Source organism: Macaca nemestrina, chromosome 11 (assembly GCF_043159975.1).
Source record: "Macaca nemestrina isolate mMacNem1 chromosome 11, mMacNem.hap1, whole genome shotgun sequence".
In the NCBI taxonomy this organism is placed as follows: domain Eukaryota; kingdom Metazoa; phylum Chordata; class Mammalia; order Primates; family Cercopithecidae; genus Macaca; species Macaca nemestrina.
The window spans coordinates 125920326-126056097 of record NC_092135.1 but is presented as its reverse complement, the minus strand read 5'-3'; the positions used below and the strand labels follow the sequence as shown (position 1 = coordinate 126056097).

At 40.6% G+C, this 135772-nt stretch overlaps 2 protein-coding genes across 7 annotated transcripts; both read right to left on the bottom strand.

Annotated features, from left to right (window-relative positions):
• Positions 1–17037: 17037 nt before the first annotated feature.
• LOC105473969 (dynein assembly factor with WD repeats 1) lies at positions 17038–75235 on the bottom strand. 5 transcript variants are annotated; one of them, XM_071073488.1, is made up of 14 exons: positions 75107–75194; positions 74442–74684; positions 60513–60585; positions 55865–56009; positions 54532–54590; positions 51944–52066; positions 45885–45984; positions 41055–41162; positions 39094–39200; positions 37800–37902; positions 36883–36997; positions 22358–22434; positions 19690–19852; positions 17038–17457 (listed from the first exon to the last, which is right to left on the bottom strand). In XM_071073488.1, exons 3-14 carry the CDS (start codon positions 60578–60580, stop codon positions 17423–17425), a joined length of 1203 nt encoding a protein of 400 aa, XP_070929589.1. In that variant the 5' UTR covers positions 60581–60585; positions 74442–74684; positions 75107–75194; the 3' UTR covers positions 17038–17422. The 5 variants fall into 5 exon arrangements, with proteins under 5 accessions (XP_070929589.1, XP_070929587.1, XP_070929590.1 ...); XM_071073486.1 differs by lacking the exon at positions 74442–74684 and having other exon boundaries at positions 75107–75235; XM_071073489.1 differs by lacking the exons at positions 51944–52066; positions 74442–74684 and having other exon boundaries at positions 75107–75235.
• Positions 75236–131970: 56735 nt separating this feature from the next.
• LOC105473970 (C-C motif chemokine ligand 20) lies at positions 131971–135694 on the bottom strand. Of its 2 annotated transcripts, none has more exons than XM_011728243.2 (4): positions 135548–135694; positions 133969–134083; positions 133144–133221; positions 131971–132466 (listed from the first exon to the last, which is right to left on the bottom strand). In XM_011728243.2, exons 1-4 carry the CDS (start codon positions 135621–135623, stop codon positions 132445–132447), a joined length of 291 nt encoding a protein of 96 aa, XP_011726545.1. In that variant the 5' UTR covers positions 135624–135694; the 3' UTR covers positions 131971–132444. The 2 variants fall into 2 exon arrangements, with proteins under 2 accessions (XP_011726545.1, XP_011726546.1); XM_011728244.2 differs by having other exon boundaries at positions 133969–134080.
• Between the last annotated feature and the right edge of the window lie 78 nt (positions 135695–135772).

Genomic DNA, 135772 nt, shown 5'->3' with positions numbered 1-135772 from the left:
GAAATGAGATAGCAACACAGTAATGGTGGGGAACTTCAAGACCACACTAACAGCACTAGACAGGTCATCAAGACACAAAGTCAATAAAAAGCAATAGATTTACGCTATACCCTAGAACAAACGAACTTAACAGATATTTACAGAACCTTCTACCCAACAACCTCAGAATGCACATTCTATTCATTAGTGCATGGAACTTTCTCCAAGATAGACCATAGGATAGGCCACAAGACAAGTCTAATAAATTTAAGAAAATTGAAATTATATCAAGTACTCTGTCACACAACAGTGGAATAAAATTGAAAATCAACTCTAAAGCAACCTTCAAAGCCACACAAAGAAGAGCTATGCAAAGAAGAATTGGTACAAATCTTATTAATACTATTCCACAAGATAGAGAAAGAGGGAACCCTCCCCAATTCATTCTATGAAGACAGTATCACCCTATTACCAAAACCAGGAAAGGACATAACCAAAAAAGAAAACTACAGACCAATATCCCTGATGAACATAGATGCAAATATCCTTAACAAAATACTAGCTAAGCAAATCCAATAGCATATCAAAAAGATAATCCACTATGATTAAGTGGGTTTCTTACCAGGGATGCAGTGTAACAAATAAATTTAATACACCACATGTACAGAACTAAAACTAAAACTCACATGATCATCTTGATAGATGCAGAAAAATATTTGACAAAATCCAGCATCCCTTTATGATTAAAACCCTCAGCAAAATCAGCATACAAGGGACATACCTCTGTAATGTATAATGTAATAAAATCCATCTATGACAAACCCACAGCAAACATAATATTGAATGGGGGAAAGTTGAAAACATTCCCTCTGAGAACTGACACAAGACAAGGATGTCCACTCTCACCACTTCTATTCAACATGGTACCGGAAGTCCTAGCGAGAGCCAACAGACAAGAGAAAGAAGTAAAGGGTATTCACATTGGTAAAGAGGAAGTCAAACTGTCACTGTTTCCTGATGATATGATTATATACCTAGAAAACCCTAAAGACATCTCCAAAAAGCTCCCAGAACTGATGAAACTAATTCATCAAGTTTCATAAAACTAATTCATCAAAATTAATGTATGCAAATCAGTAGCTCTGCTATACACCAACAGTGACCAAGCTGAGAACAAAATCAAGAACTCAATCTCTTTTACAATAGCTGCAAAAAAATAAAATACTTTGGAATATACCTAACCAAGGAGGTGAAAGACCTCCACAAGGAAAACTACAAAACATGGCTGAAATAAATCATGGACAACACAAGCAAATGAAAACACATCCCATGCTCATGGATGGGTAGAATCAATATTGTGAAAATGACCATACTGCCAAAAGCAGTCTACCAATTCAATGCAATTCCCATCAAAATACCACCATCATTCTTCACAGAACTAGAAAAAACATCCTAAAATTCATATGGAACCACAATGAGCCTGCATAGCCAAAACAAGACTTACAAAAAGAACAAATCTGGAAGCATCACATTAACTGATTTCAAACTATACTATAAGCCCATAGTCACCAAACAGCATGGCACTGATATAATAGTAGGCACACAGACCAATGTATCAGAATAGAAAACCCAGAAATAAACCCAAATACTTACAGTCAACTGATCTTTGATAAAGCAAGCAAAAACATAAAGTGGGGAAAGGACACTGTGTTCAACAAATGATGCTGGAATAATTGGCAAGACACACGTAGAAGAATGAAACTAGATTCTTGTCACTCACCTTATACAAAAATCAACTCAAGACAGATCAAGAACTTAAATCTAAGACCTGAAACAATAAAAATTATAGAAGGTAACATCAGAAAAATCCTTCTAGACATTGGCTTAGGCTTCATGACCAAGAACCAAAAAGCAAGTGCAACAAAAACAAAGATAAATAGGTGGGACTTAATTAAACTAAAGAGCTTCTGCACAGCAAAAGGAACAGTCAGTATAGTGAACAGACAACCCACAGAATGGGAGAAAATCTTCACAATCTATATATCCAAAAAAGAACTAATATCCAGAATCAACAAGGAACTCAAACAAATTAGCAAGAAAAAAACCAAACAGTTCCATGAAAAAGTGGACTAAGGACATGGATAAACAATTATCAAAAGAAGATATACAAACAGCCAAGAAACATATGAAAAAATGCTCAGCATCACTAACGATCAGGGAAATGCAAATCAAAACCACAATAAAATACCACCTTACTCCTACAAGAATGGCCGTAATCAAAAAATTAAAAAATAATAGATGTTGGCATGGATGTGGTTAAAAGGGAACACTTCTACACTGCTTTTGGGAATGTAAACTAGTACCACCACTATGGAAAACAATGTGGAGATCCCTTAAAGAACTAAAAGTAGAACTACCATTTGACCCAGAAATCCCCCTATGTCTATCCAGAGGAAAAGAAGTCATTAATTGCACACTCATGTTTATAGCGCACAATTCGTAATTGCAAAATATGGAACCAGCCCAAATGCCCATCAGTCAACAAGTGGATAAAGAAATTGTCCTATATATACAATGGAATACTACTCAGTAATAAAATGAAGTGAATTAATGGCATTTGCAGCAACCTGGATGGAACTGGAGACTATTATTCTAAGTGAAGTAACTCAGCAATGGAAAACCAAATATCGTGTGTTCTCACTGATATGTGGGAGCTAAGCTATAAGGACGCAAATGCATAACAATGATACAATGGGCTTTGGGGAAAGTGTGGGGGGGGTAAGTGATAAAAGACTACGAATTGGGTTCAGTGTATACTGCTCAGGTGATGAGTGCACCAAAATCTCACAAATCACCATTGAAGAACTTATACCACCAAATACCACCTGTTCCCCCAAAACCTATGGAAATAAAAAATTTTAAAAAACAAATGAAAGCATAATAAATGAATTTTTAAAAGAAATGCATTTCTCTTTCCTGAAACATATCATGATTTTTAAAATAATTTTTAAAATATTTTTCCCTGTGATGGTCAGTTGTGTGTCAACCTGGCTAAGCTACAGTCCCCAGTTATTCAATCAAACACTAATCTATGTGTTGCTATGAAGGTATTTTGTTTTAATTTTTGGTAAAGATAGGGTCTTGTTATGTTGCCCAGGCTGGTCTCCAACTCTTGGGTTCAAGCAATTCTCCCACCTCGGCCTCCCAAAATGTTGTGATTATAGGCGTGAGCCACTGTACTGGGTCTTATGAAGGTATTTTGTAGAGGTGATTAAAATCCATAATCAACCGACTTTAGGTAACGGCAATTATCTTACATAGTCTGAATGGCCCTGATTCACTCAGCTGAAAGACCTAAAGAGAATAATAAAAGCTTCTCAGGAGAATGAAATATTCCTCCTGTGGACAAAAGTTTCAGCTGACACTTATCCTGATGGCCTTCCCTAAGAATTTCAGACTTACCTAGTCAGCCTCACAAGCCTGGAAGACAATTCCTTACAGTAAATCTCTTTATGTTTTCTACTTACTCTGTTCATTGTCTGAACCTCAACTGATATACTCCACCACCCTCAATAAATTGTAAACCGTGAGGGAGAAGTGTCTGTCTTCCTTTTTATGAATCCCAGTACCTAGCAACATGCCTGGCCCATAACAGGCACCCAGTGAACATCAACACAAACAAGGCTACTCTGTGATCGTGATGTGGGCCAAGACAAAAGAAAAACAAAACAAAAAAAATCACCATACAGCCATCTGAACAGATAGAACATGACCATTGTCCAAGCCACAAAAATGACTAAACAGCCCCCTCTCCTGGCTGGTTTGAGAGATAGCTGCTCCTTTACCAATTACAACTTTAACCTTGCTCTAGTTTGCTTTCTCTATGGATAATTTTATGAAGATCCCCAATAATATAAAATTATTCTCACTTCCTGAGAGTATTCCATCTAGAGCAAAGACCAAAACTGGAAGGAAGGGGAGGGGAGGGGAGGGGAGGGGAGGGGAGGGGAGGGGAGGGAAGGGAAGGGAAGGGAAGGGAAGGGAAGGGAAGGGAAGGGAAGGGAAGGAGAAACAATCTGGTTGAAGAGGCAAAACGTGCAACATAAAGGGTGGGCCTTGAGCCATAATAAATGCTATCAGAATTCAGCACATCTGGCCATGGAGATCAGGGAAGGTTTATAATATGACCTGGGGTTAAAGGATAGAGAATGGGGGAACAAAAGTGTAGAGATTAGAAAGGACACATCTGGACACATCGTACAAAATAAACTAAACAAAGAATTCATGTGAGCAAGTGAGGGAAAACAAATGTGGAAGAATAGATCATGACCAGATGTTGCACAATTAAATGCAGAACTTCATTCTTTCAGCCAGCTGTTTCTTGCTATTTATCTATTTAACTATCCCTCTATCTCAAGATTCAAAATTTTTTTCTTCAAATGCATTTTACTTGGAGGCTAAAATCAAAGACGAAAACAAAGTGTTTTTAATGGCACTCCACTGGCTGAAGTACAACGTGGAAGACAGGATTCAGTGTACTCAGCTCCTCACTCACTGAGCTTTAAAAAATACCTGAGGCTCCATAAAGCTGAGTTTGAAATTCAATGCCATATTAGTATTAATTCATTCATGTATTTACTCCATCAATCAATTAATTCAGTATTTAGAGAACTCTAACATGCCACATTTTGGAGAAGCTCCAAGTAAGAAGAGAAACTTTGTCTCCTGGTGGTGGGACCAGAATGAAAAGGGACAAGAACACTCCTGAGGTTGCAAGTCTTTCTGGACATGACTGAGGTCCAGCAGCAGCCTCCAGGTTCTATGAGGCTTATTCCAAAGACAATGAGTCCCTGACAGAGAGGCGGACTGTTGTGAACACTGTGGATGTATACTAGCCAGATTTTTCCTGACCTCATCTCTCCATGAACTTGTGCCACAGCCCTGGGGAGATGAGTTAAAAACAAAGTGTTCCATCATAAACTTCTCTGTGAAACACTGGGGCAGCAGCAAAGCTGCTTTACAGTCCACACAGCAAAGTGCTAAAGCAGTGCTAAAAGGGACTTGAGGTGGAATAGATTTTTTAAATGGAATATGAGAAAATGTTATCTATCCTAACAGGAAAAGGTGATGATCCCAGAGATAAAAGTACTTGTCACTTCACCCGCATCCTGTCTTGGAAAAACCAGGATGTTTGACAAATCCAAAGAGTCCCAAGGAGAATTCAAAGTCTACTTGCCTGGGCCTTCTTGCAAGACTTTCCATTTTTCCCCAACCTCCTTATTTCCAATGGCCTAGGCTCTTTCCAGACAATGATCTTCCCGTCACCCAGCAGGGCTTCAGCTCAGAACACTCTCTAAAAGATATCTAGTCTCCTCTTTTCTTGGTGGTTAGTTTTTTCTCATATTCTGTCTTTATTCGTGGAATAGCCCATTCCTCACAAGGAACCAACAGATCTGTGCTCCCTGGCACTTTCAACTCTGAACTCCTGTCCTTTGTCCTGATCTCTTTGTAAACCCCCAGCCCAGGGCCAGTGTTAGGTTGTGCCTTCTCCACACCAGTGCTGCACAGCCTAGCCCAATCAGAATGCTGATCGCTACAGTTACTCCATCACCTCCAACTTTGGCTGCACCTCTGATGCTGCCCATCAGCCCTTTATGATTCTCTTCAGTGACTATTCTCCCCAAAAAAAAAAAAAAAAAAAATTGCCAATGTCCATCTCCATCTTTAAACACCTCATTCTCAGCAGACATCACCAGAAAGCAAAGTCATCAGGCATTCATTATTCAGGTCTTGGTGTTGCTACTGGGCTGATACTCACAGCCAGGTCTCGGTGTTTTCCAGTTGAACACAACTTCACAGAACATCAACATAAACAAGGCTACTCTGTGATCATGATGGAGATCAAGACCAAAAGCAAGACCACGCTAGAGTCATGTCCGAACGGAGAGAATGTGAGCATTGTCCAAGCCACAAAAATGACGAAACAACCCCCTCTCTTGGCTGATATGAGTGACAGCTGCTCCTTTACCAATTACGTTAGCCTTGCTTTAGTCTGCTATCCCTATGGATAATTTATGAAGTACCCCATCATGCAGAATTATCCTCACTTCCTGATAGCATCCAATATAGAGCAAAGAGCGAAGTCCCTAAACCCAACCTAACACAAGCTCACATCCTATAATAAATTATCTCTAAAATTCTCTGAGGCATTCCATGGTTTCCCAGGGAGTGCATTTTCTCTGCAAGGCATCATCAACCAAATTCATTCAACTATAGTCCTGTTCCTGTTGGTGTTCAGCTGGAGGATATTGACAAGAGTGATTAAAAAAAAATGATTGTTTTCGTTGGGTTCCATACTAAGTAATTTACATGTGTTATCCATTTTATCCTTTGGTGATAGTGAGGATTTGTACCCATTGTACACATGGAAACACTAACACTGAAACAAATAAAAAGCCATCCAAGTCACAGATCCAGCATAAAGGATAGAGGGATTCAGGAGTCTGGCTCCTGAATGAAATAATGTATACAGTGGTCCATTTCTAAGACAAAGTGCCTTGAATCGGCTTAGGTCAGCAAACTACAGAAGAAACAGAGTATACTAGGCCCCTGCTTGGATAGCCGATGCCTGCTTGTCAGCCTCCCCCTCCCCCCACCAACTTAGTTGCCTTTACCCAAACCAAAGAAGTTTAGTCTAAGATAAAAGTTTACTAGCCTGCAAAATAGCTTGTTTTATCTGTTATCAGCCTGCCCAGCTACTTAGGTCATAAATCAAATACTTGAAGAGCCCCCGAGCTAACTAGGATTGCAATGCATTGTGGGCTGCAACAAAATGCAGCAAGAGGACCCTGCAAAAAAAAAAAAAAAAAACCACCTGAAGGCCCTACACAACAATTAATAGGTGACATCCGGGAAGATTGTGACCCCATAGTACTCAGCCTACCAGGAGCCAGGGGAGGGACCTGCGCTCTAGAGGTTAAATTGCTTGTGGAAACTGTGCTGGGTGTACCTGCCTATCAGACACCTGATCTTGCAAGATCCTCATTAAAAGTCTCCTGGCACCTGTGAGCTGATCCTAATCTTCATTTCTGGCCTCACCTCCAGATCTCTGAGTCCATCCTTTGGGTTTGGACGAGTGAGTGAGTTTGTCTCACACTCCGGAGCTCATGCTCTTAATGATTTTAGAAATAAAAACTAAGAAAAGTTAGCAAGACCATTGTCTTCCTCACATCCTCTCCTCCGGTCTCAGAACAGGAGTTGTTCCTCCTTATAATGTCAGCCTCCCCCCTCTGTCTGCTGTTTCACCCCTCCTCTTCCGCCTTAAGCAACTGGCATCAGCAAATACCAATTTTCTTGTGATTCTTCATTTCTCTTTCCCCTAGGACCATCTTCTCAGTCAGATGTAAGCCTCTTTCACTCTAAAAACAAACCACAATTACCTCCAATGACCCACGGTTCCTTCACCTTTTCCATCTCCACCCCAAGTTCTGAAAACCCTAGTCCACATTTGCAAGAGGAGGATAATTAATAGGCATGCATGAGTGGAATTTGGGAAGCCTATCTTTTCCAGTGTGGAGGGCAAGAGTCGGTGGGAGAAACTCAAAAAAGAGTACAAGAAAATAATGATATCTGGAGTAAATTCTAAAATGTGAGGGGGTAAGATTGTCCAGTTGTGGGGATAGGAAAAGGAATTTTAGAGTAGTTAGGTAAAAGTAAAATCACAGAGAAAGGAAAGCATGGCACATTTTTGAGACCTAGTGAGCAGTCTATCTGCTGTATTAGTTTACTAGGGCTGCCATAACAAAATACCAGACTGTGTGGCTTAAACAACTTGTTTACTCCCAGTTTTGGAGGCTAGAAGTCCAAGATCGAGGTGCTCCCAAGTTTGGTTTCTTCTGAGGTCTCTCTCCCTGGCTGGCAGATGGCACCTTCCCGCTGTGTCCTCACATGCTCTTTCCTCTGGCCATTTTCCTGCCTCATGTTTTTTTTTTTTCTTATAAGAATGCCAGTCATTGGATAAAGAAAATATAGCACATATACACCATGGAATACTATGCAGCCATAAAAAAGAACGAATTCATACCCTTTGCAGGGACATGGACGAAGCTGGAAACCATCATTCTCAGCACAGTAACACAGGAACAGAAAACCAAACACTGCATGTTCTTGCTCATAAGTAGGAGTTGAACAATGAGAACACATGGACACAGGGAGGGGAACATCACACACCAGGGCCTGTCGGAGGGGGTGGGGGAAAGGGGAGGGAGATCATTAGAACAAATACCTAATGCATGTGGGGCTTAAAACCTAGATGACAGGTTGATAGGTGCAGCAAACCACCATGGCACATGTATACCTATGTAACACACCTGCATGTTCAGCACATGTATCCCAGAACTTAAACTAAAATAAATAAATAAATGCTTGAGGGAATGGATTAAAAAAAAAAAAAAAAGAATACCAGTCATATTGCATTAGGACCGCCCCCCATCCCCCGTGGTCTCATTTTAACTTAATTACCTCTTTAAAGACCTTATCTTCTAATAATTACATTTTCAGGTATTGGGCGTTAGGACTTCAACAGATGAATTTTAGGAGGGACACAACTCAACCTATAACATCTGGGATATACAGGCACGGGAAAGATGCAGTCAGAAATGCAGATTAGGGTCAGCTCACAGATGCCTGGGAATATAAGAATGGGAAACTTGAACTTCTTTAGATAGTGAGCTATATGAACACCTGAGATGACATACTTCACTCATTTAACCTTCAAAATTGAAGGTTAAATCTGCTAACATGATTCATTTACAAATAAATTATCTTTGAATGTTATAATGTGTATTTTGTAGCAATCAACACTTCCCTCTAAAGAAACTCGCTTTCAGATATAGAGATATATATATTCACATTCTCCTATTTTTATCCTCTTCTTTCAAACCAACCCTAAGAGGAAGATCTTATAGATAGCAAGAGATTATCTGAAATGTACATATAGCCAATGCTACAGAAAGGTTTGGATTAATATTCGTTAAATATTAGCTCAAATGCTTGGGAAAGACGCTAACGCTATTCTAAATATAGACCACCTGCTTTCCCCAAGGGAATCAGTAAAACCTGAGTGACTCAGAACACATTGGAGAGAGAAAGGCTCTGCTACAGCAGTAATGAAAGGTCTTCAGAAAGGCAGAGGAGCTGCCCTTGCACTTTGCAGGAAGGGCAGTGCATGCAAGATCTTCCTTCCCGTCACACAGACAGAACTGATTCCAGCCTCAAAGTGGCACATTCTCAATGCAGAAAGGGAAGGCCTTTTGTAGGTGAGAAAACTGAGTCACAAACAGAATTCTCAAGGTCTCAGAACCACAAAGTGGTGGAGCAGGATATTAAAACAGGCATTCTGATTCCAGAGTCCGTATTTTCAATCACCAAAATACTGCCACTCATGAGAAACGGGCTGTCATGGCAGCCACCCCTCCTCTCAAATAAAAACCATTATGACAGCTTGATGTCAACAAAGCACCCTTGACCTCCACTTATTCCAGGAAACAGCCACCACAGAAAACCTTCCATCCATAGCATTGAGCAATCCTTAAAGAAACTGCCAAATGTACCTGAAGACCAGTTAGAAAGTCTCCCGACTTCCAAAGCTCCCTATCTTCACAGAACGCTTGCTAATGAGTGGCTGCCTCACATTTCCTCTTTTTACTCAATAAAATGGATTCCCCTCTGAACCTCTGATCTCCTGCTGAAACGCAAGTGACAGCAGATGGTTTCCCTATCTGGTCTCAGACTTACTTTAGTCTTTGACAACCAAACACAAATCAGTTTGACCCTTTAGGTTTATAATCATGCAAAAGTAATCAAATTCAAAGTACTTAACAATTATTAGACACTCAATCCACTGAAAACACAGTAAACTTTATTAAAACAAAAATAATCCATGTCATACTCTGATCGGATACTAACACTAAAATACATAACTGAGTGTTGAATTCCCTGGACCACACGTGGTAGTCATGACTCTGAATCAATCCAGCTTTATAGCAACTTTTCCCCTTTGCAAATCTCTAAACCTCTAAGTAGGTTAAGAAGCCTCCTCCATTCTGCACAGCAATGCAAATCATTGTTCATGAGGAGGAAGATGTAAATATCATTAAGAGCAATTGACAAATCTTGAAATCCTCCTCCCAGCACTTGAGACGATAAAGTATTTTTATAAGAAAAATTAGAGGGAATTCATCAAATACTTTAAAATATATATATTAAGGGTAAAATATTTCCCAGGGTGTTCTCATGCTTTAATTTGAACAGCAGTCCTGTAAGATAAATGATCATAATATGGCTTTCAACAGAGGGGCCTGCAAAGAAAAATGGAACTATCACTTACTCGCCTTATTGGTCTATGTCCTCACAAATAGAATAGAAGAGGCCTCTACAGTGCATCAGGATTAAGAAGATAAGTCATTTGCCCCAATCTGCCAGTGTGGTCCTAAATTTATACCACAATCTGAGCATTGTTATGTATTCACCCATAAACCTGATCGGTCAGGGACACAATACAAAGCCTACTCTATATTCTTCACGTGTAGCTGCAAGAAAAGAAGCAAGTGTTTACTTATCTGCTGAAAGATGAACACTGCCACCTGCTGAGATAAGAGAACTAACAAAAGTGTGCGAAGTTATGCACTTCTAAAACGCGACATTTTCTAGTTTTCATTAGTGAGAGCAGTAAAACGTATTCGCTTCGTTGTTAAGTGAAATGCATGAACATCTGGCCTGTTGTGGTGATTACTTGATTAAGATCCTATAGTCCCAAGAAAATAGTAGCAAAGGCAACTTTTTTCAAAGCAATCCATCCAACATTTCCCAAAAGGTAAGACGAAGAGCAAACTTCACCTTCATGGTCTTTACAGCTGCCATAGAGCCTTTCTGGAATTCCTCTTGTTTGCATGCCCACAAGTACCCATGAACTCATTTTTAAGCTTCTAAGTAATAAAACCTGAAACAACAAAGCACAGGAGAAAAATTCGGACTAGAGAGAAACTGATGGTTTTGCTCTGATGTGCAGCATCCACAACTGTATCACTTCCCCTTCATATGCTGAATCGATGTTCATCCTCGGAATTTCTCATATAGACCAGGGTGTTCCAGAGGAAAGGCAAGGAGAAGAAGGTGGGGGCGGGTAGTAAAAAGGGTTAAAAGACTCCAAGTTATACCAACTCCTAAACATGCGTTGTCAGCTTAAATTAAGGCTCTAATAATTCCTACTTTGTTCCTATTATTAAATGAACTAGCTAATGCAAAAGTCTTGCAAAATATAAAATATGCAGATATTTGGAATGTTTTCTGTTTATATTAGAAAGAAGTAGCCTGATAGAGCAGGAGGAAGCTAGGACAATTAGCTAGAGGATTGTTTCAGTTTCTAGTGCCAGGGTGATCATGAGATTCTAGATTCTAGATTAAAATGGAATAAGACTGGGTAACTAGGATTTTTTAACTGAGGGAAATCTTTATGATTTGGCGGATAGATAGAGAAAATAAAGGAAAAAAGGGAATGACAAGTCTATTGTTAGCAGAAATAGCATTGCTGAGATGATACAGAAAATGGAAGGAATAGGGAGGGGAGTAAGTAGTTCCCTTTTAGCCTTGATGAGATTAAAATAGATGGCAAGATGCTTAAGCTAATAAAGCTGTGTCCTCAATCTTGCAAGCAGGAAGGTTACTCAGGAGGACAGAAGCCAACATGCTAACGATAAAAAAGTGGAAAGTCACCAAACTCTGGGTCCTTGAGTCCTCGTGCCATTGCATAACCACCTTTGGGACTAACCTTGGTTTAATCATGGTATTAATCGTGGTATTTAATCACGGCAAGTATTCTGTTGCTTGCAACCAAAGCATTTCTAACCAAGACAATAGCAAATTTGAATTCAGCAAAATATGAAGTAATCTTGGTAAGATAACAGTTTTTTTTTTTAACTTCAAATTTTACTCCTTCGGAAACTTAAAAAATAAGTTGTTTTAGAGTAACACTAGCAGTGAAAATATAGAAGATAAATTTACTTGTAATTTAAAGATGATTGATGTGTTTTTAAATGGCAATGTGAAACACACATGTATAAAAAGCATTGTTTAGTTCAAAAGTGTATTTATTTTAATTTTAAAATGGAAATTATGCTAAATCGTGAGCTAATATATTTTTATATATGAGCTGTTGGGAACTATTTCTTTTCGTAAGAATAATCCTCTTTTATAGACTCATAAGAAATCTAAACATATGAAGAAGATGGATTAGATCATAATGGTCTACATCGATGATTTCTTTACTTCTCAGTTCCTCTGTTCAATACAGAACTTTTAAAAGGGTAATACTCTAAAGAACCTTAAATTTTATTTCTAATTGATAAAAAATTGATCTAGATAATTCTCCTTACAATACCTATAACACATTAAAGTCAGTTATATCTCAAGTATGATTTCTGAGGAAGTAATATCATGTTCTTTCTGGAGAAATGTGTTTAAATAAGATGACTAAGGTTTTGTTCATAAAAATAGTAGTAAATGTTGGCCGGTACAGGGGCTCACACCTGTAATCCTAGCAATTTGGGAGGCTGAGGTGGGCAGATTGCTTGAGCCCAGGAGTTTGAGACCATCCTGGGCAACATTGGAAGCCCTCATCTCTACAAAAAGTAACAAAAAATTAGCCGGGTGTGGGGGCATGTGCCTATAGTCCCAGCTATTTGGGAGGCTGAGGTGGGAGGATTGCTTAAGCTCTGGGGGCAGAGGTTACAGATTACACCACTGCACTCCAGCCTGGGCAAAAGAGTAAGACCCTGTCTCAAACAATAATAATAATAATAGTAAATGTTGATTACTATGTTTATTATGTGCCAGGTATTCCTTTTTTTTTTTTTTTTTTTTTTGAAATAGGGTCTCACTTTGTTGCCCAGGCTGGTCTCAAACTCGTGGGCTCAAGTGATCCTCCTGCCTCAGCCTCCCACAATGCTGGGACTGCAGGTATGAGCCACCGCACCCAGCCTGCGCCAGGTATTCCTAATCCTAAAGAAGAGAACTATTGTTAGCACTTTTGAAGTAAGGAAACTGAGACACAGTAAGGAAACTGAGACACAGCAAGTAAACTGGTCAGGTAACTTGCCTAATGATTAAGACTTGGAATCAGAATCCACAAGCAGGCAATCTGACTTCCAGACCCCACACATACCGCACTACAACTCTTCAATGCCTTTTCCGGCAAATGAAAATAAAGTGGGCATATTATCACTTTTCTTATGACTGTAAGTAATCAAACACTTATTTTAAGTAGGTTGGAATATCTGAAAATCGTAATAAATATTAAGAAAGACTTCCTCAACATATAAAAACTAGCGAAATAAGCCATTTTCTGGCCAAGGCCTTCCTCCACCTAAATTGGTCTATGGGACATTGGATCTCCACTACCATACATTGGCCGACTCTTTTGAATAATGTAACAAAACAGTATCACCCTTCCCTAAAGCCATCAAAGAGTTAGATAGGCAAGAGTCAGCGTCTGCTTCTATTTCTTTGGAGTTTTAAAAGAAGTAGCCACAATGGGAAAATGATAGTCTCTTTAATAAATGATGCTGAAAAAACTGGATATCCACATAAGAACAAATGAAATTGGATCCTTATCTTACATCATACTCAAGAATCAACTCAAAATGGATTAGAGATTTAAATATAAGACCTGAAACTATAAAAAATCCTACAAGGAAACATAGGGGGAGAGCTCCACGGAGTTGGTTGTGGCAAAGATTTCTTTTCTTTTCTTTTTTTTTGTCATGACAGGAAAAGCACCAGCAGTAAAAGAAAAAAAAAAAAAAAGGCAAATAAGATTACATCAAACTAAAAATATTCTGCACAAATAAGAAAATAATCAACAGAAAGAAAAGGCAACCATAGAATGGGAGAAAATATTTGCAAACCATAGGTAAGATAAGGAGTTATGATGCAGTCATTATGGAAAATAGTATGAAAGAACCTCAAAGAATTGAAAATACAACTACCATATGATCCAGCAATCCCACTTCTAGATATATATCCAAAGGAAATAAAATCAGTATCTCAAAGAGGTGTGTGAACTCCCATGTTTACCGCAGCATTATTCACAATAACCAAGACATGGAAACCACCTAAGCGTGCATGGATGGATGATGGATAAAGAATATGTGATATCTATATGGATATAGTGATACATATATGTCTATATCAATAAAGAAAATGTAATACATATGTATATATTTCTTTATCTGACAATGTAATGTAAGAAAATCTAATACACATATATGTATATATCTTTATCTCATATATATCACATTTTATTTATTCATATGTTCATCAGCGAACACTTAGGAAGTTGTTTCCATATCCTGACAATTGTGAATAATGCTGCAATGAACGCAGGTATGCAGATGTATAATATAGATGCAGGCAGACCTTGGAGATATTGCAGGTTCAGTTCAGATGCCTGTGGCAGTTTCTTAAAATAAGATGGCAATAAAGGTTGCTGCATCAATTGACTCTGCCTTTCATGAAAGACTTCTCTGTAGCATGTGATGCTGTTTGATAGCATTTTACCCACAGTAAACTTTTTAAAAATTGAAGTCAATTCTCTCAAACCCTGCTGCTGCTTTATCAACTAAGTTTATATAATATTCTAAATCCTTTGTTGTCATTTCAACAATGTTCACAGCATCTTCACCAGGAGTAGATTCCATCTCAAGAAACCACTCTGTATATCCGTAAGAGGCAACTCCTCACCCACTGAAGTTTTATTGTGGCATTGTAGCATTTCAGTCACACCTTCTAATTCTAGTTCTAGTTCTTTTGCTATTTTGAACCACATCTCTTGTACCCCTCAGTCATCCATGAGGACTGAAATCAACTTCTACTAAACCCTTGTTAATGTTGATGTTTTGACATCCTCAAAATGATTCATCATTCAGGATGAATCATGAATGTTCTTAATGGCAACTAGAATGGTAAAACCCTTTTAGAAAGTTTTCAATCTACTTTGCCAAGATCCAGAGGATCACAATTTATGGCAGGTATAGCCTTACAAAATGGAATCACAATTTATGGCAGGTATAGCCTTACAAAATGTACTTCTTAAATAATTAGACTTGAGAGTCAAAATTACTCCTTGATCTATAGGCTACAGAATGAATGTTGTGTTAGCAAGCATGAAAACAAAACTAATCCTCTCGTTCAACTCCAACAGAGCTCTTGGATGACCAGGTGAATTGTCAATGAGCAGTAATATTTTTGGGAAAAAAAATCTTTTTTATTTCTGAGCAGTGGGTCTCAACAGTAGACTTAAAATATTCAGTAAACTATGATAAAAACAGAAGTGCTGTCATCTAGGCTTTGTTTTTCCATTTACAGGGCACAGACAGAGTTCATTTAACCTAATTCTTAAGGGCCTTAGGATTTCAGGAATGGTAAATGAGGACTGCCTCAACTAAAGTCACCAATTGTCTTATCCCCTAGCAAGAGAATCAGCCCTATCCTTTAAAGCTTTGAAGTGAGGCACTGACCTCTCCTCTCTAGCTATGAAAGTCTTAAATGGCATTTTGTTCTAATGAAAGGATATTTCATTTACATTGAAACTCTTTTATTTAATGTAGCCACTTTCATTAATGATCTTAGCTAGACCTTCTGGATAACTTTCTACAGCATTTGCTGCTCACCTTGCACTTTTATATATGGAAGCAGTTCCTTAAACTTCATGTACCAACCTCTGCTAGCTTCAAACTTTGCTTCTGTACCTTCCTCATCTCTCTAAAACCAACATCACCACCTAATATCCAGATGCCCTTGGCAAATTCCTTAACTTCTCAGGGACTCAGTTTCCTCATTTTTAAATCAGGGCTTGTATCTACTTTGTAACCGTTGCCAGGAAGATTAAATGAGATGTTCTACATGAAGTGGTTGGGCACTACTGGCACATGGTAAGCACTCAGCCATACTGGTATTATTCGCATTATTAAGAAAATGAGTTCTAGAACACGTTCTGGGGATCTGCTGTAAACCACAATACCCATAGTTGACAATAAAGTATTATACACCTTGAAATATGCTAAAAGGATAGAGCTCATGTAAAGCGCTCATACCAATAAACAACAAAAAACACAAAACAACACAAGGAAATAGTTGAAGATGATGAGTATATTTAGTACCTTGATTTTGATGATGGTGTCATATATGTTCAAACTCATGAAAATGTATACATTAAATATATGCAATATTTTATATATTGATTATATATCAATGAAGCTCTTTTTGAAAAATAATTTTATAAGATTTTCAGGCATTCTCTTGCTTCAGATTCAGGCTTTATTAATGCTTGTGCTTTTCTTTTAACGTTAATTTTAATATACATTTGGGTACTTTTACATAAACCAAGCTTTTAAAAAACATTTTAAAATATTTCAGCAGTACTAAGGTTGGTATTTGATCATTTTCTCTCATGCTTCAATCGTTTTCCACCCAGATTGTATTTATTTATTTATTTATTTATTTATTTATTTAATGTGTGTGTAAGACGGCATCTCGCTCTGTCACCCAGCCTGGAGTGTAGTGGCACGATTTCGGCTCACTGCAACCTCTGCCTCCTGGGTTCAAGCGATTCTCCTGCCCCAGTCTTCTGAGTAGCTGGGACCACAGGCCCCCACCGCCACGCCCGCCTAATTTTTTTTTTTTTTTTTTTTTTTTTTTTTTGTATTTTTGGTAGAGATGGAGTTTCACCCTGTTGGCCAGGCTGGTCTCGAACTCCTGACCTCAAGTGATCCACCTGCCTTGGCCTCCCAAGGCACTGGGATTACAGGTGTGGGCCACGGCACCTGGCCCCACCCAGATTTTCAAATGCAATAGTCTGAATATTCTGTTTAACTTTTCCTTAGAAATAAACCTGCCAACATTTTTTTCAATGTATCAATACAGAACAGAAGATATTTGCTATTAAATAAGATCCACATTATTTCCCTTACTTCACCCTAAAAACATACATCATAAATACAGATGTACAAGGAATTTCCTCCAAAGACTTTATTCAACAGAAATTATAACAATAGGCTTCAAAGTAAAATCCAGGAGACACGTTGTTAAGTTACTCTGGTTTCCTTTTTCAGTATCATAATGCTTTTAAAAAACAAACACAATGGAAATAACTGGTGGCATTAGCCAAACATTACGCTGTGTCCTGCCATCTCCATCCAATAATAATATTGGAGTGGCATAACTTTGTCATGTTTAATGGTCATATCCGTGAAATAAAGGACAGTTGTATAAATAGTTGACTTGTAGAAAAAGAGAAAGCGTAAGAAATATTAAAGGAGCAGCTGTCTGGGAAGTTCCAGTTCTGGATTACCATTGCTAGCAAGTTTGCTCACTGACGAGCTTCCTTCAGTCAACGCCATATCCTACAGGTATTATCCTTGCTGCCTAATAAAACAGATTTCACAGAGTTATTTTTTTCTTCATTTCATTCACCTCATTCTCTCTTTCTACAAGTTGACCTTTTCTGGGCCATCGGTAATTAGCAATGTGCTAAATGGACTAGGTTCTCCGCGCCTAACTGCAGAGTCTCTGAGCAGCTCAGGCACCTTTGAAGTAGTGATTTTTTTTTCCCACGATACCAGCTAGTTGTAAATTAAGCAGGTACACATCCTGCTTACTTACACTGGCAAGATTCATGGCTTCTTAGAATGGGAGAGAACTTGGGAATGCAGCCACCTCAGCCATCCCCTCTGCTGTCCCCTCAAACATCACCACCCAGTGGAAAGTAACTTTGAATATCTCCAGGTTTGGGTGATAAGCTTAGGAGGAGGCAGGACATACCACCATTCAAAATTTTAGGGGAGTTTTCTCATCATCAGTGGGCACTACTGGTTTTCTCACCTTCAGGGACTAGGCACATAACATCAGTATAAGAAGTGTGAGTGCCTTAGGAACTAGGAAAGCGTATAAAAACCGTATCTCACAAAATGACACTTCATGTTTTAAAAAATGTAAAGACCATGCCAGCTACTTTTCTGCCATTTTCTTTGTGAATCTAAACCCAGCCTCAGGCAGCCCACTACAAAATGCCTGCAGTTAATCACGCTGGCGTCCACCCAGAAAATAGAGTAGACTCTTTCAAATAAAGTGATTGCTCTATCGATGGCAAGAGAGAAGTGTCACCCCGTTCTAATAGGCTCTGTTGTCTAGTGAGCCAACGTTAAGCACTTTGGTGCTTTGGGATACACTAAATTACTCAGTGGCATCTTAGAAGCACTCAGGAATGTATGTGCCGGCACCAAAGCAAGGCACAACAACAAAATTTCTTTTGCTAAACCCTCCAGGGTCCTCTGTGAAAACTGGCTGAGAGAAGAGGTACTGCAGAGCCAGCCTCACATGAGGCCATGTGGACTAGGAAAGGCTGGTCTTCCTTCTCTCACTCCCTGCAGGAGCGCCCTGTGCCCTCCATCGTTGCCCTTCACCTCTTTTCTCATCAAGGAGAAGGATTTGATATTGTGTTGACAACAAAAATCTATGGCTTATTTTCCCAGTGTTTTTGAAGTACCTACATTTTAGTTAACACTTGAAAATCATAAGCCCGAAGATTTTGAAGATCATAAGCCCTGTGATTTTGGAAACTGTCCATGATTAAGTAGACTGGGGAGGCATTCTAATTGGTAAGGGGAGATAATTCTCAGCACTCCTGAAGTTACCTGACTAGGAAACCACCTAATTAGCCAATATGTAAAGCCAACCTTGGGCCTGTGGCATTTAACTTATTAGACCAGTAATTTTTAAATTTGCTCAACACAATGAGAATCACTGGTACTTAGGCAGATCCAGTCTTTCGTGCTCACTTAGGGCACCCTACTCCACACCACTGTGGCACCCGTTCCCTGCCAAGGCCTCCCCTCGAGCCACTGCACTAACATGATGTCATTTTTCTCCCCCTTCCACAATCTAAGCTACCCTTTTCTTATGAAAAGTTGCTAATATTATTAATTCACCATAAACTGTTAATGGTTGAAAAATGGTTAATACATGTACTTTTCCCCCCAAACATTAGTGCTTTAGCAGGGGAGAAAACAACTCTGCTCAAAGAATAAATCTCTAATGGGCTGTAAAGCCAACTAGGGAGAATTTTGATCCTGACTTGTTTTGGTTACTAACACTTACTGCCATAAACTGAATTTTTTTCTTGAGACAGGGTCTTACTCTGTCACCCAGACTGGAGTACAGTGGCATGATCATAGCTCATCGAAGCCTCCAACTTCTTGGCTCAAGTGCTCCTCCAGCCTCAGCCTCCTGAGCAGCTGGGACTACAGGTGCATGCCACCATGCCCAGCTAATGCTCTATTTTTTGTAGAGACAGGGTCTCACTATGTTGCCCTCACTTAGTAACCAGTAAGGTTACTAAATCTAGATAAATTATTACCTTATCTAGAGCAAATAAAATTCAAAGTTCACAAAGCCTTACTATAGTCAATGGCAGAGCTCACTCCTGCAGGTCCTCATAAAACTAAAATTAAATAATGAAAATATGAGGGCAGGCCAAGATGAGCTAGTGACTATAGAAAAGAGGTAGGGAATGGGGATGAACTCCTGTTAGTATTCAGCTTGGAAACTCTAACAGCCAATCAAGAAAAAATGAGTCTATGGTGTTGATGTCTTCCATACCTGTAATGACTATGTTGCCTTTATAGTTGAAAGTACATGAAAAGATTTCATCAGTGTGCCCCTCAAGAACCTGGAGGCACTGGCCAGTCTGAGCATCCCAGATTCTAGCCGTTTTGTCAGAGCTGCCAGTTAGAAGACGGTTCCCTTGAGGGTTGAAAGAAATCTGCAAAAAAGAAAGAAAAATGATCACGGCTTTGTGTAATGGTTCCAAACACATTTCTTATCAGCAAAAAGAGGACATTACTAAGCACATGTCACCTTCCTAGTCTGGTATTTATTCTTGCATAGAACAATTTCTTCATGATGGAAAAAAAAATATTGCAGGGATTAATACATGGAAATTAAAATCCAGAGAGAAAATTTAATTGCCTACTCCACACATTTTTAAGCATAAAGACCAAAGCATCCATATAATTTGAGTATTCCCCACCCAGCCTCTTTCCAAAGATGCATGATGCCCTTCTCCATGCAAAGACGCAGGGCCCTGGTGTGAATGAACACACAAGTCAGGATCCTTCATAGCCAAACCCTGGTGTTGTCTTTGTAGTCAAAAGCACACAGATCCAGGCGGGGGGTGGTGGCTCAGGCCTGTAATCCCAGCACTTTGGGAGGCCAAGTCAGGTAGATCACCTGAAGTCAGGAGTTCAAGACTGCCTGACCAACATGGCGAAACCCCATCTCTACTAAAAACACAAAAATTAGCCAGGTGTGGTGGCGCACACCTATAATTCCAGCTACTGAGGAGGCTGAGGCAGCAGAATCGCTGGAACTTGGGAGGTGGAGGTTGAAGTGAGCCGAGATCATGCCACTGCACTCCAGCCTGGGTGACAGAGCAAGACTCCGTCTCAAGAAAAGAATAATAATAAATTAAAATAAATAAAAAACAAAAAAGCACACAGATCCTTCTCTAATCTGTGCCACAGAATAAGTGAATGTTAGAACCTACAAGAAAGGAAATTCTCATCTACTGCTACCCCAAGTATAGCATTTTCCATAAATAACCTTCTGTGCCTCCCATGTGCCAGGTGTTGCCAGTTGGTATCTGAGTGACCATCAGAGGAACCTGTTAGTCCTGCATTCCTTTGGGCATCATGCTTACATCCCTCTCTAATCACCAGAAGACAGTGATTCGGGCCATCTCGTCAATGACTGAAGGTTTGAGGAGGGCAGTGCCATTTCTGTTTTTATCACTGTGTTACTAGTGGCTGTGCAATGCCCAGCATAGTGTACACTCTCTAAAAACGTTTGCTGAATGACTGAATACTTTAGCTTTGCACCCCATAGAAATGCCCTTACCAGATGCCAATTCAATAGTATGTTCACTTAAAAAGCATAACATTTAATAAAATAGCACTAGAGAATTATTTATAGTCACTCATTCATGAAAATAGATGTTTACTTGTCGAGGGGACACACCAGATGTATCAATAGCTACCTAGTCAGACACTCAGAAACGTGGGCCAGGCTTCCTCCTCGTCCTGCCTCCCACACCCACACCCCACTTTTCCATCCCCTCCTGCCATCCATAAGCCTCCCAGCTTATGAAGAGGCCATAGTCTGCATGCCCTGCAGACCTCCACTGACCAGCCAGAGGGCAATGATCACCAGCTGCAGGTGCAGAGGCAGAAGAGCCAAGAGCACAGCATGGGGCAGAGTTCCAGGGTCTAGATGGAGCCTTCAGAAACCTAAAATCATCAAGCTGATATTTTACAAAGCAGGAACACAGCTGATCTCAGACAGGGAACCAAGGGATTGGGCTGAGCTGGGAGGTGAGAGCCACCAAGTCCTAGTCTACTCTACGAAGTTCTGATGACACATCTGAACTTCAGATCACTGACTAGGTGGGCCTGCTCTGTGAATGATCTTTTGGGGGAAGTTTATACAAATCCTAAGATACAGCTTTGTAGTTCAAAGTGGATAATTTTATATTTTAGTTGTTACGTATTTCCAGGAACTACTTCCTCAATTGCATCTAACTTACAGAACACTTCACATTTGCTGCACAGCATATTTTTTGCACAACATAAACTTCTGTGTTTATTGGAACCAGGAAAAGCACTTTACACGCTCCTTAAATTGCTGTATTAAGTATTTTCAGCTAACTAAATCTTTTGCTGAGAGTGGAAGAGAATGTTGCTCCATACTTTTTAAGAGGTTTTAGAAATCATTATTATGCTAAGTTTGAGGGCACAGTTAAAAATAAAGTCTTTAGGTGAGCGATTTCTAGAAAAAAAAAAGAGACAATTGAACAAATTTTAGTACTTCAGTTCCAGTAGACCTATTCATAATAAGCATGCGCTTTTTGCTTTTTTAATTTGAGATAGGGTCTTGCTCTGTCACCCAAGCTGGAAAGCAGTGGTGCAATCACATCTCACTACAGCCTTGACTTCCTGGGCTCAAGCGATCCTCCTGCCTCAGCCTCCAGAGTAGGTGGGACTACAGATGTGTGACACCACACGCAGCTGACTTTTTTTGTTTTGTTTTTTTTTTTTTGTAGAGATGTGGTATCCTTATGTTGCCCAGGTTGGTCTTGAACTCCTGGCCTCAAGCAATCTTCTCACCTCTTCTTCTCAAAGTGCTGGGATTATAGGTATGAGGCACTGCACCCACGCCCTGCTCTTTATTTTTTGAAAGTAAATAAACTCCTCCAAATGAGAAAGCAACTCACCTTTGAAATTTCACCTTCATGGCCTTCCAGTTTGGCAATGCATTTTCTTGTGGCAGCACTGAAAATTCTTGCTGTTCCTTTTTGAGAGGGGTAGGGATATATATAAATTCATCTTAAATACAGAACTTTGGATAAAAGACCCTGCATTGTATAAATATCTATCCCCCGACACACGAGCTCTGTGCTAAGTTCATCTTCTTGCCAATGGTAAGAGCTGGATACTTAATACTCTAAATGCCTGCTGGTGCCACTGCAGGAGAGGGCGAGAGGGAGCTCCCTGGTAGCTCATTAGAAGAAATGATGTATTCTAAGGTAGAAAAGAGAGCAAGAAACAGGAATCCAGAAAGAAAAACCTTTAAGAGAAAAAGAGGAATTAGAGCAAGTTTCAAGAGGCAAGTGATGAAATAAGCAGCAAGCCCAGCATGATACACTAGGTGTGAGTCTGAGTTTCTGCAAGGTGCACAAGGAACATCCCAAGAAGAAGCATCAGCTGCTACTCAACAGGTAAAAAACAGGCTTCAAAAACTCTTTTCCACAGAAAAACCTAATCGAACACTTTGTTCCTGCTCTGCCTCCAGTGACCAAAAGTGCCAAGCCTATAGTAGCCATTCAATAAATAGCTGTAGGATGGATGGATGAATGGATGGATGGACGATGGACGGATGATGGATGGATGGATGGATGGATGGATGGATGGATGGATGATGGATGGATGGATGGATGGATGGATGATGGATGAATGGATGGAGAAATGGATGGAGTAAGTACTATGGACATTTCCTTATAAGTAAAGGATGAATAAGTTAAATAAATAAGTATTGAAAGAGAAAAACATGAGTAGTAACATTTTTGTTAGAAGAAAAGTTATAATTTGCCTTGCCAGATGAAGACTGCTTTTTAAAATCTCTAATTATAGCTTTACATAGTAGTAAAATATAGCAAGGATACAAAATTGTAGGTACTTGATTTGCATCCAGAGAAAAGTAAAATACTGTAATAAATTTTTTACTTGCCTTTCTGACAATGTCAACTTCATGAGGAAGTACAAAAATGATAAAACTTGCTATTTTAGAATTAATGTAATTTAAAAACATATAACTTGAAATTCAGTTGGACATTTCAAAAGCCTCAAAGGGAAGTGACCAATTTGGTTTCAGAGTCAATAACATGAAAGAGAATGTCCTGCATAGATCTACACTTTAAATTTTATAAAACTATATTTCTAAACTTCAGAAAACTCAGAAATAATATGGCCTGAAACACTGTAGTTTTTTTACAGATAGGGATACAACTAAAGAAACAAAAAAAATCAGCCTTCAGAATAATTCCAATGAAGAAGAAAAAGTAGATAGATAGATAGATAGATAGATAGATAGATAGATAGATAGATAGATAGAGAGATAGATAGATAGATAGACAGACAGACAGATAGATAGATACATAGATAGATGTTGCTGCACGGGTAACTATTAGATGAGATCTAAATTTTAAGAAGGGAATTAGGAGCAAAGACCAGAGATAAATAAAAAAAGATCATTGTAAACATCAAGACTTCCTAGAAAGACTTCTCATTCCTAGAATGAGAAGAAGTTTACAAAGCATGCAAAAGGGAAAAAAGAGAGAGAGAGAGAGAGAGAGAGATTTTCAAAGTAATGTTTTATCAGACAAGGAGAGAATAGAATCATGGCCAGAGCAAATACCAGATTATATAGAAAATAAAACTAGAATTGAGCTTGATTTTATTCTCATTCACCCTAAGAATCCTGATTCTTTAATTCTACCTTTTTTATCCCCCCTTAGTGTGAACCAACTTCTAACATTCTATACAGTCAAACATTCCATATAATCTAGCATTCTATATGAGTATGGTGTTACATATTGTCTGCCTGGAGAGTTCACAATGTAACTCCATGAAGGCAGGGATCCCTATCTCTTTTGTTCACTCAACTATCCTATATTCCTAAAACAATTCTGGCACAAAGTAGATATTTTGATACATATTGTTGAGTAAATTATTTCTATCAATAATGATATTTAAAATGAGAGGGGTGGATTAATTACACTTAAGGTATGGTTATTAAAAGCCAGGATCTGTAAGAAGATAAAAAAAAGTAAATAGTTATTTAAAACAATTAAATTCTCCAGCCTCAGGATGTTTACATTCTAGGGTATAAGGAAGACTTATATCTATCAGCAAGGGATCACCTTTGAAATGTCCTAGCGAGTAAGACAGCAAGCATGCAAATGTAATTTTGAAGGAGACAATGAAATACTGTGTAATTACAATAAATCACCAATAAAATTCTACACCTGATTATAACATAAAGGATATGTGACTGCTTAAAAGTATGTTAGTCACAAGGTGTTTCCATTTTTGCCAGAATTTTTGTATCCAAAAATGTCATTGCAGCCATAAAAAAGAATGAGTTCATGTCCTTTGCAGAGACATGGATGAAGCTGGAAGCCATTATTCTCAGCAGACTAACACAGGAACAGAAAACCAAACACTGCATGTTCTCACTCATAAGTGGTAGGTGAATAATGAGAATACATGGACACAGGGAGGGGAATATCACACACCAGGGTCTGTCTGGGGGTAGGGGCAAGAGGAGAAAGGGGAGAGAAAGCATTAGGACAAATACCTAATATATGCAGGGCTTAAAACCTAGGATTGATAGGTGCAGCAAACCACCATGGCACATGTATACCCATGTAACAAACCTGCACGTTCTGCACATGTATTCTAGAACTTAAATTTAAAAATAAATAAATAAATAAAAATTAAAACCTTGCTCATAACCCCTCAGCCAGCAAATCACATATCTAAGTTCTGCAACTCCAAGTTTGTCTATCCAGCAAATATTGACCTTTATAAGAGATTCTGAGGCATACAGGGAATGTAGTTATACAATCATTATATTGAATAAAAGAGAAGAACTGCTGTCTAAAAAAAATTTCTTATAAGTACTTTTTAAAAATATTTGGTTTTGACAAATAAAAATTATATATATTCAAATTGTACAACATGATGATTTTATATACAAATATATTGTGTAATGACATCAAAATTGAGTTAATTAGCACATCCACCACCACCCCTGCTATACTTGAGACCCCAGAACCTGTTCCTCTTGTAATCTAAGTTTGTGCCCTTTGACCAACATCTCCCCATTTTTCCCACCCCTTGACCCCTACTAGTCACCCTCCTACTCTATCTTCATGAGTTCAACTTTTTTAGACTCCACGTCAAAGTACATCATACAGTGTTTTGTCCTTTTGTGTCTGGTTTATTTCACTTAAATCCTCCAGGTTCATCCATATTGTCACAAACGGCAATGTTTTCTTCTTTTATGGTGAAAATAAAAGTATGTATATATATATCACATTTATTTATCCATTTATCTGTCAATGAACACTTTGGTTGTTCCCATATCTTGGCTATACTACAAAGCTATAGTAATCAAAATAGTACTGGCATAAAAACAGACACATAGACCAATAGAAAGCCTAAAAATAAACTCACACATATATGGTCAACTAATCTTTAACAAAGGCATCAAAAATACACAATGGAGAAAGAAAAATCTCTTTAATAAATGGTGCTAGCAAAATTGGTTATCCACATGCTGAAGAATATTACACTATTTACAAAAATTAACCCTAAATAAATTAAAGACAAACACAAGATATGAAACTGTGTAACTTCTAGAAGACAATATAAAAGGCAGCTTGACAATGGTCTTGGCAATGACTTTTTGGACATGACACCAAAAGCACAGGCAACAAAAGCAAAAATAAACAAGTGGGACCACATGAAAGTAAAGGCTACTGCACAGCCAAGAAAATAATTTTAAAAATGAAAAGGCAACCCATGAAATGGGAGAAAATGTTTGTAAATCACATATGTGATAAAGGGTTAACATCCTAAATGTAGTTCACACAACTCAATAGCAAAAAATAAAAATGGGCAAAGAACCTGAATAGATTTTTCCAAAGAAGACATATTAATGGCCAACAGGTACATATGAAAAGGTGCTCCTTTCACTAATCACTAGAGAAATGCATATCAAAACCACAATGAAATATCACCTGCACTTAGGATGGTTATTGTCAAAAAGACAAGAGATTTTAAAATGTTAGCAAACGTGTAGAGAAAAAGAAACCCTTGAATGTTGCTAGTGGGAATGCTAATTGATACAGCCATTATGGAAAACAGTATGAAGGCTCCTCAAAAAAAATTAAAATAGAGCTACCATACAATCCAGCAATCCCTCTACTGGGTACATATCCAAAGAAAATAAAATCAGTAACTTGAAGAGGTATCTGCACCCTCATGCTCATTGCAGTATTAGTCACAGTAGCCAAGATATAAAAACAACTTAAATTGTCCATTAGTGAATGGATGAACTTCCAGAATCTCTTAAATGGCTGTCAAGGAGTTTATGCAGACATGATGTCGAGTCACCACATGTAGTCATCAGAGGAATCGGAAGAATCAGAGGAATGTCGTCATCAGAGGAATCAGACAGAAATATGTGCCTGTCAAAGAGACGATAGTATAGACACAATGTATTCTCATATATGATTGCCAAGCAATGACATGATCATAATTCAGCATGACACATATCACAGGGGGTGACACAGATATAATGTAGTGTCATATGTGGTCAACACAGATGTAGACATAGAGTAATGTCATGCATGGCCATGAGGGAGATGACACAGACATAGCTTAGTGTCACATGTGGTAAGAGAGATGACATAAATGTACTGTAGGGTCAAATGTGGTTATCAAGGAGATAATGCAGATATAGTGTAGTGTCATACATTGTTGACAAGGAGATTATACAGACATAGGTCAGAATTACGGAGCTGACACATACACAGTATAGCATCATACATGATCATCAATAAGATGATCCAGATGTATAGTAGTACCTACACAGGAGTCCGAATGTTAATGCAGACATGCTGTACATCACGTAAGGATTTAAAGGAGATAATGCAGACATAGTATAGCCTGAGGTGTGATCATTGTCAAGTTCAAGTAGATGAAAAAGACATAGTGTAGCATCATATATGATCATCAAGAAAATAATGGAGACATCGTGTAGGGTCATATGTGGACTATAAAAGATGATACCCAAATAACATAGTATACATGGCCATCATGGATATGACACATGTCCATGATTATCATGTGTAATTGTCCAGAAGATGATGCAGAATAGTATGGTACTCTATAAGGTTATCAAGGAGATGACAGAGAAATAGTATAGCATCATACTTGGTTTTCAAGTAGATGACATGCACATTGACATTCATAATATGTGACTATCAAAGAGAACAACCTTGGTTTAAACATCATACATAGTTATCAAAGAGATAATGCAGTCATAACAGCATAATATGTACTTCTCAAGCAGATTTTGCACATATACTGTGGCACCATATATAGTTGTCAAGGTGATAACACAGATATCTTGCAGCCTCAAATACTGTCATCAGTGAGATTACTCATAATATCATGCATAGTTATTTTAAAATTGATGTAAACGTAGTACAAATTCATGTATTGCTGTTAAAAACAATGCAGACATGGTATGTAACCATAAGTGGTTGTCAAGTAATAATTACATATTAGATATAGTGTAGCAGTATATTATTTTCAGGGTAATAGTCATATAGGGTCTCAGTAAGACAACGAAGACATAATGTCGCATCATACATGGTTGTCAGGGAAATCACAAAGGTTTAAATGTCACAGATGTTTATTAGAAATATGTGACTGATAAAATAGCTATAGTGAAAATATGCAGAAATAATATATAATCATATGTAACTTTCAAGGTGATGGCACAAACATTGTAGCATTATAAACTGTCCTAAATGAGATGAACTACAGCATAATATCATAAAGAGTTTTCAAGGACATGATATAGACAACAGTATAACATTGCATGTGGTTATCAAGAAGAGGAAGTAGATATAGTGTAGCATTATATATGGCTATTAAGGATATGACACATAAGATAGCATTGCATATGGTTGACAGAGACAATTATATTGTAGCATAATAACTGGGAGTAGTGAGATGAAACATGGTACATATATTCAGTGTTATTAAGAAGACCCAAATAGAGTCTAGTATCACAGGATTTACTACAGACAGGGTATGTTACAGCATCACACATCATTCTCAGGGAGATGATTATCAGAGGTTATTGTCAAGGAGGCATCACATAAATAGTTTAGCATCACACAGTATTAATCCCACTTGATGTTCAAAGAGATAATGCAGACATCTTCCAGCATCAAACATGGTCATCAGGAAACTGACCCACAAATTAGCATACTTTATGGATATCAAGAAAAAGAGGCAAACATAGAATGGCATATACATGGTACTTAACTTGATGACACATACATAGAGTAACACCATACGTTACCATCAAAAAGATGACCCATAATAGATTGTCATTTGAGAATATTGTGGAAATAATAAAATCATAGTATAGCATCATATATTGTCATCAAGTAAAGGATGCAAATATAGTTTACATCACTACACGACATGAATTAAAGCAGAGCATCATATATTTGTCAAAGTGTGCTGCAGTAATACTATACCATAACACATACTTAATAAAATTATGATGCAGACAGAGTGTGGCACCACATGTTTTTGTCAAGGGTATGATGCAGACATTATGTAGCATCACTGTCATCAGGAAGTTTAGCCATAGTACAGCAGTATCATACATGGCTCTCAAGGAGGTGAAAAAGTCATAATGTAACAACATATATAGTATGTTAAAAGGTGATACAGACATAGTATAGCATGATATGTGGGTGTCATGGTGGGCTATAGCCTAGAATTATATATGATTATCAATGACGCAAACATGTGATTGGCAAAGGTGCAACATTATCTAAAACAGATATTGTATTGAATCCAGCATAAATTTCAAGATGGTGATGAAAACATGTAGCATCGTGGGTGGTTTTCAAGGTGATGACTCTGATAAGATATAGCACCATACATATTAATGCAGACAGTGAAGCAGACATCATGTATCCTCATAAGTGATCATCAGTGAGATGAGGAAGACAGACAATATAATGCCAAATGGGGGGATAAGGGAGATGACATAATCTAGTGTAACATCATATGTAGTCTTCTTGGATGTAAGGTCCACAGAGTGTAACATCATACATGGTTTTCAAAGAGATGACACAGAGTGGCATCATATATGGATATCAACATGATGGCTCAGTGTTGAATCATAAGTAGTAATCGAAGTGGTGACAAATAAAATAGATCATCAATGATTGTAAAGGAGCTGTGGTACACATAGTAGAGAATCGTTTGTGGTTATCAAAGAGATGGTGCATGTAGTATTACAGCACCATCCATGGTTATCAAGTTTATGATGTAGACATATTGTAGCATCATACATTATGGTCAGAGAAATGACCCAAAATATAGGATAATCCTCAGTACGGGATCAGGGAAAAGACCAGGTTCCAAGATCATACATGGTTATAAAGATGATGAAGATGCAGTATAGCACCATATTTGTTTATCAAGGAGGTGGTGCAGACATAGTACAGTATCACTCATGGTTATAAAGTAAATGAGGTAGACACAGATGTGATGTGAGGTCCTACGTGTTTATCAAAGAAATGCCACAGAAATATTGTTGCATTATAAAGGCCTTTAGGAACATGAGCAGACCTAATGCAGAGAAAGAGAGAGAGAGATGACTCTCTCAATAGATCAGATAGATAGATAGATAGATAGATAGATAGATAGATAGATAGGATGACTATCTTCTGGCAGAAGGTGTAGACATGTTGTAATGTCATACATGATCATCAGGGAGATGACAGAGACACTGTAGCATACTAGTGGCCATCAAGAGCATGACATATGCATAGTGCAGGGATATATGTGGTGTACAAGGACTCTACAAAGATTGATTTTAGAACCATACCTAGTTCCAAGGAGATGACACACTTACAGTATCACATGGTCATCAGAGGGATGATGTACATGTAGAGTACCATCACATATGGTAATTTTAAAATGGCACATAGGATACCATTATACATGAATATCAAGGAGATGACTTACACAAATGTAGCACTGTAGGTTTTCCTCATGGAAATAACCTATATTATGGCATCATAAATATCACAAAGGAGCTGGTCCGTATAAACAGCAGGCATCATATGTGGTTACCAAGGACAAAAACATTACCCATGATGAAAGGGACAATATAATGTCACGTGTGGTTATCAAGGTGATGACTCAGAAATAGGGAGGTATACCACATGGTTATAAAGGCGATAACTTAGTATAATATCATCTATAGTTTTTAAGGAAATGAAGTACACATAGTATAACATCACATGTGGATATGAATGATATCATGCAGTCATGTTTTAACACAATATGTGGTGATACCAAGACCCAAGCAAAGGATAGTGTCACAAATCATCATCAAGATGGTCTTCTCATGTGTGGTTCTGAAAGACGAATCCTAAAACTGCACGTCACTTTGTTATCTAGGAGATGATTCAGATATAGTACAGACTCATACACAATTGCGATTGTAAAGGAGATGACAGAGAAATAGTTTAGCAATATACATGCTTGTCAAATGTTACACGCTCCTTTGTAGCATTTAGGATGCTATACGCAGTGATAATATTGTACAACACATAGTGGTCAGAGATGATGCAGATGTCTTGGGGCATCAAACATGACCATCAGTGATAGGACCCAAAATGTGGCATCACATATGGTTGCCAAGGAGATTTGGAGTGATATTGTAGCATACATAGTTGTCTAAGACACATAGATGCAAACATATGAGAGCACAGTCCACAATTAGCATGTTTATCATTGCAGACACATGGCAGCCTTTTATATGATCACCAAGGAGATAACCCAGAATATGCCATCCTACATGATTAACAGGTAGGGGGTGACAGCAGTATAGCTTAGGTGTGGTTTTCAACAAGGTGACACAGACATAGGAAAACATTTCTGTTTTCAAGGAAATGAAGAATACAAATGAAGCGCAATAGGCGGTCATCACTGAGATGATGAAGACAAAGTGTAGCAATGTCCAGGCCTCCAGTGATATGAAACAGACATACCAGACAGTGCAGCATCATACATGATCATCAAGAAGATAAGGAACACAGTATGCAGCATAACATATTGTTGACAGCGGATGACACAGGCATAGTTTAGCATCACATCCAGTGATCAAAGAGATAACACACTGGATAACATCACACATGATTACCAAGAACGTGACATAACTCGGGAGGCTGAGGCAGGAGAATCGCTTGAACCCGGGAGGTGGAGGTTGCAGTGAGCCAAGATCATGCCACTGCACTCCAGCCTGGGCAACAGAGCGAGACTCTGTCTCAAAGAAAAAAGAAAAAGAGAAAGAAGACGACCTCGATATCACATAACATCATACATGTTGACCATGGAGATGAGGCAGAATGTAACATTATACTTGGTTCCAAAAAAGACAACGTATACACATAAGTCAGTATAGTATGGTATGGTATGATATGGCATAGCAGAGCAGAGCATAATGTAGCACAGTATGGACACATAGACACACACAGACACGGCACAGAGCCAAAAACTGTTGTCATGAAAGGATCTACACGTAGTGAAGCAGGATATATGGTCATGAGAAAGATGAATCAGACAGCGTAGAGGCACATGTGGTCAGGGAGATGGCACACATGTAATGCAGCTGCCATTTGTGGCCATCAGGGAGATGACGTAGACATAGTGTAATCTCATAAAGGTCCTACAGAAAGGTAAGAGGTAAGAGAGCATCACATGTGGTTATCAGGGATATAAGACACATATTATACAGCATCATATGTGGTAGTCAGAAAGATGATACAGAAAGAGTACATGTGGTTATCAAGGCAATGACACAGACATAGTGGAGAATTATAAGTTGTTGCCAAGGAGAGGATGAAAACACGTTCTAACAAATAAAATGATCATCAGGGAGACAAAGTAAATATATTGTAGCATCATCCTTAAATAACTAGGCTGTGTCACCCATAAGGTGTAGCACAGTCCTTTGCAAAGGGCATGATGAAGTTACAGTGTAATTTAAGTGGCTTCAAGAAGATTATAAAAACATAAAATAATATTCAGTCTTCAGGCAGAAGAAGCAAATACACAGTATGTCATATGTGATATTATTGTATGCTGAATTGTGTCCTTTTAAAATTCATATGTTGAAGTTCTAATTCCCAGTATCTCGGAATGTAATATATATACACATAATATATAATCATGTATAATGTTATGTATATGCGTGTATATATAACATATATATTATATATAAATATACAATATATATACACGCATATATATGTATATATACACATAGTATGTATGTGTGTATATATACATATATATGTATGGGTATACATACACACATGTATATATGTATATACGTGTGTATATATACAAACATGCTTGTATATATAACATTATACATGATTCTTAAATATATGCAAGCATAGCATAGTTTCTTCCATCGTCAAGAACATGATGAGACATAATATAGCTTCATATACAATTGTCAAGGATATGGCTCAAAAAATAGTATAAGCTTACTTAGGTTGTCAGAGACATAATGCAGATATAGGGCGGTGTCATACATTATCAGGGAGATGACACATAGCATAGTGCCATACAAGGCATCGGGGTCTCATGGATGATTGGATGCAGAAAAAAAAGGTATCTGGGTGATGACATATAATTTTGTGTCATATGAAGATACCATGGATTTGACACAGGTATGTTGTAATGTCACAGGTGCTTATCATGAAAATGAAGCAGACATATTGCAGCATCATAAATTAAGTGGTCAGGAAAGTAACACAAAAATATTGTATCATCATACCCTGTTTTCCAAATGGCACAGACATAGTGTAATATCATATATGTTTGTCCTGGAGATTAATTGTAGCCTAGTGTAATAAATGGTTATTACGAATATGATGCAGAAATAGTATAAAGTAACATATTATAGCATCTTATGGGGTTAATAAAGGGGTGATATAGCAATAATATAACATAACACATCGTTGTCCAATATATTTCAAATAATGTAACACCACATATGGCTGTCTAGAATATGAGGGGTGTGTGTGTGTGTGTGCATGTGTGTGTGTGTGTGTTCATCAACGAATATATTCATCAAGGAGACAGGGTCTTGCTCTATCACTCAGACTGGAGTGTAGAGGCATAATCATAGTTCACTGTAACCCTGAACTCCTAGGCTTATTTTCCTCAGCTTACTGAGTAGTTAGTTCTACAGGTGCACGCCACCACACCTGGCTAATTTTGTTTTAATATTTTGTAATGATGGGGTCTCCCTATGTTGCCCAGGCTGGCCTCAAACTCCTGGCCTCAAGCGATCCTCCCACCTTGGCCTCCCAAAGTATTGAAATTACAGGCATGAGCCACCACACCTGGCCATGATGCATATATTATATAGCATCATACATGATCATCAAGGAAATTGTCATAGTACAACATCATATATGACTACCAAAGAATAAGGTAGGCATAACGCATGCTTTAGGATAACTCAGAAACATCATGACAATGTATTTGGTTATCAGGGAGATGATGCACATATAGTATAGTGTCATATGTGGGTAACAGGTTATACACAGACACAGTGTGGCGTTGTGATGGTTAATTTTATGCATCAACTTGACTGTGTTAAGGGATACCCAGGTAGTTGTTAAAACATTATTTCTGGGTGTGTCTGTGAGGGTGTTAGACTGAGTAAAGAAGAGCCACCCTCACCAATGTGGGCAGGTATCATCCAATCCATTGAGGACCCAGATACAACAAAAGGTGGAGGAAGGATGAAATTCTTCTCTCTTCTGGAGCTGGGACATCCATCTTCATCTTCTCTGGCCCTCGGTCATCAGAGCTCCTGGTTCTCAGATCCTCAGACTCCAAGACTGACACTAGTGCCCTCCTCAGTTCTCTCAAGTTTTTGGCCTCAGACTAAGAGTTACACCATTGGTTCCCCAAGTTTTTAGGTTTTCAGACTTGGACTGAATTACACCACTGATTTTCCTGATTCTCCAGCTTGCAGATGGCATATCGCAAGATTTCTCAGCCTTCATATATAAATATGTATGTGTGTATACTTATATAATATTGGTTACATACTATATGTGTGTGTGTGTATTTATATACTATTGGTTATATATTTATATATAATATAAACAGAATTATACATAGAGTAAATATAGTATAATAAGTATAAATATATAATATATAAAAATATATAAATATATACAATATATAAATATATAAAATATATATAATTATATATAGGATAAAACAGAACCAATAGGACATACATATAAAATACAATAGGATATATGTATAAAACAGAACCAATAGGATATATACATATGTACAAAACAGAACCAATAGGATATATACATAAAATATCACCACCTTTCTAAAGGTGGCGATGTGATATAGTGGACCCTGCAGACCATGTTGGCCAGGGCAATGAGGTATAAATACTATAGCATCATACATGGATTTCTAAGAAATACTAAGATATGGAACAGTATCATACATGGTTATAAAGAATAGGATAAAGATATAGTATACTACCATACATTATTATAAAGAGGATAACAAACAGTGTAAATTAAAACATAGTAGTCAGATACATGACATAGATAAAATATAGCATCATATGTGGTCGTCAGATGGATAACATAGACTTGGTGTAGCTTCATACGTGATTATCAGGTAGATGGTATTGATGTAGTTTAGCATCACCTGTGTCTTCAGGAAGATGACACATAGTTCATACTTCATATTCTATGCCTCATAGAATAGCATCACGCATGGTATGTGATGCCATGATATAACATAGACTTAGTATAGCATCACATATGCTTGCCAAGGAGACATAGGATGATGGAGACATAGTATAGTACCATGTGGTTATCAAGGATATAGTGTAGACATAGTTCAGTGTAAAATAGGAAATTGTCAGGGAGATAATGTAGAAGTTGTATAGTGTTAACACATGTTTGTCAGGAATATGCTGCAGACATAGAGTCACACCATAAATACTTGCCAGGGAAATAGTGCAGACACTATGAATCATCACATGTGGTTGTCAAAGAGATGACACATAATACAGCATCATATATGTTTGTCATGGGAATGACTTGTTGTTCAGTATCATAAAATGTTATCCAGGACATGATGCATGCATAATACACCAATACAGATGGTTGTCACTGAGAGAATAAAGACGTCATATAGCATTGCATGTGGCTTCAATGAGATGATGTGGACACAGAGTTAGTATCACACATATTTGTCAGCAAGATGACTCAAGGTTTTGCATCATATATGATTATCAAGGATATGATGTAGATATGGCCCAGCATCAAATGTGGTTTTAAAGGAGTAGATGAAAACACGGTGTAGCATAATATTCAACTTTCAACAAGATGATGCAGATACAGCATAGAAATAAACATGATCCTCGGGTGATAAGACAGACACAATATCATGTCACATGTGAGCCACAGGGAGATGACAGATAGAGTGTAGTATCACATGTGACTGTCACAGGATTGAAGCACACTTAGGATAGCACCATGTATGGTTATCAATAAGATGACTTATAGTGTAGAATCACAGTGGTAATCAAAGAGACAGTGTATAGCATAGCATCATGTATGCTTATCACAAAAATGTGGTAGACACAGTGGAACAGCACAGGTGGTTATAAGGGAGATTATAGCACCATTGATGGCAATTAAGTTGACAAGGCCAACATAGGGTAACATCATACATAATAATCAGGGAAGCCGGGCGCGGTGGCTCATGCCTGTAATCCCAGCACTTTGGGAGGGCAAGGCAGGTGGATTACCTGAGGTCAGGAGTTCTAGACCAGTGTGGCCAACATGGAGAAACCCCGTCTCTACTAAAAATACAAAAATTAGCCAGGCATGGTGGTGCATGCCTGTATTCCCAGCCACTTGGGAGGCTGAGGCAGGAAAATTGCTCGAACCTGGGAGGCGGAGGTTGCATTGAGCCGAGATCGCGCCACTGCACTCCAGCCTGGGCAATAGAGTGAGACTCCATCTCAAAATAATAATAATACTAATAATCATGGAGATGACCTAGAATATAGCATCATATACAGGTATTAAGAAGATGACAAAGACCTCATATACCTGGTTATCTAGCAGGTGACACAGACATTGTATAACATTACATGTGGTTATCAGCTATATGATATAGACATACTATTGTGCCATACATGGTCACCACAGAGATGAGACATGGTTTTTAATCATAGCTGGTCATCAGAGAAATGACCCATAGTGTAGAATCATGCATGGTCATCAAGCAAAGCATAAATCTCTCCAAAAATTAAAAGTATGAACAGATCACCTACCATCGGCTGAAGCAGTTGCAATAAGCTTTCCAGTGTAATCAAAGCAGCTGTCTAGTATTTCATCGTCATGGCCTGTTAAGGTTGCCACACATTTGCCATTTGTAGCATCCCACAGCTACAATTAAAAGAAACAAAAAACAAAAAAAAGACTATGACTTTCTGTCTCAAGTGTGAAGATGGCCAGTGGTCTTCATGACATGCTTAGGGCTGGTTAAGTAACTGTGCAAAAATTACTTGTGTAATTCTCGCATGTTCGGTTAGATTTACTTTGATTCATGACCAGAGACCACAGCCAACCATCAAGGAAGGCACACCCTAATCACAGAGAAAACCAAAGTCAGACATTTAGAATCTGCCACTACATTAAAGAAAGAAAAAATATCTCAACGTGTATGCTTTACTGGTTGGGGAAGAGTTTTGCTCTTTTTGTAGGAAGGACATCAAATGATTAGGAGCTTCATATAAAATGACAATGTCAGAAAATGAAAAGTACATTATAAAATTGTAATATATTTGTTACATAAACAAATGATAATTCCATAGTATAATCTCTTAGTAACCATTTTTTAAGTATAGAAACTTAGGGACAAGGAAACATTGTGTTTGAGGCTCCTTGACGGTCACTCTACTAATTGAAGTTCTATAAATGAAAAGTGGGATATTAAATAAAAATAAAATGCCTTCTCAAATAAGATATTTAATATACTTGAAGAAATTCAAATTGCTTTACTACATCACAATTCCTTCAAATTTGGAAAATCCCAAACTTGAAATTTAAAAAATTACCAATTATTATTTGTAAATTAATATCTTAATTTTATATCACTTTTGAAATTTGTTAATGTTACAATGGATATCTGACACAGTAAAGAGTATAGACACAATATAAAGCAAAGATATTTATTTATTTAGCTCACCATGCAGGTTTTGTCCATAGAGCCAGTTAATATTAGAGAGCAATCCCAGTTGAATAAGGCACTGCTAATCTCAGCACAATGACCAATTAAGATATTTACCTTCCTACAACACAAAAATAATTAAAATTAGTGAAAGATATCTTACTTCAGTATATGCACATGAATAACGAGGCCAAGCCCATCTGTGTAAGCTAATCTAAATTTTGGTTTTTATAAAATAATATATTTGATGACAAAACAAATACGGCTTTACTAGTGCTCAAAAAGAAACTACTAATAATTTCATTTCGGCAGGGCGCAGTGGCTCACGCCTGTAATCCCAGCACTTTGGGAGGTCGAGGTGGTGGATCCACAAGATCAGGAGTTCGAGACCATCCTTGCTAACACGGTGAAACCCCACCTCTACTAAAAATACAAACAAATTCTCCGGGCATGGCGGCGGGTGCCTGCAGTCCCAGCTACCCTGGAGGCTGAGGCAGGAGAATGGCGCGAACCTGGGAGGCGGAGCTTGCAGTGAGCCGAGATCGCGCCACTGCACTCCAGGCTGGGCGACAGAGTGAGACTCTGTCTCAAATAAATAAATAATATCATTTCAACAAAAATGTACTTAGATTTTAAACTATCAAAATAATGCTACTTAAGGCAACATTTCAAAAAGAAATGGGTAACAAATAGTAAAAGCCGTAAGAAGTATTCTTACACCAGACGAGTGCACCCTGGTTGTTCAGAAACCACATGTCAAGTAACTGAAAGGTCCTTCTTTCTCTGTCATTTCTTGTTGCATACATCTTGGTCGGCACCCCTGATAATTAGCCCCTCTATTAAATCACAGACAAATCCAAGAGTAGTTTTCCAACACAAATATGCTAATTTAGTTAACTTCCTAGCAACTAGGACCAAAAATCATTAGGAAGGAAGTTGAAGTTCTTGGACTAAATTAAATTTGGGAAATTAACTAAGAGTTTTATTTATACATGATATTCATGCCTAACATAATGACAAGCCATTGAAATTTGATTATCCCTGGAATAAATAGTAGCTATGTAACCAGACTATTGCTAACATTCTCCTTTTATGTTGCTATTTGTCATTATTTGCTCTGAATTCCAAGAATGCACATATTTTGTGAATCAGAAATATCATTAAAGAATGAATTAATTTACATTTTCAATATGTCCTATTTTTATGGAACCCACAGCAGAGTTAATAGAGAGCAGCTTAAGCTAATAAAAAACAGAGGGTTTTCTGAACCCCCTGATCCAGGTTAAAACAATGCTTAAGAACTAAGAATTACCTTCCAGTATCAGCATCCCACACTACAACTGTATGATCAAAAGACCCCGTGATGATTCTGTCTCCTGAGGTGTTAAATGACAAGGAGATGATTTCGGCAGAATGTCCCTAGAAAAAGAGCAGATACCGTCAAGTATACCGGCAGATAAAACAATTTCTGCAAGTGTACAATATCATAGTCTGAAAGGAAATGCTGGAGAAGGCCGAGCTCCAGGAAGGGAGGTCAGCAGTTGGCTGGGGTGAGGATGAGGAGTGTCTGCACGTGGGCACAGGGTTCTTTTTGGGGTGATGGAAAGGTTTGAAAACTAGGTTTTAGCTACACAATCCTGTGAGTTTACTAAAATTAGTGACTTACACACAGCTAGTTCATTTAACCTAATAATGTTGATTAAAAACAAAAGAAAGAGGTTGTGTTGGGGGAAACTAGAGGGCGTCCTTTACATTGTCTTGGAAACACTACAGAGCTGGGGACTACATGGGCTAATAACGCATGGTGTGCAAAAGTAAACAGTGTATGGAATAAAACTAATTACTTTTAAAAAGGCAATTATTAGGATAACTTGACATGAAATCGATTGATAAATTCCTGCCTTTGGCCTGACGTTCAGCTCGTTACTGTCTAGTGTCAGTGAATCAAACTGTGAGACAATGGGAAGAAACCCCTCTGTAGAGCAGATTCGGGAACTCTGATAAGGGGATCCTGGGTGGAGTACGTATAGCCCATGATTCCTCCACTATTTTAGTAAATTCACATAATTATATTTTTAAATAATACAAAGAAATGGAAAAGTTGATTTATAACTGGATATTTCTGATAGATTTCAAAGGACAAAAATGCATGTAGTTGAATATTAGAATTCTAAGTACGCAAAACAAATGCACTCTCCGGGGCAGACAGGTGTGCCGAGCAGGACCCCTCCCTTCGAGTGCTCTTAGGCAGTCTGTAAAAGGAGTCATTTTAGTTGAAAGTGCAGCATTAATAGGGCCTTTCCCTGCACATTTGCCTGAAAGAAGAGATAGTAATGTTGTTGTTGTTGTTTAAAAAAAAAAAAAAAAAAAAAGAACTGAGAACAGAAAGAGTATACTTATACTAATAATGCTAGATGCTCAGATTTAAGAAAGAAAAGCCATTACTGTTATTTTTAAATGGAGAATTTTTTCTTTCTCGGTCCATGTTTCAACTTTCTTAGAAAAAGCTTTCTGAGGAAACAAATCATGTTTTTAAAAATGTATTTATAGTTTTGAAAGGACAAGGAAACTGAATTTCCCATCCAGCTGTTCCCACTGAGTACAACATAGGGTCACCCTATTTTTGTTGCAGTGACTTGGGCTGGGGTGGGAGAAAGGCGAGGGTGGGAGGAAGGGGAAGGTGGGAGGAAGGGGAGAGTGGGAGGAAGGGGAGGGTGGGAGGAAGGGGAGGGTGGGAGGAAGGGGAGGGTGGCAGGTCACCGGGAGGTGCTGGGCGCATGGTGGTGACACACAAGAGCACACCCCACCAGCACTCACTCTGTGGGCGGAGCCCTTTGACCTTCTCCCTCTGGTCACTTGCCCCTCTCTCATTTCAGACTTTGTGATAAGGATGGTTCAAAGAGCAGCGGGCAGAGGAGAGTGTGCTCACAGCAATCGCTTTAAAGATTCTCTTGGCATGGTTCTCCAGTTCTGCCTCTTGCAAAAGTGCCAGCCTCCACCTGCTTTCCTTTTAGCCAGAGAGATGGTGATGGGTTCTAAGCTATAGTTGATGTGTTTTGCAGACTAAAGTTAGTCAAAATAAAAAGCTCCTTGGACTTCCCCAGCACCTCCACCCAAGTCTTTTGGAATAGACAGAAACCAGTAGGAATACTCTTTCACCACTACAGTCTGAAAACCAGCAACTCAACAACATCCAACTTAGAGCTCATTTTGTAACAAAAACACGAATAAGAATTAACACAAATAACAGGCTCATTAACATTATTGACATACTCTTAAGGTGCAAACTTCCTCGCCATTCTGAATGTTCCACAATTTGGCTGTTGTGTCCATACTTCCAGTCGCCACCAATGTGCTTTGAGGGTTAAATGATAAACACACCTAAATTACATGAAATGGGAGAAATTTTAGGAAGATAGAGTTTCAAAGTGTTCATTATACACAGAAAATTTTCCAGATGCAATTACCTTACCAGATTCAGCCTAATTCTTTGTACAAAACACCACATATGTGTGACCTGCTATCCCCAGGTTGAGTCCTTCAGAGTCTTCCTCTTGAAAAGAGGCTGCTTGTTCTCCCACAGCACCCAGCTCAGGCTTGGAGGGGCACTGGCTCCCTTTGCCACTTGCAGACCACAGAAGAACATGAACAAAAGTGAAGCCCATCTCCTTCAAGATCCCTGCTATCTGGCTCTCCTTCTCCTTGCTGCTGTCACCACAGTCCTTCCAATCATGGCCCCTCACTCATCAAGAGACTACAGGCTTGTAGTCTCAATGCCAAGTCTTAGGTGTCCTTCACATGGGCAATCCATCCAGCTCCCCCAGACCCATGCCCCAGACGACTCTTCAGTAGTCTCTCCCATGGCCACACCATGGACCTTGGTATTATCTTCTCTAGAAGATTCACCACCAATTCACCAATCCAGGGTCACAATTTCCCTTCCCACTCCCCTCCCCTAGAAGATCTTTCATCTCATTGAGACATCTGCCTTTTCTCCTGGTCCATCCTCCCCATTCAACTGACACCCTGGAAGCATCACTCCTGCCATTATCCTCGACACTCTTAGTCCCTATCTATCTAATGTACCTTTCGTACAAACTCCTAACATTAACTTTTATCAGGTAAGGATTTTATCCAATCATCTGCCTCCCTGCCTCATCACCCAGCCAAGGTAGCTTAAGAGAACTGCACAGAAAGTTACTGGTATTGCTCATTTATGCCTCTGTCCTCAACAGAGTCCTCAGCACCATTCCCTACTTTGTTTAAGGTGCCTCTGGCTCCATACATTCTCCCATTCCCCACTCCTGCCTCTACTTCCATCCTCACCCCTCCTCAACAGACAAGCTGGCCTCCTACCACTTCCCCAAGAAAACTCTCCTGTCAGGTAGGAACTTCCCCACTTGGATCTTACTTTCCTTCCCTTCAGTCTCAGATGCAGAGGGATCCTTCCATCTATTCTAAGACCCCCTTCCCTGCACAACTAGGGGAGATGCGCCCACTAGGGGAGATGCGCCCACTAGTTTTCCTTCCCTCTAGACTAGATGCTTTTCAGTGACCTGTAAATATGTTTGAGTAAATCTTCCCTTGACCTTATGTACCCCTCTTAGCTACCCTTCTTCTGCCTTTACAACCAAATTTCTTGGGAAACAGTCTACCATCATTTTTGTCCATCTTCTGCTCACTCTTAACTCTTCTGAAACCACTCTGGCTAAATGTCCAATCCAGGTTTGGTCAGTCATCCCACTTAACCTCCCTGACATCTGCAGCACTGACTCCTTTGTTCTTTAGTTTCCCTCCCTTTCTTCTTGTTTTTCTTTTTTCTTTTTGTATCATTTGAAGTTCTCTCTTCTCTATCCTCCCAAGATTCTGTCAGTCTCCTCTCCACACTCTACCTTTTCCTCTAGGCAATTTCAATTGCTCATTGGTTTCTACTGCCACCCAGATACCAGTGACTCATGCATCCAAGTCTCTTTCCGAGACCTCACTGCTCAGTTCCAGCCCTAAAGTGCCAACTGCTAAATGGATGCCTCTGTTTGGCTATCACACAGGCAGCTTATATCAATCTAAGACACAAAAGTCATATCGATGCAAACCTGTTCCTCCTCTTTCATGCACAGAATTTGTGAATGGCACTGCCCATCATGCAAGCACAAAATCAGGGAATCCATCCTGGGTTCCCCTTTTCTTTTATGCCTCATAACTACTTAGTAACCAGGTTCTACTCACATTCTCTTCATCTATCTTTACAACACACCTTCATCATTTTTCACTTGGATTGCAGCAAGATCCCCAACTGGCCAATAACGCTGATCTTACCACCCTCCCATTTCTTTTTCACACTGCACAAAAATAATCTTTCCAAAGACCGCAGATGATCATACCATCTCCTAGCCAAAAAGTCTCAACAGTGTGGCATTACCTGCAAAATCAAATCCAATTCTTTAGCATAGTACATAACCTCCTGCATAATATGGCCCTTGCCTGCCTCTCCCACTTTAATTGCTCACACCCTGTGATCTGAATTTGAATGGGCTATAGGTGCGCTAAGGCATGGACACTGTTAACCCAGGCAGCTGGGCAGCAGCAGGGATCCTTGCCCATCATCTCTGGCCATGCAGCTCCCCTCAGTGTGCTACAAATCCACATTTGCATATTCTGCACATGGCACCACATGGAGGGTCAGGAAGTTCTGCTCTGATCACACAGAGCCACCTGAGTTTCAGGCACACACCACTTCTCAGCATTTACCAGGACTGCTCGCTCTGCCTGGAATGCACATGCCACCCCTCTGGAAAGTCTTTCCTGAACACCTTTCCCTGGCTCAGGAGGCCAAACTGCTCCCTCTGTGTCCACACTGAAATCCCCATCCACTTCTGACACTTACAACACATCTTTGAACTTATCCACTGATGCTTTCACTCCTTCTATTAAATAGTAAGAACTGTGTCAGATTCTCTCAGGTACCCTGAGCATGTAGGCCAGGGTTCCACACATAGTCAATATTTAATAAATATTTATTGGATGAATGTTGACTGAAAAAGATGAACGTCTCCCTAGGAATTATAGATAAAGAAAATATTTCCCAGAATCTAAAAGAGTGTGGGAAAATGGTCACACTCTAAGGACATGCACTATGTTTTTCTTTGACTTTGGGCAAGTTACTTAAGCTTTCAATGCCTTAGTACCCTACTCTGTAAAATGGGGAAATACCTTCCTCTTAGGGTTGCTATGAGGCACAACTAAGCTAATACCTGTCTGTGTAAAGGGGCTTAGGACAGTGCCTCTCAAACAGCAAGAACTGTGAAAGGGTCAGTTATGTTTCACTGCAGTATTCCCAGTCACTAGCAAAGTACCTTCAACAGAGCATGAGTTATTGGTGGATTAATACACCATGAATGTTTAGGATGAGTGTAAATGAATTTTACTTCTAAAATAAGCAGACTGCTTTTGTTCTTGTTTTGTTTAAGGTGTACATAAATTAGCAGGATACAGGACCCTTTCCCACCTACAGGTAACTTCCTTATCCTCAAGAAATATTTCCAAGCATTCTACAGTCTGTCCTAAGTATCTTGTTCCTCAGTTCCAGGGGTGGGTGTGGGTGCTAGAACTTGAACACTGCTGGCAGATTGGCTGTCACCAACTATTTGCAAAAGCAGTCGCTGCTGTGGCTTGCTTTCCCTCCCTCCACCCCTGTATGTTCTTGTTTGCTTTTTCTGGTTCACAGCAGGTATCTTTTTTTCCAGTGAATATTGAGATTAAAAGATCTATCACTCTTTGTTACCAATTTCCCCTCTTCATCTAATAATAGTTATTAGCACATTCTTTTTATGTCTCTGTTCAATTCAAAAAGTACTGAGCTATATTTCCCTACTGACAATTATGGGAGAAGTGGTTATATTTTGTTTCCTGCTTTAGCCTTTTCTCTCTTTCACCCTTAAAAGTTTCTATTATTTTTATACCACTACTGCATTGGGTACCTTCTATTTGTGGATTCTCTTTTGGTATTATCCACTTAAGAGTAACTTCAAAGTACAACAAGGAAAGTGAGTTGAATATCTAAAGAATCATTCTACCTAATGAAGGCCAGAAATGGAGGGAAAGGGGTGATCCCCACTAACAGGCCAAAACATAACTTGGGGATTTGTTAAAATCAGATCAATTTTTCCTTATTTAAATCTTTGATTAAAAACATTTAAGGTATTACTAATCATTAAGAGCAGCAGCCTGTTTATTTTTAAGAGCTGTCATCTGTTCTTACGGAATGCCAATTATTGCACTAATTGTTATAAGATACATCTCAGAATTGGTCAAGGAAAAGGGCTTCCCAATAGTGAAAGCTGTTTCAAGTACCAGACTATTCATGCATATTTGGGCTCTAATGATACACAGAGAACAATCAGCCTAAATATTTCATATAGTAGTTTAAAAATTATATTAAGGCTGGGCGCGCTGGCTCAAGCCTGTAATCCCAGCACTTTGGGAGGCCAAGACGGGTGGATCACGAGGTCAGGAGATCGAGACCATCCTGGCTAACAAGGTGAAACCCCGTCTCTACTAAAAAATACAAAAAACTAGCCAGGCGAGGTGGCGGGCACCTGTAGTCCCAGCTACTCAGGAGGCTGAGGCAGGAGAATGGCGTAAACCCGGGAGGCGGAGCTTACAGTGAGCTGAGATCCGGCCACAGTACTCCAGCCTGGGCGACAGAGCGAGACTCCGTCTCAAACAAAACAAAACAAAACAAAACAAAACAAAACAAAAATTATATTAAAAACTGTTTTTATCACTTAATTGACCCTCATTGAGTCAGTACTTTAAAGAAAAGTCAATGAAAAAGAAAAAGTAAGATTGGTTATTATATTTATAAATGTATCATATTACGTGTCTACTTAGTCAATACAGGATACAATTCTTTATAGAATCTGCAAGATATTAACTAGAGTAATTTTTAAATTGTATTGGTACCACCATATAAATATAGGCAAACTAAAAACATGGGGTAGAATTTGAAAACTAATTATAAAAGTAGCCCCACTACTTTTATAATAGAATCCTAAAAAGAAACAGTAACATAAAATATAATAATAAATTGTTCAATATACTCACTATTTCTGCTGTATGACCCCTGAAGGTATGGTAACATTTTCCTGTTTCTACACTCCAGAGTTTGCAAGTTTTATCAAAGGACCCAGTGGCAATTTTGTCACTAAGATTTAAAAGAAATGTGGAATATTAAAAAAAAAAGACACATTATATAATAAACTGAACTAAGATAAGAGATGTTAACACATGAGTAAAAAATTTACTTCACTTCTAAAGCTATAAGCAATCTTAAATTTGTTTCAGTGGATAATAAAAGTCTAATTTTTGAGTGGTATCAATTTACACATTTAATTTTGAAGATTTCAAAGTTATAGGTATGTTTGTTTGGGATTATAACAATTTTTTTTATTATTATACTTTAAGTTCTAGGGTACATGTGCACAACGTGCAGGTTTGTTACATATGTATACTTGTGCCATGTTGGTGTGCTGCACCCATCAACTCGTCAGCACCCATCAACTCATCATTTACATCAGGTATAACTTCCAATGCCATCCCTCCCCCCTCCCCCCTCCTCATAATAGGCCCCGGTGTGTGATGTTCCCCTTCCAGAGTCCAAGTGATCTCATTGTTCAGTTCCCACCTATGAGTGAGAACATGCGGTATTTGGTTTTCTGTTCTTGCGATAGTTTGCTGAGAATGATGGTTTCCAGCTGCATCCATGTCCCTACAAAGGACATGAACTCATCCTTTTTTATGGCTGCATAGTATTCCATGGTGTATATGTGCCACATTATCTTAATCCAGTCTGTCACTGATGGACATTTGGATTGATTCCAAGTCTTTGCTATTGTGAATAGTGCCACAGTAAACATACATGTGCATGTGTCTTTATAGCAGCATGATTTATAATCCTTTGGGTATATACCCAGTAGTGGGATGGCTGGGTCATATGGTATTTCTAATTCTAGATCCTTGAAGAATCGCCATACTGTTTTCCACAATGGTTGAACCAGTTTACAGGGATTATAACAATTTTTAAAACGAGTTTAATGAATGTAGCAAAAGGTTTAGTTTAGAAAATTACTTACAAATTAAAATAAATAACTTATAGTATGAACTGTGTAAACATAGAAAAATTCTGTTAATAAATATATGGAAAAGAATAACATTGAATGTAAAAGAAAAATGAGAAAAGATAAATCCCATTTAAAATATGGGTAAATAAGGTTTTGAGAATTTAGACAGTGCTTGTCCTCTTAAGGAAATAATGCCTATATTATTCCAGTTGTAAGAGGGCTTAGAAAGGAAATACAAAGACTTCAGTGACTTTCAACTAAGAGGCTTCTCACATTGACTGAGGGGCAGGGCTGTAGTCAACATCCAACAAGCAAGAGTAGATTACCCTGTTTGGCCTTTGATCTTGGAACTAAAACCTTTCCTTTTAACCCTGGCTTACATCTGTCTTTTATACCAGCTCTTCAAGATGTTCACTCAATTGGATTATCATTTACAGCACAAGTTCATTTTCCCAAAGTGTAAGAGATCTCACCAACACATATATCCTAAAGCAGACTAGAAATTTATATTTATCCAGACTAACACTGATGCCTTCATTCTCTCCCTTGTCCCAGGACACCCATATTTCTGTAGTGTCTATGTGGTCTCTCAGACTAAAGCAAAGTGGCACCCTCTTTGTCAATGATCAAAGGGCAGCTTGTACTGGCAAACACTCACCCACCCAAAGCTTCCTAACAGCATATCTGACCAGGCTTTCTCCTCTGGCATCCAGCCCAGGGTATTTTACTTCAGCTGCTGATGTCTTCCAATATGTGCTCAAGAAAGGCTCAAAGCCTTGCACTTTTTTTTTTTTTCTTTTTTTGAGACAGAATTTTATTCTGTTGCCCAGGCTGGAATTCAATGGTGAGATCTCAGCTCACTGCAACCTCAACCTCCAGAGCTCAAGCAATCCTCCCACCACAGCCTCCTGAGTAGCTGGGACTACAGGTACATGTCACCATGCTTGGCTAATATTTTTTATTTTTTTGGAGAGATGAGGTCTCATTATGTGCATTCTTTATCAGTTTCCTCAATTTTTTTTCACCCTTCCTGCCCCTCAAACATATGAGTCTGGAGTTGTTGTTGTTTCTTGACTGATATCTATTCTATCACCAACTGTTCTCTATATCCACATGACACCATGTTATAGAAGATATCTTATTGGGAGAACCTGCTCCCGATGTTTAACGTGGGTTCTCTTCTATTTCCTAAGTGTCTCGGCTGGGTTGAGAAATAAAGGGAAAGAGCATAAGAGAGAGAAATTTAAAGCTGGGTGTCCAGGGGAGACATCACGTCGGCAGGATCCATGATGTTCCCCGAGCCATAAAACCAGAAAGTTTTTATTAGCAATTTTCAAAACGGGAGGGAGTGCACGAATAGGGTGTGGGTCACAGAGATCACATACTTCACAAGGTAAGAAAATATCACAAAGCAAATGGAGGCAGGGTGAGATCACAGGACCACCAGATGAGGTGAAATTAAAATTGCTAATGAAGTTTCGGGCATGCATTGTCATTGATAACATCTTATCAGGAAACAGGGTTTGAGAGAAGATAACCTGTCTGACCAGTTTATTAGGTGGGAATTTTCCCATCCTAGTAATCCTGGGAGCGCTATAGGAGACCGGGGCTTATTTCATCCCATCGGCTTCGACCATAAAAAACGGGACGCCTTAAAAAGGCGCTGTCTATAAGCCTAGCTTCAGGGCGCATTCTCTTTCTCAGGGATGTTCCTTGCTGAGAAAAAGAATTTAGCGATATTTCTCCTATTATGAAAGAGGAGGAATATAGCTGTTTCCGTCTGGCTCACCGGCAGCCAGTTCAAAGTTACCTCTCTCGCTCCCTGAACATCGCTGTTATCCTGTTCTTTTTTAAACATGCCCAAATTTCATATTCAAACACACATGCTCTACAAACAATTTGTGCAGTTGATACAATCACAGGGTCCTGAGGCGACGTTCATCCTCCTCATTACAAAGAAAATGCCGGGATTAAGAGATTAAAGTAAAGACAGGCATAGGAAATCACAAGGATATTCATTGGGGAAGTGATAAGTGTCCATGAAATCTTCACAATTTATGTTCAGAGATTACAGTAAAGACAGGTGTAAGAAATTATAAAAGTATTAATTTGGGGAACTAATAAATGTCCATGAAATCTTCACAATTTATGTTCTTCTGCCGCGGCTTCGGCCCGTCCCTCCGTTCGGGGTCCCTGACTTCCCGCAACAATATGTCTCATGTCAATGTGTTTGAGAATTACTGCATTGAATCAAAGCTTACACCTGCCCTAAGGTATAAAGCAGATAAACAGTAAATTTGGTTGAAGTTTTTTTTATTCTCTCTCTCTGTCTAATAAACACACACACACACACACACACACACACACACACACACACACTCCCTCTTATTCTTTGGTGATTGTGTTGAATTCATGCTACTGAAACCCCAGTGACCCCAAAGTGCAATGAGAAACGCTGTATTCACGCATACATGAATCATCAGGCGAGGATAACTGATTGGACAAGGGGGTTTTTCATCAGGGGCTCTTGGTAGAATTCAGTTGAAGGGTCAAAAAGTATCCCTCACCTCTCCAACAAGAGAAAACATCATCCTCAGATAGACAGACACCCAAACACATCACGTTTGTTAAGTAGACTATTAAAGGATATGGCGTTATTTTATAGAGAATACCCTTTAAATAGCATTGCAATGAAAGTAGGAATTATACCAGAAGTAAAATAGTGTCATTTATAATTTCAACAAAATCTTTATCTTTTCATAAGCTGGTGTAATAAGGTATTATAAAAACTGTCATTCTCTGGAATATAAAAATGCATAGATCAAAGTTAAACTTTCTAAAACTTAATTGGAATGTTTAATCATTTTAATGTACCAATTTAAGTTTGTTGCCATCACAATTAACATGTTTTGAAAGGGTATTACATTTTTTACAGATATGATATGGGCAACCTAGATAACAAGTTTTTAAACTATAGTATAAAATATCTATTCTAAGTATATCAAATTTTTATGAAATTCCTCTATTCTTTCTGCCCCTACCCAGGCAATGAGTGTATTACTTTAACACGAGTGTATTGTCGCATCTGCATCCTAAATGACCTCCTTGTGTCCTGTTTCTTCTCACATCCAAACCCTCTGACCTCTTCTCTCTGCCAGAGCTATCCTTCCATTTAAAACATCACTTTCATTGTTCCACTTTTTGTTCCTAAACCCTTGATGGCAACTCAGTCCTACAGGACAGAGTTTAAACTCCACTGAATGCTCTGACCTCACACATTTCTGTTTCTCAACATGAAATGCTCGCTGCAGACACTGGCCACTGAGTGTGCCTGATGAATCCCCCCCTTGAAACACTGAGCTGCTGAGGTCTCTTCGCTCCATGCGTCCTCTCCACTGCTCACCACCTTCATCCTTCTGGCTTCCGCTTTCGGCTCACACCATCTCTAAAGACTCTCACCAGGAAAAATCACAGTGATCTCTTCTCTTAATTGTTAAATCATTTACTGTTTTGTTCTAGTCATCATAACACTATAGTAAATGAGCCACATTTATAGAACCAGCTTCATCTATGGAAAAATTCATTTAGCAGGTGCAATCATGAAAACATACATGCTTGTCTAAAAAATGTATACTCCACTAGATATAAATATATATTTATTTGCCAATCTTTTCACAAGAGGGCACTGTCTTTCTTTGATTATGTGTCAGCTAAGTGGAGTTCACCATTTGTCTTTCAGAAATGTTATCAAACCTCTACAATATCTAGTTTTCTTTTCTTGCAAGTGGAATGAGAACTTAAAGAACTTAAACATATGTGCAGAACAATCTGAGTGCAGAATTTTTCTAGATTTTGACAGTATGCTTTCCAATTGAACATTGATCTCAGCCACTACTTCATTTAGTTGTGAAACAATTTTTCCAAGATTTGCCTTATCTGTGCTTCCCTAGAAAAGACCAGGTTTCTTTTCCACTCATATTTTATTAGTTTATGTAATATTTAGTTAAATTACATGTTATGTTACACAATTACAATTGAAAGCACAACCAATATAAGCACATTGGTCGACAAATACAACTAACTCTTGATCAGTTTAGAACCTAACCAGTGGGAGGAGAATGCCCATTCCAGTGGGTATCTTCATTGCTACAGATGCTCAGGGTGCCATGGGAATCAGCAGTGTGTCGTGAGGAAGAATAGAGGACACTGGGTAATCTCCTGTCAATTATCTAGAGGTTGGTTTAAAAATACTTCTGTTGTACTTGGTACTGTTATTTAGCATGTTGGCATGTTGCCACACACGTTTTTTTTCCTGCCTGGCAAGACTGTAAATTAACTTCTAAATGAAGTAAACCATGCTGTGTGTGTATGTCACATTCCCCCAGAGGGACGAGCCCAGGGCTGTGAACATCAATAGTCAGTGCCTGTCGGAACTTCCAAGGGTTGAGAGTCAAGTCTTGGCTGAGCATGAATTCCAGCTCTTCTCTTTACTACCATGCGGTCCTTGGAAGCATACTTGAACCTTGTATTTTTTTTTTTTTTTTTTTGTCAGAGTCTCACTCTGTTGCCCAGGCTGGAGTGCAGTGTTGCAATCTCAGCTCACTGCAACCTCCGCCTCCTGGGTTCAAGTGATTCTCCTGCCTCAGCCTCCCGAGTAGCTGGGACTACAGGCATGCGCCACCATACAGTACATACATTAGCCCAGCTCATTTTTGCATTTTTAGTAGAGATGGGGTTTCACCACGTTGGCCAGGCTGGTCTCAAACTCCTAAGCTCAAGTGACCCACCACCTCGGCCTCCCAAAGTACTGGGATTACAGGCGTGAGCCACCGCGCCTGGCCTTAAACCTTGTATTCTGTATGAGGATGGTGATAGGTAACCCAAAGACCCCTTTAAGCATTGAAGGAGGCATTTAAAAGGCTTCCAAAGCACATACCAAGCACTCAGTCAATTTAGACCTCTTGTCTGCTTCCCTTTCTCCCCAAGCAGATGGAGGGATGAATAAATGAATTAATGAACAAATACGTGAAAGGATGAACACACCCGTAAGGATTGTTGAATGCTATGGCATAAACCACATTCCTGTGGCCCTCCAGGGTGTTCAGCTCCTCTCCAGACGCAGTGTCCCAGAGCTTGCACGTCCGATCGTAGCTTCCTGTGATAAAGCTAACACAAGGAATATAAACGTGTTGCAGGGAAGAATGGCAGTGTGTTAATAAACACTTCATGTTTTACCTGCAGGATAATAACTCTATTTATTATACTATTTGTTTGTTTGTTTGAGAGGGAGTCTCGCTCTGCCACTCAGGCTGGAGTGCAATGGCATGATCTCGGTTCACTGCAACCTCTGCCTCCCAGGTTCAAGTGATTCTTCTGCCTCAAACTCCTGAGTAGCTGGGATGACAGGTACCCGCCACCATGCCTGGCTATATTTTTGTGTCTGTTTTTAGTAGAGATGGGGTTTCACCATGTTGGCCAGGATGGTCTTGAACTACTGACCTCAGGTGACCCGCCTGCCTCAGCCTCCCAAAGTGCTGGGGTTACAGGTGTGACACACCACACCTGGCCTATTATGCTTTTTACAATGGAAATCATGTGTGCAGAATAAAAAGTTAAATTGAGAACAATATGTAAATTGTGATATATTCTGTTGTTCCACCCCCACCCCCACCCCACCCCCGAGACAGAGTCTTGCTCTATCGCCCAGGCTAGAGTGCAGTGGCATGATCTCAGCTCACTGCAACCTCTGCCTCCCGAGTTCAAGCAATTCTCCTGCCTCAGCTTCCTGAATAGCTGGGATTAGAGACACACCACCATGCCTGTCTAATTTTTATTTTTATTTTTAGTAGAGATGGGGTTTCACCATGTTGGCCAGGCTGGTCTCCAAATCCTGACCTCGTGATCTGCCCGCCTCAGCCTCCCAAAGTGCTGGGATTATAGGTGTGCACCACCATACCCGGCCTATATTCTGTTTAATAAACGAATGATTCCTTTAACATTCTTCTACAGGAATAGTGAGTCAAGTATAATGTAAAATAGCAGCATCTTAATCATTCCTTCAATATTCAATTAGGAAAGAGATTTTCTTTTCAAAATATCTCTGAAATCAAAATATCGCTTCAAAAGTATAACAAAAATATATTTCCCCAGCACAGAAAACAATCCACAAAATTGAAAAGCCAGTCTGAATGTCAAGTGGTAACAAGAAAAGGTGAAGAAAAGTCTAATAGCAAAACTCAACTAAACAGGCAGGTTGACAAGACAAAGTATCTTTGATTTCTCCTCGGTATTTTCCTTCTACCATCTTCTCCCACAGACTTTCTCTACCTTTGGATAGATGCAAACACACATTTGCAACTATACACATATGTACTATAGATACTTTTATGGGTTGAAATATAAGCCCTCTAAATTTATATGTTGAAGTCCTAATCCCCCAGAACCTTAGAATATGAATTTATTTGGAAATAAGGTCATTGCAGATATAATTATTAATAGTTAAGTTAGGGCTGGGCGTGGTGGCTCACGCCTGTAATCCCAGTGCTTTGGGAGGCCAAGGCGGGCAGATCACCTGAGGTCAGGTGTTCGAGACCAGCCTGACCAACATGGAGAAACCCCATCTCTGCTAAAAATACAAGAAATTAGCTGGGCGTGGTGGCAGGCTCCTGTAATCCCAGCTACTCAGGAGGCTGAGGCAGGAGAATCGCTTGAACCTGGCAGCTGGAAGTTGCAGTGAACCAAGATCACGCCACGCACTCCAGCCTAAGCAACAAGAGTGAAACTCCCTCTTAAAAAAAAAAAAAAAAAAAAAAAGAGTTAAATTAGGATGAGATCATGCCGCAGTAGGGTGGGCCCTAATTCAATACGTCCATATAAGAACAGGCCATATAGACACAGACACGCACAGAGAAAACCATGTGAAGGTGAGAGCAGAGCTTTGATGTGCTTCTCCACATCAAAGATGGCCGGCAAACCACCAGAAGCTACAGGAACTGTGGAACAGCTTCTTTCCCACAGCCTCAGAAGGAACTGACCCTGATGACACCTTGACCTCTGACCTCTAACCTCCACAACTGTGACACAATAAATTTTGGTTGTGTAAGCCACTCGGTTTGTGCTACTTTATTATGGAAGTCCTGGCAAACTGCTTATTGTATGTCTATTTTATGTTTATTTTATGTCTGTAGGTCAAGAGGAGGCTTTTCCCTCATGTCTGCTACCTAGCACATCAGCTCCCAAGCTGATCACAGCCATGCTCTCAATAGAGACTTGCAGCTGCTGTTCGCCATACCCCAAATCACTGACCTAGATGGAAAACGCCTGCTCTGAATAGACTGATCACAACCAATCAAGTTATATATGAGGCCACCCTGCCCGACTCATTCCTGAGTTGAGTTCTTCACAAGCTACATTGGCTGAGAATCCAATATGCCTCCCATTCACTGTGGCACGAATATGACAGAAAACTTGGATTAGAATAGTGGGAGAAAGGGCTTATATTTCTCCTCAATATCCAAGAGGGTACTGAAATCAGAAAAATGAATGTATTATGTACTTAGCAAACTGGAATCTTTGATAAACAGAGAAATTTGTTTCATTGCTAAAAATTAGATACAAAAAGAGAACCTTACCATGAGCCCGATTTGTTAAGTGCAACGTTAGTCAGTGGCAATATATGTGCTTTGAGAACCTTCAGTGAAAGAAAACACCATTTTTTAGACTCAAGCCAAATTAAATTTAATTTGTTAGTTATAACTTCAAACCAAATATGAAGACATTCAATTTTGTCTTAATTATACATCAGATTTACCTTTAGACAGTGCTATGTGGCATCTTATTGATACCACTAAGTGTTCCCAATTAGTGCTATGTGGTATCTTATTGATGGCACTAATTGGTAACATTTTCTTTTACATAAGGCATGTGGTTTGTACATATGTATAGACTGGGTATATAGGCAATACACTAAATATGTTTCAATAAAGATTTGACAATGTATTATTACTTTATGAATCCTGAAGCTCCTTTAGAGTCAGAATATGTCTTCTTTATCTTTCAATCCCTACAACATCTAACACAGTGAATGTTACATGAATATTTGTTGAACGCATATACATAGATTGGACAGTCTATTAAGAGTGATTGGCTGGGCTGGGACAGTCCAAGTTATGTCTGTTACCAAAATGTAACTATTAATAGCATGTACTTTCACTATCAAAAATATTCCCTTTGGAGAATAAATTATGAGACATGCTTGTTATATAGCTCATATTTGAAATTAAACAGTGCCACCTGCTGGACAAAGAAATGTTACACAACTATAATTTCTTCCAGAAGCAAATGCCTGGATATTTTGTATCAGGTGAGTATATAACTAATAATTATACTTTATTATCATAATTATATTTAAATCATAAAAGATAAAAGCAGTGTAATATGAAGTAATTCTAAGATAATGACAAAGGAAAATTAAAAGCTTTTCTTGAAGTACGAAATGACTATATTTGCTATATTTAATCATCAAAAAAACTATTTAAAAAGCATATTTACATCACATTAAAATTATATGCCCAATAAATAATTTACTGAAATATGGTTTAGTTCACATGAAAGCAGAAAATATGAAATGTTGATTTGTCATAAAACACTTCTTAATGTTACTTTAACTAGAAAAAAGCTTTACTTATTCCATAACTTAAAACTATCTTAATAATAACCCTTTAAATTTATCATTATATGAGGAGCTGAAATCTTTATTTAACCTCTCAAGAAATAAGTGTTTTGGATTTCACTCATTCATTTAACAAATAATTATTGGGACAATCTTAGCAAACATGTGAGGCACTACAGTCAATCACTGACATGCATTTTTCATGGAAAAATATTTTTAGGGAAAGAAAAATAAATAAAATATCAATCATTTCACTGAAATTCTTCTATCTGATATTTTTGTAAATCCATTACCTTAAAAAGATAGAATGTGTGATTGCTGTGCTGGCCGAGTTTCTCTTGTAACCTCTGTATCAAAAGTTTGACTTGCTCTGTTCGTGAAGCTGTGATTAGAGGTTCTGCCTTCTGGATTTCTTCTACTAAAGCACTGACATCAGTACTGAAATTCACCCAAAAAAAAAGTTTCTTTTATTTTATGTCAAAATTTGCATATATCTTTATTACATGAAGAATTGATTGTATTGTTTCATGAAGCACACTTATAAAATGTCAAAAACATCATTATCTTTCCCAAGAGATATCGGGGGGGGGGGGATCACATAAGTCAGTAAATAGATGATGGCAGGAAAGCAAGAAGCTTATAGATGATGGCAGGAAAGCAAGAAGCTTGGAATTTCTAAAACACATTTTTCCAAAGCTAAGGCTTGTTTCATGGAGGCTGTGCCAAGAGTCTAATGTTCTCACCTAGTGTTGTGGTTTGAATGTTTGTGTCCCCTCTAAAATTCATGCTGAAACATGTTCACCAATGTCACAGCATTAAGAGGTGGGGCCTGAATAGGTAATTAAGTCACAATGGTGGAGCCCTCCTGAATGGGATTAGATGCCCTGAACGGGATTAGATGCCCTTGACAAAGAGAGTTCATCCCTTTTGCCCTTCTGCCCTCTGCCATGTGAAGACACAGCATCAAGATGCCATCCTGGAAGCAGAGTGCTGCCCTCACCAGACATCAAACCTGTGGGGGCCTTGGATTTCCAAGACAGAACTGTGAGAAATAAATAATCCCGTCTCAGGTCTTTTTTGTTATAGCAGCACAAAACGAATGAAGACACCTAGGAAGGCCTAGTCCGTACTAGTTCTGAACATGAGCTCTTTTTCCTTCTTTCCTCTCTCTTTTGAATGAACATGTATTGAACGTTCCCAGCATCATACTTTTCACTTTACACATGTTCTCTTATTTAATCCTGTAATAATTTGCTAGTGTAATGCTTTTATCGTAATTATTTTAGAGATGAAGAAACTGAGGTTCAGAAAGATTTGATTTAAAATATTTTTAGGAAAAGAGAAAAATGCCTAACCCATAAATTTAAAGAATCATAAGACTAATATTAATATTTATTATGGACTAAAATATTATTTCCCTGAAAGATAACTGGTCTGAAAAATATACAGATAGATTCAAATTTCTTCTAGTATTCAAATAATTCACAGAAATTCTGAAAATGTTGCTGGTACAGAATAATATTCATTCAAAAAAGGTTTCAATGTATATACACCATGAAGCATCCAAAATAGAGCCATTTTACAAGTCCTGTCACACACGTGTCTAGAAGATGCACTATGCAGGTTCCCCCACCTTTAAGAAAGAACTCAGGCCCAGCGTCAGGCTTGGAGCTTTGTTGCCTGACAGCTTCTAGCTGCAGCTCTTTCAGGCTGCACCTTGGCATTCCAGGCCAGGGCTGCCTCTTCTCTTGGGGCTCTCCGTCCACCGCTGGGCAGGGGCAGAGCAAGAGCCTGGCCTTTTCTCCCTGTGAGGCATTCCTCTAGCTGGCAAGTCTTGCTCCTGAGCTCCTCCAGACTGGCAGAGATTCTGTTGTCCTGTCTCCTTCATCGAGGTCAGATGGCTCCTCCTGCCTGATACTGCTTCTGCTTCATGCCCTGGACTGTCACAAGTGTCACTGCCCAATAAACCTTTGACTCACCCACCTCTGTCTCAGTATCCACTTCCCATGAATGTGGCCCCTGATAAATATCCCCCTCTTCACCCCATCAACAAACATTAAGCTCCAGTTTTGTGCAAGGCACTGAGCTAGGAACCTGCTCATTCAATTGACATTTATTGAGTTGGTACTATTGCTTTAGCACTGGGTGTGTAAAAGATATGGTCCCAGCTCTCAAGAAACATAATCTATTAGAGTAAGAGTGAATATTTTGAACAAAAATGAACCAGGGACCGTCCATAATAATGACTTGGATAAACCCTGAGATATTCCATCATCAAAAAGATAATTAATTTCATAAGAATTAAAAGGGTAAAAATGCTCCTTTGAAAAGTTTTCAATAACTTGTATAAAAACAGATTTCCTTGCAAGATCCAAATTAACCAAATAACCTAAACACTCCAACCCTGTAGGATTTTCATGCAATAATTCCAGCATGTCATCTACGGTGCCAGTGTTTTTACAGGCACAATACTTCCAGATTCTTGCAAAAACTAGAAATAAAATTCATACTTTTTTGAGACATTTATTTACTTTCTCCTATCACCAAAAGTTCATGTTTATGAGTGGCTAACACCTTACATCTCCTCAGGAAAGCATAGCACGATTGAATGACTATAGCTAATATGAAGCCCTTCAAAGTGTTGAGTGCCTGGAGTCAGAGCCCACAAGTCCTTTTTGAAATCACCTAATAATTCATACTTTTAAAATATAAAAATCTGTGGTTTTGCGGAATGTCTAGCTGGAGGTTATTCTCTCATATAGAAGCTTATCTGTACCACTTGTGTGATATCCGATGCTGCACAAGTTGTTTCTCAAACTAGACAAAAAGCCTATCAAGTCTAGGGGTTAATTAATACCTTTATAGCCTCTTATAGAATCTCACCCAGATTAGATTCTTAAATATATGTTGAAGGCACATGTACATAATTGCTGACTAAATAAACAAATGTCTAACAAAGAAACTTTCTGCATGCTAGCATAATCACACAAATCAGTAACATGTTCCATTTATAAAAATTACAGGTTGGGTTTGATATTAGGCCTCACTGTTCCTGAAAATAACAAAGACTGTTGTATTCAATGACACTATCTGTGCCACTGTTTATTCTTTGACTTTAAAAAAAAATCAATTGACTACCTTTTTTGTGCCAAGCACCTGAAATAAGACTTGGACCCTACATAGACCACCATCCTCTGAGCCATGCCCCATCCCCACCCTAGACAGGTGTTCCCAGAATCACCAAACCTCTCAAGTGGCAGCAGTTCCAGGATTGAGAGAGCCCCTGTCTCATCAGCTATGGTGCCAAGTGGACTCATTATAAAACTAGAGAGTAGCCCATATCAGACAGGTCCTTTCGCTTACAGTCTCAGGCCACAAACCTAAAACACAACATTTTTGTTTTGTTTCTTTTGCAATTTTCACCCATTGAGATTATTTTCACCTTATCTGAACTTAGGCTCTCACAGGATAATCACTAGTCTGACTCGCTCTTGAAGTAGGATTTTTGTTTGTTTGTTTGTTTGTTTGTTTGTTTACAAAGACAGGGTCTTGCTATTTTGTGTTGCCTGGGCTGGTCTCAAACTCCTAGCCTGAAGTGATCCTCCTGCCTTGGTCTCCCAAGGTGCTGGGATTACAGGTGTGAGCCACCACACTTGGCCTTGGCCTTGAAGTGGAGTTTTGTATGAGATTTCTTTTTTTTTGAAGACAGAGTCTCACTTTGTCACCTAGGTTGGAGTACAGTGGCGCGATCTCAGCTCACTGCAACCTCTGCCTCTTGGGTTCAAGCGATTCTCCTCCCTTAGCCTCCTGAAGAGCTGGGACTACAGGCATGCGCCACCATGCCTGGCTAATTTTTGTATTTTTAGTAGAGACAGGGTTTCCCCATGTTGGCCAGGTTGGTCTCGAACTCCTGACCTCAGGTGACTGTGCTGCCTCGGCTTCCTAAGGTGCTGAAATTACAAGTGTGAGCAACCATGCCCAGCTATTTGCATTAGATTTCCTAAAGAGAATGAACTCTGGGCATTATTACATCACAAGGGTTTCCTCTGGGCTCATACCAAGCTTCAGAAATAGCGATTAGGGCTCCTTGTTTTTGCCCCATGGCAATTAATGAGGAGGAACATATGCAGTCAGCCCAAAGAAGTATTTAATAAGAAAATAACAGGCTCAGTAATATTCTTAAAACTCAGTAACAAGTACTTCTCAAAAATGTAAAGGTCACTGGCTGGGCGCAGAGAATCGCTTGAACTCAGGAGGCGGAGGATGTAGTGAGCCGAGATCATGCCACTGCACTCCAGACTGGGCAACGAGAGCAAAATTCCGTCTCAAAAAAAAAAAAAAAAGAAGAAAGTAAAGGTCAGCAAAAATAAGGGAAGTCTGAGAAACAGTCGCAGCTTAGGGAAGCTTAAGGACACATGATGGCTAAATGTCATGTGGGATTCTGGATGGAATCCTGGAACAGAAGTAAGGAATTAGGGAAAAACTACGAAAAACTGAATAAAGTGAGCCTTAGCTATTAATTAGGTATCACACTGGTTCATTAATCCTAATAAATGTACCTCACTAATCTAAGATGTTAACATCAGGGGAAACGGGGTGTGGAAACTCTACCTTCACAGCCTCTCTAAAATTATAAACTAAAAGATTTATTTTTTTAAGACCTTAGAAAAAAAGAAAAGAGCAATGACCCTTTTCCCACTTCCTCTTCATTCAGCAAGAGCCTCAGGTACAACTCCCTGAAACAAACAGAAACTGACACACCACAGAAGAGCAAGAGCCTCAGGTACAACTCCCTGAAACAAACAGAAACTGACACACCACAGAAGAACAATTTTTTAAAAACAATGTATTATCTGCAGTTTCTGCAGTTCATCCACACATCACTCTGTGTCAAGGCTTTCCCAGTGAACATTTACTTGTTGAATCCTACAGCTAACTCACCTGGGACCAAGATCAAGCAAATCTATCGACTTCGTCTTTAATTCTCCATGTTTTTCATATTCCAACATAATTCCTATAGAAATAAACAAACATGTTATAAAAACACTTACGATGACCACCTATGTCAAAAGTTAACCTACGTTGCCAGTTTTTTCCATTTTTATGTTTTAAATTTTTAATTTTTTAATAAAACATAAGCAGTGATATCTAGTTCTAAAACAAGATCATGTAGACACACTTTTCCCTGGTCCTTCCCTCTAAATTTAACTAAATACCCTTGAAATTGTCCAGCAGACAATGATAAAATAATAGAAAGACTAATGGAAGAAGGTAGACTGGCTATGGGTTTCAGGGCTTGAGGAATGACTACATGGTGAGATTCCTGGATTTTCTTTTTATCACTGCACACCACACCCCAAAACTAGGACAAGAGGGCCCTAATCCTTGCCCCACAAATGAGGCCCCTGCAAGCAGTTTGATCCCGTAGTGGAAGCTTGGAGCTGGTCCAGTTCCCATTGCACATGCTGGGCCCCAGCAGGCAGTCGGATCTGGCTGCAGCCCCATCAAGAAAGTCCTGGGACCTCCCAGACCCCGCTCCACAGCCAGACCTTTGGTGGATGGTCCTCTCCACTTGCAAAAGGGGCAACAGTGACATCCAGGGATGTCTCAGACCTCACTCCACACCTAGGCACTGAGGCAGCCTTAGCAAAGCTCTGCGTCTCCCTGTCTTCCAGCCAGCAGCACAATCAGGCCACAAAGTGACCACCAAGATCACTCAGTGACCCCAGGTCTACTAGGGAAGTACCTTCTGCCCCCTGCAGGTGGCGCCAGCAGCGACTGAGCAGGAGCCTCAACAGTGCCCGAAAAAACAAAGGACAGTGACGTTGCAAGGGCCTAGGAAACTACACCGACACCATTGGAACTAACGCCCGCAAAAGTAGCCCAAGAACACATATGCCAAATCTAAGCAGATTTCGCCAAATTAGAAGGTTTAGACAGGATCAAGGATCCCTGTAATAATCAAAATGTCTAGGATACAATTTTTTTTTTTTTTTTTTTTTAGACGGAGTTTTGCTCTTGTTGCTCAGGCTGGAGTGCAATGGCACGATCTCGGCTCACCGCAACCTCCACCTTCCAGGTTCAAGCGAATCTCCTGCCTCAGCCTCCCTAGTAGCTGGGATTACAGGCGCCCGCCACCATGCCCGGCTAATTTTGTGTTTTTAATAGAGACAAGGTTTCTCTATGTTGGTCAGGCTGGTCTCGAATTCCCGACCTTGGGTGATCTGCCCGCCTCGGCCTCCCAAAGTGCTGGGATTACAGGCATGAACCACCATGCCAATTTTTTGAAAATCATCTATTATACCAAGGCCAATCAACAAACACCAATACCAAGATGAATCAGAGGTTGGAATCATCTGACGAGGACTTTAAAGAAGATATTATAAAAATCCTTCAATAATCATTTACAATTTCACTTGAAACAAATGAAAAAATGGAAAATCCCAGGAAATATTTATTAAGCCAAATGAGGATTATAGAACTGAAAAATATGATAACAAAAATAAAAAACTTGCTAAGTGGTGGGGGGAGGGGGGAGAGATAGCATTAGGAGATATACCTAATATAAATGACAAGTTAATAGGTGCAGCACACCAACATGGCACATGTATACATATGTAACAAACCTGCAGGTTGCGCACATGCACCCTAGAACATAAAGTATAATAAAAAAAAAATTAATTTAAAAAAAAGAAAAAAAACTTGCTAAGTGAGTTCAAAAGTAGAGATGACAGAGAATAGAATCCGTGAACTTGAAGATGGATCCATAGAATATATTCCATCTGAACAGCCCAGCACTAATAAAAACTGGACAGAGCCTCCTAACCACTTTAATTCTACTACCTCTGTCTGTGGATATAAACTAGTACATCTCAAAAATTTGGCTTCAGGATCACCTTACACTCAAAAATTATTTAGGACACCAAAGAGTTTTTGGGTTTTTTCCATTATTAAAAACTAAAATTGAGAAATTTTTAAATATGTATTAAGTAAAATAACAATAATTCATAGCATGTTCTTTTTATAAAATTTTTGTAAAAATAACTATATTTTCATGACCCTAAAAAGAGTAAGAAGAGTAGTACTGTTTTATACTTTCACAAATCTCTAATATCTGGCTTAAGACACTGGATTCTCATCTCTGCTTCTGCATTCAAGCTGCTGTTAAATATTTTAGAAAAGTATAAGAAAAGAATGTATTCAGACACTGATTCGTAGTTGAAAATGAAGGAGTATTATAATTGCCCTTTTATATCATTGTGAACATTTTTTATATTATATTAAAACTCAACAAATGGTAACTTCTTAAAATTAGTTGCGATATAGAATCTGAAACCATGTTAGTGAACTTTTCCATATACTTGCATTAAACCCCATTGGTCTATTTCACACTTTCAATGGATCTTTTATTCATGCATGATCCATGCATAATCGTGCACCAAACATTTGAAAAATACTGATCTACTAAGTTATGCATATCTTGTAACTGTTAACATATTTCATCACACAATATCAGAAAGTAACATTTGCCACTGTCACTACCAATTTTTATCATAAGAAAACTCTTACTGTTGGTAAGCTGTCAAGATTATGGTGGTAAACAAAAGTTTTCTGAACTTATACTTTTTGCCTGAAAGCTAAAATATATCACTAGCAAGAAATGCTGATATTTTTGCTTGAAAGTTGTGGGCTCACATTCTTCATTTTCAAGAAAATGTCTACCAAATGTCTGAGTCTGAAAACCATGTTGTTTCTCAGTCTTTCAAGTAAAAATGCTTTTCCATGAAAAAAAGTTGGCTCATCTCAGAACTCAAGCGACCACCTATATTTTCCTTAAGACAACTGTATTAGTTTGTTTTTATATTGCTCTAAAGAACTTCCCAAGACTGGGTAATTTATAAAAGAAAGAGGTTTAACTGACTCACAGTTCCTCATGGCTGGGGAGGCCTCAGGAAACTTACAATCATGTTGGAAGGAAAAGAGGAAGCAAGGCACCTTCTTCACAAAGTGGCAGGAAGAGAATGAATGCAGGAGGAACTACCAAACAATTATAAAACCATCAGATCTCGTGAGAACTCACTCACTATCATGAGAACAGCATGGGGGAACCTCCCCTTGATCCAATTACTTCCACCTGGTCTCTCCCTTGACATGTGGGGATTGTGGGAATTATAATTCAAGATGAGATTTGGGTGAGGACACAAAGCCTAACCATATCAACAACTATCAGACTTCACACTAGAGCAGAAGTGCTTTCTTAGTACTTCCTATTTGATCACCTGGAATACTCAAAATACATGCACTCCCATGTTAATGTTTTGCTATATTAATAATTTTCACTGTTTCATCAAGGAAATCCTCAAGAAAAACTAGGTTGTTCTGTTGGGATTGTTTTTGTTGTTTTTTCCTATTGTGAGAGTGTGTCAGTGAAGAAGAAATACAGTGACCACCATTAGAGTTTGGTGTCACTGCCTTGATTTGTAGTAAGGCACCAGCAGTTTCACCTTCCATTGCTTCTGCACCATTAGTGACAACGTCAGCACAGTGTAGAAAAGGAAGTAACATCTTATTGTTACTAGGAAAAATAAGTTTGACCTTGAGACCCTGCTGAAAGTGTTCAAGGGTGCCCAGGAGTCCTCCACAGTTTGAGAATCACTGCTATAGACCATAGTTTGGTATAACAGATATAATTCCAGCAGTATTTCAGATCAAGGGAAAATAGGAAATGTTGCCAAAACACTCTATTTACTTTTCAAAAGCACTGAGCCATTAAGAAAGAATGTGGCAGAGGCCAGGTGCAGTGGCTCACACCTGTAATCCTAGCACTTTGGGAAGCCAAGTGGGCAGATCACTTGAGGTCAGGAGTTTGAGACCAGCCCGGCCAACATGCTGAAACCCCGTCTCTAATAAAAATACAGAAATTAGCTGGGCACTATGGCAGGCACCTGTAATCCCAGCTACTTGGGAGACTGAGGAAGGAGAATCACTTGAACCCAGGAGGCAGAGGTTTCAGTGAGCCAAGATCACAGCACTGCACTCCAGCCTGAGTGACAGAGTCAAACTCTGTCTCAAAAAAAAAAAGAAAAAGAAAAAGAAAAGAAAAGAAAAAGAACGTGGCAGAGTTGAAAAGTGTATACTTGGCATCAGATAGATCCTCAACCCCTTACTTATGTCATAATCTAGCAAATGTCAATTTTCTCATCTATGAACCTACACTTTGCTGGTTGAGATTAAATAAGATGTATATAAAGCACCTGGAATAAAATCTTAATGAACAGTGCTTATTTTCTAGGTATTAATCAAATGCTACCTTGGGGCATATCCTACATGGTCACCTTGTATTATTTAAATTGCATTTATGCCTTCTCTTTCCAGTGAGATTATAACATCTTGAAGAAGGAAGCATATCTATGTCCTATGCTTCCCTATATTCCCAAAAAGATCCTTCTCAGGGCAAGTCATGATTTAAGCACAGCAGGCCTGTGATTTTTGTTTAGGTTCAAGTACAAGCAACACACTCAGATTCCTCTCTGGATTCCATTTCTCTATCAAAAGTGCCTGCCCTTATCCAGTGTCTTCATGATCTTTCAAAATGCTCTAGCAGTGCTTGTTGAATACCTGAACTAACTGGTAGATGACAGGAAGACCGTCCTCAAATTGCTTAATGCATTTGACATTCTCTGTCCTTATAACATGTGGCCTTTCAGAAATAATCAATACTATAAACAATATATCCTCCTTCCTCAAATATACCCTCTTTAGGTTTTTTATAAAATCTCTTCTTTCTCTTTTTCCAATCACTTTGTTATTTTTTGTTCTCCTTTGTCCTCTTTTGCCTGACCTTTAAACACTAAGCATCTTTAAACTTCAGGTCTACAGATTCTTCTCTTCTCACCTTACATTCTTTCCCTATATACATTCATCGGTACCATGACTTTAATTACCATCAACATGCTAACTATTAATCGCAAATCTCCAGTCTATATCTCCTCTGAGTTCCAGATATATAGATGTCTCCCTACCACCTCAAAGAGTTCAGGATCTTCTCCTTCAACACTGCTTCTCCTCTGGAGTTTCTACCTCAGAGTCGGACATCACTACCCACTCAGCTGCACAGCTATGATCTCTCGGAAGGAATGTTTCTCAACCCTGTCTTGCTGCACGGATGTGCTGAAACCTAAACAGGAAATCCAAGCAGCTGTTGTGTAACGAACGGCAAGATTTTAGAACAGAAAAATAATGCAAAATGCTTATAATGACTCAAGAAACTGTCCAGAACACTACAACACAGCAAGCAAATGCTACTTAGAGGATAGTTTGGCATAATTTTGTTTTGGTTTTTTCCCCCCAAGAAGTAGTTCCTTCGTACCAAAGACCTGAAACCAAACTCTACTCTCAAAAGCAAACTTAAAAAAGAAAAAAAGAAAGATTCTGTGGAGAGTCAACCAGTACTTATTTCCTTAGAGTGAAAAAAAAAAAAAAAAGACTGTTCATGTCACATTAAACTTTTCAGCAAAATATGGACATTACAGCATTGTTAAAATATTTTTAAACCTAACTGTATGCCACATGTTATAAAAAAGATTTAAGGTGCTTACAAAAGATGAATAGAATACAAAAAGCTAAGACTAGAAGAAGATAAGAAAGAGATACTGGGCCGGGCGCGGTGGCTCAAGCCTGTAATCCCAGCACTTTGGGAGGCCGAGACGGGCGGATCACGAGGTCAGGAGATCGAGACCATCCTGGCTAACACGGTGAAACCCCTTCTCTACTAAAAAATACAAAAAACTAGCCGGGCGAGGTGGCGGGCGCCTGTAGTCCCAGCTACTCGGGAGGCTGAAGCAGGAGAATGGCGTAAACCCGGGAGGTGGGGCTTGCAGTGAGCTGAGATCCGGCCACAGTACTCCAGCCTGGGCGACACAGCGAGACTCCGTCTCAAAAAAAAAAAAAAAAAAGAAAGAAAGAAAGAGATACTGTACCCATTGCAGATACAGTTAATGGCAAGATCACACTTATAATTGCAAAGAAAATTACTGAATATCCAAATATAGAATTAACAAGAAATGTGTAAGTCCTAAATGTACTATTGAATATAAAAGAAAATTGTGATAAATGAGGAGACATATTTCTGGATGAGAAAACCCAATGCTGTAAAGATGTCAAATTTATGAAGTTAATGTAATTAAAATGATTTTACTTTTTGAAATGTGAAAATTTACTCGACCGGATATTACAATGAACTATAAAAAAATAAAGTGTGGTTTTGATACAAAATTAGATCAGTATAATAATCATCAATTTTGATCATCTATGCATCAAAATTTAAAAATAAAATGAAAGTATATTTCAAGTTAATAGAGAAAGAAGGTATTGTTCAATAAATGATGTGATAATATTTCAAATTAATAGAGAAAGAATGTATTGGTCAATAAATGATGTAATAATCAGTTGGATTTTTTGAAAACTTAATAAAATAGATTTCTGCCACGTACAATGTACAAAAATATTCCAGGTTGATTACAAATTTTAATATTAAAAATAAAATATAAAATATTCTAGATAATACAATGTATTTGTCTCCTAGTGTCTGTAATCACCTTTGTAAGTACATGAAATACAATAGCTATAAAAGAAAAAATTGACAAATTTGTCTAAAATAAATTGTAAGCTTCTGTACAATAAAAGATGCCACAAAGTTAAAGGCAAATAATAATCAGCAAAGAAGTTTGAACCATAAACACAAAGCTTTAAGAACTTAGTATAAAGAACTCCAAAAATGATTTTTTAAAAGAAAATTGGACAAAAGTCAGGAGCAGTCAATTTACAAAGACAGAAAATGATCAATAAACAAACCAAAACAAAAAGTCCCTAACTTCATTATTAAGAAAAAATACAAAACAGAATAGACATAAATTTTACCCATCAAATTAGCAAAGATCACAAAGACTGATAATATTCAACATCAGCAGCTTGAAGACACGGGCACTCTAACGTGTCAGGTGGCTCCTTTCAAGTCATGATCGCTGATCTTAGCTATTCCTTGATGCATTTTCCATTATTTGGCTATACACAAATATTTTACTAAAGTAAGAGAAGCCAGGCGCGGTGGCTCATGCCTGTAATTCCAGCACTTTGGGAGGCCGAGGCAGGCAGATCACTTGAGGACAGGAGTCCAAGACAAGCCTGGCCAACATGGTGAAACCCTGTCTGTACTAAAAAATGGAAAAAATTAGCCAGGTGTGGTGGCATGCCTGTAATTCCAGCAACTTGGGAAACTGAGGCACGAGAATCGTTTGAACCCAGGAGGCAGATGTTGAATGAGCTTAGATTGTGCCATTGCACTCCAGCCTAGGCAAAAATAAATAAATAAATAAATAGAAATAAATTTAAATTTAAAAAGTAAGAGAAAAATAAGAAAATAGAAAAAATGATAGGGATTGACATCTTTTCTTTTTCATTTTGTTAGAGTCTGAGTCTTGCTCTGTTACCCAGGCTGCAGTGCAGTGGTACAATCAACACTCACTGTAGCCCCGAACTCCTGGGGACCCATGCCATTCTCCTGCCGCATCTTTTTGAGTAGCTAGGACTACAGGCACATGCCGCTATGCCCAGCTAATTTTTTAATTTTTTGTAGAAACAAGATCTCACTATGTTTCTCAGGCCGGTCTTCAACTCCTGGGCTCAAGCCATCCTCCTGCCTCAGTCTCTCAAAATGCTGGGATTGAAGGCATGCACCACCATGCCCAGTTGATCAGCATTATCAGAATATAAATCCTTGAAGATCAAGATTGCTACAAAGCTATTTGAAAATTCAAGAAAGATACATACTTTAAACATACAAAGTCTGTATCAATGCAAGACACCATTATCATCAAGGGAGTGTTTCTTTCTGTACTATAATTTTAGATTTTTTGCATTATATATGAGGGTATTTAATATGTGCTATTAATTATTGAGGAAATAAATGCTTGCATAAATAAATGATGTACACAATGAATAAGCAATATAATAATAATCTGTAACGCAGAGAAAGGTTGGAAAGAATTAGCACCTGGCAGTACACAGAGTATGATCTAATACCCTAAGGAAATGCATTTTTAACATTTTAGCAGATAAGTTAACAAAAGTCTGCTTTCTTTATTCACTACTTGTTTGTAATAAAGTAAAAAGTTCAAAGTCTTTAAGCTGACTACTAAAAATTATTTGGGATGCTGTACAAATGGATCTAGAAAATAAAGTACAAAATTTAAACATGTACATTTGACTGCTTCACTGTGACAAAACCTCTAGGCCAGGGGTCCCCCCACCCTACTGGGCCGTGGACCAGTACCAGTCTGTGGCCTGTTAGGACCTGGGCCACACAGCAGGAGGTGAGCAGCCAGCGAGCGAGCATTACCGCCTGAGCTCGTTCAGCCTCCTATCAGATCCGCAGAGCATTAGACTCCCATAGCAGCACGAATCCTATTGTGAAGTGTGCATACAGGGATCCAGGTTGCACACTCTTTATGCGAATCTAACTAATGCCTGATGATCTCAGGTGGAACCGTTTCATCCCGCAACCATACCCCTGGTCTGTGGAAAAATTGTCTTCCACAAAACCAGTCCCTAGTGCCAAAAACGTTGTGGAATTTTGATCTAGGCAATATGTTCATCCCTCTCACGATTAGTGAGCTCCAATATGAGCAAAAGGCTGTGATATGTGTCATGAAGAATAAAAACAGAAAACAAAGAGTCTGGGAGTAGTGGCTCACGCCTATAATCCCAGCACTTTCGGAGGCCAAGGCAAGTGCATCACTTGAGGTCAGGAGTTTGAGACCAGCCTGGCCAACATGGTAAAACCACGTATCTACTTAAAATACTAAAATTAGTTGGGTATGATGGCACATGCCTGTAATCTCAGCTACTCGGGAGACAGAGGTAGAGGTTGCAGTAAGCCAAGATTGTGCCACTGTATTCCAGCCTGGGTGACAGAGCAAAACTGTGTCTCAAAAATCAAAATAAAAAATTAAAATAAACAAAGATGCTGCCAGAAATACATGCTTTTCTTCAGTGATTGTTTCCCATCATATCTTAATAATCTTGATTTTCCCTTGATTGTGCATTATTCAACAAATCTAATTCCCAAAACACTTAGGTAACGAAGCTTCTATTCCTCAAATTCTTCAATACATTAAAAGGGCATGCTTCAAATGATACTAGTATTCTTTACTTAGATTATATATTCAATCAACAGAAATCCTTAAAGTTCTCAGAATGTTAACTAAATTAGTTAATGTTGACTTAATTCCTTCTCCTGGTCAAAGAACTATGGACTTCACACAATAAACAAAATACAAAAATTGTCACAACTGAGTCAGCTGAAAAGCACATAGTCAACACCCACTTTTCCCAAAGCAAAGAGCTTATGAATTAATAAATGTGACCAAGATGGAAAGGAATGTCCCATGTTTGGTTAGCCATGTTACTGGCATGTACATTTAGCCTTTGGGAATGTAGGTAGGGAGAGGGATAATTCAGTAGATAGCAGCAAGACAATGCCCCTGACCTATACGTTATCCAAAAGAAAGTGGGAGGGCGAAAATTAGAGGATTGGGAGGCAAAACAAAACTGCTCTATATGCAGAAGGGATAAAGGTAGCACAGGAATGATTCAGTGGAACGATTTTTTCCTATCTGATAATGCTATTATTGAAACACCCACCTTCTATTCAGTAGTATCTTGGAAACTTGCGTATGATTTGGCTCACCAAAGATTGGAATTCAGAAATTAAATGTCAAGCACGCTAAGTAATATGACCTCATTACAAGATAGGCATTAAGGCAATAGTCGCAAGCATGAGTCAAGAGAATTATGTGAGCCTAAGATCGCTACAAGAATCCTAGGCTTGGCCAGGCCTGGTGGCTCATGCCTGTAATCCCAGCACTTGGGAGGGCCAAGGTGGGCAGATCATGAGGTCAGGAGATCCAGACCATCCTGGCTAACACGGAGAAACCCCGTCTCTACTAAAAATACAAAAAAAAAAAAAAATTAGCCAGGCGTAGTGGTGGGTGCCTGTAGTCCCAGCTACTTGGGAGGCTGAGGCAGGAGAATGGCATGAACCCAGGAGGCAGAGCTTGCAGTGAGCCAAGATCAGCCACTGCACTCCAGTCTGGGTGACAGAGCTAGACTCCATCTCAAAAAAAAAAAAAAAAGAAAAAAAAAAGAATCCTAGGCTTTTAGAGCTGAAGTAGATCAAAGATCGCTTATCTGGCCCTTTCACATTTCAAGATGAGTTTGAGGCATTCTGCTTACACACATAATCTCATTAAACTCCCTTATTCAACAAAAACATTAATGTCATTTTATGTACCAGGCTCTCCTCTGGGTGCTAGAGATAAGGAGTAAACAAAATAGACAAAGTTTCTACCTTCATCAATCTTTTATTCTCAGTAAGCAAAATAAATGAGTAAAATAATGATGAGTTGGAAAAAGATAGCCCCAAGGAGAAAAGACAAACCAGGGAAAGGGGCTGTGAAATATCATGGGAAGAAGATAGAAATGTTCAGAAAGGAGTCTTCTCAGTCTTCACTTTACACACTGTTGAGGAAAGAGTTTAAAAAGTTGGGGCACTAGCGATACAAATGTCCAAGGGTAGGTTATTCAAGGCAGAAAGAACAGCAACTGCAGACCCTGGGTGGGAACACCTCTGCCCCATCCAAGGAACACCAAGGAGAGGAGTGTTGCTGGAGGGAAAAGTCGAAAGTGGTGAGGTCAGGGAAGCAACAGGGGGTGAGATTTTGCAGGGCCTTGGGGATCACGGCCCTTTTACTTTAAGCGAGCTGCGAAGCCACTGGAGGGCTGGAGCAGAAGAGTGACATGGTCATATTTATGCTCTAACGGAACGACCCCATTGCCATATAAACTGAAGAGGGGCAAAGGTGGAAGGAAGCTTTCAAGCTGAAAAGAATGGTACCAGTCAGATAGGAGAAATTGTTGAATTCTGCATATATTTTGAGGGCAGGACCAGCAGGATCTGTTAGTGGATGTGGAGGTGAGAGAGAGGAGACAAGAGTCCAAAATGTCTGACATGAGCAAGTGGAGAAATGGAGCTGCAATTTGCTGAGATGGGGGAGACCATGGGAGACCCCCATCTGAGATGTATGGTGGACATTCAAATGAATGTGTCGGGTGGGCAGTTAGGTACTCAGGACTATGTGGGATGGTTTGTTTTTTGTTTTTTTGAGACAGAGTCTCGCTCTGGCACCCAGGCTGGAGTGCACTGGTGCAATCTTGGCTCACTGCAACCTCCACCTCCCAGGTTCAAGCAATTCTCCTGCCTCAGCCTCCTGAGTTGCTGGGATTACAGACCCGCACCACCACACCTGGCTAATTGTGTTGTATTTTTAGTAGAGATGGGGTTTCACAATGTTGGGCAGGCTGGTCTCAAACTCCTGACCTCAGGTGATCCGCCAACCTCAGCCTCCCAAAATGCTGGGATTACAGACGTGAGCCACTGCGCCCAGCTTCAGGATAGTTTTTAAGCCTTGAGAATGGATGAGATTGGCTAGTGTATGAGCGTAGATAGAAAAGGGAAATCCAAGTTTGGGGTTCTGGGGCACTCCAACATTAAATAATCAAAAAGAAGAAGAGGAACCAACAAGATGAACCCAGAAGAAGTGACAGTGAGACAGGAAGGAAAATAGAGTATGTGTCCTGGAAGCCAAAGAAAAGCAGAGCGGTCAAATGGGTCGAATGCTGCTGTCAGGTCAAGGCAGGCAAGGACAGTGGCTTGGCCAGTGGATTAGCAATGGGAATGTCATTGGAGATCTTGGAGTGGGCAGTTTCAGTGGGGCAATGAGGGTGAAAGCATGATAGGAAGGGAGGACAGCACTTGGGGAGAATATTCTTCCAAAAAGGTTTCTTTACTCTGAAGAGAAAGAATCAAATAAGATAAGCAGCTGGAAGGGTCTAGTAGACCTGTGAAGTGGTGCTATTGTCACCATGCACCCACGCTTTGATAGAATAAAACAAATTGCCCAAGTTTTTTTTTTTTTTTTTATGGTATATGTTGAGAATCAGTTATTCTGAACCCAGAGCCCACATTCTTAACCTACGCTCCACAACAAGGGATGAAAGCAAGAACTTCATTTATTGGTACACCTATGGGAACCAGCACAGGCCTATGGGCAAAAAGAGCCAAAAGAAAATTATGGAATACTTAAAGGAAACAGACTATTAGTCTTAATTTTTAATTTTCTATATACTATATACCTATGCCTAATTTAAATTTTGTAGATACTCTCAGCCTGGTGCAGTGGGTCACACCGGTAATCCCAGCACTTTGGGAGGCCAAGACAGGTGGATCACTTGAGGTTAGGAATTCAAAACCAGCCTGACCAACATGGTGAAACCCCGTCTCTACTAAAAATACAAAAATTAGTTGGGCATGGTGGTGCACACCGGTGATTTCAGCTACCTGGGAGGCTGAGGGATGAGAATCGTTTGAATCCAGGAGGTGGAGGTTACAGTGAGCCAAGATTGTGCCACTGCACTCCAACCTGGGCGACAGAGCAAGACTCTGTCTCAAAAATTAAATTAATTAATTAATTACATAAAATAAATTTCTCTAGACACTCTCATATATATATCTTTCTCATGTTATTTTAACTGGAATTCTATGATGGAGAAAATGAGTGTCTTTTCTACAAATGTCAACTTCCCATTGGAGAAAGTAGCTGTCCAGGATTGGTCTTCCAGGGAGGCAGAAGCAGCATCCCTTAAGATTTTCAGTATTTATTCTCAGTAATTTCCATACCTGACCTCTCATCAAACACATCCATTTATCCATACATTCATTCAACAAACATTCCTGATCTCCTATGTCCCCAAATCTCTTCTAGAAGCTGGGGATGCTACAATGATAAAAAAAAAAAACCACTAAGATCTTAGTTCTCACGAAGTTTACATTAAATGGGAAAGAGGCAGACATTTGAAACATAACAAGTAGAGTTTTGGATGCTGACAAATATAATTTTTAAGCACTTTATGGCATAGAGTAAAATCAGCACAGGCTACTTCAAATAGGTGGGAAAGTCTCTTCAGGTGGCTGACATCAATTGAAACTGAATAAAGAAAAGGAAGCAGCTTTTCCTAGCTCTAGGGAAAGCTGGGTCCACAAAACAAATGAGTAAAAGACCCTCTCTTAAGTCTTAGAAGAACAAGCTAAAGAAGTTGGAAGTACAGTGAGGGTACACAAGTGAAGTTTTAGAAGTTAACAGTGCAGGATAAGCCAAATCCCACAGGGTGCGGATTGTATTCTCAGCATGGTAGGAAACTATTGGAGATCTTGAATTCAGATTCCACTGGCTCCTAGTGGCAGATGGATTGTAAGAGATGAGGGAGAAAACCAGGAATCTAGTTGAAAAGCCACTGGAATGGCCCAGCCAGAGGGAATGGTGGCTGGAATGGAGGGTTGGACTAGGCTGGCAGCTGGAAGGGATGTTAGACCAAGAAATCTGTGCTATGGAAAGAGGGATAATCTGATGGATTCACAGAATATTTTGGACTTAGAGCTGGCAGAATGGATAAAGCAATGCGGGGGTGGGGGTGGGGGTGGGGTGGAATTAATGATCACAAGAGAGAAACAAAAAGTGACCACCTAGGTTTCTGGCAAAAAAACAGGCTGGGTGATGATGCCTTCTACTGGGAGGGCACAGTCTGAGGAAGCAGCAGGATTGGGATGGGACTGGAAAAAAGAAATCATGAGATCTTGTGTGATACCTCATCGGCGATGTTGGATATGTTGCTGGGAAAAGTGAGACATTCAACCTTAAATTCAAGTCCCATCCCTCATAAAGCTATTCTAAACCAAACAGGTCCAAAGTATCTTACCCTCCTTTGAAATCTTTATGACACTTCTATCCAAACTTCATTGGGCAAGTGTATTTGGTTATCTTCTGCCTTGTGGCATGTTTTGCAGATTTTTTTGTTTGGTTGTTTGTTTATTTGCAGATGTTTCTAATTTAGAAAATGAGTTCCGAATTAGAACCCAAGAATTCCACTTCTATTTCTGTCCCTAACAAGCTGGGTGATCAATGGGTGTCACTTATTCTTTAAAGGTGAACATGTCCTCACCTAAAATTAGAGTTAGGCAAAGATTAGGTAATTAATGTATTGCTTATGTTACTAAGTAATAGTTAAGTAATTTATTCCATAATTACTTCACTCATTGAAATCAAGGACTATGAACTTCGTTAAAGGTTCATAGCACAGAGCACAAAGCGTGTAAGCAGTAAGCACTCAATAAATTCAGAAGGACTGATATGCATGCACAGTCAAGCTAAACTCTTTAAATTCCTAAAAGAGTAATTGTTAATGTTTTGAGGAAGAGTCCAGCATCTGAAGGAATGAGGGGCACAGGTTGGGAAGTGCCCGACTTCCTGTCCCACGTGGGGACCCCGCCGCCCCTCAGTCCCCGTGCCCTCCTCCGCCCCAAACCCTCCCAGTCTGGGAGCCCAGGGTCCCACGTGGGGCTGACGGGCCGGGCTGGCGCGTACCTGGCGGATAATACCGAAGCAGGAAACTCTTGAGCTTCATTTTCCTGTTCTGCTATCCCCGGCCGATGGGCTTCGTAGCCATGGAAACGGCTAACAGCAGAGGGACGCGGGTGCGCATGCGCAGGTTGCCCCAAGCGGTCCTGGGACGCAGAGCCGGGAGATCGGTCTCCGGGAGCCGCTGCGGGTACCCCGGGGCTCCAGTGCTCGGGAGGCGAGTGTTCTGGAGGTGTCTAGAGTGAACGGGGTGGGGGCACCTCGTGTTCTCACTAAGGGCGACCTCAGAGGAGCTAAACATGGCCGGGAACCGACGGCCTAGGCCAGAGCCTGGGCTGCATGCACTATTTTAGCACATTCGTTTCCCAAAAGGAAGGGCAGGAGGAAAAGCCCGCGCTGGTTACCACTCAGAGCCCCAGCCCGTGCCCTGTCCTTGTCCTCCCAAAAGAAAAATGACCTCAACTTAATATCCTGCGTTTCTTGACTCTGTGCCATACATTGCACTAAACGCTGTATGCACACATACTCATACAATCCGAACAAGGTGTGAGTTATGTACCACTTCTTAAGGATAAAGTAACTGAGCATTAGAGAAAGTGGAGAACTACCAGAGGTCGCAGCCTAAATGGATAGTAGAGGCAGAAATTGAAGGCAGGTGCGTCGGAACCTACACCAGAAAGCCTGCACCTGTACTCTCAACCTGGGCTTAAAACTCTCCAGGCCTTCATGCGGCCTGTCCTATTTCTTGCCAGCATCGTTGTTTGCCTGCCACGTTTCCATCAGGAAACCTGTGGAGAGAAAGAGTCAGCCAGCCAGCTTGTCAATTTCCTTTAAGAAATTTGGCCTAAATCGGAATTTCCCAAACTTAAGTAATTCCTGTGTTATCTGCACAACTATGAGCCATATCTCGCCTTACCTCTTCCAGAGATCCATACCTAAGTTTTCTTTAAGTTATTAAAATGTCTCTAGATTGACTCACTTATTTTACTTCACTTTGTAAAATGTAATTTTAAAAATTACCTTTACTTTTACGGTTACTGGCTGTTTACTGAAAATTATATGAAATTCAATCCCACCTGTGAAGTTTTCATTTCTAAATTTAAAATTATATGAAATGTTCAGTAAACAGCCAGTAACTGTAAAAGTAAAGGCAATTTTTTTTAAGGTGTTGAATTGGTCGTTAAGGGCTGGGCCATCAGGAACTTGTGCGTCCGTCTCAGGGAGACCTGGCCTTCAGAGATGACAGCATTCGGCCCCAGGAGGAGCCTGCAATCTGTCCTCCGTCTTCCCAGCTTGTGCCCCCCATAGGGATACAGGACAGTAAGGAGCTAAACAGAACCTGCTGCCTGAATGGGGGAACCTGCATGTTGGGGTCCTTTTGTGCCTGCCCCCACTCCTTCTATGGATGGAACTGTGAGCACGACATATGCAAAGAGAACTGTGGGTCTGTGCCCCATGACACCCGGCTGTCCAAGAAGTGTTCCATGTGTAAATGCTGGCACAGCCAGCTCCGCTGCTTTCTTCAGGCATTTCTACCTGGCTGTGCTGGCCTTGTGATGGATGAGCATCTCATGGCTTCCAGGACTCCAGAACTACCACCGTCTGCATGTACCACTTTTATGCTAGCTGGCATCTGCCTTTCTTTTTTCTTTTTTTTTTTTTTTTTTTTTTTGAGACAGAGTCTCACCCTGTCGCCCAGGCTGGAGTGCAGTGGCCGGATCTCAGCTCACTGCAAGCTCTGCCTCCCGGGTTCAAGTGATTCTCCTGCCTCAGCCTCCCGAGTAGCTGGGACGACAGGCGTCCGCCACCTCGCCCGGCTAGTTTGTTGTTTTTTTTTTTTTTTTTTTTTTTGTATTTTTTAGTAGAGACGGGGTTTCACTGTGTTAGCCAGAATGGTCTCGATTTCCTAACCTCGTGATCCGCCCGTCTGGGCCTCCCAAAGTGCTGGGATTACAGGCTTGAGCCACCGCGCCCAGCCGGCATCTGCCTTTCTATACAAAGTTACTATTAATTGCCGTTGACCTATTTCCAGAAATACAATTTTAAATATCATGCAAATTTCATGACCTGCTGCTACAATGTCCTAACTGAAAGATGATCATTTGTTAGTTGCCTTAAAATAATGAATACATTTCCAAAATGGTCTCTAACATTTCCTTATAATGCCAACTACTTCTTACCTCTTTGCCCTGCCCTCCCCACAAAAACTACTTCTTTTGTCAAAAGAAAGTCAGCCATATCTCCATTGTGCCTAAGTCCAGTGTTTCTTGATACATATAATTCTACCAAGGTCTTCTTAAAATGTTATTTTAAACAATTGAATTATATCTCCAGATTATTAAAGACTAATCCTAATGTGGACCTTAGGATACAGTTTTGAGTAGAGTTGATAAAAATCAATTAAAATAGTCTCTTTAAAAGGAAAGAAAGCCTCTTTAAGGAGAGGAAACAGAGGGTTGAAGGAATGGAAGTTCATCTGCATGTATGCAGGGAGACTGGGTAGGAAAGAGGAAGCAAATGGGAGAGAGAAGTTGGAAAACATAAAATGGGTTACTTGATGGTGATTAGGTGGGTGTAGAGAAGCAAATTAAAAGGCTAAATGGAAGGGCAAGTTTCCATCGTCTATAGAAAGCTATATGAGACAAGGACTCCCATTTTTTTCCCAAAGGTGTTGTAAAAAGAATGAAGTCTCCTTATAAAAATAAAATTATGCCTCAATGTCCCCAATAAGATTGCTTAATAAATTATGTCTCCTCCAAGCTATGCAGTTCTTTTAACTGTTATAGAAAATGTTCACAATATATTTAGTTGTAAACCAAGTGATAAAACTACATATTGTAAAGTCAATTTTTAAAATACATTGTATATATGTGTATGCACAGTAAAAATAGAAAATATATTGATCTAAAGGCATTGAATTACTATATACTACTATATATTACTATATTACTATATACTAATTACTATATACTGCCACAAAGACTCTGAACCCAAAACCATTCCTTTCTTTGTAAACGAAGGAAGGAAGGAAGGAAGGAAGGAAGGAAGGAAGGAAGGAAGGAAGGAAGGAAGGAAGGAAGGAAGGAAAGAAGGAAGGAGGGAGGGAGGGAGGGATGGGAGAGGGAGGGGGGAGGGAGGGAGGGATGGGAGAGGGAGGGGGGAGGGAGGGAGGGAGGGAGGGAAATTAGCAACTGTTTGAGATAGTTAAGACAGGCTACAAGATGGAATAGCACCCAACTGAGCCTTCCTACTTGATGTGTTCAGAAGATTGAAAAGATCATTGAGATGGCAAAGCCTTTGCTACTAAGTGACACAATTTAACCTAATATAAACATGCAACACATTTAAAAAAAAAGAAAAATCATCTTTTTCTCACCAGTAGTAAGCATCCCATACTTGGAAAACAGCAAACCATATGAAATCCAAGCTCTCTTCCAGCTCAAACTTTCTCCTAGCCATTAAGACACTCCGGAAGGACACATGGAGGGAGGGGCAAAGAGTTTATTCTATAGAAATGAGAAAGTCTTTGGTAGATTTTGGTCACCTATTTATTGCTTGTGCTCATGCCATTTAAAATGCCATCTTTGGGCGGGGCATGGTGGCTCTTACCTATAATCCCAGCACTTTGGGAGGCCAAGTTAGGAGGATTGCTTGAACCCAGGAGTTCAAGACCAGCCTGGGCAACAAGGCAAGATCTAGTCTCTACAAAAAAATTAATTAGCTGGGTGTGGTGTGCGCCCCTACAGTCCCAGCTACTCAGGAGGCTGAGGGAGAGAGCACTTGAGTCAGGGATGACATTACCAATAGTGGGATGAACTGACATATATTACCTGATATTACAATGCACTGAAGAGAACACAGCAAGGCCGAGTGCGGTGGCTCACGCCTATAATCGCAGCACTTTGGGAAGCCAAGGTGGGCGGATCACGAGGTCAGGAGATCCAGACCATCCTGGCCAACATGGTGAAATCCCATCTCTACTAAAAATACAAAAATTAGCTGGGCGTGGTGGCGCGTGCCTGTAAACTCAGCTACTCGGGAGGCTGAGGCAGGAGAATTGCTTATACCAGGGAGTCAGAGGTTGCAATGGGCCGAGATCATGCCACTGCACTCCAGCCTGGCGATAGAGCAAGACTCTGAAGAAAAAAAAAAGCAGCAATTCTCTGGAATTCCTGCCCAAAATGAATTACTTGACTCAAATCATAAGGAAACATCAGAGTAAACCAAACTGAGGAAATTGTACAAAATAATCGTTGACAGTCAAGGAAAGAAAAGTCTGAAGAAATATTTGAGATTAAATAAATCTAAAGAGGATGACTAAATGCACTGAGTGATGATAGATCCTGAACCAGAATAATAAGTACTTACAAAAGACATCATTGAGACAATGGATGAACTCTGAATAGGGATTGTGGTTTAGATAATCGTGTTATATCGATGTTAAGTTTCTTGACTTTGATCATTGTACTGGTTATGTAAGAGAATGTCCTTGTTCTTAGGAAAAGTATACTGATTTATTTCAAAGTAAAGGGGCATGCTGGCACCCTGATCTCAGACTTCCAGTCTCCAGAACTATGAGGAAGAAGTTTCTGTCGTTTGTGAGTCACCCAGTCAATGGTACTTGTTATGGAAGCCTGAACTAAAACATTCCCACCAGGACTTGCCTTGAACAACCAGAAACTAAATAATGAATAGCAGTAATTTTAATCTGCTAAGCCAATCCAGTCTAACACAGTGAAGTCACTCTGGGTTTCAGTTATCCAAGTATGGTCCCCAAACCAGCAGGGTCAGTATCACGTAAGAATTCATTAGCAATGTACACTCTCACCTCCCCCGAGTTCCAACCTACTGAATCAGAAACACTGATGGTGAGGTCCGACAACCCGTGTTTAAATGTGCTTTCCTGGTGATTCTAATGAATGATGAAGCTTGAGAGCCACTGTGCCAGCTTAATAGGTTACACTGACTTGGACAGAATGAAGCAAGTGAAATTGGGCTTCGTCTCCCATGATCAGGTATTTCTGTGTATTCCAGGCAGTCTTCCTTGATTGTCAGGAACAGTAAACTGGTTGTTCAGTCACACGCTCGAATGTACATGAGACCCAGAAACAACATGGGAAGAAGCTGGAATTCTCTACATAATTGGGTTTCAGATGCTCCAATGCACTGAGAGAGGACAGTGGACATCAGGCTGAGGGAGGAATCCAAAGGTACCTGGGAGGGTGGGAGTTGGGGAGGGAGGTAGTCTCTAAAATCAAAATATGTATGGTGAGTGTGGCGGCTCATGCCTGTAATCACAGCGCTTTGGGAGGCCAAGGCAAGAAGATTGCCTGAGCTCAGGAGTTTGAGACCAGCGTGGGCAACAGGGCGAAACCTGGTCTCTACAAAAACTACAAAAATTAGCCCAGTGTGGTGGCACTTATCTGTAGTCCCAGCTACTCAGGAGGCTGAGGTGGCAGGATGGCTTGAGCCTAGGAGGTGGTGGTTACAGTGAGTTGAGATCACACCACTGCACTCTAGTATATCTATATAGCATAGATAAACTATATGGATGTAGTATATCTATACATACATATATATATATGGATGTAGTATATCTATACATACATATATTTATATTTATAGAGAGAGAGAGAAGGAGGAGGAGGAGAGAGGGAGGAAGGAGTCAGTCTGGGAGATCCAGAGTCTATATTTTTGAGGCTGGGCAAGGTAAGGGAGGAAGAGTTCCGGCTGCGGCTAGGCTTGGTGGATTCCATTTGGCTCAGCTTCTCCTGGAGAAAGCTGACATCAATGAGATGACTGCATCACTGCTGTTGGGGGCCTCACCGAGAGTAGCACATAAAAAGAGAGATGCAATCCTCTCCTAGAAAAAAAAGACACAGATGCTCAGAGCCAGGCAGGAGCAGTCTGCTGTGCACAGGGTTTAAAGGTAGCCTCGTCACAGCAGGCCCCAGAGCAGAGGAACTGCATCAGGGTGGAGGCCTATGGACCAGACATCGCCATCTACCCTCTTCGTCTGCCTGCCTCCATCCCCACAGCAGGACTCAAAAGCATCTGATCTTACCTGGGACTTGAAAACTGACAGGGCCAGGGTCACTAATTGTATCATTCAATAAATATGTTTAAGGACCTGCTAGCACCAGGCATGCTGCTCTTATAGATCTAATTCTGAAAAATATTGCAAGGGAGTTATTCACAGAAAGAATCAGACTTCGGGTGAGTTTGAAATGATTGTAGGTTGCCAGGCGCAGTGGCTCACGCCTGTAATCCCAGCACTTTGAGAGGCCGAGGCAATGGATCACCTGACGTCAGGAGTTCGAGACCAGCCTGACCTATATGGTGGAACCTTGTCTCTACTAAAAATACAAAATAAGCTGGGTGTGGTGGTATGTGCCTGTAATCTCAGCTACTTGGGAGACTGAGGCAGGAGAATCGTTTGAACCCAGGAGGTGGAGGTTACAGTGAGCTGAGATCACGCCATTGTACTCCAGCATGGGTGACAAGAGCGAAACTTCATCTAAAAAAAAAAAAAGAAAGAAAGAAAGAAAGAAATGATTGTAGGTCAAAGGGAGACAGACCTCTAGATGTGACCAAATTTACATTCACTGATGGGTCAATGCCAGTACATGGCAGGCTGATAAACAGCCAGCACAGCTGATAAAACAGCTTTGCCACTGAGGCATTAGAGCAGAATGCCTGACTTGAAGCCTACCGTTTTCTAGACATGGGATCTTGGCCAAGGTCCATCACCTCTCTGGGCTTTAGTTTCCTCATTAAAAAGCTAGAAACGATCATGGTATCCAATTCATAGAGTTGAGTTTCAGAGAGGTTAAGCAACTGGCCAAGGTTATATAGCAAGAAAATGGCAGAGCTGCAACTCAACAAGTCTTTTTTTAAATCTCAGATTCAAAGAGCTAGAAATGATAATGGTGTTCAATTCATAGAGTTGTCACTATAAGCCTGATTCACTTGAAACATTTTGTAAGAATTAGGGACGGTGATGATAGTAATAAATAAGCCTTATTATGCTAAATTTGTTTGAAACTGAGGAAAGGGTATGTACATATCACGTCCATTTCAGTTGATAATCTAGGTCAACAGTTGCTCCAATTGCAATTTGGAATCTTTTGTGTGATCCTTGACAAGTATATCTTGCTAATTATGTCAATTAGTGTCAGTATACTTGGCTTAAATATTAAAATTAGTTTACATTTTTTAAAACATAACTACTTTCTCTTTGGGCCCATATAGATTTACCTTCTTAAATAAATGGCCTAGAGGATCTAGAAGGGAAGAATGGATTCTATACCTTACCAAGCTAGAGATAGTCCAGAGAAGAATGACACAGGTGCAGAAAGACCAGGGATATCTGGAACATGAACCAGAGACCCTGGGGTGGGCATAATGCCACCCTTTGTGCCTGGCATACCATAGGTCCTTAATTAGTGAGTGATTTTCATTATGATCTGGAAGAGGAAGTCACTGATTATGTGTGAAACTAGAGGGCAGGGCTAAGAGAGTTAGATTCATGGAGGCAGATGTTGGCTCCCCATAAAGAACTCCTGCCAGTTTGTCCAGTAATGAATGAATAGACTAAGCTGTGTCCAAAAGTATGAGAATTTCCCAGCACTGAAAATGTTCTAGCTGAGGCCATTTGACCAGTTGCCAAGATTATTTTAAAACACGATTCTAAGTCGTCTGACAGACAGGACTAGATAAAATTTTCCTTTCATTTCTGTGATTCCATGATCTTGTGCTCTCTGTGTGTCTGTGTGTTTTCACAAAAAGATAAAGGTGGAAAGGTATGAAACAGTGGGTTGCTCTTTGGAAGACAGAAGTTCCAATCCTACCCTTTCATCAATGAACTTTAAGCAAATCCTTTGCCCTTCTAATCCTCAGTTACTCAACTGCAAATGATTTTCGCTCATTCCATTCAGCGCTCACACACCACGACTCACTTATTCCTGCTCTGGCTCTGATTCTTGTCGTTCCTGCCACCCGGTGAGCCTCCCACGTCAGCTGTTCTAAAGCCTCACCCAGCGATAATCACCTTGCCCACATGCTCAATTCGATTTTCTGCAACAGTGTGTGCTGGGTGTGGAGTTCACATCACGCACTCCAAGATGTTCCTACCATACGATGCCTGCCTCCAATCCCTATGCCAACAACTGCATCTGGCCACTTTCAAGTAAACTCACGGGACCCTAGTGATGGTTCTTTCATTTTGTGTTGAAAACTGCATTCTATTCGGTGTTGTTTATTTGATTTTTCTTCCTCTTACAGGGTTTATTCTAAACTCCCAAAGGATCTGATACAATAGCCCTTTGCGAAATTATGGAGAAAAGGTCTGAAATTATCAGCCTTGGTTGTCATTGGTTCTATGCTCCCACTTGCATTACAATGCCCTCCTCAGCTTGTCAGGGTGCCTCCTACCACCTCACTGCAGCAACTTGCTGAAATGTCACCGCACCCTGTTTCAGTCCCCAGAGGACAGTCTGCCGTGTGCCACTTCTGGAGTCTCTCCTCTTGGCCCTGGATCCCCTAAAGAACCTATAGTTCTTGGTGACTTCCATGTCCCACTCTGGGGTCCAGTGAACTTCTAAATACCTAAACTTGCCAGTTTGACAGATAAATTAGTCATCTCTCTCCAGCCTGCATCAGGCTGCCATTTCCACTCAGTGCCCATCCCTTTCTGCAATGCATGAAAGCTGCTTTGTGAGACTTGCTGGATTTCCAGGATCACCTCAAAGAAGTTTGGCATCATTTATCTCTCTTCTCAGATCCCACCATTCCAAAGAAGTTCTCTCCTGCCCTTCTACCTCCAACCGTGACTACCTCCAACTGTGACTAATTGTCTCCCTCCTTCTCCCTTCTACCCAGTTAAATGAGCCATTCTCTAAATATGCTGGTGATAGTGGCACTGGGGATTGACTGGAATCAGATCACTGGTGCCCTCTGCCTTGCCAGAGAAAAAGGCCCTGGTTAGGCTTGTGAATTTCATGCAGACAGGTAAAGACATCCTGTCATGCTTTTTATGGTGCCACCGCTAGCACAAGCCATGCCTTTGGGCAGATTATGGAAGGGCATCAGCTCTGGGTTGGAGGTGTTCCTTCACACTGCCAGGACCTCCAGGCCTAATGGGGGCATTCCCGAGGCCAGGAGACCCAAGCTGAGCAAGGGCCAGGCTTTGCCCCACTCACTGGCAGGGCTTTGAGAGCTACTCAGACTGCCCAGTGGGCCACCCAGCCCCGCACAGGTGCCCAGGGAGCAGCTGATCCTTGCAAACGCCTGCTAGACTAGGCCTGCTCACAAAACACGTTCACCTCTCCACACTCCTCATGAGCTTATACTCTCCTCTGGTGTACTTGCCTGCAAGTTGTTTTTCAATGAAAAGGAAGTGGGGAAAGATGGTGTAATGGGTAATGACATCACACCTGCCAAGAGTCAGACTTCTGATGTTGCTAATGAGTTCATCCTCTTTAGGGAGGCCTGATGGCCTAGAAAGGACACAAATGTGAGTCAGAGGATCCTGACGTTTGAATGCCAGTTCTGCCACTTACTAGCAGAGTCCCTTTTAGAACCTCGATTTGCTTAAATCAAAAGGGGGATAATAATACTATCTGCCTCATTGGGCTATTTTATGAAACAAATGATGTAAAACATACACAGTATGCCGTATACCCAATTTCTAGGCACCTAAAATCTTTTTTCTTTGAACATTATCATAAAGAAATTAACCACATCTATCACTAAATTGTTTGACTCTGGAATACATGTTGATATGCAAAATATATCTAACCGTCTATTTCAAATAAAATATCACATCGAGGGACTGTTGCAATTCGGTCAAGGTTATTTATCTGCTAAATGGATCACTGCCAGTAGGGGGCAGCAGTGTACACCTGTTTTATAAGCGCATTTACATTCTTTCCGCAGGGTGACTACAGTCAATAATAACGTAATTGTATATTTTAAAATAACTTAAATAATGTAATTGGGTTGTTTGTAACTCAAAAGATAAATGCTTGAGGGGATGGATAACCCATTCTCCATGATGTGCTTTTTTTTCCAATCCTCAGAGACATCTAAAATGTGCTTATTTCGCATTGAATGCTGTCAAAATATCTCATGTACCCTGTAAATATATATACCTACTGTGTACCCACAAAATTTTACAAATAATAAAAATAAAACTTTTTATAATAAAATAAGCAATAAATAAAACAACATACTCAGAAAAGAAAGAGGAAGGAAGGAAGGAAGGAAGGGAGGGAGGGAGGGAGGGAGGGAGGGAGCGAGGCCAGAGCCTTTGCCAGACAAAAGAGCCTACGTATTGAGCAAACTCCTTCCTTTTAGCTACCTCAAAATTATCTTTGAAATAACTTGGCTGGGCGCGGTAGCTCACGCCTGTACCTCCAGCATTTTGGGAGACAGAGGCGGGCAGATCACTTGAGGTCAGGAGTTTGAGACCAGCCTGGGCAACATGGGTGAAACACTGTGTCTACTAAAAATACAAAAATTAGCCGGGTGTGGCGGTGGGCGCCTATAATCCCAGCTACTTGGGAGACTGAGGCAGGAGCATCGCTTGAACCCAGGAGGCAGAGGTTGCAGTAAGCCAAAATTACACTGCACCGTACTCCAGCCTGGGCAACAGAGTGAGACTCCAAGAAAGAAAGGAAAGGAAGAAAGAGAGAAAGAGAGAAAGAGAGAGAAGGAAGGAAGGAAGGAAGGAAGGAAGGAAGGAAGGAAGGAAGGAAGGAAGGAAGGAAGGAGAGAAAGAAAGAAAGAAAGAAAGAAAGAAAGAAAGAAAGAAAGAAAGAAAGAAAGAAAGAAAGAAAGAAAGAAAGAAAGAAAGAGCTAGCTCGCTCCTTGCCATGACACACACACATGCTAGCGATGGTAACAATGATAATAATTAACATTTATTGAATGCTTACTTTGTACCAGGCTCTGGGTTAATTATATTACCCAAATCATCTGCTTCAATCTTCACAAAAACTCTACCCAGTAAGGACCATTGTTCCTATTTTACAGATGACAAACTGAGGCTTTGAGAGAAGAGCACAGCTTGATACGCCCTCTCTGTTTGTGGCCATTTTGAAATAGTTCTTTATTTAGCCAACTTTACTTGCCTTGGTCTAAAGTTTTTACTTTTTAAATTATTTTCTTATTGCCTTAATAATAATACAGAACTGTTTATACCGCTGCTTCTCTGAGGTGTGTCTGTGCTGGCTCAACACCACACGGTCCCTGCAGGACTTCCTGTAATGTCTAGCAAATTCCAAGATGATAATAGCTTGAATGCCTCTAAGCCAGGATTTTGACTTTGTGTGTGTCAACTGAACTGAATATGTGCTTGCTGAAAAGTGACATTTTAAAGCAGAAAGGGGAAGATCAGCTTGTCCTTATTTCTTGTTTTCAGTGGAAATATATACAGGAAATACTTACAACGATAAAAACTTTTGAAGCCTATGGTTTTATGCTTGTTACTGCCACGTTATCTTTGTTCCCAGGACATAAATCTCACAGACTGCTCAGCATCTCCAAAGAGCAACAGTAGTAGGTAACGAGGAGAAGGTGTAGCTGCGCAAACCTTGGCTACTCTCCCAAAGGGGGATTCCAGATCCTCTCCACCTCCTCTTTCTTTCTCGGACTCTGTTGGCACTCCCTTTTGTCTCGAAGCTCCTTTCACTTTTTCCCGCCTTTCTGTCTTTTTTTTTTTTTCTCTCTCTCTCTCTTATGTTTTAGTTCCACATTTCTGTCTCCACCTCCACACATGTAGCACTTTCTTTTCCTAAACCAGCTCTTTCTTCTTCAAAGCTCTCCTGAACATCCCTTTCCCTTTTCCTCATATTTAATCAGCTAAGTCCTTTTATTTCCAAAACTCTGACTTGGCCACATTGGCAGATTTGGTGGGTCGACTCACTCAGTTCTGTTTCATTCCCCTGCCAGTGGGCCTGGTGCCTGCTGGAGACCCCAGACAGCTTCACAGCCCAGGTTCCACGTGGGGCCTGATTCCCGTCAAGCAGGCGGCACCCAGGTGATGCCCGTGCCATCTGGAAGCAGAAGCAACGTTGGCAGGTAGAGCCAGAGCTGCTGTAGGCAAGCTCGGCCCGGTCATCATAGGGGTAGTCTATTTCCTTGTGCAGCAGCCCTAACAGAGCTCTCCACGGCTAGGCTTTAGCACCATGGATGGTGACAAGCCGTGTGCAGGCCATTTGGAATGCCAGCGAGATTGTTGTCCCACAGCCGTCAGCTGTGTGCTGGCGTCCCAGTTCCCTGCTCCCTGATCACAGCAGACTCGGCCACAGACCTAGCTGAACAGTTCTGCAGTGTTGTTTTGGCAGGCCCACCTGAAAATTCTGCTCAGAATCTGTTCTCACCCACTAATGATTTGGAAAACGTACTTCCTGTTTCGATCACTTTAGTTGAAACTACCACTGACTCCTACCCAATCATTAATTAGTAAAAGAAGTGATTAGAGACTGGGATCAGTGGGTCACGTCTGTAATCCCAGCACTTTGGGAGGCCAAGGCAGGTGGATCACCTGAGGTCAGGAGTTCAAGACCAGCCTGGCCAACATGGTGAAACTCTGTCTCTACTAAAAATGCAAAAATTAGCCAGGCATGGTGGTGTGTGCCCGTAATCAAGCTACTCAGAAGGCTGAGGCAGGAGAATCGCTTGAACCCAGGAGGCAGCGGCTACAGTGAGCTGAGATCGTGCCACTGCAATCCAGCCTGAGCGACAGAATAAGACCCTGTCTCAAAAAAAAAAAAAAAAAAAATTCCACACTGGCTGTCAGTCAGCCTCCTCCCCAGCAACCCCAGTTTATGCTCAATGGGCTCATGAATAAAGTGGTGTAAGAGGCAGGTATAAAGGTAAGGCATGGCCCATAGAAGATTCCTTGTCACCAAGGCTGGCCTATCTATTGCCAATTGGCTTGCCAATTGCTGTGCTACGTATCTAAATTGCCTGCAGCAGCAATCAACCTTGCAGCCCATTCTTTTACCATCCCTGGAGAACCAGGCTGACACCCAGCAGAAAGCTGATCATGTTGGAACTGCTCATCACTAAGGGGACAGAAAATTGCCCACAGTGAAAAAGACTTACGCTAGATAAGAATTTTCCATATCTGGCCGGGCGCAGTGGTTCACACCTGTAATCCCAGCACTTTGGGAGGCGGAGGCAGGCAGATCACAAGGTCAGGAGATCGAGACCATCCTGGCTAACACGGTGAAATCCCATCTCTACTAAAATTATAAAAAATTAGCTGGACGTGGGGGCAGGCGCCTGTAGTCCCAGCTACTCAGGAGGCTGAGGCAGGAGAATGGCATGAACCCGGGAGATAGAGCTTGCAGTTCCGGCCACTGCAGAGATCCGGCCACTGCACTCCAGCCTGGGCAACAGAGTGAGACTCCATCTCAAAAAAAAAAAAAAAGAATTTTCTATATCTGCCTACTGTGCTCCCTCCTGCAACACAATCTGCGTTGTCTATCATCCTGGTATCCAAACAATATTGTTTCTCACAAGAATCAGGGCAGTCAAATGGTTCTCTTCTCTTATCACATACCTTGCCTGAGCAACTGGCCTATAGAACACTCAGCTCCAGGGCTGAGTGGAAAAGCAACACTTGTCGGGGTGTGGTGGCTCATACCTGTAATCCCAGCACCTTGGGAGGCTGAAGCAGGTGGATCACTTGAGGTCAGGAGTTCAAGACCAGCCTGATCAACATTGCGAAACCCCATCTCTACAAAAACACAAAAATTAGCTGGGCATGGTGGTGCACATCTGTAATCCCAGCTACTCTGGAGGCTGAGGCAGGAGAATTGCATGAACCCAGGAGGTGGAGGTTGCAGTGAGCTGAGGCCATGCCACTGCACTCCAGCCTGGGCGACAGAGCCGAGACTCCATCTCAAAAAAAAAAGAAAGAAAACAAAAGCAACATTTGTTAGGTTGGGGTGTGTTGTTCTTGATGTGGTTTTTTGGTTCTGAACCAGCACCCGACCATCTTGGGTGCTGTCTCTCCTATGGTCAGAACACGTTGTTCTGGATGCCAAGGGTGGGGATGTGAGCGGCATCTCTTCACATTCCACCCAGTGATTTACTCAAAAAAGCTTGATCATGATCTATTTGACTGTGATTCTGCTTGTTTAGACGTCTGAGATCACAAGAACAAAATTGTTCCACCATTAGATACACCCGTGTTCCCATAACTGAAAACTACCCTTTGGCCATTTCAGGTTCCTTTTGTCCCTGAATAAACAGGCCAAAAAAAAAGGGGGGGGGTGGGGAGAGGAGGAGGGATTTACCACATTGGCTGAGAAGAGTAGACTGATTATCAAGGAGAAATTGAGTTCCTGTTAAATCATGCCGTTGATGGGAGAATATTCCTCAAACCCAGAAATTTTGTCATGTCAGGGTGGTAAAAGTCAATGGAAGACCATGGGAACCAACATGACAAGGACCTTCCTAGGGTTCATGCCATTCACAAAGGAAGGTTTGGATGACCCCCCTAAATAAAGACTCTAGCCTGCTCAAGGCAAAGAGAACACAGAATTGGCAGCGGAGTAAGAAATGGACACAATAAATACCAAATAAACCTCATGGTCAGTTGCGGAAATGAACACTGTTCATTGTTATAGCAAACTTATTTCTTCTTTCCACACTGTGTCATGTTTTTCTCTCTCTCCCATTTTTCTACCATTGAGACAGCCAGGTGGGAGAGAGTCCAACCTCTCCAACCGGCCTACACACTGGAAGGAGCCACACAAGTTCATGCCATTTGCAGCAGGGAGGAGCCTGGCCCCTCCTCTTCCTGTGTGGAACCTGGGATTCGAATGGCTAGGCAGGAAGTGCTCTAACAGGGACCCTGGCCTAGCTGAGAGTTCCTATTTCCATATTTTCTAACTTTTTTACCCACTAAAACCCTGGGTTTTTGGTTTCGTTTTTTGTTTGTTTGTTTGTTTGTTTGTTTTTTGAGATGGAGTCTCGCTCTGTCGCCCAAGCTGGAGTGTAATGGCTTGATCTTGGCTCACAGCAACCTCCGCCTCCCAGGTTCAAGTGATTATCCTGCCTCAGCCTCCCAAGTAGCTGGGATTGCAGGCACCCACCCTCATGCCCAGCTAATTTTTGTATTTTTAGTAGAGATACAGACAGTCTGTTGGCCAGGCTGGTCTTGAACTCCTGTCCTCAAGTGATCCGCCCACCTCAGCCTCCCAAAGTAATGGGATTACAGGCATGAGCCACCGTGCCCGGCCATAAAACTCTTGTCTTACTCACCATTCAAATTGTCTGCGAGCCTACATTTTCATGGCCGTGGGAGGAAGAACCCCATCTTTAGCTGAACTAAGGAAAAGTCCTGCAACACAATTTTACATAAGGCTCTTTGGTGGGTGTTAACTTCATAATTTTGTCCACAGGTTATCGTAAAACCATACGGGACTGTGGTTAAACAAAAGAAAGAAGGACTAATCCCCAGAGATGAACCCTGCAATTGATGACATTTGCGGTCCCTGCTTTGGGAAAAAAAGTATTCTCATTTGCATGAGGAATGGTTTTATTGCCATCATGAGAGCATTTTTTGTTGCTGTTGTGGTTTGAAAGTTTAAGTGTGGGAAGATGGGGACACATGGGTGTCAAGTGGTCAAAGGTTTGGTCTATGGCAAAAATTGGACTTTGGCTTCATCAGCTCCATCCCAACCCCCTTGGACTTGGCTCCACTGCAAGCTGGAGGCTGAGAAACCAAAGACTACATTTCTGAGGCATCCTTCCAGCTCAAGTTTTTTATGTGACCTTGCCACCCGAGCCCTCTCTGAGCTGTGAGAAAGGATGGGAGCAGGGTGTTTGAGCCCAAATCTGGGCCATGTTCTTAGCCATGATGAAAAGTTCAAGGTGTTAGGAGGCCGGGAGTGGTGGCTCATGCCTGTAATCCCAGTACTCTGGGAGGCCAAGGCAAGTGGATCACTTGAGGTCAGGAGTTTGAGACCAGCCTGGCCAACGTGGTGAAACCCCATCTCTACTAAAAAAAAAAAAAAAAAAAAAAAAAAAAAAAAAGGAGGGGTTAGGGTCAGAAAGGCGGGAGTTCCATTCCTACTCTGCTACCTAATCCCTATGAGAATGTGGGCAATTTACTGACCTTCTCAGAGCCAAGCCTCGGTACCCCATGTGTCAAATGTTTATCTGTACCTAGTAGAATTATCCCAAGAAATAAGTATAAACCACCTTGTAAAGTACCTGGCACAAATCATGAAATGTCATTTCCCTATCCCTTAACAATTGATAATCTCTTTGGCAGTCAGACAACTGGCCATATCTTTTTCAGCGATACAACGAGCAAAAAGTGTGCAACATTACAGGAATGATAAGAAAAGAATTTCTATTATCTAGCAGGGCATAAAGCCAGAGAAAATCTTACCCTAACTGAGGTCTGATTTATTTTTGGAGGTAGAAAGTTATCTGGGCAAAAGCCTCCTTTAGAATACAGGGCCAATATCATATTAAAACTTCTGGACTATATCACTGTTTAAACATATGGTTAAACGTACCTACACATAGTTTACAGGTAACAGAACTGTGTTCATATGCAGCCTTCTGCTTCCACTACTATCTTGATTTATTTCTTTCTTGAAGCAGAAAGTGCTATTGCCTACAGGGATTTTATTTTTATTTTTTTAGTATTCTTCAAGTTAATGTTAATGTTCCTAAAATATGTTGTTACATGCTCTCTACTTTCACGGTAAAGCAGAACTATATTGAAATGCTTATTATCAAAATTCACGCATGATTTAACCTATAGATATGAAAAGAATAATACTTCAAATTGTTTCTTCACAGTGGAAACCCCCACTTTTTAAACAATGAAGTGTCAGGGTTGGCTGTCCTACTGAGGCTACTGTTCTGGAAATGTTTGGCACCTGATAACCCTAGGCAGAACAAGAAAGCTATTCATTATCCAGTAACAAAATATACAGTGTTAGATATCATTTCTGGTGTAAACTTCTCAGTACTTCCCATGACTAAGGTGGAGGAAAGAAGTTCCCCTTTCAGAGAACAGGTTTGGAGGAGAGAAGGGATTATTTTCTCTTTTATTGAAATATGTCATGGGTTTGATGAAAGTTATGTGTGATGCTTAAGTATTTGAAGACTATACTAATTTGGTTTTTCTATTGTAACCAGGAATATAGAAACAATGAGCAGATATTTAGATATATAGGATAGAGTACACCCACATATTAATGGTAATAGGGATGGAGTAAGTGAAAGAATAGGAAATACAAGCAAAAACAACTAAGAGACAGATGGCTACAGAAGAGGAAAAGAAGATATTAAATGCAAAGAAAGAGGGACACAAAAATAAAAGAGAGAGAGAGAAAACTCTAAAATATAAATAGAAGGCTGGGCACAGTGGCTCATGCCTGTAATTCCAGCACTTTGGGAGGCCGAGGAGGGAGGATTGTTTGAATCCAGGTGCTTAAGACCAGCCTGGGGAGCATGGAAAAAACACATATCTACAAAAAATACAAAAATTAACTGAGCGTGGTGGTGCACGTCTGTCGTCCCAGCTACTTGGGAGGCTGAGGTGGGAGGATCGTTTGAGCCCAGGAGGCAAGGTTTCAGTGGCCAAGATGGTGCCATTGCACTCCAGCCTGGGTGACAAAGCCAGATCCTGTCTCAAAAAATAAAATAAAATGTAAATAGGAAACACAGTGCTAAAGAATCTGAACTCAACACCTAGGTCTTGGAATAAGTATAGGAATGGAGTTGTTTATTTTTCTCTCCCTTACTTGCCAAGTCAGCGAATTCACCACTGCATCACTCAAGTTCAGTACAATGCCAATAAACTCTTGTTCCGTAACTGAGTGAGGTTGAGGAATCATCATAGAACTACTGAATGTTAGTTATAAAGACCTTGAAAGATACACTCTCTTTGAAGCTATTGTTCACCGTATCTTGGTTCTTTCTGGTAACAAACAATACTCTTCTCAAGACAGTTGGAGATAGATAGCTTTCTTCTAATAGGATAAAACCTCCTGCCTCTGCCTACCAGGTTAGCCCTTGGAACTGTATCTGGCATATCTAACTTCTCTTCTATAGGACAGCCCAGCGGAAGCCAGCTTTACATGGCCGTCAAGATCACCTTGAAACCCCACTGTTACTCACACCACAGTTTCCAATGCCCTCGTCTTTATGACTCCATCCTCTAAGAGCATTTTCCTGATCTTCTTTTCTCCTTTCAAAGCATGGCTGCTTCTCTTGGTGTGGTTGGAACAATACAAAGGAAAGGGGCCGTGACTGCCTTCATTCTAGAGACTGCAGGTATAATACTATACCTTCAATTCAAATTACTTTTCTTTGAGCGGTCACATGGTAATAAGAAGAGCTCACCACTGAAGGGCACTTTACAGTTTACATGCCTCATGCCTCACACTGAAAAACAGTCTTCATCCTCTCCTCTGCGTACAAAGCTCTGGGAAATGTTTGAAATAGGACAAGGAAGTTTGTCTTTGATCAAACAAACTTCATGCACCAACTCTCCTTCCCGCCCGGGGATGTTCCCAAGTGCCTTTCCTTCAGTTTCTGCACTTAGCAAAGCTGACTCACCCTTACTTGCCAACGTGCTGGCTTGCCAGCATGCTGGGGGCTTCTCCGTTAACTTCCCTTCTCAACAATCCCCTCCAAATCCTTTCCCAGCCAAGCTCTTCTTCCTCCTGCCCATAATTCTGGTTAAGGGAACAAGTGCTGAGCCAGGTTACATCATTACTCAGGGGCATGAATCCAGACAATTGATTTGACCTTCATTCTGTCTCCTGTAAAATGAGGATAATAAAAATGCTGACCTTCTTGAGTCCCTGAGAGATATAGCAATAAGTGGAAACCCCTCAAATGGGGCCGGGGACCCAGAAAGTCCTCAGGAAGCATTAGTTAGTATCACAGTGCTTGTCCTGGGTCTGCCTCCTGAGGAAGCCCTGTGATTTATTCAGTCACACTAAAGACTGGCTTCAACTGTCATGTGCAGGGTTCCTTACACTGAGCTCCTGAAACTATGCACAATTATGTGAATCCAAATGTATTTCCCCTGAAATTCTTTACCCCAGGTGCAAAGTAGAGTCATGTGGGGAGCTTTTAGAAACCACTGATGTCCAGCCCCATCATCCCCAACCAGATATTCCAATGCAAAGCATTCCTGAGTAAGGCCCAGGTACTTCTCCCAGTAAACGTAACAGGCAGCCAGGGGTGAGAACCACTGATGCATGCATGGCAAGATTCTTAACAAAAGTGAGCATCAGGTCACTTGTGTGGTCTAAGAAAAATAAACTAAATAAAAATAAACCCTATAGGTCTGAGTTAGGATCAAGTAGCTGTTTTAAAAGCAATACAGGTGATTTGGATAGAGGCAGGAGGCAGATAAATTCTAGGCAGACAGGGGCAGGACCCCACTGAAACTCCACCTTCGAGTCGAAAAGCCTGAAACCCACGGCCCAAAGTGAGAACTTCTATCCCTTTTTGCCTGCTCTCTCCCAATTGGTTCTTTCTGAATAATGTCTTTTTACCAATCAAACATTGCCCTTTCCAAAACTACCTAGAGCCTGTGCCACTCCCGATCCTGTGCCTATAAAGACCCCAGACTCAGTCAGTAGAAAGAGAGAAGTGACTTGACTGGAGAGAGGTTACTTGGCTTCAGAGGGACCGCTGGACTTCAGAGGAAAGATGGCTTAACTTTGGACTTCAGGAGATTATTGGTCTGTCCTGCCCCATCTCCAGCTTCCCTCTCTGCTGAGACCCATTTTCATCGCTAAATAAAATTCTCCACTTTCACCATCCTTCAGGTGTCCATGCGACCTCATTCTCCTTGGATGCCAGACGAGAGCTTGGTACCCATCTAGTGCAGGAAACCAAAAACGGCCATCACAATGGCCCTTTGCTGTCACTGGTGGAGCGATGAGAGCATTATAACATGCCCTCTGGGGCTTTAGGGTTGCAGGAACACCCACCTGGGTACCACTGCAGGGCCCACATGAAGTCTGCTCCTTCCAGCGCCCAAAGTGGCCAGCCAGATCCTACACTCACTCGCTCATGTGCTTCCTCCCACGAGAGGTTGAGCATGACAGGCCAAATAAATGGGTCACCCCTGTTGCAAGTCTGATGAAGGGGTTGAGAAAAACCCTGCTTCAATTCTGATATGCTCCAGAGAACCACTGGCTGGCAAGTTTTCATCACATTTTCCAAACGTAAAAAAAAAAAAAAAAAAAAAAAAAAAAAAGTGGCTCCCTAACAGAAGTCAATGGTGTGGTATCTACCTAGGATGAGGTTTCTTCTGCCAGGCTTCTCTTTTCTGGCCTTAGGTGTTCAGCCCTAAGCTCCCTGGGGCCAGCCCTGGCTGTTCTCCCTGCTAATCAGGCAGATCACCAACCAGAGCAGCTTTCATCTTTACTGAGAATGAGGAAAAGCAGGAGAAATGGCTGAAACCATGGGGTTCCTTCTTCATCTTTATTCACAATATTTTGGATTGAATGAAATAGCTTTAAGAAAGTTGTTTCTATTTCTGCCAACATATGCATGTGGGAACAGATTTTTAACAATAACTGATAAAAATGAAATCCAGGAAGAAGTAGGATATTGTCACTTCATTTCACACTGCACCAAGTATATATGTGCAAATTGACAAGCTTGTACAAAGAAACAAAAAAAAAGCCCAAGTAAGGTAAAATATCTGAATTCCTTAATATAATCTCTTTAAAAATTTATATATCAACATAAGTTTACCTCCTGGGCTTTCTTAAGATACATTTTTCATTATAGCAAAATTGTTCTTCCCATATTTATGGTGTTAAAATGTCCTTTCTTTAGTGAAATGGTGGCACATTTGCTTTTTCATTGGTTTGTAATGACTTTGCTCTGATAAAGAACTGGGAACTGCATGTTAGTAAACAGCCTCTGCTCTGCATCCCCCACAACTTTTTAAAAACCAATCTGTGAAATCCCAGAGTCTTGCAAACAGGAGGTCTCTGCATATCACTTTTCAAAATACTTAACCAATGTACAAACACCTGAACCCCACGCAGACCTACAAAATGATTATCTCCCAAATACTGGCTTTTAAACAAGTGCCCCAGACCCATGCTGAAATTTGACACCCAAACTGGAGGTATTGCATTTTTTGTTGTTGCTTGTTTGTTTGTTTGAAATGGAGTCCCACTCTGTCACCAGGCTGGAGTGCACTGGCACAATCTCGGATCACTGCAACCTCCGCCTCCCGGGTTCAAGCGATTCTCCTGCCTCAGTCTCTCGAGTAGCTGGGACTACAGGTGCATACCACCATGCCCAGGTAATTTTTGTATTTTTAGTAGAGAAGAGATTTCACCATGATGGCCAGGTTGGTCTTGATCTCTTGACCTTGTGTTCCTCTCGCCTCAGCCTCCCAAAGTGCTGGGATTACAGGTGTGAGCCACTGCACCTGGCCGGTATTGTATTTATAAAAGGAAAGTTTCTTTACTCAAATGGATTTATAACTAGTGACACAACATAATGAAAGGAAGGATGAAGGATAAAATGTGTCAAGTATTTTGGGAAAGTGGATATGAGTGAACTTGAAAAGTACTCTTTTACATGAAATATGAAAACAAAGCATGGAAGAGGATGTTGGATGGATGGATGGATGGATGGATAGATGGATGGATGGATGGATGGATGATGATGGTTGGGTAATTGATAGAGAAAGGAAAAGCAATGGAAACAGGAATAGAAAGAATTGGGAAGAGGGAGAGAATTAGATGAAGAGGAAGAGAAATATAAGAAAGTGTGTAGATAGCGTCAAGGAAAGAATGCTGAGAATTACTCTACAAATGAAAATACTAATTATGTCCTCAGTTTTCTTTTCTGAAAATGAACAAAATGGTTCTGCTTTCCAAGTGTAGCATTGTCTCTATCTATGGGGTAGATAAAGAAACAGAAAAAGGAAAAAATGTGTTAGATTATGTGTTAGTTTCCTATTGTCACTGTACCACACTACCACATTTTAGTGGCTTAAAAATACAAATGTATTCTTTTATAGTTTTGGAAGTCAGAAGTCCTAACATCTAGGCAGCCTTCCTGTGCACTTCTCTTGCAGCTCTGAGATCCAGCAACATCTTTGGGTTCTACTTTCTCATGACTGCCAAGATTGCCCTGGGGATAGAGTTGCCAGATTTAGCAAATTGAATACAGGACACCCCAGCAGCTTTGAATTTCAGCTAGACAGCACATGGGTTTTTTTGTTTGTTTGTTTGTTTGTTTTTAAGTGGGCTCCAAATATTGCCTGGGACATAATAGCACTAAAAAATATATATATTGTTTATCTGAAATTTGAAGTTAATGAGGCATCCTCTATTTTATCTGGCATGTTTCCTTAGGGATTATACCTATTCCAACCAGCCAGATGGGGAAAAGATCATGAGTAATCGTGCTCTAGGGAATATTTATGGTCCTGGCCAGGATACATTTACTCATCAAGAATCAATTCGCTTCCCACTCTAGCCAGGTTTCTCTTACATCCCTCCACCAGCCACGTGTTTCTTCTAATCTGCTTTAATCATATTGCCCCTCTCTTTATCAGCCTCCCAAACTCCTCAATGTGTCCTGGAAGTCCCTGCCCCTAACCCAAGTGGGCAGCCTCATTTATTCCTCATTCTTCTCTTCCCCAACTCCTGACACCTTTCTTCCATGCCTCATAGAAATTGCTGAGGAAAAGAGGCAAACTCTAAAATATCTGAAGAGATTTACTCTGAGCCAAATATGAGGGACCAATGATCTGTGACATGGCCCTCAGGAGATCTTGAGAACTTGTGCCCAAGGTGGTCGAGGCACAGCCTGGTTTTATAGATTCAAGGGAGACAGGAGACATTCATCCAATACATGTAAGATGGACATTGATTCAGTCTGGAAAGCCGGGATAACTCTAAGCAGTGGGGCTTCGAGGTTATAGGTAGATTTAAAATTTTTCTGATTGAGAATTGGTTGAAAGAGTTACTATCTAAAGACCTGGAATCAATAGAAACGAGTGTCTGGTTTAGGACAATAAGCGGTTGTGAAGATCAAAGTTTTATCATGCAGATGAAGCTTCCAAGTAGCAGTCTTCCAAGAGAATAGACTGTAAGTGTTTCTTACCAGACTTTAAGGTCTGTGTCGATGTTAATGCTGGTTGGCTTTTCCTGAAATCCAAAAGGGAGGAGGGTGTAATGAGGCATGTCCAATCCTCCCTTCCCATCATGGGCTGAACCAACTTTGGAATGCCGTTGTCCCAGAAGAGGGGTCCATTCAGTTGGTGGGCGGGGTCTTGCAATTTTATTTTTGGTTTACAAACTCTTTGAGCCAAAATAGAGTTCATCTGTGCCTCAATAATTGCTCAGAGAGGGAGGAAAGTCATGACTGAAATGGGCTGATTGTCACTTAAATAAACACCCAGGGCCGCACCAGGAGGAGGTCCGAAGCAAGTCTTCCGACTTCCCTGTGAAATCCCTGATTCCTTTTCCTCTGTCTATGGATTCTGAGTCCAGGGTCTTTAACTGGCTTGAGTAATTTTTGTTAGCATCTCCAAAAAGGTAAAAGAGAAACTGAATATAGAAAATAGTGCAAAAATAGAAATTCATTTAAGGTAGGGTGGTTTTTAGGCTTCCGTTCAAGAAAAATAGTCTGACCCAGTTTTCAACTAGGTCAAGATGTGGTAGACTGAGTTAAATCGTGAAAGGCTCACATTACCCTAGAGCAGAGGAAGATTTTTATGAAGTCACTTCCTTGCTGCTTCTTTTGCTGGAGTGAAACTTGCCATTCCAGCCAAGTGAGTATGGTACCCTGAGGGGGCGAGGGAAAATGAACTCATAACTTTAGCAACCCTCTTCTTGCATTTTCCCTTCCTCCTCCCACCTTTTACCAGGCTCACCATTCCTTTCTGCAATAGTTGGTTTTTCCCTGTTTTAATGAGTTGGAATGACCCAAAAGGGGTGGCTTTGTGGTATTTTTCATCTCTTCTTTCCGCCTTTTCTTTTACTCTTAGCAGAGTAAGAGGGAGAGAGACTTGCAAGTTAGAAAACCTAACAGTGTTTATCTTTTTTCTTCTTCCTTATTTTCTCTGGCATCATAACTCTTACATAGTTTTTGGTTCTTTCACTTGAGTATTTACCTTAGCCTCTTTACATGATCAAACTATTAAGATTCCTCTTATGCCATTCTTGTTTCTCTTAACAAAGGTGTTTCCCATCACTTGGTTCTGTTGATCTTTGAAATTTGAGCCCTTTTGATTTCCTGCAAATGTTTGCTCTTTTAAGAAAGAGAAATAAAAATAAGCCACATTTTATTTTTGCCCCATGAACTTCTAATTTTCATGTTTCTATTAAACATTTCTGATCATTTCTCTTTTTTTTGTGCTAAAACTTTTTTACTTTTCTCTCATTTATCTCTCCCCTTTTTCATCTAAGAGAGATCTTAAGAACACAGCTTCCAATGTCTTCTTTGTTTATTTCTTCCCTTTCGCACTGCAATGCTTCCCTATACTTTTATCTTCTTATGTCTTTAATCTCTTTTCTCTATTTCCCTCCTGACTCATTCCCTTCTCTCTCTTCCCCTTTGTATCTGTGCCTGAATTTTCTCAAGTTTTCCTTCGTTTTCTCTTCTTTTCTTTACATCTTCCTTGGTTTTTCCATTGGTTTGTATTTCTTTGTTTTAAGGGAGAAGGAGGGATATCTTAGATACTCCTTTTTACTTCATAACAAAAATGTTCTTGCTTCCAAAAAGTCTCTAGTAAATCTAAACATGAACAGGACATATTCTGGCCTCTGACCTGCCTTGGGGGCCCCATTTCTTAAACCCTCACACTCACCTGGGGTCCAGACTAGAGGGAAGAATTGCAGCGCCAAAGGGGTGAAATAGGCAAAGAAGACTTTAGCGTGAGTCTTGCCTCTGCCTAGAAAGCTCCTTCCTTCTCTGCTAATTTCCTTCTTTCCCTCCAAGACTGATCCACGGAGTGAGGACTTATTCTCACCTTCCTAGCCCTGCTGGCCAAATCTCATTTAACCTCATTATCACTCTAAATTCAAGGTGGGATTGTAAATTTGATCTTTTAAAAAATTTTTCAGTTATAGCAACATATGGAAGAACGCATGAAATAAATATACAGTATATTAAATCATTACGTTTTGAAAATCTGTGAACCTGCGTGCAAATCAGCACTCCCTGAAACCTCATGTGTTTTGTTTCAGCCATACCCTGCTCACATGCTCCTGGAAATAACTACTGTCCTTGCCCTTCTAATAATCACTTCTTCACTTTTCTTTATCGTTTCACTACCTTTGTATGCACGCTTAAAAGTAAAGTTTAATTTTTCCTGGTGTTGAATTTTAAAGAAATAGCATCATCTTATGAGTGTTCTCTCTTGTCGTCTTCCTTTCACTAGATACCATGTTTAAGATTCCAGGATGTTATTGCATTCAGCTGCAGTTTATTTTCTCTTCTGTCTAGATTTCCATTGCTTGTGATGCCCCACAATTTATTTATTCATTTTAAAGTTGATGGCCCAGTTTGGAGCTACAATAAACAATACTTCTGAAACCATTCTTTTACAAGAGTCCTGGCACATGTATACATGCATTACTCACGGGCATGTATGAGAAAGAACTGCTTGCCGGGCGCGGTGGCTCAAGCCTGTAATCCCAGCACTTTGGGAGGCCGAGACGGGCGGATCACTAGGTCAGGAGATCGAGACCATCCTGGCTAACACGGTGAAACCCCGTCTCTACTAAAAAATACAAAAAACTAGCCGGGCGAGGTGGCGGGCGCCTGTAGTCCCAGCTACTCAGGAGGCTGAGACAGGAGAATGGCCCGAACCCAGAAGGCGGAGCTTGCAGTGAGCTGAGATCCGGCCACTGCACTCCAGCCTGGGCGACAGAGCGAGACTCCGTCTCAAAAAAAAAAAAAAAAAAAAAAAAAAAAAAAAATTTAGAAAGAACTGCTGACTCAAGGAGTATACACGTGTTCAGCTTTAGTAGAAAATGCCACACTGGACCAGGCACAGTGGCTCACACCTGTAATCCCAGCACTTTGGGAAGCCAAAATGAGAGGATTGCTTCAGCCCAGGAGTTCGAGACCAGCCTGGCCAACATAGTAAGATCCTGTCTCTAAAAATAATAAAAATAAAAAAAGTAGCCAGGCGTGGTGGCATGTGCCTATAGTCCCAGCTACTTGGGAGGCTAAGGTAGAAGGATCACTTGAGCCCAAGAGTTTGAGGCTTCAGTGAGCTATGATCACACTGCTGGACTCCAGCTTGGGAACAAAGTGAGACTGTGTCACGAAAAAAAAATTTTAAGACAAACTATTTTCCAGTGGGGTTACCACAGTTTTCTTTCTCAGCAGCAGTGTCTGGGAATTCCTTTTGCTCCATAGCCTTGCCAAAACCCTTGCTCAATTGATGGGCAGAGACGGTATTCTCCGTCTCTATATGCCCGGACCTACCAGATTGACTGGCATGTAGAAGATGCTCTCATTCGTTATTATTTTATAAAATTCCCTTATGTTTATGAATCATTATAGACTTAGTCCAAGTCTAAGATTTTCCAAGGATCCATCTTAGGGAGATTTATGGTCAAGAGAATGTGAACAACATCAACTCTGGAAATTTTTTTTTTTTTTTTTTTTTTTTGAGATGGAGTTTTACTCTTGTTGCCCAGGCTCAAGTGCAATGTCGCAATCTCAGCTCACTGCAACCTCTACCTCCGGGTTCAAGCAACTCTCCTGCCTCAGTCTCCCAAGTACCTAGAATTCCAGGCACTTGCCACCACGCCCGGCTACTTTTTTGTATTTTTAGTAGAAACAGGATTTCACCATATTGGCCAGGCTGGTCTCGAACTCCTGACCTCAGGTGATCCACCCGCCTTGGCCTCCCAAAGTGCTGGGATTAAAGGTGTCAGTCATTATGCCTGGCCTGTATTGCTATGTTTCTCATGGAACATATCCTTAAACCCTCACCTCTAATAAGTAAATAGATGCCTAGTAAATGTTGTAAAATTACAAGTCATTATGTATGGATTTTTATTAAAAGATGTCAAAGAAGACACATTTGGACACACCTAGCACTGTGTCTTCATACTTTTCTGGAGATCATTTACTAGGAATGAGATGAAGTGAGCTTCATGCACAGAAAGCTGAAACTTATAAACACATGTTCCAGGATTTTTTCTTAAATGTCAGTGAAGTTTTGCTAATAAAAATTTCCCCACCTAGAAGTAAATGTTTCCCTTAATTCGGATGTTAATTGAGTGTACGAGGTAATGCTCTACTTTTTTCTTAATACCATTTGGTTAGGGTCTCTGTGATAAGGTGGCTTAAAATTCTCATCTTTAAATCTCTTCGACCTTTAAAACTTTTTCCTTAAAACAATGTACATTTGAAAATGTTCTTCAAATAGAACACAAGTCTATGAGAGAAATTATTTCCCTTTATAAAGAACTTTTAACAAGTTGATAAGAAAAGAGAATATTAGTCATTAGAAAATTTGTGTAAATTGTTGTTACACTTCAAAAAATAATGTTTGAGACACAGAAAGGAAAGAATCCCCCGGGGCTTCATCTTATCCAATTATCAGTCCCTACCAACTTCATCAAGTCATTTCCTAAATGATGGATAAATCCTTATTAGAGAGTTACAGTCATCAATCAATAGAACAAAAAAAAAGATTAAAACTTTATTCAAAATGATTGTATTTTAGGGCCGGGCACAGTGGCTCACCCCTGTAATCTCAGCACTTTGGGAGGCTGAGGCAGGTAGGTCTCTTGAGGTCAGGAGTTCAAGACCAGCCCGGCCAACATGGTGAAACCTTGTCTCTACTAAAAATACAAAAAAATTAGCTGGGCATGGGCATGGTGGCATGCACCTGTAGTCCCAGCTACTCAGGAGGCTGAGGCAGGAGAATTGCTTGAACCTGGGAGGCAGAGGTTGCAGTGAGTTGAGATCATGCCACTGCACTCCAGCCTGGGTGACAGAGCGAGACTCCATCTCAAAAAAAAAAAAAAAAAAAAAAATTCATTTGATTTGGCATAGTGACTCACACCTGTAATCCTAGCATTTTGGGAGGCTGAGGCAAGAGGCTTGCTTGAGACCAGTAGTTCAACAGAAGCCTGGACAACATAGAGAGATACTGTATCTACAAAAAATAGAAAAGTGAACCACCAGGGGTGGTGGTGTATGGCTTTGTTCCCAGCTATTCAGGAGGCTGAGGTAGGAGGATTACTTGAGCCCAGGTGGTCAAGGCTGCAGTGAGCCATGATCATACCACCACACACCACCAGCCTGGGTGACAGCGCAAGACCCTGATTCAAAAAAAAAAAAAAAAAAAAAAAATTCACATTTGCCCCCTGGTCAGACATATTGTTTCTTTGAAGTCAGAAATAAAGGACTTTTTGCAAAAAGAGGTTGTCATCAGCAAAGGGGGAAAACACATCATCAAATGACAGGGACTTTGCTGAGTAGAAAGAGCAATCAGCTGGGGCTAAGAGGTTTCCTAAGCTGTAGCCTTCCTGGTGTATACTTGAAAAGCTCCCTGAGCACCAATTTCTTCACTTGTAAAATTAAATAAATTAGATAATATCCAAAATCACATGCAGGCTTTAGTTTATGTGATTGAGTGAGTGATAGTAAGGCCCAGAAATAATGAGAAAGTAAAACTTTCATTTTAATCATAGAAAGATCACAATGTAACCACCTTGTGGGTTCTTCTTGCCCAGATAGAATCAATTTATCAAGACAAGAGAATTGCAGTAGAGAGTTTAATACACACTGAGCTGGCTAAACAGGAGACCAGAGTTTTATTATTACTAAGTTCAGCCTCCTGAAAATTCAGAGGCCAGGTTTTTTTTTAATTTTTTATTGTTTTTTGTTTTGTTTTGTTTTGTTTTGTTTTCCAGACAGGGTCTTGCTCTGTCTCCCAGACTGGAGTCCAGTGGCATGATCACGACTCACTGCAACCTCAACCTCTTGGGCTCAAGCAATCCTCCCACTCCAGCCTCCAAAGTAGCTGGGACTACAGATGCATGCCACCCCGCCTGGCTAATTTTTGTATTTTTTTGTAGACATGGGGTTTCACCATGTTTCCCAGGCCTGTCTCAAACTCCTAAGCTCAAGTGATCCACCCCTCTTCGGCCTCCCGAAGTGTTAGGATGGCAGGCATGCTCCACCACACATGGAATAGAAGCTAGGAAGTTTTTAAAGATAGTCTGGCAAACAGAGGCTAAGGAATGGGGAATGCTGATTGGTTGGGCCAGGGATGAAATCATAGAAAGCCATCCTCTTGCTTTGAGTCAGTTCCTGGGTTGGAGGCACAAGACCAGATAAGCCAGTTTACCATTCTGTGTGGCAGCAGCTGGTTCATCAGAATCCAGTCATAAAAATACTTTGAACACCAATTGTCTTAGGTCTTACAATAGTGATGTTATCTACAGGAGCAATTGATGAGGTTAGGAATCTGGTGGCCTCTGGCTCCATGACTCCTGGGCCATAATTTCTAAACTTGTGGCTAATTTATTAGTTTTACAAAGGCAGTCTTTTCCCCAAGCAAGAAAGGGCTTTGTTTTGGGGAAGGACTATTACCATCTTTGTTTTAAAGTTAAACTATAAATTAATTCCTCCTGTAGTTAGCTCAGCCTATGCCCAGGAATGAACAAGGGCAGCTTTGAGGTTAAAGGTAAGATGGGGTCAGTTAGGTCAGACCTCTTTCACTGTCATAATTGTCCTAGGTCATATTTTTCTCATTGTCATAATTTTTACAAACATGGTTTCAATAATGTTTTACATACTCTAGAAATTAAACAAAAAATCCACTACGCATTCACCAAAATGGCTTTAAAACATTTAAAAACAACAGTACTAAATGTTGGCAAGTACGTGGAGTAACTGGAACACCTATGTATGGTTGGTGGGAATTTGAAACGTTATAACCATTTAGGAAAAAGGTCCATCGCTTTCTTATAAAACTAAACATATATTTACCCCCCAACCCAGCAATTCCACCTCTAATGTACCCAAGAGAAATAAAAATATATGTCTACAAAAATATTTGTACAAGCGTGTTCGTAACAGTGTGAAACAAAAATGAAATTCTAAGCCTCCCATCTGACTAAATGGATCCTCTCTCCTGATTGGCCAAGGGGATCCTAAAGAAAACCTAAAAACTATTTCAGGCTATGAGGGGAAGGGAGAGGTCAAACATGCCTCGTTATATCCCATCTTGTTGAAGTTTAAGCAAAATTGACCAGCATTAATATTAAAACAGAGATCCTAAGACTGACAAAACAAACTCTTTGTAGCAATGAGATACTGTACTCCAACCTACCCCTGATATAGCATCACATGAAGTACAGCAGGTCCTGAAGGAAATCAAAGTATTTCATCCCAAAATATATTTATTTGACATGTATTGAAATGGCCCTGCAAAGCCATCTTTTATGGGGAAAATTTGCATTTTGTAGGGAATTCCCTTCCCTTTCCAGGTCTTTTCCTTAGTCAGGAGAGACTTAACTAAGAGACTGACACCTTTTAAGGTCTAATAAGAGACAGTTACCATCTATTCTCTCTGAAGCCTGCTACTTGGTGGCTTCATCTACATAACAAGAACCTTGGCTTCCCCCTTATCTTAACTCAAGCATTTCTTTCTGCTAACTTCAACTTTTTAGGCAAAACTTAACCTTTTCAACCAATTGTCACTCAAAAAATCATTGACTCTTCCTATGACCCATGGCTACCCTCTTCAAGATATCCCACCTTTCTGGGCCAAATCAATGTATATCTTACATGTATTGATTTACATCTTTGCCTGTAACTTCTGTCTCCCTAAAAGACAGAAAACCAAGAGGTAACCCAACACCTTGAGGTCATGTTCTCAGGACCTCTTGAGGCTGTGTTCTGAGCCATGGTCTTATATATTTGGCTCAGAATAAACCTCTTCAAATATTTTACAAAGTTCAGCTTTTTATTGGTCAACAACAGCTTTATTCATAATGATCCAAAACTGAAAATAGCATGGATGTCCATCAACAGGTGAATGAATGAACAAACTGTGGTATATCTATACAATGAACCACTACTCAACAATAAAATAGGAAATGCACCATTCAGTTAGTAGCATTGCTAAAAAAAGAAATAAACAAAATGGGCTATTAATACATGTTGCAATATAGATGAATCTAAAAATCACACCAAGTGAAAGAAATCACATACTGTATGTTTTAATTGGTTCTTGCATTGATATAAAGAAATACTTGAGATTGAGTAATTTATAAATAAAAGAGGCTTACTTGGCTTATAGTTCCACAGGCTGTATAGGAACCATGATGTTGACATCTGCTCAGCTTCTGAGGAGGCTTCAGGAACCTTACAGTCGTGGCAGAAGGCGAAGGGGGGAAAGGCACGTCTTACATGGCAGGAGCAGGAACAAGAGAGCAAGGCATGAGGTGCTGCCCGTGTTTTAGCAACGAGATCTCAGAAGAATTCACTCACTATTATGTGAATGACACCTAGAAGGTGGCGCTAAACCACTCATGAGAAATCCACCCCCATAATTCAACCACCTCCCACCAGGCCTCACCTCCAACATTGGGGATTACAATTTGACATGAGATTTGGTGGGGACACAGATCCAAACCATATCACTGTGTGATTCCATTTATATCAAGTTTTAGAACTAATCTACAGTGGAAAAATTAATAACAATGTTTGCCTTTGGGATAGTTGTTAACTATTGATGAAAAAAGGTGTGAGAGAACTTTCTAGGGTGATGATAACACCATATATCTTTGGGGCTTGGATTTGCACTTTGACAAGTGTAGGCATTTGTCAAAATTGATGGAATGGTACACTTAAGATTTGTGCATTGCATTTTAGGTTAATTACCTTAAGCATGATAAACAAATATTGAACCATAATTAATGATAAGTAGTTTGAAATAGGGAGAGGTAGAGAACACTACGTCTGCAACTTATTTTGAACTTTTTCAAAAACTATGTTGGGTTGATGATAGATAGAATTAGGAGATGAAGCAAATTGGGATTACATATATTAATCACAGTGTCTGGTTAGTGGGGGGGTATGTTCACTGTACAACTGTTTCAATATTTCTATATGTTTTACATTTTAAAATTTATACAATAAAATGTTAGGAAAACAAATCAAAAATTAAAGTGAAAAGGAAAGAAGTGAACCTGATTATTTGTCACAATGATACTATACAATAGAGAAAAAAAGTTATTTAAAGTCATTTTTTTAACACAATGCTTTGTAATAACTTAGTGGGACAGGGTGGACAGCAAGGTGGCCGAATAGGAACAGCTCTGGTCTGCAGCTCCCAGTGAGATCAACACAGAAGGTGGGTGATTTCTGCATTTCCAACTGAGGCACCTGGTTCATCTCATTGGGACTTATTAGACAGTGGGCATAGCCCACAGAGGGCAAGCCAAAGCAGGGTGGGGCATTGCCTCACCCAGGAAGTGCAAGGGGTCAGGGAACTCCCTCTCCTTGCCAAAGGAGGCCCTGAGGGACTGTGCCGTGAGAAATGGTGCATTCCGCCCCGATACTAAGCTTTTCCCATAGTCTTCACAACTTGCAGACCAGGATATTTCCTTGTATGCCTACACCACCAGGGCCCTGGGTTTCAATTGCATAATTGGGCTGCCCTTTGGGCAGACACCAAGCTAGCTGCAGGGGTTTGTTTTCGTACCCCAGTTGTGCCTGGAATGCCAGCGAGACAGAATCATTTACTCCCCTGGAGAGGGAGCTGAAGCCAGCGAACCCACTGGTCTTGCTCAGTGGATCCCAGCACCACAGAGCCCAGCAAGCTAAGATCCACTGGCTTGAAATTCTTGCTGCCAGCACAGCAGTCTGAGGTCAACCTGGGACACTCGAGCTTGGTGGGGGGAGGGGCGTCCACCACTACTGAGACTTGAGTAGGCAGTTTTCCCCTCACAGTGAAAACAAAGCCTCCGGGAAGTTCAGACTGGGCACAGCCCACCATAGCTCCGCAAAGCCTCTGTAGCCAGACTGCCTCTCTAGATTCCTCCTCTCTGGTAGGGCATCTCTGAAAGAAAGGCAGCAGCCCCAGTCAGGGGCTTATAGATAAAACTCCTACCTCCCAGGGACAGAGTGCCTGGGAGAAGGGTCAGCTGTGGGCACAGCTTCAGCAGACTTAAACGTTCCTGCCTGCTGGCTCTGAAGAGAGCAGTGGATCTCCCAGCACAGTGCTTGAGCTCTGATAAGGGATAGACTGTCTCCTCAAGTGGGTCCCTGACCCGCATGCCTCCTGACTGGGAGACAGCTCCCAGCAGGGGTCAACAGACAACTCATATAAGAGAGCTCCGGCTGGCATCTGATGGGTGCCATTCTGGGAAGAAGTTTCCAGAGGAAGGAACAGACAGCAATCTTTGCGTTCTGCAGCCTCTGCTGGTGATACCTAGGCAAACAGGGTCTGGAGTGGACCTCCAGCAAACTCCAGCAGACCTGCAGCAGAGGGGCCTGACTGTTAGAAGGAAAACTAACAAACAGAAAGGAGTAGCATCAACACCAACAAAAAGGACATCCACTCAAAATCCCATCCAAAGGTCACCAAGATCAAAGACCAAAAGTAGATAAATCCACGAAGATGAGGAAAAACCAGTGCAAAAAGGCTGAAAATTCCAAAAAACCAGAATGCCTCTTCTTCTCCAAAGGATCACAACTCCTTGCCAGCAAGGGAACAAAATTGGACAGAGAATGAGACTGGTGAATTGACAGAAGTAGGCTTCAGAAGGTGGGTAATAACAAACTACTCTGAGCTAAAGGAGCATGTTCTATCACAATGCAAGGAAGCTAAGAACCTTGAAAAAAGGTAAGAGGAATTGCTAACTAGAATAACCAGTTTAGAGAAGTACATAAATGACCTGATGGAGCTGAAAAACACAGCATGAGAACTTCGTGAAGCATATACAAGTATCAAAAGCTGAATCGATCAAGCAAAATAAAGGATATCAGAGATTGAAGATCAACTTAATGAAATAAAGCATGAAGGCAAGATTAGAGAAAAAAGAATGAAAAGGAACGAACAAAGCCTCCAAGAAATATGGGACTATGTGAAAAGATCAAACCTACGTTTGATTGGTGTACCTGACAGAGACAGGGAGAATGGAACCCAGCTGGAAAATACTCTTCAGGATATTATCCATGAGAATTTCCTCAGTCTAGCAAAACAAGCCAACATTCAAATTCAGGAAATACAGAGAACACCACAGAGATACTCCTTGAGAAGAGCAACTCCAAGACACGTAATTGTCAGATTCACCAAGGTTGAAATGAAGGAAAAAATATTAAGGGCACCCAGAGAGAAAGGTCAGGTTACCCACAAAGGGAAGCCCATCAGACTAACAGTGGATCTCTCTGGAGAAATCCTACAAGCCAGAAGAGAGTGGGGGCCAATATTCAACATTCTTAAAGAAAAGAATTTCCAACCCAGAATTTCATATCCAGCCAAACTAAGCTTCATAAGCAAAGGAGAAATAAAATCATTTACAGACAAGCAAATGCTGAAAGATTTTTGTCACCACCAGGCCTGCCTTACAAGAGCTCCTTAAGGAAGCACTAAATATAGAAAGGAAAAACCGGCACCAGCCACTGCAAAAACATACCAAATTGTAAAGACCATCACAACTATGAAGAAACTGCATCAACTAACAGGCAAAATAATCAGCTAGAACCATAATGACAGGATCAAATTCCCACATAACAATATTAATCTTAAATGTAAACAGGCTAAATGCCCCAATTAAAAGACATGGAGTGGCAAACTGGATAAAGAGTCAAGACCCATCAGTGTGCTGTATTCAGGAGACCGATCTCACGTGCAAAGACGCACATAGGCTCAAAATAAGGGGATGGAGGAATATTTACCAAGCAAATGGAAAGCAAAAAAAAGCAGAAGTTGCAATCCTAGTCTCTGATAAAACAGACTTTAAACCAACAAAGATCAAAACAGATAAAGAAGGGCATTACATAATGGTAAAGGGATCAATGAAACAAATAGAGCTAACTATCATAATATATATATGTACCCAATACAGGAGCACCCAGATTCATAAAGCAAGTTCTTAGAGGCCTACAAAGAGACTTAGACTCCCACACAATAAAAGTGGGAGATTTTAACACCCCACTGTCAATATTAGACAGATCAATGAGACAGAAAATTAACAAGGATATTCAGGACTTGAACTCAGCTCTGGACCAAGCAGACGTAATAGACATCTGTAGAACTCTACACCCCAAATCAACAGAATATAAATTTTTCTTGGCAACACATTGCACTTATTCTAAAATTGACCACATAATGGGAAGTAAAACACTCCTCAGCAAATGCAAAATAATGGAAATCATAACAAACAGTCTCTCGGACCACAGAGCAATCAAATTAGAACTCAGGATTAAGAAACTCAAAACCACACAACTACATGGCAACTGAACAACCTGCTTCTGAATAACTACTGGATAAATAACGAAATTAAGGCAGAAATAAATAAGTTCTTTGAAACCAATTAGAACAAAGACACAATCTACAAGAATCTCTGGTACACAGCTAAAGCAGTGTTTAGAGGGAAATTTATAGCACTAAGTGCCCACAGGATAAAGCATGAAAGATCTAAAATCAACACCCTAACATTACAATTAAAAGAACTAGAGAAGCAAGATCAAACAAATTCAAAAGCTAGCAGAAAACAAGAAATAACTAAGATCAGAGCAGGACTGAAGGAGATAGAAACATGGAAAACCCTTTGAAAAAATCGGTGAATTCAGGAGCTGATATTTTGAAAAGATTAACAAAATGATAGACCACTACTAGCCAGACTAATAAAGAAGAAGAGAGAAAAGAATCAAATAGACACAATAAATAACGATAAAGGGGATATCACCACTGATCCCACACAAATACAAACTACCATCAGATAATACTATAAACACTTCTACACAAATAAACTAGAAAATCTAGAAGAAATGGATAAATTCCTGGACACATACACTCTCCCAAGACTAATTCGGGAAGAAGTCAAATCCCTGATTAGACCAATAACAAGTACTGAAATTGAGGCAGTAATTAACAGTATACCAACCGAAAAATGCCTAGGACCAGATGGATTCACAGCCGAATTCTATCAGAGGTACAAAGAGGAGCTGGTACCATTCCTTCTGAAACTATTCCAAATAATAGAAAAAGAGGGACTCCTTCCTAACTCTTTTTATGAGGCCAGCATCATCCTGATACTGAAACTTGGCAGAGATACAACAAAAAAGAAAATTTCCGGCCAATATCCGTGACAAACATCAATGCAGAAACCCTCAATAAAATACTGGCAAACCGAATCCAGCAGCACATCCGAAAGCTTATCTACCATGGTCAAGTCTGCTTCATCCCTGGGATGCAAGGCTGGTTCAACATATGCAAATCAACAAATGTAAAACTAAAATCCAAGAAATTAAGTAAAAACTCTGTAACATTAAATGTTTGGAAATATCAATATAAACTAACACATTTTCCAATATATTTCCTAGTTCTTCCCTTATGGATAATATTAGGAGCTATAACACCTGTTTGCAATAAGTACCTTAGAATTTAGATTTTGGTTTCAATATGCCGTCACCCGCCACCCACAACATAACTATGGCTTCTTGGAGAAATAGCTGATTCCAGGTCTGAGGTAGAGAAGACCAAAGGCAAGCCTGAGACATCTTGCTACAGAAAGCCAGGAATGCTCAAAGACTAGTGGGCACATGTCAAAAGGGCACAGGAGCTACATTTGGGTTAACATGGGCTCCACCAACCCTAACCCTAACCCTAACTCTAATCCTAACCCTAACTTACATTTGAGTCTTTAATCCATCTGAAGTTCATTTTTCTATAAGGTGTAAGGAAGGGGGAGGTAGGGTGTGAGTGACATGGGTTAACATGGGCTCCACAACAGTAAGTGATTGCAAAACTTTGAATAAATAAAAACCCATACCATATAGAAAGAGGAAGAGAAACACACATTTGCTGTCACATCAAATGCTTACTCTGAAAAATTGTTAAATTTTTCTAACTCTATCCTCAGGGACTGAGGAAAAGCTCTTCTTTACAAAGGAATTTTAGCTAATCAATGCAGAAGGAATAAGAGATTTTTTTTAAACCACCAAAGAAGTAATTGATTCAGGCAAGGATCATCCATGGATTTAAAAATATTACTATTCAAAACCATAATGGGGAACAGGATATTGGCATATATCAAAATGTCACCCCATGGATTATTTACTATTTGCATAGGGAAGTCCCTCCCTTATAATGGAGAGGTATGGCTGGCATCCTGCGATGATCACCAAGTGATCAAATTAGCTTCACTAATTATGCAACAAACTACCATTATTTGCCTTGTGAAGTGAGGCGTGTAATCCAAACATCACCTATAAAATTATGTCAATTTTACCTAAATTTACTCAGCTTTTAGACTTAACTTCCAGTTTGAAGAAAATGTAGAGGTCAGAGAAAATATTAAATTAAAAGAAGCAACCACCAAATGCAGAATGTAAAATGTAACAAATAATTCTTTTTTTTTAATTTTTTTTTTCTTTTTGTAGAGACAGGAATCTCACTATGTTGCCCAGTCTGGTCTTGAACAAGCGTCAAGCAATCCTGCTTTGGCCTCTTAAAGTACAGGGATTACAGGCGTGAGCCACCATACCTGACCCACATATCTCTTCAAAAAGTCAACGTGGGCTGGGTGCGGTGGCTCGTGCCTGTGAGTTCCAGCACTTTGGGAGGCCGAGGGAGGCGAATCACTTGAGGTCAGGAGTTCGAGACCATCCTGGCCAACATGGTGAAACCCCATCTCTACCAAAAATACGAAAATTACCGAGGCATGGTGGTGCTCACCTGTAATCCCAGCTACTCGGGAGGCTGAGGCAGGAGAATGGCTTGTACCCGCAAGACAGAGACTGCAGTGAGCTGAGATCATGCCACTGGCCGACAGAGCTCAACTTGGTCTCAAAAAAAAAAAAAAAGTCAACTTTTTTTTTTTTTTTTTAAAGATAACTAGAGAAACCTGGTGAAATTTCTAGATTAAAAGAGGTGTAACTGGCCAGGCACCGTGGCTCATGCCTGTAATCCCAGCACTTTGGGAGGCAGAGGAGTAAGGATTGCTTGAGCCCAGGAGTTCGAGACCAGCCTGGGTAACGTGACAAAACCCCATCTCTACAGAAAAAAAAAAAATTAATTAATTAATTAAATTAAAAAATATTTAACTAGCAAGGTGTAAACCTTTATTAGAACCTAATTTGGAAGGGAGAAAGAACAGCCAAAAAAGACATGTGGAACACAATTCAGGGAATTGTAATATAGATTGGACAATAGATGTATTAGAGAATGGTAACTTTATGAGGTGTGATATTGACATTGATGATGGATGAGAATTTCTTTAGGATACCCATGCTAAATTCTTAGAGGTGAGATTGCATTGTGTCTGCAACTTACTTGGAATACTTCAGCTAAAAAATTCAGACGAGAGAGACTGAGCAAGAACGAGAGAACAATATAGTAAACAAGCGTTGAAACTAGTGGGTGGGTGCCTGGTGTTCATCGTACCAGCCTTTCAATTTATTTGTACGTCTGAAAATCTTTCATAATAAAATGTTTTAATAAAAAGGAGAGCAATGCATAAGATCATCTTTTATAACGTCATAATAGAGAGTGTGTTTTGAAAATAGGACAGTATCAAATCAAAATGAATTTAAAATAAAATTATTAAACATTCGAATAAAGTAAAAAAAAAACAGGGTTCTGTTCACCATGAGTAACACCAGGGTATCTGGCTTCCAGTGCTGGTCTTTTCTCATCTATCCTAAGACTTGCTGCCAAAATTCGTTTTCAAAAAAAAGATCTGATCATGTTGTTCTTCCTTTAATGGTTTAGGAGCAAATTCTAACTTCTTTCGAAAGACTCCTGACATACTCCTATTCCCATTCTCCACAACAGCCAGAAAATGACTTGCTCTTCTTCATAAATCCCCCCCCCTTTTTTTTTTTTTGAGACAGAGTCTTGCTCTGTTGCCCAGGCTGGAGTGCAGTGGCACAATCTCGGCTCACTGCAACCTCCACCTCCTGGGTTCAAGCGATTCTCCTGCATCAGCCTCCCGAGTAGCTGGGATTACAGGTGCTCACCACCACACCCAGCTAATTTTTGTGTTTTTACTAGAGATGGGGTTTCACCACGTTGGCCAGGCTTGTCTGGAACTCCTGACCTCAAGTGATCCACCCACCTTGGTCTCCCAAAGTGCTAGGATTACAGGCGTGAGCCACCACACCTGACCCATAAAAACGCCTTTTGTACCAAAGCTTTCTTTGCTCTCTCAGTGTGATGGATATCATAGATTGGCTCACTCTACTTCCAGTCAGCCTTTTTTTCTAGCTGGAGAGGTTAGAAAGTTAAAAGCAACGTTTTTGAAAACTGCCTTTCAGCTAAAGTGCTGGATGTGGATGGGGTCTGCCTATTAGATGAACTAGTAAAAGATTTGGAATGCAGAAATGAGGAAGGGTCTTGTTTTTGAGAGAGGATCTTGCTCTGTCACCCAGGCTACAGTGCAATGACATGACCATGGCTCATTGCAGCCTCAACCTTCCAAGCTCAAGCGACCCTCCCATCTCAATCTCTCGTGAAACTGTGACCATAGGCATGCACCACCATGCCTGGCCAATTTTTTTGTAATTTTTTGAGACAGGGTCTTGCTCTGTCACCCAGGCTGGAGTACAGTGACATGATCTCAGCTCACTGCAACCTCCACCTCCTGGGCTCAAGCGATCCTCCCATCTCAGCCTCCCAAGTAGCTGGGACTACAGGTATGCACCACCACATCCAGCTAATTTTTGTATTTTTTGTAGAGATGGGGTTTCACCACGTTACCCAGGCTGGTCTCAAACTCCTGAGCTCAAGCGATCCATTTGCCTTGGTTTCTCAAAGTGCTGGGATTACAGGCATGAGCCACTGCACCCAGCCTAATTTTTAAATTTTTTTTGTAGAGACAGGGTCTTCCTCTGTTTTCCAGGCTGGTCTGGAACTCCTGGCCTCGAGCAATCCCCCTGCCTCACCCTCTCAAAGTGCTAGCATTACAGGCATGAGCCACTATGCCAGGCTAGGGTCATCTTTATATTGTTTTTTCCTAGTCTTTGCAGATCTGAAGTGTTTCTGTAAGCATTCCATATCTTTCACCAACTTCAAGGGTAATGAGCTGTCAGAGCTTCTTGATGAGGCTTTCTAATCCCTGGATTGTAGCTATGGGGGGTCCAGTCTCTAGTTTCTTCATAGTCTAAGTGTGGGTGAAGTGGTGGTCACATTGCCAGCACAGCAGTTGGTGACTTCAATCAATATCCTTAATTCCAGCATAGCTCCCATGGTGGGTCACTTCTTTCTGTTTCTAGAATTATTCCTAGAAGACCAATTATGAACCAATCCTTTCAGCCTTTCCAGTAATTTTCTATGACCAGATTTCCTGTATTAAATCCCTTCTTGATTAAATTTCTTGCAGTGATTTTCATTTTCCACTCTGAACTCTAATAAAGCTCTATGAATCTAAGAAATAAATATCTTTAAAAAAATAATATTTTGTGCCAGGCATGGAGGCCCATGCCTGTAATCCCAGAACTTTGGGAGGCCAAGGCAGGCAGATCACCTGAAGTCAGGAGCTCAAGACAGGCCTGGCCAACATGATGAAACCCATCGCTACTGAAACTACAATAATTAGCCAGGTGTGGTGATGGGTGCCTGTAATCTCAGCTACTTGGGAGGCTGAGGCAGAAGAATCTCTTGAACCAGGGAGACGGAGGTTGCAGTGAGCTGAGATCGTGCCATTGCGCTTCAACCAGAGCAACAAGAGTGAAACTCTATCTCAAAATAACAATAATAACAACAATAATAATATCTTGAAATGACAGGAACTTACACTTGGGCAAGGATTCCAAAACCTGGAACATCAAACCACCTTTAGACACTTGGGAAAAAAATAGATTTCCTGACTCCATCCCAGACCTATAGGATAAGATCCTCTCAAGGCGGAGTCTGGAATACATTGTTAAATCCCCAGGTGATAATGATGCAACCTACCTAGCATGGAAGTGCGTGGACTCATACGTAAGACTTAAAGACGTCAAGTCTCGTAGATGTCATGAAACCCAATCTGATGCAAGACTCTCAAGGCTAACATTTTGTTATTTCCCAACTTTCCCCTCCCACAGATTACAAATTATTATCTGCAGTAATATATTAGCCTGGCAGGGACAGTCTTCTAAGGAAAGCCACCTTTGCAGAAAAAAAATGAAATCACTTCTTTCAAAACTACATAACAAAGTAAATTCACAGACTAAACTGTGACTTAAAAATCCACATTTTACTTTACAAAATATATAATGAACTTATAGTAGTATGTGATATACAACTAAGCTCTTTAAACATATTTTTAATAGCTCAAAACACATTCCAGATTTTACTAATATACTAAAACAAGATCTCAAAGTAGTATATCACAGAAACATGATATTACAAGATTAGAAGCAACCTTCAAGATAATTATTCACAACAGGAACCTATAGTAGAAGGCATAGTCGGAAAATAAAGACATTGGGCCAGGCGCAGTGGCTCAAGCCTGTAATCCCAGCACTTTGGGAGGCCAAGGTGGGCGGATTGCCTGAAGTCAGGAGCTCAAGACCAGCCTGGTCAACATGGTGAAACCCCGTCTCTACTAAGAATATAAAAATCAACTGGGTGTGGTGGTGGGCACCTGTAATACTACTTGGGAGGCAGAGGGAGGAATCGCTTGAACTGGGAGGCAGAGGTTGCAGTGAGGTAAGATTGTGCCAGTGCTCTCCAGCCTGGGTGACAAAGCAAGACTACGCCAAAAAAAAAAAGAAAAAAGAAAAGAAAAGAAAGAAAGAAAGAAAGAAAGAAAGAAAGAAAGAAAGAAAGAAAGAAAGAAAGAAAGAAAGAAAGAAAGAAAGAAAGAAAGAAAGAAAGAAAAGAAAGAAAGAAGAAAAGAAAAGAAATTGAAAAAAAGTGAATTCAGAGGTCCTTCCCCTTGATCTTGTACTGAGTCGCTGGTTGAATGACAAACACAGTGTTTAATGGGGCATATAGGACGCTTTTCAAATAAATGCCAAACTGTGTTCACTACCCTACTTAATAATTTTTTAATTTTTCCTGAAATCTTACCTTGAGGTGTTTCCTAACCTAATCCCTTCTGTTGATCCTGCACTAATGTGCAAACAGTTGGAGAGTTGATCAAAGATGAACAAGAAAAGCAAAGTAATAAAAAAGTAACCAAAATCTGTAATATTGAAAGAGGCAAGTGATTGTGGAAATGTGTACAAGGTACTTGAATCAGAAAATGAAGGCAGAGGGGCAAAGTTTTCCTCCAACATCACCTTTAAAAGCCTGAGAAATAATCGAGAATAAATACCCATCCACTTCTAATATTCTGAGTCTGACAAGAGCGCTGAGGGAGTGCTGCTTTCTGTTGGTTGCAGAAGTGGACCACAGCTGTGCCCGGATTGCTTTCAATTCCTCACCTCTCTTCTGGGTATCAGTTACATTGAGTTCTTTGAAAATTGTAAGACTGAATGGCTAACTGTTAATTCAATAGCAGAAATATTCTGACCTGATTTTCAAGGTGGAGAATTGACATTAGTAAATAAATACACATGAGATACATTTTGAAACCCATCTGGGCTTGTTCAGAAGCAAGTTCATGGTTAATAATTTCATATAGACTCTGCATTTGATAAGTAGAGTATCGGGATCTCAGAGTTTAGGGTAAAAGGTGGACCCGATGCTACCAATTCTCACTAGTCCTTATTTGCAGTGATTGCCAATAAGCTCATAGAAGAAAAGAAAAACTTAATTTAGCAACTTGAAATACATAAAGAAAATCAAATGTATTTATTGTGTTGTATTTGGGCAAGTGACCTCAAGATCATTAACTTGTCAGGTATTTACAGAGTTGTTACCATGTGACAGACACTCTGTCCAGCCTGGGATAGAGTGGTGAGCCGGGTCTCTGTTATCAGGGAGCTTACATTCTGGGCACGTTACAGGGTACCTGGAATGCTACCCATGGTCCACTGATCTCATTCTGCTCAGAATTCTTAAGGCATGGACTTTACAGCCAAGTTGACCTGGACTTGGACCTGGACCTTCCCTCTTGCTGAACATGTAAGCCTAGGTGCTTGTTCCACCTACTCTCTCTCCTGTCCTCCTGGTCCCCAGGGTTTACATGTCCATCAACACCGCACCATGATGGAATGGGAAATGACCTGGTCCCATGGTGTAGAGAGAGAAAGCTCACCCATGTCCTTCAGATGAGGAAGGCCAGTTCTTGGAGGAAGCAAACGACATTTTCCCTGCAAACTCCCTCTTAATCAACTTTGCAGCTTCAAGGATCCATCCAGAGAGGACCTCTTCAGGCTGATCCTTACCTTCAGAGAGATAAGCAGACCTGTTTTCTCTCTCATGAACTTTGACCAGAAAGCAAACTCACCTAACCATGAGAATCAGCCTGGCACTTGTAGAAGTATAGATTCTTAGACTCTATGCCTACTAAGTCAGAATCTCCAGAAATTTCTATTTTTAACAAGCAATATGGAGAAACACTATATCAGGATCATAGCCCTGGACAAAATCTAATTAAGAGATGAAGCCAGGTGACTTGCTAAACATAGGAGAAACTTTTCTCCCAAGGGGCTAATAGAAATGGTAGTCATCTAATTTCTTTTAACGCCACCACGATAAGCCTAAATTTTTTTTTTAATTAAAGGATATGAAGAAAGAGAGATGGCATGTGGTACCTTGTTAAAACTGTCCCTGGTGCTTCAGTTTTCTCTGAGATTGAAACATTCCTGTCCTTTAGATTCAAAAATATTTCTTTAGGCATCCTAGAATTTTACTAAGTCTAGACATTACATCAAAATTTTAGATAGATAGTACTATTTTATTTTTATGTATGTGTGTATGTATATATGTATTATTTATTTATTCATTTATTTATTTTGAGACAGAGCTTTGCTCTTGTCACCAAAGCTCGAGCACAATGGCGTGATCTTGGCTCACTGCAACCTCCACCTCCCAGGTTCAAGCGATTCTCCTGCCTCAGCCTCCTGAGTAGCTGGGATTATAGGCACCCACCACCATACCTGGCTAATTTTTGTATTTTTAGTAGAAACAGGGTTTCACCATGTTGGCCAGGCTGGTCTCGAACTCCTGACCTCAGGTGATCCACCCACCTTGGCCTCCTACAGTGCTGGGATTACAGGTGTGAGCCACCACACCCAGCCCTGTTATGAGCATCTTTATCCACACATATTTATGCTCTTATGCAGTTATTTCCTTAGAATAAATTCACAGGAAATAGAAATACTGTACTGTGAAATAGATACATATTTTTAAGGCTTTTGATGCATCCTGAAAACGTGTCTTTAGAAAATTCCTACTGAATTATACTTCTACCAATTATGTATTAGAGCACTGGTTTCCCCTGGGAATTATCAGGTAGTTTTTCTAGCCATTCCAAGTCATCCCAAAAGCATGTTCTAGCTGCAAGGCTTTGTGTTAGGCACTGCAAGAAATGCAAAGAGGTAGAAGCTATGCAACGTTCTTCACCCAAAGAAAACCACAGCATTGTGGAGAGAAAGCTCATGGAGGAAGTACAGCGCATGGGAGAACAGGCACAAGCTCCATCAGTGGGAGAAGTGCAACATGCTACGGACGCTCAGAGGAATGAGGGAGGAGCTTTGGCTGATCTGGGAGTGGTCCATGTAGGAGCGCAACCACTCAAGCTGGACCTTAATCTAGATGGAGATTGGGCAGCATTCTTGGTGAAGTTCTGGATGAAGATGTGTGGACAGAAAATGGCAAAGTATGCCCACGCCATGGTAAAGAAGCCAACGTGCCTGGAGTATGTGAAACACATAAATTACTCTAAGAGGCGGGATAAGAACTGGATCATGGAAAGCCCTGAAGCCCAAGCTGAGGACTTGATGGGTAATGGATACCCAGAAGTGATTTAGAATCCTGAGAATGATAAAATCAATATTGTGGCATAGATTTGGCAAAACATGTTCAAATAAGAAGAGATAAAAGGCTAGAAAACCTCTTCAGAGGTGAAAGCCACAGAAAGATGAGGGCAGTGAGAATGGAAACAAAGAGTCAGGAGGAAAACTGTTTCCAACCATAACCAGCCAGGTGAGTGCCTGACTAGTGGTGGGGGTGGAAGACTAAGGGTGAGGAAGGAGCCAGACGACTTTGTGGTTTTGGACCTGAATGATTGGTAAGTGGAGAGAGACAGACGGACTGGTAGACAACAGACAGAGAGAGAGACAGACAGAGAGAAGTCTCAACCTCAGGGAGAGGTTTGGGGAGGAAATACTCATAGTTTGTCCAGAGAGAGAGGGAGAAGGAAGGGAGGGAGAGTGAGAGGAAGGGGAAAAAAAAGAAGAGAAAAGGAAAGGAAAGGAAAGGAAAGGAAGGCAGGAAGGAAGGAAGGAAGGAAGGAAGGAAGGAAGGAAGGAAGGAAGGAAGGAAGGAAGGAAGGAGAAAGAAAGAAAAGAAAGAAAAAGAAAAAGAAAGAAAGAAGAAATAAAAGAGAGAAAGAGGAAGGGAGGGAGGGAGGAAGGAAGGAAGGAAGGATGGAAGGAAGGAAGGAAGGAGAAAGAAAGAAAAGAGGCCGGGCGCGGTGGCTCAAGCCTGTAATCCCAGCACTTTGGGAGGCCGAGATGGGCGGATCACGAGGTCAGGAGATCGAGACCATGCTGGCTAACACGGTGAAACCCCATCTCTACTAAAAAATACAAAAAAAAAATTAGCCGGGCGAGGTGGCGGGCGCCTGTAGTCCCAGCTACTCGGGAGGCTGAGGCAGGAGAATGGCGTGAACCCAGGAGGCGGAGCTTGCAGTGAGCTGAGATCCGGCCACTGCACTCCAGCCTGGGCGACAGAGCGAAACTCCGTCTCAAAAAAAAAAAAAAAAAAAAGAAAGAAAAGAAAGAAAAAGAAAAAAGAAAGAAAGAAAGAAGAAATAAAAGAAAGAGGAAGGGAGGGAGGGAGGGAGGGAGGAAGGAAGGAAGGAAGGAAGGAAGGAAGGAAGGAAGGAAGGAAGGAAGGAAGGAAGGAAGGAAGGAAAGAAGGAAGGAAGGAAGGAAGGAAAAGAGTGAAAGAGCGAGCAAGCCATGTAATGTAAAATATTGAAGAAAAAACAAAGAAAGGGTAATGTTTGGAGCAAGGTAATGAGAAGGATGAAAAGGAGGTGGAACCCAGGTGGAGAGGACAGCATGGCCTTGGGCTAAAGGGAGTAGCCCCTCCAGCATTCAGGGAGATCTAAGCGGGCGCTGCTTGGAAGTCAGGAGAGAAGCCCGAGGACACCTGTCCATGACCTCTGTGCTCCTTGAGAAGCAGGAAGTGAGGCCCCCTAACAAGACAGCTCTGTAAGGAGCTGTGTGTGGGGGCAGCGTGGCAGCTCCAAGCAAGTCCAGCCTGGAGTAGACACCAAGGAGAAGCTGCTAAGTTCAGCTAAAAGGCGACTGAAGTCAGGGGGCCTTACTGCTCCCCTCATCTTGACCAACTTTAGACAGGCTTCTTCCTGCCCCTACACCTGGCCTCCCTCTCCTTAGAGCATCTATTAATACTTTAGAAAACTTGTCTTTGTGAATCATTTCTCTATGCCTTTGAGATATATATTTTTGGAAAAGCCTCCTGTCCATTTTATAGCACAAGAACGTCTTTCTCAAGGACTTGAGCGCCGTCTATTTGAAATGTAATCACGAAAGAAGGTACTGCCCTATCTCCCAGCTCTGCAGTAGTGTGGGAACCTAACCTCTGTGGGCAGCCGCCTTGCTCTGAGCTGTAACACTAACTCCGTCACGAAGATATGATAAAGCGTACTTTTCCTTTGGTAAAGCCAATCAGCGAACACAGAGGGCCGACCATACCCTACCCCAGCTCTGAAAAACCCTTCTGTCCTCTGTTTCAGTGGAATTGAGTCCAGACAACAGTACCGGCCTTTCTACCCTATTGTAAGATCCTTGCCTGTCTGACTTTCTCCGGCGCGATTTTTGTTTACTTACAGGCATACTGGAAGCCCAGCTGATGTGGAACACCATGAATTTGCAACTGACCAGACCATAAAAAGCGGAGTTCTGCCCCCGTGGTGAGCCAAATGTAAATCAAGAGGATGAAGGGTGAACTGCGTTAGCAGCATGAGTGTGGCACAGCAGCATGTGCGCGGCACAAGGGAACAAAGAGACCAGGATTTTGACAGGAGGATTGTTTGGGTGTCACATCCTGGGATTTAGGCTGGCTGGGGAAAGAACCAAAGCCTGCGGATAAACTGAAAGAAGAGGGAGGAATCGAGAAACTAGAGAACTGCGTAAGATTAAAAACTAAAGCAAAGCAGAAATCAAGAAATGAAATTAACTACCAAGAACACAGGAAGCCATCCTCAGAGAGGAGTCAGCCAGTTCAGTTCCTGTCATCCTCCACTTGAGTTCCTTCTTGAGCTCTCCTGATCTCCTCGAGGTGGCAGCTGCCTCTTCCGCCCTCATCTCCAGCCACTTTTGCGGCCTGTGCACCTACACACATACTCACTAGTGCATATACACATGCACACACGAGCTTCTGTGCACATGCCTCAATTTCCCCACCTGACAACTCCCAAGGCATCCTTACACCCTCAGCTCCTGGAGGCCTCCTGCCAGTCCCGGGTAGAACTCATGGCCTTTCCCTTAACTCCTATAGCATTCCTACTACAGACAGTGCATAAAATACAGAATTTAGGTTTTGTATTGAGTTTCTTTTTTGTTTTCAGTTGGAGAAGATTTTTACCCCTTTTTGCGGCAAAACGGAAAACACCCCTTTTTTCAAGCTGATATTTTCACCCACACAGGCTCATTGGCAGGCAGGTTGCACCAAACTGAGAAAGTGTGGCTGATTTTTAGGGTAGGGCAGGGAGGAGGGGCGAGTCAAGTCAGGCCTAGACAAGCCAACTCTGCCAAGCTGAGCAGAGTGGTGGTGGCAGGAAGAGGCAAGTGGCAAGGGCAAGCCCTGCCCCGGGAGCCCTAGGGGTGGAAACTTAGGAAATGGAATCATTTCAACAAGTGAAACAGCATTCGGGCCAAATGGGACCGCACCCAACACGCCAAACCCAGGAAGCCAAGGAACGAGGTGACAAGAGGATGGAGGCAGGCACTGTGACCTCAGATTTGGCTGCATTGAAGGAGACAGACACCACATGTCCTTTCTAATTGCATTTGACAGAATGCCCAGGGAAGGCCACCAAACTGCTGCAAAACAGGACAAAGAGCCTCTGCTGTTACAGAGGGCGGTGCAGGGGGATGCGGGGATGCCCTGTGTGTTTTTCAGGGAGAAAGACATGTGTCACCCTTTGACTTGAGATGTGAAGCAATTGCTGCCAGATAATTCAGGTGAGATGGGATGTTCATTAATTCAGAAGTTTTTCCAGGACTACGCTACTCGATAAACAGTTCTACCCCCAAAATGGGGCTAAGATTGATGTGGGAAAATTCCTGGAATAATTCACATAAGAAAAGAGAGGAATGTGTAAAAACATGGTTTTGGTGAACAATGTTAGAAATAAATTGGTCAGGCGAGGTGGTCCATAGCCGCAATCCCACCACTTTGGGAGACCGAGGCAGGTGGATCACTTGAGGTCGGGATTCAAGACCAGCCTGGCCAACATGACAAAACCCTGTCTGTACTAAAAATACAAAAATTAGCCGGGCAGGGTGGCACATGCCTGTAATCCCAGCTACTTGGGAGGCTGAGGCAAGAGAATCGCTTGAACCTGGGAGGCAGAGGTTGCAGTGAGCTGAAATCATGCCACCACACTCTAGCCTGGGCAGCAGAGGGAGATTCCATCTCCAACAAAAAAACAAAAAGTGTATGAATACATGCAATAAATCCCAAAGGACCCAGCATTAGCCCCCATTTGCTCTTCTTGGCTCCTTAGTCTTTAGGTCCTTTACATACATGGATCTGCTTCTAAATTTCAACTCTCAGTAATAAGCAGGTCTTTCTTCCCTGGATTTAAGCCTCTGAAGCACTAAGCTCATTATCGCCTGAGTCTGAATGAATCTACATTCAATACTTTCCTCATCACCTGGAATTTAGGTGATGAGGAAATTAGGCGAATTTCTTCAAATTAAGTATTTAAACTTCAATTCACCTACATTTAAGATTTTAGATTATTGAATTGTAACAATCTCTTAAAATCATTGTTTTTCAGGTGGGGGGGGGGAACCAGAAACAAGAAAAATGAAAAAAAAAAATGTACACTAGCTTTTCAAACTTGTGAGCATTTCCTGCTAGAAGTGCCTTGATGTCAACAACGAGAGGAATACAAATTGTGTTGTACCATTCTGGAGAACGGGCAGCATTTTCTGTAACCACATCGTTGTATGGTATTTATTCCTAGACATTGTTTGTTTTAACTGAGCCAGAACCACAGAAAGAACACAAATTCTAAGAATCACCAGACTCAAGGAATGTCAGTGCTGCTGTGTGCTAATGCAATCCCCAAATCACAGTTTGAATTCATATTCAAGTTTTCTTAACTTGAGTTGGCCCCAGCCGGAGACTTGACACCTGGTAAGCTCAGTGAAGAAAATTTTATAATCTTAGGGGTTCTAACCTATGAGCTACCCTTTTAGTCAGAGTAAAGCAAGGCCTAGTACAACAGTCTTCCATGGACCTATGTTATCTCCAAAACCTAAGACTACACTCTTGGGCCAGGCAGAGTGGTACACGCCTGTAATTCCAGCACTTTGGGAAGCCAAGGCAGATGGATCACTTGAGGTCAGGAGTTCGAGATCAGCCTGGCCAACATGGTGAAACCCCATTTCTACTAAAAATACAAAAATTAACCAGACGCGGTGGTGCATGCCTGTAATCCCAGGTACTAGGAGGCTGAGGCAGGAGAATTGTTTGAACCTGGGAGGTGGAGGTTGCAGTGAGCAAAGATCACACCATTGCACTCCAGCCTGGGGGACAGAAGGAGACTCCATCTCAACTAAAAAAAAATAAATAAATAAATTGTAAAACACCATGGTACTGATGAATTTCTATAGGGAAAGAATGTAAGGTGAGAGGAGAAGAATCTTTAGGCTTGAAGTCTAAATATGCTTGGTGTCTAAAGGTCAGGCAAAAGAGGACAAATCAGTAAAGGAGAATGAAAAAATAACAAAGTGATTGGAAACTGCACTCCAGTCTGGCTGATGGAAGCAAGACTCTTATCTCAAAAAAAAAAAAAAAAAAAAAAAGACGACTACACTCTTGGACAGGTTTAATCAGACCTGTCTTCCTTGCCCTATCCAGGGTCCTTTCTAAGCCAAGGGGAAGATGGAGGCTTTGTTTCTGAGAGAAAGGCAGGAAATTGTGTCAGGCTCTACACAGATATGAAGTTCTGCATCCCCACCCTCTGTCCCTTTTCCCAACTTTATTGTCCTCCTATTTCATACATTTATTTGGTGATATGTGTTGTATGTCCCCTCTTCTAAACCATGAGGCACAAGAAAGCAGCAAGGTTATCCTGTTTATCCCCAGTGACCACCTCAGCACCTGGCACATAGTAAGTGTTCAATAAACATCTCTTGGTTGAAGGAACAAATGAGTGAACGAGTGGAAAACATTATTTTTATCCAATAAACTGTGAAGAGTGTAGCAAGAAAGAAAAGTACAACAGTGTGAGGTATGTCTGGCACTGCTAGGGAAGACAGTGTCCACATCACAATTGAAGCTTACTCCTTGGAGAAACAAACTTTTTATTTAGAAGCCTTTTTGATCCCCCCCCAAAAAATCTAAAGTGCTCTAATACTTTGATGGTATCTTCTAGAATAGCAGAGCAAACAGATGTACAAGAAGATTGCAAATTAGCAGCCCCAGGGCTGAGCATCAGGCACCGGAAGTGCTGCTGTCTCCTTGACACAAAAACACCTTATGCCAGAGGCCAGGAGGGAGCCCTGAGAACAACTCTAGACTCCACTGTATCTTTAAAGACTGTGTGACCTTCAGTAAGGTTCTAAATTCTCCTGACCCTCGGTTTCTTTATCCAAGAACAGGCATAAAATTAGAGTTCAGAGCTCATATTCCAATGAGGTACATTGGCAATCTTAGCAAGTGATATTAACATACAAATGCTTAAATAATCTAGATATTATTAATGACATGATTATCACCCAAATTTTTGCATTCATCTTTTCTTTCTCATACTGCTCATGCTTCCATCCCAGTTCTCCATTGTGCCTCCAACTCAACTCCACAATGTCCCCCATGACCTTCAATGGAAACTTTTTTCTATTGTAAAGCAACTTCCCTGTCCTTCCGTCTTCCACTTCTTCATCTCCTGGCTTCATCTGAAATCTGAGTTTATGGCAAGAACACTACTTCTCTCTGGGGTCTTCTCAAGATGAAGCGGCTCCTGTCCCACTCCTCTCCCACCGCAGGGCCAGGTAGAGACCAGCATTCTTGTGCTTCCATGATGGCACTTCCTCATTCCTACATACCTTTCCCATCATCTTCTTTGAAGCATATGGATGTCATTAGACCATCCACTTCCCCTCCCTCTGGCTGTCAGTTACTGGCCTTGATCAGTTCTTCAGCTCAGTGTTCCCTTTCATTCCTGTTGATGACATCAGTGTGGACAACTTTGTAACCATGTGGCACAATGCCACTTATTCAGTAGCCTTATCCCCTTGCACAGTAAACTCCAATCCAACCCAGCCTCTGTTTCTAAGTAGGGTCGAAGTACATGCTAAATAACACCACAGGAATGCAATTAACAAAACCCACAAGGTGGGAAACCACAGAACAAATGTCTTGGTTTCTCTGAAGCATAAATTGCAAAGGAAAAGGAAAGGAGATGGGGCTGGTGGTGAGGAGCTCTCAGATTAAAAGTTAAAAAAAAAAAAAAGCCAAAACAAATGAAGTGTGTGGACCTCTTTTGGATCTTCGTTTACACTTTCATCTACATCTTTAAATCTTCATTTAAAGAAAAGATGGATGCAAATAATGTTTTTTAAAGCAACTTTATTTTTTTAAAGCAAGCAGAGAAATTTGAACCCTGACTTGACATTGGATGATATTAGAGAATTAGTGTTGATTTTTAAATCCATGTGAGTGAAATTGTATGTTTTTAAAAGTTCATATATATATATATATATATATAGAGAGAGAGAGAGAGAGAGCGCGAAATACTTATAAACAAAATAACTTAATGTCTAGAAATTGCTTCAAAGTAATCCAGGGGGGATAGATGGGAAGAAGTGAGTTGGGTGGTGTAGGTGTAACAAGATTGGCCATTAGTCAGTTGAATCCAGATGATAGATACATGGGGGCTTTTTATATGATTCTCTCCACTTTTGTATTTTCCATAATAAAAAGTGGAAGGAAGCAGGGCTTGGTGGCTCACGCCTGTAATCCCAGCTCTTTGGGAGGCCGAGGCAGGAGGATGCTTGAGACCAGGAGTTTAAGACCAGCCTGGGCAATGTAGTGAGACCCCATCTCTATTTTTTTTTTTTTTTAAAGGAAAAAGTAGAGGGAAAATCAATGGGAATGACTCATCCATCCTGGTAGCCTTCCAATCATCACCCTGCTACCCCACCACTTGAGTTGCACACCCACAGTCACATGCTTGGACTTTGGCTCCTGGAGCTGCTCCAGCCCCTCCGGCCCTCCCATTCTCCTGCTCTTTGACCACACTGAGGCTTTTCATCTGAGGCCTCCCCATACTCTCCCAGTGTCTCAGATACCTTTGGACTTCATCTCCTGTCTCTGGTCTAAACTGCATAGTTCCGCACTTTGACCCCTCTCTGTATCCCTATCATTGACTCTCTCGCCCTCTTGTCCTTGCACTGTGCCTAGATGCGAAGCCTGAGCCTACACTAGTCCAATTAGTCACCACTGTCTATTCTTACACCCAAACGGCAGCAGGCCACCTAGTGCATGCCAATGGAAATCACAGCAGCTTAGTTATCTCCAACCTCAGTGAACCCCAACACTGTGGAACAACCTTGAGTGTACCCCTGTGTCCTCTACTGACTATCTCAAAGCATCTCCTTTCATGTCAAAAGTCACTCATCACTCTCAAAAGGTGACTAGTCTTTCACCAAGAAAAGCAAGACCACCAAATTCAAAGTCTGTTAACTTCTTCCTTCACAAATTGTAAAATTCTCCCCACCTACTCCTGAGTGAATTTTGTTCCAAAAGAAGAGATGACTCAACAGAACTGTGTTCTAGAAACCACTTCTGCTTTTTGAGAGAAGTTGAGGTACCATTTGTTACTCTTTTAGAATCTTCAACTCTTTATAATATATTCAATCTCTCTCTCATTCTCTCTCTCTCCTCTCCCTGACTCTTTCAATACTTTTCCATCTAAAGATAAAAGGCTCTCCTTCTAGCTTTTATTTCCTCTTACCTTCATTGCCAAACTACTTGTCACCATTCATTCTTCAACCCACTATCATTGGGATTCTCTCTCCTACACTACCTCACTGAATACTCCTATAGTTACCAATGACCTACAGATTGCCAGGGCCAAGATATTATTCCATCATTATCTTACTTACCTCTTAAGATGACACTAATGGAAGGCACCAGGGAGGCACCGAAGAACTCGGAGACTACTCTGAGAACACAGCAAGTGAAATCCACTTATAGGGCCTATGGCTATGGCCAGGCATCAGCAGTCTTACACAAGAGACTTTTGGAAAATATATGAGCAAAAACCTCAGAATCATTCAGATCGTTAGAGTGTATTTAGGAGACAGGACTAGACTCTTGCATAAACTAACAGTGGTTCTCAAGAAGACTGTACAAACAGAAAGGGCTACTTAGCCCAGGGGAGAGCAAAGGCATCCTGTGGTGTCACCTCAGAGAGTCAAGGGGCTTGATGAAAGTTTAAAGGAGACCTTCACCGTATCACTATTGCTTGAATCTAAGAATGAGAGTGAATTCATGTACTATACATGTCATTAAAAATAAGTTCAGAGACTGAAGATTCTAGTAAAAGAAGTCAAAAATCAAAGAGTACATGCTGGATCATTCCACATATATGAAATCAAGAAAAGGCAAATTAATCTATCGTGAAACAGGCCAGAACAGCTGTTACCCTTAGGTTGTACAAATGGAAGTGAACATGAGAGCGCCTTCCTCTGCTTCCCCTTCCAGGGTTGTTTCACAGGTAGGTGCATATGCAAAAATTTATTAAGCTGCCCAATTAAGATTTGTGTATCTGGGCCAGGTGTGGGGGCTCACACCTGTAGTCCCAACACTTTAGGAGGCTGAGGTGGGCAGATCATGGTGTCAGGACTTCGAGACCAGCCTGACCAACATGGAGAAACCCTGTCTCTACTAAAAATACGAAAGTTAGCCGGGTCTGGTGGTGGACGCCTGTAATCCCAGGTACTCAGGAGGCTGAGGCGGGAAAATTGCTTAAACCTTGGGAGGTAGAAGTTGCAGTGCAGTGAGCCGAGATCATGTCACTGCACTTCAGCCTGGATCACAGAGCAAAACTCCATCTCAAAAAAAAAAAAAAAAATTGTGTGTATCTTACTGCATGTAAATTATACTTCAATTAAAAAGTAAATAGAAAAGCTTTTTTCCAAAATGGAAAAAAAAAAGAGAGAGAGAGAGAGAGCTGTGAATCGGGAGTGGCATCCCTCATCCAAGATCATATTTAATCCAGTGAAAACTAGAGCATTAAATATTCAAATTACATAGCTAAGGCCCTGCTCTCTGATCCCAGGCTTAATAAACCAGCTTTGTGATTCCAGTTTGACTGGTCAGGTAGCTTGCTCCCTTAATTTAGCCGTGTGCTTATGTCCACATACTTGACACTTGGATGGTTTCCTTGTTGATTAGTAAATTGGCATTCTAGCCTGGAGCTTTCAGTCTTCAGAAACTCACTTAATATTTATTAGTGGTCCTGGCCTCAAAAGATTCAGACAGCTTCAGAGTCTAACAAACTTTGCTGCTTTCCTGACTCCACAAGCCTTACCTGCTGAGGCCTTCTGGCAATGAGACAGATGTGCTGCCTCCTGGCAATGCCTAGCTTTGGCTGTGCTGTTCCAACAGTGACTGATGGGGAGGAGAGGAGGGGTGTCTGGGATGAGTCCCAGGCTTCACAATCCCACTTCTTCTGCACTTTTTTTTTTTTTTGGGGGGGGGGCCGTGGCTCTGACTGAGGTTTCACCATTTCTCAGCCTCCTCATTGCAGCTGCCTCTGGTACCTCTGCTTTCCATCCACCCCACCTCCCTTTCCTCTGCCATGCAGAGACAACATCTATTTTGACCTTTACAGTGGTTTCCCAGTGCTGCATGGTCAAGCCCAAACCACCACACTTAGTTGAGATAACAGTTTTACTTAATCTGTAGCTACTCTACCCCTGCACCCACTTGCATATACTCCTCTTCATCCAGTATTGCTCAATGGTGGCGTCACTGGCGTTTGGGGTGGCACAATTCTTCATTGTGCGGAATCATCCGGTGCATTCCAGTGGATTTAGCATCCCTGGCTCCTGCCCACTGCGTGCTTATTGTACCCACCCTCAGACATTTTGACAACTACACATGCCCCCAGATATTTCCAAACACTCCCTGCTGTCCCTTTTCCAACTGGCTACTTCCTACTGATTCTTCATACCACAAGCATTGGCCTGAATCTTGTGACATTGCCATCTTCTCAGGTCAAGAACATCAAATATTGGCTATTTACTATGATTCAACTGCATAGTACTTCTTCTGGAAACCCTCAGGAACGATGCTCGGTGACTTTCTTTATTAAAGTGCTTGCCACCCAGTGTTGTAAGAGCTGCTTTACTCCTTCCTGCCTCTCGCCACATTGCTCAACCTTAATTATCTAGCAGTAAGTTTCTAAGTTTTAAGTCACTTCATCTCTGTAGCACTTGACACAGTGCCCAGCACATACTAAACGTATGTGTGATGAATCAGCACACAGGATGTTGAGCATACTTTCCCCGATGATTCAGTGTTGCTGTTCCTGAGGATGCAGACGCCCTAGGGGACAATTGAGCCACTTACTCTTTTTTGGCTCCACGTCAAATGACCCACCACTGCCCTATTTTATGGATTTATGTGTCTTGATTTTGCATCATATCATCAGTGTGCCTGCCTCCAGTGATCCCGTGTGTTCTTTGGAACCCGAGGCACTCTGTGAACGTTGGTGCATGAATGTAGTGATAGTTAACTACTGGATCCGAGTCTTTTCATCCTATTGCTGGGCTCTTACCAGGTTTCACACGTTTGGGGGCTCCCCTCTGGTTAGCAAGGCAGTCACTAAGAACTCTCTGAATAGTCACTTTCCTTTCAGAAACTGCTTAAAGGTGACTCTGGAGGACTTTTAAAGGGAGAAATGTTCGTATGCTGAGATATCCTGGCTGGTGACAGAAGGATGGAAGAAGTGATTCCTGAAGGTATATTCTAAATGGTGGTTGTGTCCCTGTAGTCAAAAGGTGTGTGGGCATGGTTTCTTATTTTAAACAGTTTTTTAAAAATCAATAAACATTGGGTTATGAATTTCAGATATAGGATCTTTTTCAACTTTTAGTCTGGATGACTTTGAATTAAAGAAAAAATAGAACAACTGTTCCATTATAATTCATGTAAAATCAAATCCAGGGCCATGAGGGGCCGAGATAAAGGGAACAACTAGAAGTTAGTGGCAACTGTAATTTCTCAGACAATTCTTACATTTTCTGTGCCTGGAAATGTTTTCAATACACATCATAAAAATGATATATGACTCAATCAGCAAAATAACTTTTTGTTTCTTTATTTTCAATATTTGTCTTATTAACATTTTTCTTATTTTATGATGTAATTACAACAATTTAGGAGACAGAACAATATAAACAAAAGAATGTTAAATAGTTTTTTTAAAAAAATAGCTTGTTGCTCTTGAGAAAGTCCATATAATCTTATTCCCCCCCAAACATAATTTTATACTTTGCACTAAACCAAAATAGCTTATGGAAAATTAGTATTAAATAGCTAAACACAGAAAACCTACAGCTATAAATAACATAAAATACAGTTTAACTTGAATGTGATGCTTAAACAAAGCAAACTATGATGCAATATGAATCAACTTCATTAATTGGACAAGTCCCAATGAGGCGCAAATTAGATAAGCACTAAACCCTCCATCATGTGCAAGTGAAACCTCCAGCCCCAGGAAGGTTCTTTCTGTTCTTGGGCTAAGTCCAATTCCATTCCAGAAAAGCCACAGTTTTTACATCTTGTTGATTTTTTTGCTGTAAAATGAAAAAGAAGAAAAGCGTAAGTAATGACGAGGTGACTGCATGGGAGGAATGACTTTGGTACCTAAAGGTTGCTTCATCTGCCCTTAATCTCAACTCAGTATGTCAAGCAGCTCAGAGTTCAGATGAGGAAATTGAGGTTTAGAGAGGATGGCCCTTGCCCAAACTAACTCAGCTCATTAATGACAGAAACAGGATATGTACACATTTCTTGTGTCTCCAAGTTCAGTGGCTATGGCACACGGGTGTTAGGTGCCTTCCATCTGTTGATAAAGTGTTACTGTCTGTTATTGTCAATGTAAATCAGAACCATTGATCTCTGTTTAACTAATGTTTATTTTTCAGTTTTTAACAAACAACCAAATGCTGGATTGCCTTTACATTATATACATAGGAGGCATCTTTGCAACAAGAATCAGGCAGCTAGTAACTATCAAATGCGTAGAGAAATCTAATACATCATATAAGAAATCAGTAAATTAAAATAATAATAACGATGATGATCTACAGGTGGAAAAATGCATTCTTTGTGTTTGTGGTCCAACTCAAATTTTCCCTTGAAAAATTCCACAATAGTTAGACTAAAGAATCTCAGAAAACCTACGGTCCACCCCTTTGAATACTCCTCTTTCCTCAAACCTTTGCAGAGGCTAAATGTCAGTGTAACGTACCTGAGGCGACGTACAATAAGTTTCACCCAGGTCTGCTTTGGATTTGCGCACACAGACAGCCCTTTCTTTGTGTGAAAGCTGAAAAATCAGAACATTTGATTTGTGTTTAATGAGCTTTTAAGTGGGTTTTTCACAGAACGTACAACGGAGACTTTATATTCCAGTTCATTACACACTAAACACTTCAGTTGACGAGGTAAAATAAAATGCAAAAAAAAAAAAAAAATGCTTCTGATGAAGATTACTGCTAAATGAAAGTGATTCTCCCTTTCTCTGCAATGTAACAAATAATAGTACAATGGCAGAAGACAAAGTCCCAGAATTGTCATATAATTTTGCTATTGGTGGTTGCATAGAATATGTATGTATCTGATCAATAACTTCTGTAATTCCAAAATATAATATCCTATATAAATCAAGAAAATTATATGTGATAGTATAATTAGTCTGAGATTTTACTTTTGGTCTCAAACATTTTCTGGTAGAAGATGCTCATGTCAAAATATGTATCTTCCATATTTTCCTAACATATCACTTTAATAGCCTTAGAAAGTGATTTTTGCCCTATACTAGTTCCTTTTGACCAAACAATTTTTAAGAAAGGAAGTTTTTGCCTTATTCCAGTCCTGTTTAAAGTGAACTTTGAAGTAGGTATGTACTAAGACAAAGCTATCTTTGCCACATCATTTCTTTCTTTTTAAGATAAGATCCTATGTTCAAAACATCAGTAATTTCTGAATGAAACTCTAAAAAGGCAAACATTTTTAAAACTGAAGTTTCTAGGTATTCCTGATACAATTGAATTAAAATCAATTAATAACTTACATGACAGCATTGATGTCACAGGTTTCATTGGCCAGCTGCTGTGTGAAGCCCACAATAAATTTAGGATGAAGGATACGGTCTGTATATCGAAGACAGCAGTCAAAGTTGCTTGCTGCTAAAAAAAGTGAAAGGTATTGGGTCCACATGAACAAACTTATCCTATGACTGGTATTATAAAACTACCTTAAGTTGTGAAAAATCTAGTGAATCTCATGTATATGATGAATAAACCACTTAGTGGAAGAGTTTCAATGCCTTCGAAACCTTTGTAAGGTTGTTGAGAACCAATTTAACATAGTTTACAGTTCTTTGGAACAACAGTTTGTGTGCTGAGAAGTTTTGGTTCGATAATACAATTGAGAAACACATGACTTCTCGTAAGTGGGATATCTTTAGTAAGAAACACAAAATGACAATATTTCATTTCAGTTCACTATAATCATTCAAGAATATGAGCACCCCCTTCCTTACTGCTTGAAAGAACCCTTATGTAGATAAACTTCCAAAAGCAGAAAATGAATAAATTGGCAGATCTTAATCTATTATCTGGCTACTAAGTATTGAGAAATAGAGCTACAAAGGGAAATACGATTTATAGGAGTGAAAACGCTTTGAAATTGTCATGTTAGCTAATAGGAATGTTTAATTTTGTTCATAAAAGTTCAACACGTGGTTGGGCATGGTGGCTCACGCCTGTAATCCCAGCACTTTCGGAGGCCAAGGAGGAAAGATTGCTTGCCTCCAGGAGTTCGAGACCAGCCTGGGCAACATAGTGAAACCCTGTCTCTACAAAATAATGTAAAAAAATTGGCCGGGTGTGTGGCACACGGCCATGGTCCCTTTTATTCAAGAGGCTGAGACTGGAGGTTCACTTGACTCCAGGAGGTTGAGGCTGCAGTGAGCAGTAATCATGCCACTGCACTCCAGCCTGGGTGATGAAGTGAGATCCTGCCTCAAAAATAAATAAATAAATAAATAAATAAATTCGATGTGCATTTTCAGGAATGCACCTGTTGCTAAAAGTGATGTGTGACTATTGAGCAATAAAGCAATACTTGGACATTCCCTAGTCAGATAACAACATGCTGTCAGGTAAGGGATTAATGTTATTTCAAAGTTGACAAGCAATGTCCCCCAGGCCTTGTGGGAATGTTGATGACAGGTATTATAATCTACTTCTGAAGGATGAGTTTTGAACTTTCCCAAAACTATTAAGTTGGGAGGTAAGAAAGTTGGGGACGTGGGAGTATTCTCTACATTTCAAAACAGCCCCATCTACTGGTAACATCACACACTTTGTATCACTCCCAGAAATAGCACTTTGGCTTTGTCCTGAAGTTTAGGGGTCTCTAAGAGCCCACCACTCCCCCAATCTGCTGAGACTGACAGCAGAGAGGAAAGCCTGATCCGCAGCAGTAACTCTTCTCTCCTCCACTCCACAATGGGCTGAAAACTTCCATCACTCCCTCTTGTGTACTTTCAAACAGTTTTCCACCCCTTAGGGACCCCCAGTTGAGCTCAAGGCTTAAAGGAAAATGAAAAGTCTTTCTCCTGTGCTAGCAGAAACAGCGACACTTACCTTCTGATTCACTGCAGAGGTAGAGTAGCAGCACTGACATCAAAGCAGCCAGGAGCAAACTCTTGCTACAGCACATGGTTTTTTAGCTCAAAGAACAGATCTGCTCAGTGCTGGGTACCCAGTGCTTCGGGAGCGCTGTTGTGTTCTGCCAGCAGCCTGGGATGGCTCTATTTATAGCAAATAATTGGGAATGTACACAGAAGGTGTGTTACCACATGGGGTTTT

Bases quoted from the DNA above. Each gene is read 5' to 3' on its own strand.
- LOC105473969 (XM_071073486.1), bottom strand. From the start codon at position 75,146: ATGAAGCTCAAGAGTTTCCTGCTTCGGTATTATCCGCCAG. The intron at 56,010-60,512 runs GTGAGTTAGCTG...GGTGAATTTCAG, and splicing joins TTGCTTGATCTTGGTCCCAG to TACTGATGTCAGTGCTTTAG. The intron at 22,435-36,882 runs GTAGGTGATCTG...CCTCTCAAAAAG, and splicing joins TGCAACTGCTTCAGCCGATG to GAACAGCAAGAATTTTCAGT.
- LOC105473970 (XM_011728243.2), bottom strand. From the start codon at position 135,623: ATGTGCTGTAGCAAGAGTTTGCTCCTGGCTGCTTTGATGTCAGTGCTG. The intron at 134,084-135,547 runs GTAAGTGTCGCT...CACTTTTTTTAG, and splicing joins CCTCTGCAGTGAATCAGAAG to CAGCAAGCAACTTTGACTGC. The intron at 133,222-133,968 runs GTAAGTTATTAA...CTGATTTTTCAG, and splicing joins TGTGACATCAATGCTGTCAT to CTTTCACACAAAGAAAGGGC.